The 135,047-nt window shown below is 45.1% G+C and overlaps 18 protein-coding genes, 1 long non-coding RNA gene and 1 pseudogene across 33 annotated transcripts in view; 10 read left to right on the forward strand and 10 right to left on the reverse strand.

Annotated features, from left to right (window-relative positions):
* Nucleotides 1-6,029: 6,029 nt before the first annotated feature.
* Nucleotides 6,030-11,124, reverse strand: LOC120697417 (pentatricopeptide repeat-containing protein At4g35850, mitochondrial-like). Its single transcript, XM_039980653.1, has 13 exons — nt 10,989-11,124; nt 10,754-10,895; nt 9,696-9,858; nt 9,534-9,599; nt 9,316-9,413; nt 8,387-8,504; nt 8,097-8,309; nt 7,845-7,930; nt 7,467-7,557; nt 7,105-7,170; nt 6,937-7,014; nt 6,683-6,784; nt 6,030-6,467 (listed from the first exon to the last, which is right to left on the reverse strand). Exons 1-13 carry the CDS (start codon nt 11,020-11,022, stop codon nt 6,369-6,371), a joined length of 1,356 nt encoding a protein of 451 aa, XP_039836587.1. The 5' UTR covers nt 11,023-11,124; the 3' UTR covers nt 6,030-6,368.
* Nucleotides 11,125-12,411: 1,287 nt separating this feature from the next.
* LOC120697418 lies at nt 12,412-19,246 on the reverse strand. Its single transcript, XM_039980654.1, has 8 exons — nt 18,740-19,246; nt 17,965-18,645; nt 15,093-17,284; nt 14,748-15,017; nt 14,582-14,662; nt 13,120-13,231; nt 12,971-13,037; nt 12,412-12,872 (listed from the first exon to the last, which is right to left on the reverse strand). The coding sequence occupies exons 1-8, from the start codon at nt 18,810-18,812 to the stop codon at nt 12,767-12,769; spliced, it is 3,582 nt and encodes a 1,193-aa protein (XP_039836588.1). The 5' UTR covers nt 18,813-19,246; the 3' UTR covers nt 12,412-12,766.
* A 1,481-nt stretch (nt 19,247-20,727) lies between these two features.
* Nucleotides 20,728-28,471, forward strand: LOC120697419 (nucleolar MIF4G domain-containing protein 1-like). Of its 3 annotated transcripts, none has more exons than XM_039980657.1 (14): nt 20,728-20,884; nt 24,187-24,231; nt 24,365-24,456; nt 24,562-25,303; nt 25,415-25,482; nt 25,616-25,698; nt 25,854-25,953; nt 26,096-26,181; nt 26,283-26,365; nt 26,488-26,627; nt 26,726-26,824; nt 26,907-27,200; nt 27,289-27,411; nt 27,790-28,471. In XM_039980657.1, exons 2-14 carry the CDS (start codon nt 24,225-24,227, stop codon nt 28,177-28,179), a joined length of 2,307 nt encoding a protein of 768 aa, XP_039836591.1. In that variant the 5' UTR covers nt 20,728-20,884; nt 24,187-24,224; the 3' UTR covers nt 28,180-28,471. The 3 variants fall into 3 exon arrangements, with proteins under 3 accessions (XP_039836591.1, XP_039836589.1, XP_039836590.1); XM_039980655.1 differs by having other exon boundaries at nt 20,824-20,964; XM_039980656.1 differs by lacking the exon at nt 20,728-20,884 and adding an exon at nt 23,316-23,598.
* Nucleotides 28,472-29,068: 597 nt separating this feature from the next.
* LOC120697420 (probable calcium-binding protein CML22) lies at nt 29,069-30,735 on the reverse strand. 4 transcript variants are annotated; one of them, XM_039980661.1, is made up of 6 exons: nt 30,633-30,724; nt 30,496-30,543; nt 30,136-30,345; nt 29,832-30,031; nt 29,508-29,682; nt 29,069-29,398 (listed from the first exon to the last, which is right to left on the reverse strand). In XM_039980661.1, exons 3-6 carry the CDS (start codon nt 30,335-30,337, stop codon nt 29,280-29,282), a joined length of 696 nt encoding a protein of 231 aa, XP_039836595.1. In that variant the 5' UTR covers nt 30,338-30,345; nt 30,496-30,543; nt 30,633-30,724; the 3' UTR covers nt 29,069-29,279. The 4 variants fall into 4 exon arrangements, with proteins under 4 accessions (XP_039836595.1, XP_039836593.1, XP_039836592.1 ...); XM_039980659.1 differs by having other exon boundaries at nt 30,471-30,543; nt 30,633-30,647; XM_039980658.1 differs by lacking the exon at nt 30,496-30,543 and having other exon boundaries at nt 30,666-30,735.
* A 468-nt stretch (nt 30,736-31,203) lies between these two features.
* On the reverse strand, nt 31,204-36,757 carry LOC120697422 (T-complex protein 1 subunit zeta 1-like). The gene is made up of 15 exons (XM_039980662.1): nt 36,453-36,757; nt 35,846-35,909; nt 35,614-35,749; nt 34,696-34,847; nt 34,565-34,612; nt 34,375-34,467; nt 34,027-34,133; nt 33,519-33,633; nt 33,361-33,447; nt 32,585-32,789; nt 32,411-32,505; nt 32,036-32,104; nt 31,854-31,961; nt 31,658-31,776; nt 31,204-31,549 (listed from the first exon to the last, which is right to left on the reverse strand). The coding sequence occupies exons 1-15, from the start codon at nt 36,584-36,586 to the stop codon at nt 31,474-31,476; spliced, it is 1,608 nt and encodes a 535-aa protein (XP_039836596.1). The 5' UTR covers nt 36,587-36,757; the 3' UTR covers nt 31,204-31,473.
* Nucleotides 36,758-43,247: 6,490 nt separating this feature from the next.
* On the forward strand, nt 43,248-62,965 carry LOC120697423 (protease Do-like 2, chloroplastic). Of its 2 annotated transcripts, XM_039980664.1 has the most exons (22): nt 43,296-43,531; nt 43,656-43,775; nt 44,438-44,491; nt 44,713-44,786; nt 44,875-44,895; nt 45,161-45,224; nt 45,455-45,499; nt 46,062-46,169; nt 49,567-49,644; nt 50,079-50,145; nt 50,303-50,361; nt 51,066-51,165; nt 59,959-60,038; nt 60,756-60,812; nt 60,979-61,082; nt 61,372-61,459; nt 61,552-61,637; nt 61,726-61,750; nt 61,849-61,920; nt 61,999-62,049; nt 62,133-62,193; nt 62,285-62,965. In XM_039980664.1, the coding sequence occupies exons 1-22, from the start codon at nt 43,358-43,360 to the stop codon at nt 62,527-62,529; spliced, it is 1,833 nt and encodes a 610-aa protein (XP_039836598.1). In that variant the 5' UTR covers nt 43,296-43,357; the 3' UTR covers nt 62,530-62,965. The 2 variants fall into 2 exon arrangements, with proteins under 2 accessions (XP_039836599.1, XP_039836598.1); XM_039980665.1 differs by lacking the exon at nt 44,875-44,895 and having other exon boundaries at nt 43,248-43,531.
* A 3,823-nt stretch (nt 62,966-66,788) lies between these two features.
* LOC120697424 (SH3 domain-containing protein C23A1.17-like) lies at nt 66,789-69,811 on the forward strand. 3 transcript variants are annotated; one of them, XM_039980667.1, is made up of 4 exons: nt 66,789-67,355; nt 67,992-69,305; nt 69,394-69,434; nt 69,544-69,811. In XM_039980667.1, exons 1-2 carry the CDS (start codon nt 67,350-67,352, stop codon nt 69,297-69,299), a joined length of 1,314 nt encoding a protein of 437 aa, XP_039836601.1. In that variant the 5' UTR covers nt 66,789-67,349; the 3' UTR covers nt 69,300-69,305; nt 69,394-69,434; nt 69,544-69,811. The 3 variants fall into 3 exon arrangements, with proteins under 3 accessions (XP_039836601.1, XP_039836600.1, XP_039836602.1); XM_039980666.1 differs by having other exon boundaries at nt 66,789-67,352; nt 67,952-69,305; XM_039980668.1 differs by having other exon boundaries at nt 66,789-67,352; nt 67,952-68,220.
* Nucleotides 69,812-70,465: 654 nt separating this feature from the next.
* On the forward strand, nt 70,466-73,241 carry LOC120697425 (pentatricopeptide repeat-containing protein At3g05340-like). The gene is made up of 2 exons (XM_039980669.1): nt 70,466-72,537; nt 72,651-73,241. Exon 1 carries the CDS (start codon nt 70,590-70,592, stop codon nt 72,438-72,440), a length of 1,851 nt encoding a protein of 616 aa, XP_039836603.1. The 5' UTR covers nt 70,466-70,589; the 3' UTR covers nt 72,441-72,537; nt 72,651-73,241.
* A 260-nt stretch (nt 73,242-73,501) lies between these two features.
* LOC120697426 lies at nt 73,502-75,530 on the reverse strand. Its single transcript, XM_039980670.1, has 2 exons — nt 74,299-75,530; nt 73,502-74,079 (listed from the first exon to the last, which is right to left on the reverse strand). Exon 1 carries the CDS (start codon nt 75,496-75,498, stop codon nt 74,305-74,307), a length of 1,194 nt encoding a protein of 397 aa, XP_039836604.1. The 5' UTR covers nt 75,499-75,530; the 3' UTR covers nt 73,502-74,079; nt 74,299-74,304.
* A 499-nt stretch (nt 75,531-76,029) lies between these two features.
* Nucleotides 76,030-77,649, forward strand: LOC120697430. The gene is made up of 2 exons (XM_039980675.1): nt 76,030-76,303; nt 77,352-77,649. Exons 1-2 carry the CDS (start codon nt 76,080-76,082, stop codon nt 77,440-77,442), a joined length of 315 nt encoding a protein of 104 aa, XP_039836609.1. The 5' UTR covers nt 76,030-76,079; the 3' UTR covers nt 77,443-77,649.
* Nucleotides 77,650-79,377: 1,728 nt separating this feature from the next.
* LOC120697427 (coiled-coil domain-containing protein SCD2-like) lies at nt 79,378-87,699 on the reverse strand. Of its 3 annotated transcripts, none has more exons than XM_039980673.1 (17): nt 87,142-87,699; nt 86,800-86,960; nt 85,808-85,871; nt 85,567-85,608; nt 85,418-85,480; nt 84,602-84,651; nt 84,497-84,524; nt 84,251-84,328; nt 84,041-84,151; nt 83,892-83,952; nt 83,190-83,303; nt 82,473-82,591; nt 81,939-82,008; nt 80,798-80,836; nt 80,657-80,697; nt 79,934-80,060; nt 79,378-79,667 (listed from the first exon to the last, which is right to left on the reverse strand). In XM_039980673.1, exons 1-17 carry the CDS (start codon nt 87,553-87,555, stop codon nt 79,546-79,548), a joined length of 1,704 nt encoding a protein of 567 aa, XP_039836607.1. In that variant the 5' UTR covers nt 87,556-87,699; the 3' UTR covers nt 79,378-79,545. The 3 variants fall into 3 exon arrangements, with proteins under 3 accessions (XP_039836607.1, XP_039836605.1, XP_039836606.1); XM_039980671.1 differs by having other exon boundaries at nt 81,955-82,012; nt 82,473-82,606; XM_039980672.1 differs by having other exon boundaries at nt 81,955-82,012; nt 87,142-87,646.
* A 339-nt stretch (nt 87,700-88,038) lies between these two features.
* On the reverse strand, nt 88,039-94,038 carry LOC120697429 (annotated as a pseudogene).
* Nucleotides 94,039-104,842: 10,804 nt separating this feature from the next.
* LOC120697431 (glutathione S-transferase 4-like) lies at nt 104,843-106,095 on the forward strand. The gene is made up of 3 exons (XM_039980676.1): nt 104,843-105,233; nt 105,326-105,374; nt 105,475-106,095. The coding sequence occupies exons 1-3, from the start codon at nt 105,084-105,086 to the stop codon at nt 105,939-105,941; spliced, it is 666 nt and encodes a 221-aa protein (XP_039836610.1). The 5' UTR covers nt 104,843-105,083; the 3' UTR covers nt 105,942-106,095.
* Nucleotides 106,096-106,512: 417 nt separating this feature from the next.
* LOC120697433 lies at nt 106,513-107,559 on the reverse strand. Its single transcript, XR_005684470.1, has 2 exons — nt 107,038-107,559; nt 106,513-106,784 (listed from the first exon to the last, which is right to left on the reverse strand). It is a non-coding gene; the product is annotated as an uncharacterized LOC120697433 (long non-coding RNA).
* A 630-nt stretch (nt 107,560-108,189) lies between these two features.
* On the forward strand, nt 108,190-112,135 carry LOC120697432. Of its 3 annotated transcripts, none has more exons than XM_039980678.1 (4): nt 108,191-108,430; nt 108,531-108,584; nt 108,702-108,846; nt 111,608-112,135. In XM_039980678.1, exons 2-4 carry the CDS (start codon nt 108,547-108,549, stop codon nt 111,872-111,874), a joined length of 450 nt encoding a protein of 149 aa, XP_039836612.1. In that variant the 5' UTR covers nt 108,191-108,430; nt 108,531-108,546; the 3' UTR covers nt 111,875-112,135. The 3 variants fall into 3 exon arrangements, with proteins under 3 accessions (XP_039836611.1, XP_039836612.1, XP_039836613.1); XM_039980679.1 differs by having other exon boundaries at nt 108,214-108,430; nt 108,538-108,584; XM_039980677.1 differs by having other exon boundaries at nt 108,190-108,430; nt 108,531-108,846.
* Nucleotides 112,136-113,499: 1,364 nt separating this feature from the next.
* On the reverse strand, nt 113,500-117,379 carry LOC120697434 (syntaxin-52-like). Of its 2 annotated transcripts, none has more exons than XM_039980681.1 (8): nt 117,144-117,361; nt 116,937-117,058; nt 115,547-115,763; nt 114,704-114,805; nt 114,441-114,541; nt 114,124-114,224; nt 114,000-114,044; nt 113,500-113,908 (listed from the first exon to the last, which is right to left on the reverse strand). In XM_039980681.1, the coding sequence occupies exons 3-8, from the start codon at nt 115,759-115,761 to the stop codon at nt 113,777-113,779; spliced, it is 696 nt and encodes a 231-aa protein (XP_039836615.1). In that variant the 5' UTR covers nt 115,762-115,763; nt 116,937-117,058; nt 117,144-117,361; the 3' UTR covers nt 113,500-113,776. The 2 variants fall into 2 exon arrangements, with proteins under 2 accessions (XP_039836615.1, XP_039836614.1); XM_039980680.1 differs by having other exon boundaries at nt 113,510-113,908; nt 117,239-117,379.
* A 7,237-nt stretch (nt 117,380-124,616) lies between these two features.
* Nucleotides 124,617-126,039, forward strand: LOC120697435 (glutathione S-transferase 4-like). Its single transcript, XM_039980682.1, has 3 exons — nt 124,617-125,014; nt 125,100-125,148; nt 125,261-126,039. The coding sequence occupies exons 1-3, from the start codon at nt 124,829-124,831 to the stop codon at nt 125,728-125,730; spliced, it is 705 nt and encodes a 234-aa protein (XP_039836616.1). The 5' UTR covers nt 124,617-124,828; the 3' UTR covers nt 125,731-126,039.
* A 151-nt stretch (nt 126,040-126,190) lies between these two features.
* Nucleotides 126,191-127,325, forward strand: LOC120697437 (probable glutathione S-transferase GSTF1). Its single transcript, XM_039980683.1, has 3 exons — nt 126,191-126,420; nt 126,528-126,576; nt 126,692-127,325. The coding sequence occupies exons 1-3, from the start codon at nt 126,262-126,264 to the stop codon at nt 127,153-127,155; spliced, it is 672 nt and encodes a 223-aa protein (XP_039836617.1). The 5' UTR covers nt 126,191-126,261; the 3' UTR covers nt 127,156-127,325.
* Nucleotides 127,326-130,987: 3,662 nt separating this feature from the next.
* On the reverse strand, nt 130,988-131,980 carry LOC120700578 (protein SRC2-like). The gene has a single exon (XM_039984830.1). It carries the CDS (start codon nt 131,810-131,812, stop codon nt 130,988-130,990), a length of 825 nt encoding a protein of 274 aa, XP_039840764.1. The 5' UTR covers nt 131,813-131,980.
* Nucleotides 131,981-134,379: 2,399 nt separating this feature from the next.
* LOC120697438 (actin cytoskeleton-regulatory complex protein PAN1-like) overlaps nt 134,380-135,047 on the forward strand; it is a 6,209-nt gene continuing 5,541 nt past the window's right edge. Inside the window, exon 1 of one of the 2 annotated variants that reach the window (XM_039980685.1) lies at nt 134,380-135,047. This exon is cut by the window's right edge and continues 160 nt beyond it. In XM_039980685.1, the coding sequence (XP_039836619.1) occupies nt 134,472-135,047 (576 nt within the window). In that variant the 5' untranslated portion in view covers nt 134,380-134,471. The other variant, XM_039980684.1, reaches the window with a different exon arrangement.

The raw sequence follows: 135,047 nt of genomic DNA on the forward strand, positions 1-135,047 counted from the left end.
TTTCACCATTTCCTCTAGAGTCACATTTTTCTTTGTAGGTCCATTACAACCTACTGTGGTGACTCTTTTAGGAATTATTTTCCTTTTTACATGGACTTAGCCCATAGAATTCTCGTGACTTCTTCAAATGAGGTGGAATCAACCTCCATTTCTTTTCTTGGTATATTGTTTTCTATATAGGGCTGTTGTTGCTCTTTGCCAAAAGGCAATAGACTCTATAGGCTCTTGCATAACAAGACCCTTCTTTACATTATTCATCTTCTTTGAATAGCTAACAACAGGTGTTGTATACAACATCAACAAGTATGAGAAACTTATTGCTCCTGAATCATCGAAGTGGACACGCATTTCTACTTCTCTTCAAGGCTTAGGTCTCTACATACCATGCTCCCCCAGATTTTGCCATCTTTTGTAAATATGGCGTATCAGTAAATCTCTTTATTTGGGTTATCTGTTAAAAACTTTATATGTGCTCTGTAAGCACCATTTTACTATCTTTGAGGGTCGTCCAGCATAAATACTGAAATTTAGCCATTTCTTTACATAGGGGTATCAATATAGTGACCGTTGTACTCCCCCTGACTGTCACATTCGTTCTTTAATACATCATCTCTTACTTTTCAATACACATTACAGGGGAGTATCTTTCTTAAATGTCTCATATTTCTCCCCCTCGAAATGTGGCTTGAACTTTTCTGCCACAATTTCGAAAACTATTCACAACTTTTGTAAATGAGGAAACTTTAATTACTTACTTCATCCACATGATTACGTCATGCAGAAAAAAGTAATTCTTAATTCGTATGGGAGTACCTTTTACTCATTTCACTTTAAGAACTCAACAGAGTCCTTTATTTCATATGACAGTTTTTTTCTTATTTCACTTTAAGGACTCAACATAGTCCTTTATTTAAGACCTTTTGCAAGTAACGCTCGCATACCATTCTTATCTTGAGGTTCGTATGTAACTTTTCATTCTTATTAAACTCATCGAGTGCTTAATCACTGTGACACAATAGAAGTGCCCGATCAATTCTAGAATAGCAAAAATACTCCAAACTTTTCTCCCAGTGTGGGATAAACCAGCACTTTAGTCATCACAACTTTTCTCCCGCCATGCAGGATTAGCACTATGCCAACTTTACCTCGTCATGCGGGTATTGTTTCATACTTTTTCCAGACATAAATGTCAGGATTGACTCATATCAAATTCAGAAATAAATCTGAATATTCCATAACACACATGCTTAATTCGATGTTGGTCAAATTAAACATGTATGACTTATCACAATTATGAATGAACTCAAAATGAATTCTTCTTGATAGAGAGTACATAAGAGACATTTCTCAAAACTATCTCTTATTGCTCTATCTTCTTTTGTTGGATCAACATTCATAAGTACTTTTCTTTTCAAGTCATTCTTTAAAGAGAATACACTTTCTCATGCGATGGTCTTCTTTCTTTCTGAGTCATAGGTACTCAGTTCATTTTCTTTTGTCCCTTCAAGAAGGACTACATGCAAATCTTAGTCTCAAAAGACAATAGTCAATACTTTAAATTCTATATTCTATATCACCATTGGGCAGAAATAGAATAAAACATCTTTCTTTTACATTAATTCCATATCACCGTTGGGCAGAAACGAAATTAACGTGTGAAAAACTCAATTAACTTTAAACCATATATATTTGCTCCTCAAAATCAAATCCTCCCGTTGGTTCGAATTTAATTAGAGGATAATCAACTTTATTGCAGGGTAAACTAGAAAAAAAACACATTTCTCTAGTTTAGGAGCAGTGCCTTATCTATTCTCTGAAAAAAGGTACTTTGATGCAATATTTACCAAAAGACTTTAAACTTTAAGGTATGACTCATAAGGCAAATTATAATATTGTTATCATCAATGTTGGTCAAAAAATAACAATGCCATAATTAACTTTAATTTTCTCTCCTTTGAGAAATATCTTTACAATTCTAGTAATGCTCAACTTTGAGACTTCATGGCAAAAATCAACTTTTACTTTAAATAGCGGAAGCTTTTCTGTCTTTTACCCACAGGTAAAACTCATTTAAGACTTTTCGACCATTTTCCAATTAAATCTTCTCGTTGGTTCCGACTTAATTGAAAGATAGTAATAGTATAACAGCGGAAATCCTTTTTTTTCTTTATGGCAGTGGAAAACTTTTCTTTCTTTTTAGAAATATTACTTTATGCTCATTTTCTCTCTAAACAATTTATCTCGTTGGTTCAAAATTGAATAGAGATAAAACTATACAAAACTTACTCAAAGTAAGTTCTTTAATCATGCTCTCAAAAATAATTCTCCGTTGATTTCAATTAAAATTAAGAGCAATAACTTTTAAACTTTGCAACGGAAATATGAAAAAAAATTATGTTCTATATTCAGAAGTATTACTGTACATTTTCTCTCTAAACAAGATACACGTTGGTGTAAAATTGAATAGAAATCAAATTCATCAAAATGGCCTCTGAATATTGAGAAATTTACTCTTTCTTTTACTGTCCACTCGGCCCGGTCAAGGAAAATGGCCCAAGGCCCACGTTCGCGCGGCGCGCTCCCTGACCCAGGCCACAACCTGGGCCTGGGCTGGAAACCGGCCCGCGCTCCGCACCCTCCTGGGCCAAATCCGGCCCAAAAGGCGATGTGGCGGCGCTGGCCGTCAGATCCGATCTGACGGCTCTCCGTCGATATCGGCCGATCAAAACCGGCGGCTGCCGCTCACCTGCGTAACCCTAGCTCCATTCTGTGTCTTTCCCTTCTCTTTCTTCACCCGAGCGGCGGCCGGCCGCCGGCCTCAGCTCGGCTCGGTGCGATGGCGCCACCAGCAGCTCTCTCGCCGGCGCGCCGCCAGGTCCGGCCACCGGTCCAGGGCCGGTAACCTTGGATCGAGCCTCTCTATCTTCCCTCCTTTCCTTTTTTCGCGCTCGAATGGAGCGGCGGCGGCCCATGGGTGGCCGAGCAGATGGCGGCGCCACTCGCCGGACCCCTCGCCGGTGCGCGCGCTCACCCAGGGGTGGACGCGCCGCCGTCGAGCGGTCTAGCAGCGGTGCCCAGTGTGCGCCACCGCGACGAGGCAGTGCGCCGGAGAGCCCTAGTGGTGCCCGGACTTCTTTCCCGCCCAGTGGTATTGGCGCGCCGACGAGGCAGCGCCTCTGACCGGCTTCGAGTGCAGCCCCTTTATCCCCTAGGGTTAGGGTTATACTTTTGTTCTTCAGATTCGAATCGAATCGAAATCCTTTGTTTCTTTCCTTTTGATTCGAGATCGAATCCACTCTTTTGGTCTCTGATATGAGATCCAATTTCATTTTCTTTCTTTCGTTCTTTTGATTTCTGATCGAAAACATTTCTTTTCGATCCCCAAAACTAGATCCACTCCGTAGAGCAGCTCTTGATACCATTGTTAGATTCTGTGGATCGTCTAGGTGTGGATCAGTCGGGTAAACAACTTTTTGTTGGGGAAAATACCTTGCTCGTGTCCTCTGTGACCTCCACGTCGCGTCGCCGTCGAAGAACGCAGGGGTGGAGGAGTCGCGGAGCAGTGACGGCGGCTACCTGACGACGGCGTGGTGCAGAGGTGGCAGAGGCGCGGTGCAGTGACGGCTAGTGGTGACGGCGAGCCGGTGGCGCTTCCCGTCGCTCTCAGCCCTCCTCTATCGATCGGTCTAGGGTATTTGAGGTGGGGAACAGTGGCGGCGGCGAACCTTGTATACATAGCCGTCAGTCCCCACCTCCTCTTTATAGGGCTGCGTGACGGGGGCCCACCAGCCTCTTCTTGGGCTGGGCCCCGATCAGGGCGCTAGGTCAAGAGATTAGTTGGCCGTTGGGCCAATTGGTGGAGATTAATTCCAACATGATCATATAAAGCTCTGCTCAATGAAGCATTATCAGGTCCATCTCTGCACATGTATAGTAATCGTCAAATTAGTAGACAACATATCCTCACTCTGACAGTCTGACGACGAGAGAGGTGGCGACCATTGATCACCGTCCTCGATCCACGCGTCAGCCTCTGACGGCGAGTAGATGTAGCCTGTAGGCATACGATATGACGCCCACGAAGACGACGCTCATCAAGTGTCCGTGGTAGCAGTCGAGGTGGTCAGTGCATGGCCACCCGTGGAGGCGTCCCAGAATCCGGTCTAGCCCTAGCTTTCTCAGCGACGATGCAACACGGGTACGTGCGATGGAGCTCACGTAATTCATCAGCATATTTAAGCAGAGAGGAGCATCTCTTTCGACGAGTTCAAATGCACCTCGTCATCAAGCATCCATACAAATTAAAAGTCCCAACCTATAATGGAAACAAGCTGTTTCTTGATGGTAGAACCGTTTTTAAAAGTTTTTTTATATTAATAAAAAGTTTGTTTTTGGAACTATTTGACGAGCTACCACGTGTTCATCTTTTTTTTTTGTGTTGACAATCCTACCACTTGTTCAGTTGTTCATCTTTACTTATCTGAATTGTTCGATCTCTAGAATGAGTTTTCGTTCCCATTTGCCAAACAAGGCCGAAAATGGGTTGAGCATTTTGAGCATCTTGGGCCGGCCTGTTCGTCTCTACCATAAATGGATTTGGAATACACAACAGGTCCAGCCCATTCTAACTTTCTAAGTATTTGGCGGTGCGGTGTGAAATATCCTCACCTAACTATTTCAAGTCATCCCCCTAAAAAAACACTATTTCAAGTCAAAATAACTGCGTACACCCTAAAAAAATCTCTAAATACTCCACATTAGAGGTATCACCTTCATCCAATCATCGTCCGTCAAGCGGTTACCGAATGATTTACGCAATCAACAGGTTCCCTGAACATTCCACATCACATCTTTTCGATCATGGAAAATAGCATCCATGTTGAAATATAAAGTTACCTTTATTGAACAGAAGTACATGGAGTGAAAGTGTCAAAAGAATGGCGTGCAGCTTAGCTCCGCAACAACAAGCCTCACAGATAAAAGAAAAAAATTACTTAACTCATCTAGGGTCAAGATGGGAATGTGCCGGCCCGGACCTGGCCCTATGGCCTCATGGCCAATTTGTGAGGCCACGGACCAACCCAATCTATTACCTATATATGGCCTCGTTGACCCAATGGGTATAATGGGTCGACCCATTCAGACATAACATATAGTATAAATGGAGTTATATGTGCATACAACAATCAATCAGTGTAAATAAGAGCTAGGTAGAGTGCAAAATTATGAAAACTAATATAGTATCATCTAGTGCTAGCTGAAAACTCTACAAACAACAATATTTCCAAAGTTGTGATAATGTCATGAACCGAATCATGTGATGCTGAGTATTAGCTGCACAAAACCAGTAGATGAATTTTTTGGAACTAGTGCACTAGCAAGCTAGCTAGGATAGGACAAAGGTGAAGTGGGATTAGATCATCAGAATGTTAGATCTAGTGCGGGCTTGCTAGTATACCAACTGTCTTGATACCTACTATGGCCAGGTAAGTTGTGTGTCCAGGAGGAAGAAGAAGAATCGTTCTCCGCAGTTATCCGGTGGCCAGCTGCTGCTTTGCACTTGGGGTTAGCTAGGTAGGGCATGTAAAGATCTGGTTCTGGTTCAATCACCATATAGGATACCCACGGGAGAATAACAAATATGGAGCGCGCCATGAAGATTCATGGCCGCCGGATGACAGCGAGACGCACCGAGATGCCGCCGCGGCGGCTAGCTTGCTCGCCTCCATATTTGTCTCTCTCGCATGCGTCAGATAGAACTAGAGATCAGGTGAGATGGTAGAATAGAACTAGGGATTAAGTGGGATGATAGAGTTGTTTTGGGTCGACCCATCCGGCCCATTGGGTCGGTAGACACCGGCTTCTATGGACTCTTATCAGACTTGAGGCCGGCCCATATGGCCCATTGGCCTTGCTTTTATGGGTCGGGTCAACTACCCAATGGGTCGACCCGGCCCGTTCCCATCTTGAATCTAGGGTAGATCCTATTAATAAATCATCCATCAAAATAACATAGCAATCTGTCACGCTATGAACTCTCCGAATCACAAACTTTGATAAATGGTCCTCAGACAACGGTAGGCAACATGGGTAGATTGAAGTTCAAATCAAAATTCTGAGAATTTGAGTTTAGGCTTGGCAGGTGAAAAATGTCTTGACAAATCCTGAAAATAACCTACTTCTATTTCTGGTTATTCAGCTTCCACCTGCTGTTCCCTTCATATGCCTTATGGTTCACGGTCTTTCTTTAAGTGATCCTAATAGAGTTCTTTGGTTTTATGGAGTGTAAACATTACTTTGCATCCACATGTCTTGTGAAGACAAATTCCTTCTTGCATCGACTCAAGGACATGAGCATTGTTTCTGTGTTACTGAATGTTTCTTCTTGGACCAAATCGGACATTCAGGTTGTCCAAAACACGGGTAACGTTGAGAAGTCGTGGATCATCAGCAGGAATTTCTCGTTCCTGAATTTGAAAAACACGAATAGAGTTGGAATCATGAACCAGGCATGCCAGTCAAGTTTTTATTCTCAAGACTTAACACCAATGTGCTGTGATGCTTACTAGAGATAGCAGACAATTTAGTAAGAGGATACATGGAATGTAAGAGGATACATAGATGCATCCAAGGTGAAGGTGTACTGACAACTGAGCCACAAGTTCGAAACGCTGAAGCTTACCTTCAAACCCTTGTGGTATGCTTCAACAGCAGGAAGTGATGGAGTGATATTACGGCTTTGCAGGTAATCCCAGACATAATTCGCTGTTGTATATCCACCAGTCTGAATATATTTATAAGATTTAACTTCAGTCACTTGACTATTTCTGTCAAGCAATTTCTGGTTTGCACTCATTTCAAAACGGTGACACTAGTATTCAAATAATTCATGTATTCATGTTTGGTACTCGAAGGGCAGTGGTTGGTTGTGATTACCTTTTCACCGGCAGCTGCGATTAGGAGATCACTTCCCATCCTCGGATTCAAGAAGAAATTTCTTGAAACCATTTTCTCCTGAAAAATATCATTCATGTAAAATTTCAATATCTTGAAGCCAGCCAAACTATAGAATGAAACTGAGATTCCAAAAGAACAGAAAATTACTAGGGTTTCTTGAGCAACTTGCATTCCTCTTGGAGTGTGCCCAATCATAGCTCCCTCAGCAAGTGTCTGCATGCCATTGATGCATAGAGTATTAGAGTTCAAACAATCACATGCAGGAACACATAATGCGAAATAAGATTGACAGACTTCAAACTGACAGAAGTGGTTATTTTGTTATAACTCCAAGTAGTTAATCAGCTCTATCATACAAATATACTATTCAGAGAGAAAAGATATCCAGTTTTGTGCATCTGGCTTCTATAAATAACTTCACAAATTTTCATAAATTGATAGATGACAAGCCTGGCTAAGTTTTTCAAATTTCTTAATGAACAGATTTGTTATCACTTAGTGTAACTCACCGCATACAACTCTGCAGCTGGGAATCTTGAACTGGTATATTCTTCAAACATCTTAATAGCAGAATCAATATCTCCACAACGCAGATAACACCTTTTTCAATTTAGGCACGCAAAATTAACAAATAGAATCACAAGTGAGAAAGCATGATAATAGGAAGTTATAGAACCAGGATTAGCATGACAAACAATAGTCACTTGCAGTATAATGGTTGTAATTATTATTTACAATAATAAGACCTCACTTGTACATATTTATAAACTGAGCATATGTATACCAGTAAAGTTCCTAACAACCATTCAATACACATATCATCAGATAATACTGTTCAGCATGCTTCAAGAAAACAGTAAAATCTAGAATACAATATAGAATACTACCTCATAGCTTGCATCACTATAAAGGCATCATAAGTAGATCCATCTCTATTATCTTTATTGAACATTTCAAGAAGTGCTTCAAGCGTCTGCAAGATTTTCAAGTAAATAAAATTTCAGAGAAGCTGACCTCACTACCTTGGTGACTCCGAAGACATACTAGGTGTAGAAAAGGTAACAAAGTTATGATCATGCCAATTAGGCATGGCCAACGTGTAGTAAAACAAATGGTAATGCGAAGGCAAAATAGCATACCTCTTTGCTCCGCAGTTCGGCACAAGCATGGATTGCAACATGATAAACTGTGAACTGCTTAAGGACAAATCCTCCTCGTCTATTTACATATTCTGCTGTTGGTAGATTGTACAGCTCCTCCTCTGAAACATTCATCATTACATTCTCAGCATTGTCCTTTGATACTCTTTCAACATATTTCCAACCTTTTGACTGCTCGACAAAGTCAAGAATCTGCTTGAAAGAGAACTAAGTTACAGCACACTAAGATTAGGTTAAATACAAGCTTACATGTGTCAAGTATGATGTACCTTTGCCATAGTCTCCTCGGTGGTTGGTGTCTTGTTTTTGAATGCAGTTATCAGTCCAGCATAACAGTACTTGTTTAATCCAAGACCAGCAGCACTCATATCACTAACTATTGCATAACTATCAAAACAAATTATTGTTATTGGTTTCTCACGTAAGCAAGTAAACATGTAAATTGGAAGGAGTAGACAGCTGATGGTAAATTTTTCCAAAAGAAAACTGCTCTTATTAATCGCAATGTAATCTCTTAAGCAAAACTGCTCACATGCTTTCTATCTTTTAGTAGTATGTCTGTACAGCTAATGGCGCATGTGGTTGGGTAGGGCTTGTATTCTAAAACCTTTTTTTCTCTCATTAATGCAAAATGATATGAAGCCTACATCTTCACGGGGGACGGGATGCCGCATGCTAAAGAGATAACCTAGGCACTGATAGAATAAATGTCTTCTGAAAACATCTTCAGAATAATACAACTAATAATCTAACCAGGCAACTATGCACCCTAGAGTCTAAAGACTCCAACCTGGATGTATCAGCATGAAAGTACCAGCAAGTTTCATTACCGTAAGCCTTCAAATCTGTGAAACCAGTACTTACATATCTTATATTCTCAACTGATAGCTAACTGTATGATGCTATAATATTTTTTGCAACTCCAAGTATATTCACCTATAGGCTATAGCAGTTAGCAGTTTGGATGAAGCTTTACAAAACAAAACACAAAGAATAAGCATAACTCATGTCTGCTATGCCTTGATTAATATGTTTTGCTAGTTTGTATTTGATTTGGTAATATACTTCAAGTCATTGTGCTAAGTGCGGTCAACAGCCACAAATGGAACAAGTGATACCATATTTCATAGTCAACTATTGCAGCATTCCAATTTCCAACAGTTTGAGCAAATAAATACTGTAAAGTAGGGTGCCTTACACTTGATCAGTTCGCCCTGTTGCTGCAAGTGCATTCAACAGACAAATGTAGGTTTCTCCTTTCAACTTAACGCCATGTGCCTTCATTTCTTCTAAAAGCTTTGTTACATGTAGAAAAACAGGAGCATACATGAGCATAGAGAACAAAAGACAGGCAGTCCAAGTATAAGGTACCATGATGAATAAACTCAGCATTCAGGTACACAGAAAATAACCAACCATGATTGCTGCATCTGGGTTCTTGCATTTTCCACAAGTGGAGATCAAGAAGTTGTAAATGTTAACCTGTTTTTCTGAAGAACATCAGACAAAGATCTCCAAAAAGGCAAAAAGGAACTTCAGAGAGATATAGAATAAATTCAAAGAAATCAGTGGTCTAACATCAGGCTGCAAGCCCATTTCTTTCATCTGATCACGGAAGTAGAGAGCATCTTGTAGTCTGCTGCCTTTCATGGTACCCACTATGAGTGTGTGGAATGTGTCCCGCACAGGTTGGACGCAGTCAAGCATCATGTCATCATAAGCATCGCGCAGAAGATAGGGCCTAAAAACAATGAGTGCAATTTTTACACTTTGAAATATACATGCTTAGTAAACAGAGGTTTCTAGCAAGATATCATCCTACCAAAACAGAAATTCAAGGTAGGCGTTGGCACACAGAAAAATGACAAAACCATAGTACATAAAGTAGTTTGCTTAAAGCTATCTGAAAACAACTATAAGAAAATGGCAGGCATGCAAATTATTAAATAACCTGAAGCCTGAAGAGCTAAGAACTGAATAGGATTACTTTAGATTCTAACTGAAAATACTTGTAAAAATATCAGGGATATAAGGCAATTGCATATTTTTCATCGGCATGTACAAAATATAGGAGGCTGTCCAAACAGGCATGGAGATCTATGATATCAAAATAGTGCATCTGCACAACAAAATCGAGAAATATAGAAGCTAACAGGCGTGCCCCCCTGTTTTCAACCAACTTGATAGTGCAAACATGTGTACTAGAACCTGAAATCATATAGTGCTTAAACCATTTGGGGGTAACTGTGGCGATCCTTTTCTTTTTCTTTAGAGGGGTATCATGGCAGTATATAGGTGACCAGGCTCACTGACATGGTGCAAGGATGGCCACGCCACTAAAAAAGAAGGTTTCCCGAGCCAACATTGAGAATATCCCTGAATGAAACAATACACAGGTCTGCAGCTGCAGAATAGGGCGCACATTTTTCACATGGCCATCAATCCAACATTAACAACACCCACGGTTACAGTGAACAGTTGAATCAGCAAAGCATGGTCACATCCACGGTACACTGTCAACGCAATAGCATAATCTAGACCAAATCATCTCAAGAAAAAACGCCCATGCTCGGCAATGCGTCGAACAGTTGGCGCGCAACTGGAATGCCAAGAACCGAAAGCCAACATTTCCTTGCCTGCGCTGGGCAACGAGGGACCCCATGACCGTGTTGTACTCGGAGGCGTTCTCCGCGTAGTTCCGGCGCTGGTACTCCTCCGTGGACGTCGCCGCGCCGCGCCGCGCAGCGAACGACGCCGCCGCCGCATGGCGCAGCCGCCCTGCACCGCCAGTACCCAGAGGTTAGCCCAGAGATCTTGGAACACCGGGTACGAAGAGATCCCCGAAGGAAATGCGAGGGGGAGGAGAGAGACCCTGGAGCAGGAGAGAGTTCTTGAGGAGAGCCATGGCGACGACGGTGCGGAGGAGGCGGTGGTGGCGCTGCTGAGGGGGTACACGAAAAGGAAGAAGGGTTTAAAGGCTGCGCTTCACTTCGAGCGACCATCCGCCGTCGGATCGAGGCTTGGACGGTTAGGACTGAGTGGGCCGTCACTCCTATAGGCCATCGGAGACTTGACTTTTACGGCCCAAGTAGAGATTTGGGCCCAGGGTCTATAGCCGGTTCCAAGAAGCTCAAATCCGTTCCTCTCAAAAAAAAAAAGCTCAAATCGGTTTGAATCCCAATATTTTAGAATTTAACGTGTTATGCTTTTAGTGACAGACGATATTCCCATCGATAGCGAAACTCAATCTTTCGAATATGCTCCTAGGAGTAGGATTTGCATATGTGTGTTTACAGAATGTTTACAGGGAGAGTGTACGTGCGTGCGTTGTGAGCATAAGGTGTACTGTGTAATCTAAAAAAACATATCTACACAATGGGAAAAAACAGATTTTATCTACAGATTCACAATGTAGTTCACAATTGGCAGGGAAAAGAACGAATTATAGTCATGCCTACTAATTGATCGTAAAGCACAAGGATAAAAAGGGTGCAAACTATGAAAAAGAACCAGTTCATCCGAATTCCAAAATAAGCTTCATTGACCAACTGTCCCTGAAACCGCCATCAACGAGTTCTCATGGCAGCAGCAAAACGGGTCATTAAAACCAAAGTTGCCATAAATTAACTCTGACGAACAGCCCTGAAACTGAAACCCTTCATCTAGGACAGAAACCAGTGCAACAGTAGCATCATTTTCTTATTACTAGTATTACATAAACTACCTACGAGTGTCAGCCTGCCAGTCATCTTGTTTTCCATCTAGGGCCGTGTTTAGTTAAAAAATCAAAATTCCAAAAAAAAATTCCGGCATCTGCATGGAGACTTAAATCTAGACGAAATAAAAAACGCATTGCGACTGCTGTCTGTAAATGGCGAAACGAATCTAATAAACCTAATTAGGCCGTAACTAGATGCTAAATTGCTACAGTAATGCTACAGTAAATAACCTCTAATGACTGAATAATTAGGCTCATTAAATTCGTCTCGCGATTTACAGACGAGTTCTGTAATTATTTTTGTGATTAGTCTACGTTTAGTACTTCAAATGTAGAAAGATGCATTTTCAAAAACTTTACAACGCGCAACTAAACACGGCCTAGATCAAGATCTGCAAAATATACGAGTAAGATTGACAAGTCATCCAGATTAACAGTTCTCTGGTAAATTAAGCAGATACAGCTTTATAAATCTTCATAATGAACATGCACAACAGATGGCGCAAACCGTTCGTCGCCGGCAAGGGACTTCAGCCAACAGTCTAGACATGGCACCAACCCGCCACTCAATGCATGTGAAAATATGTTTATTTCATCTAACAAATTCGGCCTTTAACACAGTTTCATAACCAATTTATCGTCAGATAAACAGATTGTCAGAAGCGTCAGGGGAAAAAAAGGCTACAACACATATGAACACCTACATTACAAATTTACAGACGAGCAAAACAGAACACCAGGCCTGCATTACGCGATCGGCGCATGGGCATATGCATTTGTGGTACATTTACAGTGGTTTAGAGCTGGAGAGGCTAGGGGATGAGCAAACATAGTTTATAACATACATTTACACTGGTCTTGAGACGAAGAGGCTGGGGAAGCAGGAGCATAATTTAGCTGAAAAAAATCATCTGCGCCGCCCATCTTCTCCTTAGCTACGGGGACGCTTGGGTACAGGTACAAACCGGTCTTGGACTTTATCTTTCAACCACCTCGACGAGCGGGTCTGTTTGACTCGGTCCGTGAAGAGGCGGTGCCTGAGCAAACATCATCAGGTAAGAATGTTAATCTACGGAGGAAAAGTAATGGAGAGAATGCCTGTTTCAATGGTTTTAAAAAGCTTAGGTTTGTTCACCTTTCGTACTCCAGCTTCTGGATGACTATACCATTTAGTAGAAGCTCCGTGCTGAAAATGATTGCACCTAGGATACTCATGTATGTTAGCTGACTGCCGAGATTCTCAGATGGAAATAGTATGCAAAGTATGCTGTAAGTGATTCTGACCTTTCTCAAGCAAGGGTGTGCAAGTTTCGTAATCTTCTTCACATGAGATAACCAGTAGGTCATCAGGTACTTCCTTTTCCTTCATTATAGATCGTCCTACCCTCTCTAGTGGCTGTAAAACAAAAACAAAAGTTATGCATGCTGCGCTGGACAGTGATCATTGTGACAAAATCCCATCTATATGTCACATTTGGGAACAGCATATAGGTCTGCTAAGGGCATAATACAAGCTTTCACATCCCAACTCGGTTCAAGCTTCAAATGCATGTATGAGGATTGCAAAATTTGTCCCTTTACAAAGTATAAACATGAGAAGGGTTTTTTTTCAATTGCAAGAGAGCTGCGTGTCTTTTTTTTCATTAAGAAAATAGGTAAAGATTACAACACTGGCCGTCTTCTTATTAACATGGAAACAATCATTTTTGGTAGGTATGGAAAAGTCATTAGTCAAAATTTGAACCAAATCAAGCACTTCAATATATAACTCTTTCCATATTTCCACTTATGTCATGAAGGAGACACTTAAACAGTAGAACGCTGAAAAAAAAATTAAGAGATGAAACAATGGGGGGAAAAGAAATATATGCTGTAAAGAATTTTCTAAGAGAAAGACTATTTTATACATTCCACATATATGATATGAAAGTAAAGCTTTGGGGTCATTAGTGATTTGTTGATTGATGTGTTACACAAAATCAATAGATCAGTTTCACTATTCATGTATCCAGCAAGACATGACCTATTGTATCAGAGTGCCTAATACAGAGAGGGATATAACCTCTATATTTTTAATTAAAATTAAAAAAATGACTTTTCCAAGTACTCAGGGAAACTGCAAACAATGCACAAATGAGAGTGCAATAGCAATTGCCTGGTCAATACTAGTAATAAATATATTGGAAAGTGCCCTACTCAATTAGTTTATTCACATCTTTCACAAAGGGTAAAAAATTATGGGGCACCAAAACTGTACTTTAAGCAGAAGGCTGCACCATCACAAGAAACTAGTTACTAAAGTGAACTATCATGTTAAAAATGCTAAAGAAGTTCATGAGGCCAGGATGCATATCTAGAACATTTTGAACTTTAGAGCAATAAGAACAAACATGCAAATGCAATACATGAAAACATATTTCCATATATAAAGGATTAAATAAAGACTTAACTTGATAACCAGGGTTATCCTAGTTTAGTTTACTTCAAAATGGTACTGCTGATACAAATTACAGCAATGGCACTGTAAAAATATTCCACAGCAAGTATTGTTTTCCTAATAAAGAATATTTATATATATTTATAAAATAACCCAAATCATTATCCTTGACGTATTAACCAGTAACCCCCCACCCCCCTACTATTGCCTACAAAATATGAATATTCTATATCCTAGCTTATAAATAATCCAGCAACATGTAATTTAAGCACACACAAAAAATAGTTTGGGAAATAAAATATAGTTAACCTGTCCTGATGATGCTTTAACCAAGCTAGTCACCACTGCTTGACTTGGTTTCACATTCGGTGTTACAAAGACTCTTTTTCCCTGCACAAATGATTTTTCAGTTAAAAAACAATTTTTTTTATCTAGGACAGGCAGAGATGAAATAGGATTACAAAATCAGCTATACCAGCAGAAGAGGATGCTTGCAAGCTGAGGCCAGTGATATAGGCATACTGAAACCTAACTCCTTTTCTTTTCTGGCATCCCTCAGAATATACTTCCTCTCATCAATAAAACAGCTTGTTTGTCCACAATTTTCGAGCCACATTGATGTAACTACAGGCTTGCCAAGAGTTATTGCTTCTAGCATATTCCTTGTGCGGAAAAAGCTATCTGCCACAAAGTGTGTTGCATCTGCCATGGAAAACGCTTCACAAACTCCCAACCGTGCCAAGATCTACAACATAGATCGTCATGAATATACCTCATTCAAAGTGATTACTACCAGAATGTAAATAGAAATATTGTCTACCTTCTTCTGACGCTTGATCACATCATCATCCAAATGATGGCTGAATAAAATACTGACAGTGGCTATATCCTTCCTTCTTCTGGAATCTTTTCTCTGATGGTTTAGCTTTAGCAATTCTCTTGCAACAGAAGACTTTGACAAGCTTCCATTTGAGCCTTTTGATGGGTTTGCAGGACTGAAAGTGGGTGACAGTTCCTTAACCACTTTTGTAGGCGTATTCATGACACTATTTTGAACTTGAGCATTGCTTTTTGGTGTTTTGCTTGTATCATCAACATGTGAGGACTCCTTCAGTCTCTGTGCTGAGCTACTGAGATCAGAAGTTTTGCCATCATTTCTTATAGAAGAATTAAGTGTAGGAGAAGCAGCTAATGACTTCTCTATAATACTGGACAGCATAGAAGCTGATCTTCCATTGGAAGGTTCCCTCTTTGCATATTTTAGTAGATCAGAAACGCTTCTTACAAAAATCCGCCTTTTCTTGGATGGTCTTGCCACTTCTGGGGGTGTTTCATGATTTGCGGCAGTTCTAGACTTTGGCTGGACCATTGTTGTAGGTGTTCTTCGCTGTTTGGGATGTGATGGGGGATCTCTGCATGCAACATCAATTGTTGGCTCAACTTGGCGTGCTACAAGGTTCTGAACATTATTTACACTGGTACGTTGTGTGCTTCCATCCCTACTAGATTGTTGAAGCTCCTGATCTTCATTTGCACAAGTATGCTTTGTCCTTTCTTTTTCAAAATGATTCGAACCACATTCAGTTGTTCTCTCGCTAATCAACGGTTTCTCGGGATTATTGGCAATATGGTTAAATTGCACTTCCCCAACAGTGGAGCTGTCACCTGTCAGTTTCTTGCCTCCCCTCAAGTGCTTATTAGAACATAACTCGGTAAATTCAGAAGGGTCATTCCTACCACAATGTCTAGTGCGGTGAGCAACAGGTGTACCATGGTACTGGTTTTCATTAATAATTTTTTTTGAAACTTTGCTCTTCCTGGGTATAGGCTTTGTCTGCTTATGTTCCGTTTTCACTATACGTTCTGAATTTTCTTGCATCTTTTCTTTCTGAGGCTTGGTGTCGAGCTCAGTTTCTTTTCTTCTTTTGGACCGTGTTGTGACACCTTCCTGGATGCTGCTACTTCTCTTTTGAGGACAACCATTCTTTGAGTGCCTTTTAGATATTCTAGACTTCTCAGCTCTTGTATCTCTATCAAACAGTGGTTGGCCTTTAGCAGGTGAACATTGTACCAGTGCTTCCATAGCTTCAACAGCCATTTGAGTATCTGGACCAACATCAGGCACAGCTACATTATCCTTTTCCTGTTCTTCCAAAGATTTGGCATTTGATAGATCATCAAGGTCCTTGAAAAGGTTTTTCTTACTCCTGTTTCCAGAAGCCCGTTTGCTCTCCACGTCACTTTTGAGTAGTCTTGAATCTGACAAAGGAAGATTTCCAAACTTCCCAGGTAGTTTGGAACTTATTTTGTTATTCGATTCACCTATTTTATTTTCTCCCCATGATTTTTTTGTGGAGGAATTCTTTGCCCTGGTAGAATGACTCTTTTGTTTTCCTCTACCAACTGGTCTCTGCAATAATATGTCTTTGTTTTTACTGAAAAAATCACCTCCACCGGCATCTTCACGGCTATCCACCCACTCAAATATTTCTGCCTTCCCATTGGAACTTCTACCAAGGTCAACCTTCTCAGCCAACAATAAAGTCCCTCTCTTACTTACACGTGGCTTTGCTACTTCCAGTTTAATTGGGGTTGTTTCTTGAGATGATAATCCACCATTAATTGAAATCAACCTATCCACAACATCAAAAGCATTTGCCTGGGACAGATCACCAGGCTCCTGTGATCCAATATAGCTTAATCCAGCAAAACATCTGCTGTTGCTTTCACCGTCTTCAGCTGTCATGTCAGCAAAAAGCTTTTTCGCTGTTGAGCACTTATCTCTGCTTTTAGTTTCGTCTTTATCATGGTTCTGTATATAACCCCCACCAAAGGAGGCGCTACAAGAAATAGATTCATCTACAATTTTCGGGAGGGGCTGTATTGCAGTTGATGATGCATTTTGTTTCCCTTGGTGCATAACATTCACAGACATTGTGTCCCGAGCTCCAGAAACTCCGCATGTTCGTACAGACGCAACGCGAATGGAAGGCAATTTCATCCGAATGTGACCTAGATGGTGCACATATGATGACATAAGAAAAAGAATTTAAGTTAACAATAAAAAGTCAGATTAAGTCTAGGGAACAAAGCTTTTTTATAGAAACAAGGGTAGTTATAAAATAAGAATCATGTGCAATTCTTCATGATGTTAAAACTGTTGATACAGAAAATTTTTACCATTTCAGAATATTATTTCCCATTACGTGCCATTGAGTAAAACAAATAAAGAATTAGTAACTAAAATTGCCCCCACGGTGAATACGTAAAGTTTAATCACCATCAGGGTAAACAGAGAGAAGTAGCCAAAATGTAATAACAATCTCAACAAAAGCACCTCTACCTCTAAAGCCATAAGGGACTACATATTGTTATTGTCCAGTGTCCAACTAAGCACAATTCTATTATCTGATAAAACTATGATAGACAAGTTCTGATTTTAAAATAAGGGACAGATGGTCTATAGACTGCTGGACCACATGATACTTTATTTACACGTCTCAGTGGGAAACTGGTAAAAACTACAGGGTGTGGAAAACTGATAAAAACTACAGGGTGCTTTCAGTAAGCACCGCACTAAATTTCATAGAATTATCTCTGTGAAGTGTGAACTGTTACGCTTAAAACAGATACATTGTTAAGTTGTGTGACATAGATAGGAATAGTAGCGTACTGAGTAGCTGGTAACTAACCTGAACCTGTGTCGCCCTCCTCATCTGTTGAAGCATCAGATTCTACTAAATTTGTGTTGCCACCAAGCTTTTCAACCTCTCCATTCAACCCCTCAATACTTCTTCCCATTCCTAAATCCACATCCCTTTTATCCATTCCTGATTTCACGTCCCTCTCATCACCAGACAAGCTCTCATTGTCACTCAGTACTTGAGTTCTGTCATTCAACTCATCATCACCTATCTCTTCATCAGAGTATTCAACCAACTGGGTCTTGCCCCACTCATTGACACCCAGTTGATCACTGCCATTTACTCCATCCTCCTCGTCCTCAGAATCCTCAACCAACTGGGTCTCAACCATGCTACCAACACCATTGTTCACTTCATCAACCTCACATTCTTCATCCAACTGGGTCCTATTGCAATTGTGGGCATTATCCTCCGCACCACTGTCATCATCGCCCTCTTCCCCATTTTCCAACTCCACCTCCAGCTGCATCTTCACTTGGTCACTGTCATCACTGCCATCCTCCTCGCCACTCTCCACCAACTGCGTGTCGGCCCAATCGCCAGCCACATCATCTTTGTCCTCCTCCTCCTCCAACCCATCCTCTAGCTGGGTCTCAGACTGCGTTTCGTCATATAGAGCACCATTATCTTCCCCGCTCTGTGTCGCATCGCTGTCACTCGTCGGAGAACCTAACCACAAGGCAGTACATCCAGTAAGCAAATCAGCACCTTGGCGCCAATTTTTGGAACAAACAGAAGCAATGATCAAACAAGTCGCGCTCACCTAACGGAGGCCTCCCGCCGTCCAGGACTTCGGTGTCCCCGCCGCCGCCATTACCGGCCTTGCCGCCCATCATAGCAGGTGGCAGGAGCGGACCAAGTATTGGGGGTGCGGATTCAACCGGATCCCCACAATATTCGGACGATGAACAGCGCCGTCACCTCGGCAAGATTATCTTGGCCCCCGAGGGAGAGGAACCCAATCCAACTGACCAGATTGGGTCGGAGCCGTACGGCACCACCACTCCGCGCACAAATCCGAGAAAAGGGAAATCGCCTCCTAGAACAATCCGTCCGGAAACAGTACAGAGCGGGGAAGAGGAAGAGGAAGATGGGGGAGGCGCCTCTCGGGAGGGGACGCCAGTGGGGGGAAATGCCTGATTTCCTGTCCGCGAGTTCGCCGGTGGGGGAAACGCCTGATTTCCTGTCCGCGAGTTCGCCGGCGGCGATGCGGCGCGCGGGGCGGATCGTGGCGGCGGGAAAAGAGGGAGGGAGTTTTTTTTTTTTTGAAGTCAAAGAGGGAGGGAGTTGGGGGGGAGCGCGCGGGGGATAGGAACGGAAAGGGAAAAAGAAAAACCCAAACCCTGGAGCGGCCATTCCGGTCGCCGGTTCGAGTTTCCCAGGGAAGAAACCGGCCGGCTCGGCCGGGTTCGCGGGACCGTCTTGGAAGCAAATCAGGCCGTCAGGTTTTCCATGTATCCGTAGTTCCGTTGGGTTCTGATTGGAATTCGGATATTATATTATGCCATTTTGAATGGCATGATTTAGTAGCCAGAGCTTACCGTTTGGATTCAATAAAGAAAATAAAAAATTAGTGGAATTCCATTCCAAAGGAATATATGATGAGGTTTGGCAAGTACTCATGTCACGGTCACGGGGTCCTTTTTTTTAATGATAGAACAAAATAGTGCACCTCAGCATTAAATACAGATATTTCTTACAATAGCTGTGCTTAACCGGGAGCGCGGGGCGTGTGTGAGGTGAAGAACTAGTATATAGCGGATATGCGCAAAAGGCTAATTTTAATAAAGAAACGAGTCCATGCTATCCTCTTCCCAAGTGCTACACTGTGTTTCTGCCTCGATATTATGGATTATTACAAAAGAATAATTAGCCAAAAATACAAACCCGCGTCAAGTTATTGACTTAGAACTTGATATTGCAGTCCATGTGCAACTTTTATTTAGTAAGACGAAAACGCGAATTTTTTTAAAAAGGCTAAGGTATCTTGCCTAGCTCTTCACATTTCCTATAGCAGTTTATTGTCTATAACTCAACACGGGTTTGTATTTTTAGCTAATTATTCTTTTGTAATAATCTATATCGAGGCACAAACACAGTGTACCAATTATGCATTCTAGTACCAGTGTACCACTTATTACACAAACTTTTTTGAAATGCGTTACATTTAGCAACAAAAAAAAATCACCATAACATTTTGCTGAGAAAAAGGACATATTTCAAACTTTGAGTGATGTTTTTTTTCAAAAGAAACCCCTTTCCTCCTTGGTGCAAAAAGAAAAAAAATAAAGTGGCCTGATGACCTTGAGGGGCTTTGTGGTGTTAATTTTTTAAAAATCACACAATACAACTCATATACTTATAACGTATGCACACTCACCCTTATAAATACACGAACATAAATTCTATCATATGAGCATCTTCAAAAATTAAGTCAGTAAATCTTTAAAACTGAAAGTCACTGCAAGTGGCTTGTATATCACTGAAAGCCCAACACCTTGGTGATATATCTAGAACTATATGTAAAATTGGAATATCACGGGCCAAGCCGTCCTTACGTGAGGCCCAAAGTCAATTCCAGCCCGCATCCTTGGTCCGCTCGCTGTTGTTATCCCACAATTCAGATCAAAAAGCCCAGTAGCCCAGTTCGTTAGCCCATCTCCCCCTGTGCCTTCAATGAGCTCCTCCCTCCGGCGCGCCAGCAATGTTAAGGGTCGCGCAAGTTACTGGCATCCGATCCATCGCTGAAGCATTTTTCTCGCCGCGGCCCACTCAATTCTTTTGTTTTTCTGTCGGCTCAACGTTTCAGCCCAAGTGTCTTCTCTGCCCCTGTTCTGTTCTCGCGAGCTCATTTCCTTCCCCCTTCCGGCGCTGCCGGTGTTCTTGGTTTCTACGGTGTCACCTGGAGGTTGCTTTTCTGCTCAAGCCCCCCGTCGTTGTTTTATGCTTCCATTCCATCTCGTCCCTGTCTAGGGTTTCTTCTATAGGGTTCGTCTTCTCTCCCCTCTTTTTTTTTCTCAGTTCTCTGGTGGTCGTTTTGTTATGTAGGGTTCGTCTTCGTCTCCAAGTTACAGGCTCCCCATGCGCTAAGTAATTAATAATGTTTTGTTAGGGTCCTCATTTTGTCGGTGGCATGATTTTTAGGGTACTAGTATGCTAGTGGATTTGGTGTATATACGATTGAAATTTCGTTAACTGGATCTGAGCAAACTTAGGTTTGCATCCCATCCGCGCTGTTGTAATGAGCGGGGAGGCATGGGGCATCTGTTCTTTAGCTGATGAAGCATGATGTTTGGTTTCAAAATTCATGTCAGTTAGGGGTGGAAAATTAAGTGCCTAGAGTTTTCAGTTTTATATAGAATTAAACAGAAATCATTACCATGTATGTGTTTTGTGTTTCTTGGAATCGATGTGTTATATTGATTTTTCTCTCTACATTACTGAATCTCTAGAGATGCTGGCTCAAAGCCTGAGACCACACTACTCTATTGTAGCATAGTAATTTCTTAAATTCATTGCTGTTTCTTTTTTGCCCTATATGCTATTACCAAATCGTATTGACATATTGCCGTTTCATTGATTTTTTTATATATTACTGAATTTTCTCATGAATCCTTATACTATCCAAGTTTTTGATTGGGCTGATCATACATTGAAACAAATTTGTGGATCAGTTAGGAAGTATCAATCTTACATTCAGTCTTTTGAAGGATGATTCTCATGGTTCTGGTCACTATTTCCCTAGTTGTTTGCCATTGCTTGCTATAAGTTCTATGTTAGCTGCAGCTTTCTTCTGCAATAGGCACAGTGTTCTTCCCTGAAATTTGTTCAGAACTTATTTCAGCTTCCATGGGACCTTATTCATCTTATTTTGTTTAACTGCAAGTGGTGGGTTCATGCATTGAGCAAGCTAACTGTTGGACAACATAGTTTATCCCCACAAAACTGGCACTACCTTGCATTGCCCGTTACTGTGCATGTCAACCAGGAGTGATGTTATCGCAATGCATTCTTCAGTTAACTCTTTACATTAATCCCGATCCAGTTCAGTATTATGTTAGCAGGTTCATTGGATCGCTCCTCTGTCCCTTTGTTCTAACCTCAAATGTTATTGCTGCCTTAGACGGCATAATGAACTCTGTACAGTGAACCAACAAGAAGCATGCATGTATTTGCACAGTGATTCACTTGTATAGTTCTGAATTGTCTATCCCGACATGTACGAAGGATCTTGCAACTTTTTAAATTTGAAAATTTTGTTCTACAGGAACAAATGAAATAATTTGTCCCAAAGCAGTTATGTTTTACATGATTAATTTTTTCTAGATGATTTTTAAGTTTAACACGATTAATTTGAATTTAAGTCATTTGTTCTAAATCAAATCATTTGTTGGAACAAATCAATTAATTTGTTCGGTATAAATTATGTTCAATTTGAGTAGATTGAAATTTGTTCCCTGTGATCTTTTTTTTCTAAATGAAAATGTGTTCCATTGGAACGATTCTCATATTTTTGTTCCAAATCAACATAACTAATTTGAATTTAAATCATAATTTATTTTGAATCAATTTTGTTCCTAAGCATATGTGTTCCACTGGAACAATTCTTGTAACTTGTCCCAAGGAAATTATGTTCTACATCATTACTACGCATAATTTGTTCTAAATCAACAATATGTTTCATTGGAACAATTTTAGCATTCTGTTTAAAAGGATTTTTTGTTGAAATTTGTTCCCTGTGATTTATTTTTGTTCTAATGAACAATGTTCCATTGGAACAATTCTCATATTTTTGTTCCAAGTCAACATGATTAATTTGAATTAAATCATAATTTGTTCTGAATCAATTTTGTTCCTAAGCATATGTAGCATTTTGTTTAAAAGGAGTTTTTTTGTTGAAATTTGTTCCCTGTGATTTATTTATTTTTGTTCCAAATCAACATGATTAATTTGAATTTAAATCATAATTTTTTTTGAAACAATTTTGTTCCAAAGCATATGTGTTCCCCTGGAACAATTCTTGTAACTTGTTCCAAAGAAATTATGTTCTACATCATTACTATGCATAATTTGTTCTAAACCCTAACCCCTACAAATTATGATTTAAATTCGAATCCTGAAGACCACTAGTAAAATAAATAAATGGTGTTCATTTTGCTATTTTTATTTTACACGAATGATGCCAATGGAAAAAAAACTGATGGGAAGCGATAGAAGAAAAAAAAAAGACGAACGGAACAAAGACAAACGAACAGAAAGTGATGGAAACCATTTTCGGTTGAACCATCGTGTTTGCGAAGTCCACGAAGCCCACGAAAGATTCGGCCCCTAAAAACTAACTCGGGGAGGTGGGGCGTCGGGCAGCGGGGGGTGGCCGCACTTCTGCGATCGATTGGATCGCAGTAACGCGCGTGGCTCCTAATCGGACCCCTGGCGCGCGGCGCTCGTTACCTCGTGCTGTCGTGCAAGGGCGGCGGCTGCGCTTGGCTGCCGAACCACCGAGGCAAGGAACCGAACACGCCGCCGCTGCCGCGCCGCGTCACCGGGTCGGAAGCGGGGCGTCGGCGAGCACGTGCCTAGGAGGTGACGGCGGCGGAGAGTCGGAGAGACAGCTCCCGGCAGGTCAGTACACCCCCTCCGCCGCCACGGCAACCGCCGGCTTTTCTCCCTCGTCTCTCGCCACGCCTCTCATCTCTCACCCCCACCGTGAATCCGTCACACCGGCCGCCAAATCGAAACCCTAGGGCCTTGTACCTCTGCTGCTGAGACTGGGAGCTAGAACCCCTTCCCCAGGCCTCGCGAAGCCGCCATTGTGCCCCGCCCTGCCCCGCCACAGCCCCTAGCGCCCCAGCCCCGAACGCTGGCATAGTTCCGTCCAGTCCAGGGGCCGTCTTGCGCGCCCGTGCGGGCTCCCGGCCGTCCGGCGACCCTATTGAGCGTCTGCACCGCGCGGTTCTCGCTGGCACGGCTGCTGCTCGTACTCCTTGATGATTACGATTGCTGCTTGCTTTGTGCGATTCGGGGATAGCTCTATACTTTTGATCATTTTTTGAGGGATAGCTCTATACTTTTGATTTTTTTTTGAGGGATAGCTCTATACTTTTGATCATTTGATGCCTTCTTCTCCCTCCCCTCCCCTCTGAACGATGCCTTCCTCTCCTTTACTTAATCTGATAGGGAATATTAATCTCGTATCGGCCCATTTTGCAGCCTCAATTGAATACTCGACAGGAGCACCTGGAGTAGTCATGACAGGTAAGGTTTTTATCTGAATCTCAGATAGGGCTGTTCCTATTTTCTGTGCATTCAAGCATGCTTTGTGATGAATTTTGTCATTGTAATGTTGTTCATGGATTGATTGTTCATTTTCCCTTGGTGCCCATTCCAGGAAAATCTGAGCAGAAGTCTCGGAAACAGAGGAGGAAAGAGGCGAGATCAGAGAAGCAGAAGCTGCGGTTTCTCTCTTGGGTTCAGCACCAGGTGAGCTTACCAAGTTTCAGAGAAGAGAGACTGAAGTGACTTGTTTTGCCTTATTTACTATCTTAATTCAAATGCACATATTTTATTAACCATTTATTGAGTTAGGGTGGCAAAAAGAAGAAACTGGCAATGCCAGCAGTAGAGCCTAATCCAGAAGAGGGGAAGAAAATTAAGAAAGAACCTGCTACTGTGAAGAAGAAGAGAAAGAGGGAATTAGAGGGTAAACACAAGCCCAAGTCGAACTTTCAGGAATATCTTGAGATGGAGATGGGTGGAGCTGTGAGCATGGAGGAGGATCTGGAGATGGAGAGGAGGCTTGCGAAAAAGCTCAAAGTGAAGAAAGGGAAGTTGGGAGGTCCGGATGATGGTATGGATGAACTTTTTGCGGACCTTGGGTTTGGTGGAGACTTTGGGTCGGATGATGAAACAGAAGCGTATGACAGGACAAAAGGTAAAAAGAAAAAGAAGGTCACAGAGGATGACATGGAGATGGAGGAACTGGGTGTCGGGGATGAAGAGAATGATCAGAAAAAGAAGAAGAAGAATAAGAAGAAGGTGGTGAAGAAGGATGACATGGAGACAGAGGAACTGGATAACAGAGGTGAAGAGAACAATGGGAAAAAGAAGAAGAAGAGGAAGAAGAAGCTGAAGAAGGATGATATGGAGGTTGAAGAACCAGACGACGGGGGTGCTGACATGGATGGGGTGGTTCTGGAATCTGAGGATGGAGAGGCTAATGTGGTTGAACTGTCCACAGAATCAAAAGGGAAGTATGTACCTCCAAGTTTGCGTGCTTCTTCCAATTCAGAATCAGAAGAGATTGCTCAGATGCGTCGGAGAGTAAGAGGTTTGAGCCTAAGTTCCATCTTTTATTTGCTTGACATGCCACATTACTTATCCATTTATTTTGTTTTGCAATCGTATTCCCTTGTATGACCTAATGAGTGCTGTGCATCAGGACTTCTGAACAGACTATCAGAGTCAAATGTGGAGTCTATTACTCAGGAAATTGCCACGCTTTTTCGAGTATAGTCCTTTGACTCATCAATCTCTCCATTCTTCTGATTGTGTATTATCATATGTCTTTCATATGTATTTTTTGGGTATTGATTAATCAGGGGGCCTGTTTTCGCGGTTTTATTGTTTTATCTTTCAACAGTCCATTCCACGAAGTGTTGGTTGTCAGATAATTGGTGATGAAGTTTTGGCTAGTTGTTCCCGGGGACCTCGTGGCAATGACCAGTTAAGGATCTTTCTTACTAATTAGATATATCTTTTCTTTAGACTGATTAAGCATGAATATCTTGTTCAACGAACCCATTTTACTGTTCTAAGCATCCTGTTGAAATTTGATATATTTTAATAGTACAGAACTAACACTTTTGCCATTTGAGCAGATATGCTGCTGTTTTTGCAGCCTTTGTTGCAGGCATGGCATGTTTGGTTGGTATCGACTTCAGTGCCAAGATCCTTGCATCCATTGCTAAGACGTTTGAGGTACCCCCCCCCCCCCCCCCCCCCGCCCTCCCAACACGCACGGCACACACACAACCCTGTTGCGATCCCGATCTGTATATCTGCTTACCTTTAAGATTCTTGAATCAACTTTTGTGTGTGTGTTGTTTTTCTCTTGTGACAGGATGAGTACTCAAAAGAAGATAGCATATCTTTGAGAAATCTAACCTTACTCTTCTGCTTTCTGTGCATATTTGGTGTCATCTCAAGGTCTGTGGTTTGAATGGAACAGCGTACCATGTTTCTATAAAACCATTTCAAGATAAATTCTCCTAATATTCATTGGTGCATCCCGTTGTGTGATATTGCAGTGATCTTGTGTACGATCTTCTATCAGTTCTGAGCAAGCGCTTGACAGAGATGGATGTCTCCACAGTATTGACCATCCTACAGTGTATGATATTACATCATTTTTCACTAGTAACAAAACTGACACATTTAACCATCATAACATTTCATGTATAGAGTACCATGCCCTCCTTTTCTGTCTCTGAATGTTTTCATCTGGATGGACAGGCTGTGGAATGAAGCTGCGGGGTGATGATCCAGGTGCTATGAAAGACTTTGTCCTTAGTATTCAGAACTCTGTGAATCAGTTGAAATTGCACTCTGGCGTTGGAGAAGACCGAAAAACAGATGTATTATACAGCACAAGAGTAAGTTGTCTTGTTGAATGCACCTATTTAATAAGCGATAAGCATTATTTTTCAGTTAGGTTTTTAATTTAACTAACTGGTTTTAATTTACCACTCAGATGAAATTTATGCTCGATACCATATGTGACATTAAGAACAATAAGAAAAGGACTAAAGATCTTTCAGACCACTCTCGAATAAAGAAGTGGCTTCAAAAGGTTTGTACCAGAACAACCTGCCCATCATCTGCAGTTATGAATTGTGATTTAAGAATGCCGTTCCTTTTCTACACACTGACAGCTTAAGGCAGAAGATGTCCTGTTGCAAGGGCTAACATGGAAGAGGCTTTTGGACCCTGATAAGAAAGGGCAATGGTGGTTGTCTGGGGATGTTCCATCCACAGCAGGTAATATTGAAGATGTTGCTGCTGTTATAAGCAAGGACGTTGCAGAGACGCAAAAGCTTCTTCAGCTTGCAGCAGCTCAGCGGATGAACACGGACATACGAAGAGCAATCTTTTGTATTATAATGAGTGCTGAAGACTATGTAGACGCTTTCGAGAAGCTCTTGAGGCTGGGCCTTTCTGGGAAGCAGGCATGCATCAATATTCTTGAAGATGAGTTGTTCTGTATGTATACCGCAATACTATTTATTTATGCCTTTTCCTCTGTTGAATATGCAGGATCGAGAAATCATAAGGGTCATTGTTGACTGTTGTCTGCATGAAAAGATGTTCAACAAGTATTACACAGTCCTTGCTTCCAAGCTATGCAGCCATGAGAAAAATCACAAGTTCAGCTTGCAGGTATATTGTTATGTTTTTTGCCATGTTTGTTACCTATGTTAATTCCTCAGAAGTTACTCTTCTCTTAATAGCTAATGTAGGTTTATTTTCCTCAATACCTTTTAGAGCTTTCTTTTCCTTAATAAATAATCATATAGGCGAGACATTATGCAGCAGGATGAATCATCATTCTATTATGACAGGCCTAGACCTTGGTGAACCTTAACTTGGGCTTTTCAAATACTTGATATTGGTACTGATGTGAATACCACATTACGGATTTTGATAGAACCCTCTAGCCATTACATTTAGTTCTTGTACCCTTCGTTCCGCATAGGTGGTGATAGAGCTTTATTTTTCTGATTATGTGTTCTCTGGTTTATTTTGGTACTACTGCAGTACTGCATCTGGGATCACTTTAAGGAGCTAGACAACATGGAGCCAAATCGATCCATGAACCTTGCAAAACTAGTTGCAGAGATGTTGTCAAACTTCACCCTCTCCCTTGCAACTCTGAAGATTGTCAACCTGGCAAACCCAGTGGAGATGACTCCAGAGAGGATTGCCCATTTTCAGGTGCTCTTTGAGACCTTACTACAGAAAGATGATGCGCTGGTGTGGAATGTCTTCACCCGTATTGCTGGTCTTCCAGAGCTTGAGATATTGAGAGATGGCATTGTGCTGTTCATCAAGCAGCATGTGATTGCTGAGGACACTGGGAAAGCCTTGGCTAACAAATTCAAGATTGCAAAGAAGGCACTTGATAATACTGCTGGAGTTCTGATGTAAGGTCCACGGGGTTCCAAGCCTGTGCTTTCCATGCCTATTTGCGCCAAATTTTGCATCTTTCATGCCCTTTGTTCTCATTTCCGCTTTGTTGCTTCCGAGAAACAAAGTACAACTCCTTTTTGCATCTATACTATAAATTAGAGAATGATCTCCCAAGGCTGTTGCAAATTTGATTTGATGATTCAGCATAGACCTTAGTGGTTTGGAATGCTTTAAGCAAAACTTTGGATGATGTGTGAGCATGCAATTGTATGCCATATCTTGGGAATACTGCCTATTCATCACTGTACAATAACTGTGCATGAGGTTCGATCCGGTCTGAACCGTTTCCGAGTTGCAGCAAGGCATTGTTGCACAAACCATTTGCATTAGGGTTAAAAATAAATGGAAAATGCTGCCACAAATTACTCTTTGCGTTACATAATTTAGCCGCACTTGAAATATGACGCTTGTTAAAATGAAGAAAAGAAACACGCTAGGGAGAGGTCATCATGGAGACCTGCCCATCTGATCCCCATGGCCAAAAGCAAAATGTGTAGCGCCTGCCTACTGCAAGTGAAGTGATCTACCTCCCTTTCTCGAAATTCAGGGGTCTTTTTGTCTGCGATGGTATGGAACAAGAGAAAACTATTGATCGTGATCCGGTTTTATACGATTTCCCCCCCTGGAGTCCACAATTTGCCCTCTCGTTTGGATCGCGACTATAAATCGCGATCCAATTTTTTGCATTTTGACCCATGTTTTTCCAAATTAGCCGCGCCCCCACCTTGGATCGCTCGCGGCGAGGTCACGCGACGTCACGCCGTCGCTGAAGAAGGATGCTGCATGCAGCAAGCGAGCAAGTTGAATGGCCATGATTTTTTTTTTTATGATGAGTGACGCCTGCATATGCAGTCTTTTCACAATGTTTTCTATTTATTTTTTTTACAATATACATCTAACTGTACATGAACCATCCTGTCTGGAAAGAACTCCCGAGTCGCAATACGGCCTTGTTACTGAAACCGTTTGCATTCGGATAACACCACCACAATTACAAAGTTACAATTTAGTTTCGGATTTAGCTTGACTTGCAAGCGTTCATGTAACAAGACAGTACACTAGGGAGAGCCCTCATTGCTGGCATCGTCGTCTTCGGTCTCGTGGCCTGCCCATCTGATTATGGAGTAGAGGAACTCCTTGAGGTTCACCTCCCCGTTCCTGTTGAGGTCCATCTCCTCTGCAAAGAAACACACACAGAGGAAACAATGTGACATGTAGAACACGAGCTCCTGTTACTGTTGCAGTAGCAATGGCGGGTGGAAATTAATTTAGGCAGCTGGAGTTACTGAATAGCTGCGCCGTTATGTGGCTGGACGTCCTCTCCTGGTGGGACGCCTCGTTCATCCTCCGGGTGACGTCTTTCCTCTTCATCTTGCCGTCGCCGTCCTTGTCGAAGAAGAGGAAGGCGTCGATGAGCTCGTCGAAGACGTGGTTAAGCTTCGCCGACTCGAACTCGGAGACCTGAAACCTCCCATTGCATTAATTAATCCATTAATGACAGCAAGCCGATCGATCGACCGCCTCGCCATGGAAAGAAGCGTCTTCAATTCGCAGGCAGTAGATAGAGAGGATCGGAGCAGGAGGAGGAAGAAACTAGAAAGAGCTCGTACGCGGCGTGTGACGTCCGGGCCGAAGAGCAGGTACATGAGGCAGAGGAGGACGACGAACTCCTGGAACTGGATCCCGTCCCGGCGGTCGATGTCGCAGTAGCGGTGCACGTCGTCGGCCTCCTTGTCGGACATCTGGACCTGGAGCTTGCCCAAGCAGCTCCGCAGCTCGTCGTTGCCGATCGTGCCGTCGGAATCCTCGTCTGCGACGGGGAAAAAGAAAAACAACTCAGCACTCGACATCTCTGCGTTGCAAACACAAGATCGAGGGGAAATGTTTTTAGACAGAGGAGTGTCGTTACTATACCGTACTGGTCGAAGACGTCCTTGATGTCCCGGAGGCCGTCCTTGAAGCGGGGCAGGCGCATGGTGATGCTGTTCACCGTTCGGAAGGTCCGCTGCTGGGACCTGGCCCTCTCCCGGAGCGCCGCCGCCACCTTGTCGTCGAGGTCCTTCTCTGCTCGCCGGCGCTTGATCGGCTCCGTGCACATGGAGGCCACCATCCCCATCGCTGCGACTGGCAACCGCACCAATTTCAGCTGATCCACCAGAAGGAAGAAGCACACAAGCCTTTGTGGCCTTGTATGATACTATGATCTAAACAACATACAAGAAGCAAACTAGAAACAAAATGGTGTATACTGTATAGCATCCAAGCCTTTGTTACCGTGGTGATGTTTGCAGAGAAACTTTGCTGTAGATTACGGTATTGACCCTAGCAGATGAATAAACAAGTTTTCTTTTCAACTTTGAGTCTTTGACCGTGGAAAACATACGGACTTTTAGTTTCTCACGTTTTATTACCAAGGAAAATGAAGGGAAATATGATCGCGTCACCTGCGGCTGCGGGGGGGGGGGGGGGGGGGTGAGGGGGGTGAGATGATAATGGCGGCCTTTCCGCACTGCCGGGACGAGTTTGCGTGCGAATCGGCATGATGATATGAACGGAGCCGCATGCGAGCAATCCCTATCAGACTGGCCAGCGAAGGAGGTGAGGCAGAATCTGATGCCATGGCTAAACAAGTCAACAGCCTGGACGCGATAGCTCTCCTGTAGTTTCTGCTTGGATACTCGTGCGCCTTTTTCAAATTCCCCCCTTAACCACCTTGAGTAATTCTGAAGAAACATCAGTTGTTCTCATCTTTCCAGAACAGGAATATATCCTGTATAAACTATGGACAATGGGTAAGCCGAGCCAGGCGCCTCGATTTAGGTTCATTGTTAATAATGTCCCGCCCAGTAACACCAATAAAACCGAGAAATATTCTTCAAAGCTAGCAGCATCTGCGAACTATTCAGATGCTACCTCCCATCAACATACCTACCATCAGAGGTCCATACAATTTTTTTTAAAAAAAACAATCATCAAATTCTCTAGTAAGGCAGTAAACTTGCAGCAGGCCTCAACGACATCCCAATTTGGAATTTGCACGCACTAATCCCAAGATTAAAGGAACGGCACAAAACACGAGTCACAGATATTACAAGTGCAACCTGCTACGTGAAATGGGCAACTAACTGAAGCCCCAAATGTATCACCCTGGTCACTACTAAGCACAAAACAAAAAAGAAGGGTAAAATAGCCAAACAAAATCCATGACAACTCATCATGAACAAATGTCTCAGCTAGCCGTTTACAGAGTATCTAAGTTGGTTTCCTCATGTTGCGGCCAGCTCTGATCACTTCATCCACCAGCAGCAATTGCGATGCAATGATAGGTCTACAGCAAAGGGGGGAAAATTGTTAGTTAGCTGCTATACATTAAGGATATTCTAGACAGCATAGGCTAGAACACAGAACCACAATAGCTGATAGCTGCACCACATACCCAGAGTTGATGATTTGACGCTTCACAGAGTAATTATCGAAGATGCCCTCCATCTGGGGATCAATCGGTTCCCCAGAGTGATGGTTCAATCCCACGACCAATCCACGGTCATGCTCGTTCTTAAAATAACATAACAAAAATAGTCAGGAACTTCCTGACTTCAAGAACAAGTCTAAAAGCAATAGGGGCAACATACCTGGAGGGAAACAATGACATCTTGGGTATCTAGACCAGAGTTTTCTGCTAAGGTCTTGGGTATAACAAGAAGAGCTTCCGCAAATGCTTCCACCCCAAGTTGTGCTCGCTGTTGCCAATATTACGAAATTAGCAAGCAGTTCATGTTGCAGCAATGTAAAGCATATCATTTAGTGAACTTACTCCTTTGACGGTTTTCTTCACATTGTCAATAAGATGCTTCTTCGCAGCAACCTCAAAAGCACCAGCACCCTGGACAAATGTGATGGAAATGCTAAGATAAATAGTTGTTTTCTACAGAAGCCAATGTTCAAGTGTTCAATTGAATCCAAAACAAATAATAGAGAGATTCAAGCATCACAGGTTAGTCCATGATGGTAAACAGGATGTGCAAGTACACAGGAGTTAACATTGTGGGCACAAGGGTAATCGAGTTACCCATAACATCCAGAATTAGCAGGTGATTTATGCCACAGTCAACAATACATAACACCAAACCCACATATCTTTAACATAATGCATGCTATCTTTCAACGTGGTGAAATTCTCAAATCATACCAGCACAACTGCTTCATCCTCAACTGTATTCTTAACAGATCTTAGACCATCGCGGACGGCATCCTTGATTTGTGCGATGGTATGGTCATTAGGCCCTGAATATATTAAATTTACATTCAGTTCAAAGCTCAATGAGGGTGTCAAAGAAGACAATATTGTTTCTGAGATGCTAACCTTTAATCAGTATCGTACAAGAGCGAGGGTTTTTTACGTTCTTGACAAATGTGTACTTTTCTTCTCCAAGGACATGCTCATAGACAAGCCCAGCCCAGCCAAGACAATCTTCAGTCAAGTCATCGACCGAATTGACGGCTTCACCACCGCATGCTAGCACAAGCCTCTCCATATTCCTCCTCTTTGCTCTTCGAAGAGCAATAATCTGTACATGCAAAATCATGTCAAGGAGGATGGCCAAAACATGTATTTAACAGCATGGATCATGCTATCAACAAGCTTCCATACAAAGAGTTTACTCTCAGGTAACAAGAAGTTACATTTTGGGGCTTTGGGCATTAACACAATCTCCAAAATGTTTTACCAAACAATAGCTTGCAATATATTTATTAGTATTAGCAAAATTATAATAAGATGAATATACGCAACATTTTATATTGCTCCGCCTCATAATATGTGGAGACTGAAATCAAAGCTTTAGATAATTTGATTGCATGCAACCTAAAACATAAAATGCTGGTAACTAGAGAGAGCAATTGTCAAGATTCCTATCAAGCGATCACCTCACATTAATAATGGACTTTTATTGATTTTCACCTTACTTGATTGTTTGCTAGCATAAGAGACAGAATGATTTAACCAGCCAGCACCTAGTTCAACGGTGAACTTCATGAGACCCATATTATTAAACCTAAAACTATTTAAGGTTAAGATAAACTAGAGATAAATAATTTGGATTCTTGGAACCACCAAGAAAAAAAAACAGAATAGATTACCCCTGCTCTAGCAAGGAGATCCAGAGATGGAGGGTCAATGCCCTTCTGATTGATCACCACGAAGTTTTTGTCACCTCCGACGCAAACCTGCATGCCAAGAGAATTAAACCCTATATTAGTATATGGGAGAGTAGAGCTCTGGTCTAACAACAAATTACCTTGCTTTTCAACTCAATGATCCGCTTGACACGTTCATCAACTTGGCGTCTCTCTGCAGCAACCATCTTCTCTCTTTGTTCTGCGTTTGAGTAGAAAAATCCCGCATTGATTTCACTGAGAAATTTACATGTCAGTCAAACAGTTGCCTTCAACAGTACATGAAAAATAACAAAACCAATTCTAAGCAGCTTGTAAGCCACCTTATTGATTTGCCTCATAGCATAAAAGAAACTGAGAGCTAAAGTATAAAGTAAAACATTAGAACCTCATATAAACAATCAAACAAGACAGCATGAACACTCGAATGCTTTAATTTAACAGCCCACTCCAACAAAAGCATAGCCAGTTTTCTTCATGATACATAATATGGACAGCTAAACAGATCACACACAGAGACAAAATGCATGCATACCCTTCTCACAAATTTGGTGCAGCAAATTTCAGAATAAACTAAGCCATACTGAAACAAAAATACCAAAAGCAACACTTCGATGTACTGGGAAGCACCTTTTCTCATATTCTAATGAGACATTGCAGGTCAAGATGTAACAGTTCTCTGCCCTGCGCTTCATGTCAGGGTGCCGGGAACCATGGTCCAGAACCAGACCCTCAATCTGCAAGAATATCAAAGCAGAAAGGTAAACATTTTTTACATTCCATCCAGGTATCACCTGACATGACTACATGTTAATCCAGATTCATATATATGTCACTGGATTAACTAGATAATGAATATACAAGGACTGAGCTAACAATCTCATGTGTAAATAAGATTGGCGAATTCATTATATAAAGGTACTATGAATTCAGCACACTGAACAATGCCATATAGAGTAATGAAAAATGAATATGTACCAGGAGGGTGTCAACATCAAATTTGTGGCGCATGTGCATTATTTCCACCATAAAAAGATCGATGGGTTCTTCTGGTTTGCGGATGCATAGAACCTATAACAAAGTTACACAAACAATTTAAAATATGCTTAGAAATGAACAGGCGCAGAAATTTTTTACATAGAAGAACTAAAAGAGAAATCAAACGTACCGCATTCACGACAATATCCGTCAGCTGATCAGCCAATCCTTCATACAACTGCAATACAATAGCTCCACGTAAAACTCAAAGGGGAAGTGGCACACAGGTAAATTTCTTATGATGTGACAGATGAATAATACCTTTGTCCTAAGAGTTGTTCTTGCTATCATTTTCAAGGTATCCCTATCAGGCTCATCACCAATAACAACTGGTGTCTTGAATTTCTCGAGAAACTCAAGAGTTGCTCTCTTGGCAACATCAAAACCATCAACCAAAAATCTTGGGTGAGTACCTACAAAATTATCAATTGGTTACTGTACAATTACTGGAAATAGGTTACACAAAAAATATGTGGCTTCATCCAATGAGAACAGTTTCCTAATGCATAATTGCAGTACTTAACCTGTGGGACTATTATTTTTGGTTAATTTTGTGTAAATACATCCAGCTAAGCCCGGTAAATGTACTACTAATGTAAGCAAAACACAACGAGCCGCACAAGAATTTATCAGCATCCCTTCATGCATAGAAAAAACAGGATGCTTAAACAAGACCATGTGTTTGTGTTGCTCTCTACCTTTCAAATTGGATTTTGACCGCAGCTACCGAGTTACAATCAAATAATTATCAGTGGTGGGCAACACATCATCACATGTAATATGTGGATAATGTGGTATCCCTAAGCCATTAGCAGTGCTTCAACTGCATGGGAGCTTTCTTTTACATGTGATGAAATGAAGATGCATACTTATGCCAAGTGCCCATAATCCATTCTTAGCCTTGATTCAGTAAAAATACATGTCAATTCAGGAGTCCCAAACCACAATCTGCAGTAACATTATCCAGAAAGGCTAACATCAAACCTAAAGCTGTACTGCTAAATTTCAGCTATATTTGACCGGAGGGCACAGTGTAACTAAAGAAAATCAACTTATTACGTATAAATAGGGTTGCACATTTATCCAAAACGCCAATATGATATTTTGAATACAATAAACAGGTTTCTTACAAAGCAAAATTATATCAGTGTACCAAACCAGAGAAGTGTATAATCATACCTTCATCAATGCACCGCTCAGACTGCTTCATTAGCTCCCCAATGAAAAGCACAGTAGAGGTTGTGCCATCACCACTGGTATCATCCTGTGCCACGGCCGTCCTCGCAATCATGATGGCAGTTGGGTTCTGAATTTGCTGTAAATAAATGACACAAGACATTAGAAAACACAACACTTGAGTACATAGATCATCAAGATGTTAAAAGAATGTTTCTGTGGAAAGTTGCAGTACCATTTCCTTCAAGAGGGTGTTCCCATCCTTGGTTAGCTTTAGGTCACCAGCTCCACCAACAAGCCTGAGCAGCATAAACACAGGCAAATAAATTCAGATAAAGCAACCGATACAGTCAACGAGAAAGCACCTTCTGTGAAACAGTAGCTCAGCATATCCCAAATTCCCAATCACTAGCTAATGATAAATATCAGCATATCAAATCAGAACCCCCCAGGCATTGCCAAAATCAAACCACCTTTCTGCTCTAAATCTGAACAACTACCACCAACACCCAGTCATTCTCTTACTGATAAGCAAATGTACCACCAAGTGGAGATCCAAGCAGAAAATTCCCACACGCTATTTCAAGGAAAAATTAATGAACTACATCAAGGGGGGACTACCGACCGAGCAGCACAAAACGAAGGGACGCGTCTCAAATCTACAAGTGATCAGCTGCATCTCTAAACCTAGACCCCCTACGAAAATGATGGATCAGAAAAGAAACACTTCGCCCTAGTGAATCTAGCAACCGCCCGAGCTTGATCTAGCGATAACGTCCACAGGGCTAGCAAGCGAGAGGGGCAGCGACGGAAAGGGGGGAGAGGAGGAAGCGGAAGAGTACATCTTGATGGTGCCCTTGGGGCCGAGGTTGGTCTTGAGCACGTCCTGGAGGCCCTTGGCGGCGTTGATGTTCATGTGCAACGCCGCCGACTTGTTGAGCACCTCGGCGTTCGGGTTCAGCACGCGGAGCGACATGGCTGATGCCTCGCCTCGCTCGCTTGCTCACCCACGGAGATCTCGCCGGAGACGGCGGCGGCGAGGTGTGGGGAAGGGAGCGCAAGGGCGCGAGGCGAAGGGGTGAAGGGGAGGGAGGCGGAGCGGGAGCAGTAGGGTTTTGGGCGAGTGCGGGTGGGGGGATGGGAGTTGTTCGGGAGAGGTCGAGGCGGCGCTTGGTGGCGGAATCCCCTGGGCTGCGACGGGCCGTGGTGCTCTCCGTTGTGCGGGAGAGGCCTCGAACAAATGGGTCTCAAGCCCATGGAGCAGGAGCCCATCAATCACTCATAGTTCTCATTTTTCCCTAAAAAAAACTCATAGTTCTCATTTTTCTTTTTTCCTCTAAAGATAAAGAAATGCATCGCGTTTTTTTAATAGAGCAGATAGCATCACGCTGGGTCGCTGGCAATGATGAGTAAAATCGCATATTCATATGATCAAACCCACGCCTACAAGAAGCTACGTTTTGGGTGGTTGAATTATTAGCCACTGAAATTTTGGTTTATCATCGGTGTCATTCAGGGGCGTAACTAGGATTTTGGGTTAGGGTGGTCCAGAGTACATACATAATACAAGTTTATAATTGCTTAAACAACTAATACTATATTAATAAAGTGTTTTACAACTTCAAACATCTTAAAAATCAATAATTAAGTCTGAATTTTGCTTATATGACGGATTGTTTGATGAATAATTACAATACTTATACTTTGAGCTACTAATTTTAGCTACGCCACTGGTGTCATTCCGTCCAAATTTTCATCCACATGCTATTAAGTGCGGATGGAAAAGACAATTTTACCCTTTAGACCTGCCTGTCAACGTCCCTCTCTTTTCTTTTCTTTTCTTTTTTTCTTTCTTCCTTCTCTCCCCACCGGCGGCGGTGGCCTCCCTGGGCTCTGCAATGCCTGCTCGCCAGCAGCACTCGGTCCGCCACCCCAGCTCCCAAGGAGCTCGCTTCGGCCTGTCGTTGCCCCTCCCAATGCCACCGAGGGAGATGAAATCGTCGTGGCTTGCACACCGCCAGCCGTCGGGGGGAGGGGGCTCACCCGCCCCATGCGCTGTAACCATTAGCAGCGGTGCTCTCTCCGACTCGCGTGCCGCCGTCACTGGGACTGGAACACGACCCTGCCTGTGCGCCGCAGTCGTGCCGCCGCTGGCGGGGGAGCGCGCCCTAACCCAGGCACCACAGCCGACACGAGGGGAGATCATCCCAGCCCGAGCACCACAGCTGCCGGGAAGGGAACTCGCTCCGGCCTGCATGCCATTGTCGTTGACGGGGAGCTCACCCGGCCTACCCCCGCGCCCCACGTTGTAGTCGCCGACTCACCGACGAGGGAGACGAGGAAGAGGACGCAAGAGAAAAAAAGAAGAAGAGAGAAGGGCGCTGATAGGTGGGTTCGAAGGGCAAAATTGTCTTTTTCATCCACAGTTAACAACTCATGGATGAAATGGCGTTGAGAGGATAAATCAAAACTTCTATGGCACTGAAGGAAATTCAAAACAACTGTGGCATACAAGGAATCCATCTAAATTTCTAAGGTATTGAGGGAATTTGCTCCAGTTTTTTTTTGATATTGAGAGAATTGGCTCTTCTTTCTTTAGTTGTTTACCCATGATGTATTGAATTTGTGGACTTGTCTTGGTTGCTTGCCTAGCACCATGTTCTGTAAGTATATTATGATAGAATAAGTGGTCAAACTTATGTTGTTGGAATCTTTTTAAAGTATAAAGAATATATTTCTGATTGAATAAAGCAGTCAAGAATTATAATAGGGTTTGGGGCTGCTCTTTGTTGGTAAGGTACGTGTGTTCTTCGCCACTACCTTTACCTTATCCTTTCGAGCATGTCTTTTTTTTCTTTAGTTTTTTAGTCATGTTGTATTGGATCAGTTTTTGTCTCGATTGCTTTCATGTTTGATAAATATGTTACATCAGAATAAGTGGCCAGAGTTGTATTGTAGGAACTCTTCTCCTTGTTCATAGACTTCTCACTTGGTGTTGCTCTTGCTACTCTTCTTTTGCAAGGTATGCGCATGCTTCTCCAATACATCCACCTCTACCACTACCTCCTCTCTAAGTCATAAAAAACCCTCGCTTCGCGTGCCTCCGTCCATCCGGCCCTGGCATAAGGAGTGTCCTCAGTCACAGCTAGTTCTGCAATAAGGTTCCTCTCGTGTCAAGCAAGGTACATAATAAGCTTCGTCCTGGCCGTTTCTGCGTCATTAAAGTTCTTAGGGGTGTTGGATCGGTAGATTTAATTTCAGCGTGGAATTCTCGCATGTTTTGGTGTTCCGAAAGGAATCTAGGTATGAGAGAAAATGAAGTGGTTGATGAAAAGGAGGGATAAAATACAGCACATCTCATTTGTGTTGCCTTTGTATTGATTTTCAAGAGTTCCTCTTTGTACGTAGGCATTGCGTCATGGAACGGATGAGCCGTTCGCCTGGGATAGTAGGGATTTCTTGAGAAAGCTTTGCATTGGACAGGTCCTGTACATATATACACTCTCATATAGTCATATTATAAGTTCTTCCTTTTTATAATAGCGTCCAACATCATTGACAACTAACATAACCTATATGGGGACTCCAATCTTTATTCACATAACTTAGTACAACACAAGACTCTTACACTCTTTATTATGTGGCTATCCTATCATGACACTACTCTTCATGACAATCTTGTCATCTCCTACTTAACCTACTTAACCTCTTATGCAATGGTATATCAAGGGGGAGGAGAGCACCCCTATTTCCATAGCTCTGGTTTTGCCATGCATCTATCTTATACACATTTCTTGTAAAATATCTAACTCTTGCTTATCTAATCATACAAATATATCTAGTTTCTAGAGTATTCCACATTTCACCATTATCTGTAATCTTCTAGAAATTTCTCACAAGTATGGTATTGCTATTTTCCACATACCCCCCTATTGCGACTGCTCACTAAAACGCAGCCTTATAAGATGTTAAACCCTTTTAGGGCAGATTTTACGCATCAAGATATGGTGCTAAAATTTACACCGCTCATATTTGTATGTTCATGTAATACTAGGTGCTTAATGTCTTGCGCACCCAATTTGGTTGCTAATTATAAAAGATTATTCTGATGTGACTAAGGAGTCATGCTATGTTTTTGTGTAACCCATAATTAGGCAGTTGTAGGTGCTCTTTTGTCAAATATTTTTAGAAAAAAGGAATCTTCCTGTGGATTCAATCTCCCTGTGTCTAGATGTCTGCTAGGACATCACAAATTGCCTTTTGCAAACTAAGTTCTTTTTGGCGGGCGATAATTGGATTAACCCATTGCATCAGATATTTCAATTGCCTTTTTTTTGCTGGTATATTTCAATTGCCTTTGGATATAACATATTCACACTGGAATTATAGGGACCGATGGGAAGCTCGATGACACAATTTTTCATTATTGTGCAGACTGCCTGAAGTCCTGAAGGATCCCCAGTCTCAACAATTAACCGTGTCCACATAATATGCGAACATGGCTATTGTTGATTTTACCACCAAAATGGCCTCATTCACTTGTTCTATAAAAAACCTTTTTATGGGTGATTCGAGAGTAGCAAGGGTTGTCAACAACCCAGTGTGCGCCAGAGAGAAAAAGCAAGAAGAAATTTGACAACTACTTTCCTCTTTCTTGTTCATCCTTTGCTTAGATTTTACTATTTCCATTTTTATTCACATATTATATTAGATTTATCGTAAATTAAATATGGCTAACTTCGATTAAATCTATAGAAAATAGAACAATTATACTAACCAACGATAATTCTATCAACATATATTTCATGGTGGACTCAATAAAACAAATTTAGTTATTATTTTTTATAAATTTAGTTAGAGCCGATTTAACTTAATTTAGAATAAACTTAATACAATATGTAACTAAAATAGAGAGAGTAGCTTACGTATATGATTAGATTCTAATATAAATTGTTATAAATTATCAAGATATCGAGACAGTACAAATATGTTCCCCATTCACAAAATACAGGGGAGTCTTTCCCACGATAACTACAAAGAAACTCATTCATTGACTTGGGAATCTGGCAATGATGAAACCTACTATATGTAAATGAGGTGAATCTCTGTAATTACTATCAATAAAATAGGCACATCCTCGTGGCGTTCGTTACAAAAAAAGAATCTCTGTAATTAATGCAGAGAAACGATAGCGACAGAAGTTCTATTCGTTTCTTTTTTCTTTTTTTTTGACACGGGAGTCTTCCTCATTTAGGTGTGTTTGCATGTGCTAAAATAGAGTTGTTAAAGTTTAGCTCTAGATGTACTAGTGGAGCTAAACATGAACTGATGAGAGCTAATCAAGAACTAGTAGATTCTAACAACTAATTAGCCATCATCTATGTAATTATATTAACCATTAGCTCATATTTTCTACTAAATGGTACATATAACTGAACTAGAGTAGCTACAGTTTTTTACTCATCTTTATCTAATACTAAAAATATGTCGTTTTGGTAATAGGAGGTGCTACAACAGTTGATCGTAAAAACATACCTCCTCTTGCTCAAATATAGAAGATCCCTTCCTCCAACCTATCCTTTGATTAATCTCTATCTCTACTATTTCTAAAGCAAGCAATGTTTCCTTGGTCCGTCAATCGGAATCCTAATAGGAGTTCGAACAAATCAATCCAAATTATAAAAGGAGTCCAGACAAATTATTCGGAATCCCAATCCAACACGGACAATCAATATCTCGCACAATCACAGCACAACCAGTACATAAAGTGAATGAACACAAAGTTGATAATATTATATAGGTCGATTATATTACTTGTAGCAACACACGTGCATTATGCTAGTCTATTATAACATTGTGGGACCGAAGCCGGCGACCAGGGGGGGTAAATGGAAGCCGATCAAAAATTTCTTTCGAAATCGATCTGTCGGCCTATATCCCGAAAATCACCACAAGCCCTCAAACCTAGGATATGAGAGAATAGCTATGGACTAGCTATCTCTTTACAAAATGCCCTAGGAAGTTGCGCGGAAGCAAAAAGAGGCAATTTGCAGAACTGAACTGCAGGGACCGGTCAGACCGGTTCAGAATACCGGTCAGACCGGTAGGAGCCACCGGTCAGACCGGTACGACACACCGGTCAGACCGGTACGACACACCGGTCAGACCGGTCCTTTCCAGATAGCTCGAAAATCAACCTCCAAACGATGAATCTTGAGCAAACGACCTTCAAATCCAACGAAACTTGGAGGATACCTTCACAACTATTCCGTGAACATATCCCCAAGAAATTTTTCCCAGAAGATTAACGGATCATAGGAAATCAAGGAAAGATCAAAGTGGATTGGGGTTTTCTCAAGAACTCAAAAACAGCAATTCGGGTGCACTTGCGATTCCAGGGGATTTAGCACTTGGCTAGAGATCAGAATTACCACAAAGAGTCCAGCAAACCACGAATCAATGAACTTGTCTCCTCCAAACACTAAACACACCAAAAGAGGAGAGTTCAAGTCCAAAGCGCGAAAAAGGAGGGGGAGGACGAGAACTCAGCACACAAGAGTGAACTCATCAGATTCAAAAGCCCTGAGGGCACGAGGAGGATAGGGCCTCCTTTCCCAAACAAATCCAACACAAGATCTCAACAATCCATAGACTAAATCTACTCTAAAGAGAAGAACAGGGGGAGAGGAACACAGGGGCGGCGGCCTGGGAGATAGAACAATTCACGGACGAAATACAAAAGCCGCAATTAACCTAACACAAGTGAATGGGTATTTATACCCGCGGGACCGGTCTGACCGGTTGGCCTGCAGCACCCCCTGTACACGATCTCATCCGACGACCGAGGTTCTTTCTTCGAAACGAAGTCTTCTCCGCGATGCCGTCGTCTTGATGAAGATCCAGTCCGCGGTTTTGGAGGGTCCGCGAAACCCGGGTAGGTGGCCGGTTTTGAGAAAACCGCCAAAACCTCACACGCGGGAAGATTCCCGCCTCCACGCCGTGGCCCTAGATGCCGTTCCCGCCTCGGCCTTCTGACGGCCATAGACGCCGCCCGACGTCCGTCACCTCCTCGCCCGCAGCGAGGCCCTAGACGCCGTCGACGCCCGTCGCCTCCGTCAGTCCCGAGACCGACGCCCGTGCCTCCACGACTTGGCGTCTTCAACCGCCGTCCGCCTCCTTGGTTTTGTGGCGCAAACCAAGAAACCCGCCTTCCGTCGCCGCTTGCGCCCTCGATCCAGGAGTGGACGCCATAGCTGCCGCCCGGTCCGAGCTCCGGTCCCGACTGCCCTTCACCGTCGTCCACCACACGGTCCATCGACCACAGCACCTCCACGACAGCTCCCCGTCGACACTCGACCCCCGTGTACCTGCAATCCAAAGACCAAGCGCACGATCACACCGCACGGTTGACAATTCACTCATCACAAGTAGGATAGAGTACTCAACATTCCTCAAACATTAATTAAAAAACATAAAAATATTATTGGTGATGGAAGAATAAAATATATAGAGTATAAAAGATGAATAATCTGCTGGAGATGCTCAAACACTCCTGAGTAATCAGTTCCAAAATTACAGTCATTTGGCATGGTTTTGTTTGAAGCCACAACTCATGTAGAAGAGCACGCGCGCCGCGCGTGAGGCTCCCTCCCCAACTTGAGAGAGCAAAGGATAAGGAGCTCGCCGCTCACTCCCGAGGGGAGGGAAACCGCCCCAATCAAACCCCGCGCGTCGCGAGCCGCAGCAAATGGCGTGCGTCGCCGCGCTCCTCGCCTCCCCGGCGCTCCTCCCCTTCCCGTCCACTGCCTCATCCACGGCCACGTCCTCCTGCTCGTGCCGCCTCCGCTCCCGCCCCGCCGTCGTCGCCCACGCGCCGCGCCAGCAGCCGCGAGGGCGGCGCGCGCTCCGGCGCTTCGATGAGGTGCGTTGCGTGTCGGCTCCAGTTTCGCTTGCCTGCCGCGTGCGGGCATGGGTGGGCTTCTGTGGAAGGTGCGGCGCTGGCTGAAATTCGGCTGTTGTCGGGTTGGGGTGCCCCGTGCTCGCAGGTGGAAGGGGTGTCGAAGAAGCGGCGCGGCATCGGAGGAGGAGCCAGCGGCGCTGCGGGGTCGCAGGCATCGTCGCCGCGCAGGGACAGGGGGCTCGCCGTCGACTTCAAGGAGTCGCAGGTCCGTGGCTCGTCGAATTGTTTTTGTTTTGTTTTATAGGTTGCACAGGGCATGCTAGAGTATTGAGTAATGCGTACAGTGGTATAGTTCGAAATAGAATGAGGATGCAGATAAGCTTTTCTATACAATGGTATAAAATTTATCCCAACCTCTGGCCTCTGCATCTGGAGATGAATGCAGCAGTGGATGCTAATTAATTGCATCAATGCACATTTATTTGATGTTGAGTTCTGCTCCACTTTGTTGCTGCTTCCATATCGACACGCTTACTGCTGTTTTGGCTCGGTGCTCTGGTTACCCTTTGGTACGCTACACTGTTTTCTACATAGGTTGTATGATGGGGTCTTGGGTTCCAGTCTGTTCAAAATATTATTTGAATTTCTCCATTCTGGATTTGAGTCAATCTGTACTTTGCTTTTGGAAGTTCGCTACCTCGGCTCTTAATTCAGTCTGAATCGCCCATGATGGTGCCTCCATACTATTGTATATTTATTTCTTGTGTGTATGACCTGTGATCACTAATCAGCACACTCCCTTACCCATGTAGATTTATTTTCTCTTTCTTTCTTCTTTTGAGGGACAGTATTCCATGGCTATAGCTGTTTCAGTGTTGCCCCAAATCCTACAAGTCCTCTCTTGTGCTAACTGTGCTACTGTATCAGGTTGCTGAGTTGGAAGATCTTGAAGAGGACAAATTCCTTAATGCTGTTGTCAAGGTAAGCTTCAAGAACATGTACCTAGTTATTCATGATGCTTCTCTTGCTTACTATTCCGTATTATAGTAAGCAATATTTTATCAAGATAAATTTATGTGTGTGCTAACTAGTGCTTGTCATATTCGTATTACAGCCGCCTTTTCAGTATATTATGTCAAGCGTAGTGCTCTATATGCTAAAAAATCTTGTTCTATTGAGTAAGACTTTGCTTTGTTTGTTAGGTCTATTGCACTCATATCGCACCCGATTATGGTCTGCCTTGGCAAAAGCAAAGGCAACATTCAAGCAGTGGGAGGTAAGTATGGATCTAATATGTGTATATCATGTTGAATTGTTGCTTGTACTGCTTCTAGATAAATTTTTATCTATCTGTATGTTTCTAGGTTGATTGGGAATGCGTGCAGGTGTGGGATACAAACTATCATGCTGCAATTAGTGATTTCATGATTTTGTAGAGATTAAGTTGCATTGTCTCCTTTCTTATACTAATTAGACTACTTCCAAACTCTTGCTGAATAGTGTATGTTTATCTTTACATATATCCGTACCTTACCTGTTTTGAAGTTTATGCATACCTTTTGGATGAGGTCACCCATTAAAAAAATTATGAATCACACATCTTGAACTTAGAAACTCTTTGTGTATCTTACAAGACATCTCCTTTTACAGCGCTTTTATGATTGGTGATGGCAAACTCTTGACGAATGCACATTGCGTTGAGCATGACACCCAGGTTATTATTTAGCTAGACATTTCTATCTTTTCACATTTTTGTTTTACATTGGTTTCTCAATACTTTTTAATTCTGCTGAACATTTGGGGTTTAGAGTTTTGAATCAATAGCAGTTACAGATGCATTAATTGAAATTTCTGCTGATATTGACGTACCATTGTTTTTTTCCAATGGATAAGAGTTTATGTATGTCATTCATATTGTTAAGGTATGGCTGTTTCTCAACACAGGTCAAAGTAAAGAGAAGAGGAGATGACAAGAAGTATATTGCCAAGGCAAAACCTCTGTAACAATGCTGCTTCCAAGATATTTTGTAAAAATGTCTATATACTGAAAATTGTCACTCTCCTTGAAGTATGATTGGTGATTATTGTTTTTCTGACATATCTGAGTTATCTTAATAAAGATTCATTCTTTTAAATTCCACCCTCTTTGATCCCTGAGTGAACCTTCTGTTCATTTTCTTACAACTAATATCCATCACAAGCCAACTTAGCTTTCCAATTTTTCCCTATTGACTCCATTCCACTGTACTGCTGTGATTGGGCTTATAAGATCATAATTATGATTTTTTTCCTAAATCCCAACATTACTCTTTTGGAATCAACACTGAAAAGTATGTAAAATCTCCCCCAAATGTTACGGTTGCACTTGCAGAACTTCTGAAAGAGAAAAATCATTATAACCATATTGTAGGTACCAACATGTTGAATAATCTTTTGAGCAAAGTATTTTCAATTTGAAATAACACTTGTTATTGTTAATTTATTCTTTACTACTTTATTTAATTTTATAACCTTGACTTGGTAAGATGTCAGCTGATAAAGTGATTTATAGGTTTTAGCTAGGGGTATCGAATGCGACCTTGCATTGCTGTCTGTTGAGAATGAAGAGTTTTGGAAAGGAACAGAGGCACTTTCTTTTGGGCGTTTGCCTTGCCTTCAGGTAACTATTATCTTCATGACGTGTTACTTACTCTATTATCCTATTCTAATATGGATATGGGATTTTCTCTCATTACTCACTACAGTTGGGGCAACTTTCTTACAACTTCCAATTGTAATAGTGGCACATGTAACATGTAGTGCTTCTTAAGATCACATCAACAACAACAACAACAACATAGTCTTTTTTCCCAAGCAAGTTGGGGTAGGCTAGAGATGAAACCCGAAAGAAATAAGTTCAAGGTTCAGGCACATTGATAGCTAGTCTCCAAGCGCTCCTATCCAAAGCTATCTCTTTAGAGATATTCCAATTCTTAAGGTCTCTCTTAACCGATTCATCCCACATCAGTTTAGGTCTACCTCTACCCCTCTTTACATTATCGACCCGCTCAAGAACCCCATTACGCACCGGCGCCTCAGGAGGCCTTCGTTGGACATGTCCAAACCATCTCAGCCGATGCTGGGTAAGTTTCTCCTCAATTGGTGCCACTCCGACCTTATCTCGAATAACTTCGTTCCGGACTCTATCCCTCCTTGTGTGCCCGCAAAACCACCGCAACATCCGCATCTCTGCTACACTCAGTTGCTGGACATGTCGCCTTTTTGTAGGCCAACATTCAGCACCGTATAACATCGCCGGACGAATTGCTGTCCTATAGAATTTGCCTTTTAGCTTTTGTGGCACCCTCTTGTCATAAAGGATGCCAGAAGCTTGTCGCCATTTCAACCAGCCAGCTGAAATTCTATGCCTAACATCTTCATCAATGTCGCCATCCTTTTGTAGCACCGATCCTGAATACCGAAAAGTATCCTTCTGGACCACCACTTGTCCATCTAGACTAACGTCTCCCCCCTCATGCCTAATCGCGCTGAAATCGCACATCATGTACTCGGTCTTGGTCCTACTAAGTCTGAACCCTTTCGACTCTAACGTGCGTCTCCACAGCTCTAACTTCCTATTAACTCCTGCCCTACTCTCGTCAACTAGCACCACATCATCAGCAAAGAGCATACACCAATGGATCTCACCTTGTATATCCCTTGTGACCTCATCCATCATTAAAGCAAATAAATAAGGGCTCAATGCTGACCCCTGGTGTAGGCCTATGTTAATAGTAAAGTCAGTGGTGTTACCATCACATGTCCGGACAAACGTCGTCGCATCCTTGTACATGTCCTTAATGAGGGTAATGTACTTAGTTGGGACTTTGTGCTTCTCCAAGGCCCACCACGTGACATTTCTCGGTACTTTGTCATATGCCTTCTCAAGGTCAATGAAGACCATGTGCAAGTCTTTCTTCTGCTCCCTATATCTCTCCATCAATTGTCGTATTAAGAAAATCGCCTCCATGGTTGACCTTCCAGGCATGAACCCAAATTGGTTTTGGGTCACACTTGTCACTCTTCTTAGGCGATGCTCGATAATCCTCTCCCAAAGCTTCATCGTATGGCTCATCAGCTTAATCCCACGGTAGTTAGTACAATTTTGAACATCGCCATTGTTTTTGAAGATAGGTACTAATATACTTCTCCTCCATTCTTCCGGCATCTTGTTTGACCGAAAAATGAGATTAAAAAGTTTAGTTAACCATACTATTGCTCTATCTCCTAGGCATCTCCACACCTCAATGGGGATACCATCAGGACCCATCGCTTTACCTCCCTTCATCCTCTTCAAAGCCTCCCCGATCTCTACCTCCTGAATTCTCCTCACAAAACGTCTGTTGGTATCGTCAAAAGAGTCATCTAACTCAAGGGTAGGGCCCTCACTCTCCCCATTAAACAACTTGTCGAAGTACTCTCTCCATCTATCCATGATGTCCTCATCCTTCACTAGCAGTCGATCTGTCCCATCCTTAATGCATTTGATTTGGTTGATGTCCCTTGTCTTCCGCTCGCGGATCCTAGCCATCATATAAATGTCCTTCTCCCCTTCTTTCGTGCCTAGCCGCTGATACAGGTCATCATACGCCTTACCCTTTGCTACACTCACAGCTCGCTTTGCAACCCTCTTCGCTAATTTATAGCCCTCGATGTTGGCTGCACTCTTGTCAAGGTAGAGGCGCTTGAAACACTCCTTCTTCTCCTTAATAGCCCTTTGCACCTCGTCATTCCACCACCAGGTGTCTTTCTCCTCCTGTTTGCCTCCCCTACTCACGCCAAACACCTCTGAGGCCACCTTCCGAACACATGTTGCCATCTTTAGTCACATGTCATCTGCGTCTTCTCCTTCTTCGCAAGGCCCCTCACCTAACATCCTTTCCTTAAACGCTTGTGCCGCTTCCCCTCTAAGCTTCCACCACTTTGTTCTCGCAATTTTGGCACATTTGTCCCGGTGGACACGTACCCGAAGACGAAAGTCCGCCACCACAAGCTTGTGTTGAGGGACAACACACTCCCCAGGTATCACCTTACAATCTAAGCAATCACGTCTATCCTCCCTCCTAGCAAGGATAAAGTCGATCTGGCTCGAGTGTTGTCCACTACGAAACGTCACAAGATGGGATTCCCTCTTCTTAAACACGGTATTCGCTATCAACAAGTCGTAGGCTAACGCGAAGTTCAACACATCCTCCCCCTCTTGACTCCTGCTACCGTACCCAAAACCCCCGTGCACTCGCTCGAACCCTACATTAGTCGCACCCACATGGCCGTTGAGATCTCCTCCTATGAAGAGTTTCTCGCTGGTAGGCACGGTACTAACCATGCTATCTAGATCTTTCCAGAACTGCATCTTGGTGCTCTCACTAAGGCCTACCTGAGGGGCATAGGCACTGATCACATTCAAAACCGAATCTCCAATTACCAACCGGATTAGGATAATCCGGTCGCCTTGCCTTCTAACCTCTACGACTCTATCCTTAAGGCTCCTATCAATCAAGATGCCTACACCATTCCTACCCGGAGTTGCTCCCGTGTACCAAAGCTTGAAGCCAGTATCCTCAATCTCCCTCGCCTTCTGACCCTTCCATTTAGTCTCCTGAACGCATAGAATATTTACACGCCTCCTAATTGCTACATCAACTAGCTCTCGCAACTTACCCGTTAGGGACCTTACGTTCCAGCTACCTATACGAATCCTAATTGGCTCGGCTAGCTTCCTTACCCTTCGCACCCGTCGAGGGAAGTGCGAAGACCCTTGCTCATTTTTCACTACACCCGGGCGTAGATGTAGCGCGCCATTCAGGTGACGACCCGACCCTTGCTCACTTATCATCGTACCCAGGTCATGATACGACGCGCCCTTGGGGGGACTTCTTAAGATCACATCAATGCCCTAAAAGTTTCTGTCAGAGCTGAAGTCAGTCTTCACTCCTGCTAACAAGATAGAATTTATCATACTGACACTTGATGTTGATGCTATATAACATTGTTCGTATGGTTCAAACTTAACACAGGATTCAGTAACTGTTGTGGGATATCCTCTTGGTGGAGACACAATATCTGTAACAAAAGGCGTTGTATCGCGCATTGAGGTGCTATATCCTGGGCCCTTTTCTCTGTATCTGGCTTTTTAAATGCACTATTTTGATATTTTCCCACCCAACAAGGAGAAAAGCAATAATATTTCATGCATGCAATAACTGTCCCAATTTCCAAAAAGTTATAAATGCTCATAAGCAGCCGTGCTCTTCTAATGCTAGCTAGGTGCAGCCATATCCATCTTAGTCTTCAGTACTCAAATAGTTACTAGTTTGTTGAAAAAAATAAAACAAAAAGTGACTAGCTCTCAAAATAGCTTCAATTTTCTGAATTGAGCTTGTATACAGAAATATACACCAAATAGAGCATTGCTCTAGAAACATTCAGACAGTGAAGCATGGTTTTGAAAATGTTTTCTGATAATTTTATCTTGATATGTATTCAATTGAATGGTTATACTTACACTATATCCTTTCGAATAGCCCAGGTCACTCCATATGCACATGGGACATCAGACCTTCTTGGCATTCAAATTGATGCAGCAATAAATCCAGGTTTGTCTTTTATATCTACTTTTGACAAAAAAAAAAGAGTCTCCTACTATTCTGTTATTCTTATATGATGAATTCAGAGCATTGACCTATCTTGCTTTAGACTATGAGTATTCATGGAATTGATGGGTTAATTTTCTTGTCCTAATCTTTTGTTCAGGAAACAGTGGTGGACCAGCCTTTAATGAACAAGGGGAGTGCATTGGTGTGGCATTTCAGGTACTTTTACTCGGTCACATTACTGATAGCTAGATATGTGATGTGTGGATATAATTGATGCATAACCTAGTGCACCAGGACAGACTGCGAAAAGTTCTAGGCAGATTTTAGTTTTATATCAAATCACTATTCAACTTTCTGAAACTAACTTAGTTTTAGATTCTGATATGCTCTGGTAATGATCATTCTAATCTTATGAACCTGGACTCTTTTTAACCTTGCTTATGGATCAGAATCACACGCATTCATTTTTTATTGCCTTCACTGATGTTGCTCTTACACTTTTGATCAGCACTTGTATAAATATTGCTTCTACCAATAGCAAATAGTTGCCACTTTGATCACTTTATTGGTTCACAAATGCTTTCTAATCCATGTTTTAGCAAATTTCTTGATTTGGCCTTTGCAAATATCTTTTCAGCCCTCACCTCCACTCCACCATCACTAAGTGAGTGCATGATAAAATATTTAGTAAAGTTTGCCCACATGCTCAGATTGGCACTTTGATCATGCTGGATAAAAATAATGATTGCCATGGTCAGCATGTTTGATCAAAGATTCAAAGATGTCAAGTATTTGTGAACAAGAGTAGAACTAAGCATGGTAATGCACAATTTTTGGGACAACTAATAGGTAGAGTAAATGAAAGAGGATGCATGTGACCTTTTCTTTCTATTCGTTTTCTCATTATGTGTTTTGTTTAGGTGTACAGGTCAGACGAAGCTGAAAATATTGGATATGTTATTCCAACTACAGTAGTATCCCATTTCTTAAATGACTATCAGAAAAATGGGAAGTACACAGGTAAAGTATTCTTTCTTTAAAAAATATAAGCAAGCTGAAACCATGTCTACTTTACCAAATTAGTTGTAGCTATTGACATATTACAAGTTATTCATATATTTGCTTGCATAAGTTTGTTTTTACATTCTGTTAGAATTATATTTCCTTTGTTAGGCTAATCGCCTTCCTTAGCTGTGGATTCTTTCCCTGCGGTAGTAGCCTTGTTGGGCTCCTGCATGTGCGCATGCTCTACCCCAGATCGGTATCCCTCCCCGATTCTGTTGCTATAAGTCAGGGAGGTTAGGTAGCCTTGATCTGGGCCTATATATTGTACACCCCTGATTACTCAGGTGATTCATTCAATATATGAAACATTTCCACGCTATCATGGTATGAAGAGACTGTCACGATCCGTGACCTCTCACTTCCGCAATTCCTGGCCGCTGACGCCGCCGCCGGTGCTTCCATGGCACCGTCGCCCCCCTCCGATGGGAGCCCTGACGCCGATGCCTCCAAGCGCGCGGCCGACCAGGCCGCCCAGGAGGAGAAGGAGTGGCAGGCCCTTGTTGCCGCCGCCAGCACCGCGGCTCAGGCTGCCGCCGACGCCCAGGCTCGTGTCCGCGCCGCCTAGGACGCCCTAGAGAAGGAGCGCCGCGCCGTCGACGAATTGGAGCGCAAGGCCAAGGCTGCCAACGCCTTGGTCAGCCCCTCCTCGACGGACGACGGCGCCGTCAACGGCGACGCTGCGTACGAGGCCACCATCGTCGCCAACCTCCATGCGCAAGCCGCCGGAGTCCAGAACATCAGGACCTTGGTCCCCATCGTCCTCGATCCGACCTCCACGCACTATGACCGCTGGCGCGACCTCGTCCTGCTCGTCCTTGAGCGTTACGCTGAAGCGTCCCCTCATAAGAGAAGACTTAAAAGTGATACAATATCAGTCCCAGGAGGCTGATAACACTTTTATTATATCAGATGGTACATCACCGTACAACTCTACGCGGAAGTGGGCAGCGAAGCGCCACTATCGCGACAATAACAACTAACACCCACACAACGATATTAATTACGAAGAGGGGGTCATCAGAGTCTTGCGACATACGGAACTTCCTGCGGGTGACCCTATCCACAGGCAAGGTTGGGTGCAGGACGGAACCTCTACTCAACGTCTTCAGAAACGAAGTCTGGATCTTCCTCTATAAAAATTAAGAATGAGGTGAGTACAAACGTACTCAAGTCCAACCACACCCACGGAGGGGGTATAAACAGAATATGATGCACATGATAAACCAAGGTGAAGGCTAGGGTTTCATTTGCGGAAAGCTAATTTTATGCAGGGGTTTATTTGAAAGAAAGGGGTTTTCAAAAGCCATTATCTTGCACTGAGTAACACGTAGGGTTGATCCACACAGATTCCCAGTTTTAAGTTGCTACCGGACTCCTCATCTGCCGTAGCACACGGCACAGCTGCCGGACACTTTTCCAAAACAACTCACGCCAACCCATCCATTCCCAGAAGAAACACTAGTTGTGTGACCAAACTGTAACTCGCCCAGTACCGTGGGCACGGCTATTCGAATAGATTCTTAACTCTGCAGAGGTGTGCAACTTTACCCACAAGCGGGGTACCACAACACGATCATCTTAGTGTCGGTGCAGATCCCAACAAAGCCATTACCCACCTTAGCTAGACCTGACTAGCCACCACGGGATTCACCAAGAGGTCATCGACCTATCACCGAGGTTTAACCGGGGGGCCGGGGTATCAGTCACACAGAGCTTATCCCTTCTCCTTGGTCACCCGTTACTCTCAGCTCTCCTGATGGCTATCAGACTAACTAGTGGGGTTTATGTTAAGCCGTTGTCCATACAACGGTCGAGTGGTTTGCACGATAGTGGAGTTAGGCAAGATGACACACCAACTCGGTCCTTAATTGTGACAAGATGGATATCTCCTTTTTTTGCTCAACCACACAGGTTCGAGCACAACATTCGGCAAATCACACAGAAGTGCCATCCATCCCATCTAAACTCATCTTTCGAAAATTCCACATTTTTTCCATTCCCACACACTCACACATTTTTCTTTTATAAAACAAGTTGTATCGTGTTTAAGGTCCTAAGCGTTCTATCAGCGATTAACGTCCAAACAAATCACATTCATACATTAATCTAGGTGGTCAAGGAATGGTTATAACAAATCAAGGGGTGGCTATCCAACCATGTTTTCAGCAGGCAAAACATATGCAGTTATATAAAACAGGCCAATAGGTTGCGTTTATAAAACTGGGACAAAACATGCATAAAAGGATGAGATTGAACTTGCCGTCTTCAAAGCCTTCCGGGAAGTCCTGATCGAGGTACTGTCCTTCGGGTTCGGGGTTGCGGAACTGGTCCTCGTTCGCTTGCTCGTAGTACTGCTCGTCGACGGGTTCTCCCTTGTTCACACCGTGATCTACGACGCACACAAACAAGCACACAATTAAGAAAAAGAAATAAAGGTTTTATCGCTGAGCTCGAATCGGAAACAATTAGGATATGAGAATAGGAGTAATATTTTTGGGCGGTTTTCTAATGGCATGGCCAAAATTATAATAGAAATGGCGTGGTAAAGTTTCAGGTTGATCGGAGATTGTTTGGCGCATGAAATGATAGGTTACAGGGAGGTTTAGGGGTTAAACCGGGATCAGGGGCCTATTTGTAAATATTTTTGAGAGGGCAAGGGCTTGATTGGAATTTTTTTGGAAAATATTTGGGCTACTCTGGAAAAGGCAGGGGCATATTTATAAGTATGTTTATATGGTGGAAGGGTTTGTTTTGGAATATAAGAATAGGAATGGTCTCTTTTGTAAAAGAGCTAGAGAGGTGGGAGGACTCTTTAGAAAATAGAAGGAGGGGCAGGGGGTTATGGGCAAAATTGCCCCTTTCTTCTCCCCCGCCTCTCTTCCCGCAGAACAGGGGAGGAGGCTGGCGCGCCGGCGACGACCCTGGGCCGGCGGCCTGGGAGCTCGTCGGCGCTCGGGGAGTGGGGGGAAAGGGATAGGGCGGCACGGGGAGTTGATTCCCGGCCGCAGCTCGAGCGGGTGTGGCCCGTGGGAGCTTGGCCACGGCGGCGGGCGGCGGCGACCGTGGAGGCAGCGCTGCAAGGCTCCACGGCGGCCCGGAGCTGGGGGAAAAGGGGAAGGGGACCTCGGGGATTCTATTGTGCCCCTTACCTTGGGCAGAGGTGGCGCAAGGAGGCGGTTCCGCGGTGGCCAGCCGGGCTCGGCGGCTATGGCGGGCGGTGGCGGCGTTGGGAGCTCGGGGAGGAGGCGGGCGGCGGCTGAGGTGGCTGTGGTGCTCGCAGGCGAGATGGAGGGCCCTTTTATAGGCGTGGCAAGGTGGTGGAGCGGTGGCCGCGTTGGTGGCGGCCGGCGAGCTCGGCGGAGCGCCTTTAATGGCGTGGGGGCGGGCTGCTGTGCTCGTCGGTGTTTCGGAGCGGTGGCGCGGGCGGCGAGGCGGCCACAGTGCGACGGGACAGGTCAGGCAGCGAGGAGGCGGTGCTGTGCAGGGGCGAGCGGCGCGGCGAGTTCTCCGGGCACGCGGAGCGCGTGGGGGCGGCCGGCGGCGAAGGCGGGGCACGCACGTGGCTCTGCTCGCTGGTGGATGCGGGAGCTCGGGCCTTGAGGCAGGGGGCGGCCGGGGTGAGGGCGGTGGCTGGCGAGCGGCGCGGCAGAGGAGAGGAAGGAGAGAGAGGGAGGGAAAAGAAAAGAAAAGGGAAAAAGAAAAAAAATGGAGAAAAAGAAAAGAGAGAGAGAGAGAGAGACGACGGAAATCGCGGCGGCGACCGCGGCCGGACGCGCACGCGCGCCGGTCGGGCGTGACGCGCGGGACGAGGGCGAACAGGGAGACGGGACAGCGATGAATTCGGATGTCGGGACCGGTTTTTTTTCGGGAGATCGGGCGGGAAAAGTCTGAGCTCAACGATGAAAAAGTTTTGAGAATTATTTTTATCGCGTGATTTATTTTGGTAAATTTTTCGGGATGTCACATACGTCTTCTCCTCCCACGTCCTCACCGACGCGGCCCACCCCGACGTCCCTGCCTGGCGCCGCATGGATGCCGTCGTCCTCTCTTGGATCTTCGGCGCCGTCACCACCGACTTGATGGAGACCGTGCGCACCCGTGACGGGATGGCGCGCGCGGCATGGCTTGGCATCGAGGCCCAATTTCTCGGTCGAGAGTTCCGGGCCCTTGAACTCGACGCCAAGTTCCGCGCCTTCCGGCAGGGCGACCTCTCCATCGGCGACTACTGCTCCAAGATGAAGTCCATGGCGGCCCTCCTTGACGACCTTGGGGGAAGTGGTGCACGATCGCACCCTCGTCCTCAACGTCCTTCGCGGCCTGAGCGAGCGGTACGCGCACATGCGTGTCCACTTCCGCCGCACCCATCCGTTCCCCTGCTTCGACCACGTCCGGAACGATCTCCTCCTGGAGGAGCTCTCCACTACCCCGCCGGCCTCTGATCCTCCCACCGCCCTCGTCGCCTCAGCCACCAAAGGCGCCACCGGTTCCTCCTTTGGAGGGGCCGCATCTTTGGCTGGCGGCTCGTCCCGCCCGCCCAGCGCTCCTCCTGGCGGGGCCGGGGGATCCGCTGCTGGATCAAGCAGCAGCGGCAGTGGCAAGCGCCGCCGCCGCAAGGGTTAGCAGGCCGGATCCCAGCAGGCCCCTGGCCGTCCATCTATAATCCTTGGACGGACCAGATCACCATGTGGCTTGGCTCTTCCACGGGGCCACAGCAGCAGCAGCGCCCAGGTGGGGCGCCGGCCTTCCAGCAGGCCCTGCTTGCCGCTCAACAACAACAGCTCCTCCAGCAGCAGCAGCTGGCCCAGCAGCAGCAACTGGCCCAGCAGCAGTAGCAGGTTTCCTGGACTCCATGGTCTGGCGCCTGGGACCAGCAGTCGCTGGTCAACTCCTTTAGCACGATTACCCTCAACCCTCCTGCCTCAACGGATTGGGTCTTTGACACTGGTGCATCCACCCACATGACCCCAGACTCCGGTAACGTATCCTTCTTCTATCATTGTTGGGAATGGGTCTACTCTTCCTGTCACAGCATGTGGTTATTCCATTCTTCCTGGCCCTCTTTACCTTAATAATATTTTGGTCGCTCCTTCTATTATTAAGAATCTACTTTTCGTGCGCCAGTTCACCACTGATAACCACTGCTCCATTGAGTTTGACCCTTTTGGCCTTTCCTTGAAGGATCTCAAATCCAAGAACGTGATCGCCAAGTTCAATAGTCCGGGGCCTCTCTACACGCTGCAGCTTCCCGCGCCCACGTCCTCCCCTTGTGCCCTCGCCGCCGCTCCAGCTGATATCTGGCATCGGCGCCTTGGCTACCCAGGATCTGAAGCGCTCTCCAAGCTCGTCAGCAGGTCCGCCATCTCGTGTAATAAAGGCATGGATGCCTCCCTTTGTCATGCTTGCCAGTTGGGTCGCCACATTCGTTTACCATTTTCTACTTCATCGTCTAGGGCTCTCAAGGTTTTCGATTTAATTCATTGTGACTTGTGGACCTCTCCCGTTGTGAGTATGTCTGGCTATAAGTGTTATCTCGTCATTCTTGATGAGTGCTCTCACTACTTGTGGACGTTCCCACTCCGCCTTAAGTCCGACACCTTTTCCACCTTGACACACTTTTTCTCTTATGCGAGGACTCAGTTTGGCTGCGCTATCAAGAACGTGCAGTGTGATAACGGGCGCGAATTTGACAACACCTCCGCCCGCTCCTTTTTCTTAGACCACGGTACCTTTCTCCGGATGTCATGTCCATACACATCATCCCAGAATGGCAAAGCAGAACGCATGATTCGCTCTGTGAACAACGTCGTGCGCTCCATGTTGTTCCAGGCTTCGCTTCCTGCTTCTTACTGGGTCGAGGGTCTACACACTGCCACTTACTTGCTGAACCGCCTCCTTACTAAAACCCTCGCCCAAGGGACCCCTTATGCTGCCCTCTTTGGTCATCCACCTTCATATGAGCATCTTCGAGTTTTTGGGTGCGCCTACTACCCCAATGTCTCTGCCATTGCTCCCCACAAGCTTGCCCCACGCTCTACCCTTTGCATTTTCCTTGGGTACTCCTCTGACCACAAAGGGTAGATCGGTCTTCCAATAGGGTCCTCATCTCCCGCCATGTCATCTTTGATGAGACCTCTTTTCCACTCTCCAGCACCTCTCTTCCGCCTACTAAGCTTGATTTTTTACTAACTGAACACGAGGTCTCAGTATTCCCTATCGGACCCCCTGTTCCCTCTACCACCCCTGCAGGTTCGTCGTCCGCCCCAGTACTCGCGCCGCGCCTGGTGCCAGTGTCACTTGTGCCCGCGCCAGTACTGGAGCCCATCCCTCCAGCAGCCGTGGTACCGCCTCTTCACCTGGGGCCCGTGCTACCGCTGCCTTCGGCCATGACGACCGCGCCCTGCGCCCGTGTCGCCTGCGCTGGCGCCGCGCCAGGCGCCCCTGTCGCCCGCACCGGCGCCGCCTCCGGCCACGATGACCGCACTGGCACCGCGCCCTGCGCTCGTGTGGCCCGCGCCCGCGCCGCCTCCGGCCACGACGACTGCGCCGGCACCGCGCCAGGCGGCCGTGACGCCCGCGCCTCCCTTGAAGGTCTACGCCCGTCGACCCTGCCCGGCCCCGACCTCGCCCGCACCTGCGCCGATGCCTCCTTTTCCCAAGGGTGCTGTGCCAGTTCCACCAGTCACCAACCAACGCAGCATGGCAACCCGAGGGAAGCATGGTTTTCGTCAGCCTACCGCCTACCACGTCTCCACCACCTTCTCGCCGATCCCGAAGACGTGTCGCGCTGCTCTTGCCGACCCACACTGGCGTCGCGCCATGGAGGAGGAGTTTGGTGCCCTCATGTCCAACAACACCTGGACACTCGTCCCCCGTCCTCCTGGTGCAAATCTTGTGACAGGCAAGTGGATCTTTTGTCATAAATTCAATGCTGATGGTACTTTGGATCGCTACAAGGCCAGATGGGTTCTTCGAGGCTTCACCCAGCGTCCCGGTGTCGACTACGATGAGACGTTCAGTCCGGTGGTCAAGCCCGCCACAGTTCGCACCGTTCTGTCCGTGGCTCTTTCCTAGGATTGGCCTATTCACCAGCTTGATGTCAAGAACGCATTCCTCCATGGCACACTTGCTGAGACAGTCTACTGCAGTCAATCGACAGGGTTTGTCGATCCTGCCCTCTCTTCACATGTATGCAAGCTCAACAAGTCGCTCTATGGCTTGAAGCAGGCTCCCCGTGCTTGGTACAGCCGCTTCGCCTCTCACTTGATTGCGCTTGGCTTTGTGGAGGCCAAGTTTGACACTTCACTGTTCATCTACCGCCGTGGGGCTGATACAGTTTACTTGCTCCTCTATGTTGATGACATTGTCTTGACTGCATCCAGTGCACCTCTCCTTCGTCGCATCATCAATGCCCTACAACAGGAATTTTCTATGAAGCATTTGGGTCCCTTGCATCACTTTCTGGGTATTGCTGTTGAGCGCCGTGCCCCAGGTCTATTTCTCTCTCAGCGGCAGTATGCCTTGGATGTTTTGGATCGCGCTGGTATGTCTGATTGCAAGCCATGCAGCACACCAGTTGATACACACGCCAAGCTGTCCGCTTCCGATGGTGATCTTCTTATCGATGCGACTCATTACCGCAGTTTGGTTGGTGCCCTGCAGTACCTCACCTTCACTCGTCCGGACATCTCCTATGCTGTTCAGCAGGTCTGCCTTCACATGCACGCCCCTCGTGGGCCTCATCTTTCGGCTGTCAAACGGATCTTGCGCTACTTGAAGGGTACAGTCCACCATGGTCTCCTCCTTCGTCCATCCTCTCCGTCTGAGCTGGTAGTTTACACGGATGCTGATTGGGCAGGGTGTCCTGATACTCGCAAGTCTACATCCGGTTTTGCTGTCTTCCTTGGTGGTAACTTGGTCTCCTGGTCTTCTAAGCGACAGACGACTGTCTCTCGTTCCAGTGCTGAGGCTGAGTATAGGGCTGTTGCAAACGGAGTTGCTGAGAGTGCGTGGCTTCGACAACTTCTTCTTGAGCTCCATTGCCCACTCACCAAGTCTACCCTGGTGTACTGTGACAACATCAGTGTTGTTTACTTGTCTTCCAACCCGGTCCAACATCAGCGCACAAAGCATGTCGAGATTGATCTCCACTTTGTCTGGGAACGGGTTGATGTTGGTGACGTCCGCGTTCTTCATGTCCCGACGACGTCACAATTTGCTGATATCTTCACCAAGGGATTGCCCACCTCGGTGTTCACTGAATTTCGGTCCAGTCTGAACATCTGCAGCTTTGACGTTCCGACTGCGCGCGCGCGCGCGCGGGGGGGGGGGGGGGGGGGGGTTAGAGTTATATTTCCTTTGTTAGGCTAATCGCCTTCCTTAGCTGTGGATTCTTTCCCTGCGGTAGTAGCCTTGTTGGGCTCCTGCATGTGCGCATGCTCTGCCCCAGATCGGTATCCCTCCCTGATTCTGTTGCTATACTATAAGTCAGGGAGGTTAGGTAGCCTTGATCTGGGCCTATATATTGTACACCCCTGATTACTCAGGTGATTCATTCAATATATGAGACATTTCCACGCTATCACATTCAACCAAACATAACAAAGAGATGCTATCTTTGCACCAGTTCCCAAGTGTTTGAATATTAAGTATGCATTACTCAGTAAATTTGTGTTGTAGTACTCTGTTTTTGTGATTCGCGTAACTGCAGTCTGTTGAAGCTATGCGCAATGTTTTTCTAACTATATGTAGGATTTCCTTGCTTGGGTGTTTTACTTCAGAAATTGGAAAATCCGGCGTTGCGTGAAAGCTTAAAAGTACCTTCAAGTGAGGTATGCTATCTGTATCTGATGAATTTCACCTTGTAAATATTGAAGTATCAAGTATACTCTCTGTCTCTGATGCACACAGCTCGAGATGGTTCAGCCTGTCTTTCCCTTCTGAGATCTATATAATTTGCATCTTACATACTGCATAGGTGCTCCTGTGCTTCCATTGATTAGCAAGATTCTGTTGAGAATGGATTCATTTATCACACACTATGAGATATCTTGAATGACAAAAATCAAAATTCAAAAGGATAGCATGGTAAAGAGATAAATTTTCTTTGAATTCCCTCATATTCAGAAAGTTGACTGAATGACTTTAGATAACCCCTTTTTCTTGTTACTTGGATAACTCTAAGAATATTTACAAAAGATTTTGTTAAAAAATATATTTAAGGAAAGTTTACTTTTGAATCCTTTCATACTGGTGGCAGATCCCTTGATGGACTTAAGTGCGGCTGCCCCAGCCCCAATCAATGAGGACCAAATAACCCTTGTGATGGATATAAGTGTTATTCATAACAGCTATTTGGTAGTGATAGTTTATGGCATAGAGGATCTTGCATATCCTTACAATATTCAAAAAATTATTAGCTAAGGTTGTTCTACAATTGTTTGAAAAAAAGTGTCTTCTGAATACCACTATTTTCCTTGGCCTTGAGCAGAGCTCTAAGCTTAACCTAGTGCTTTCCTAAGACATGCCATTTTGCTTTTCTCTTGAAGGGTGTTCTTGTTCGTCGGGTTGAGCCTACTGCTCCAGCAAGCAGTGTTTTGCGAAAGGTAATTAGCACTAATTAGATCCAATTTTCACAGATATGAATTCCTTTGGTTTTCCTTTAAAATGAATCTTTTTCCTTGTTTTCCTTTAAAATGTCTTTATAGATTAATGATGTCCAGGCTGTAGTTCCTTCACCTGTTTTAGCTGATCAGATTGTTGCGTATCCAGGGAGACGTAATAGTTAGCTTTGATGGTATCGCGGTAGGATGTGAAGCAACAGTACCTTTTCGGTCTACGGAGAGGATTGCTTTCCGCTATCTCACAAGCCAAAAGTAAGTTCTGTATCTTATTCCTGATAACTTGTATTATTTTCCCAATTTGTCTATGTTGTTTCTGCAGGAAAAAACATTGTTTTTTTGTATGTGATGCCATTTCTATACATTACAAACCTCCTTTGGATGTGAATTCCAAGTTACAAACTTGACCAATCTAAGGCATCCTCATTTTAATTCCATGGCAACATATATGTTCTATATACCTTATAAGCTTTAAAATCTATGGAACTTTTTTTCCTACACTAGAACATGTGTTGCAGTAAAATTTGATGTTCTCATTATTCAGGTATGCAGGTGATATTGCTCAGCTAGGAATCATTCGGGATGGCAATTCCATGAAAGTTCAAACTATTTTGCAGCCAAGAAAACATTTAGTAAGATACTAAAAGCCCTCATCTTACGAAAAACTAGAAATGCAAATTTCACAGATATGCATTGTTTACAACAATCTTTGTTCTTAAATAAGGTGCCGTTTCATGTCGAAGGGGGACAGCCTTCTTACCTGATAGTTGCCGGCCTTGTATTCACACCTTTAACAGAACCATTTATAGAGTAAGTAATCAGTGGACTTGCCCTTTAAGCCCTGGTTGGTATCATAAACCCTATAGTTACTAAATCACAAATAACTGCTCATGTGCAGGGAGGAGTGCGAGGATACACTTGGGGTAATTTCACCATTAGCATGATAATTTTGCTTTCAGCTTATTTTGTCCTAAATAGTTTGTATTTCTTATTTTCATTATCATCTTTTCTTCTTATACAGTTGAAATTATTGGCAAAAGCGCGTTACTCTCTAGCAACCTTTGAGAGGGAGCAAATTGTTATTGTATCACAGGTACATTATTTCGTTAGTTCAATTGACTAGTTCTTGTTCACTATGCTATTATGCCACTGATTCATCAATGCCGTTTAGGTTCTGGCACACGAGGTCAACATCGGGTATGAGCACATGGGCAATCAACAAGTAAATCTTTTGAACTTTTAGCTGTCTTTCTTATGCTTGTGAATTGCATCTTAACAGGTTACATTAACCAATAATGTTACCAGGTCATAAAATTAAATGGAACTGCGGTAAAGAACATCCACCACCTTGCCCATCTAGTGGACAGTAAGTACTGACCTCATGCTGAATAACCTACCAACACCTACAGTCAGGTTCCTTTCTTTCCCATCTATAATGGTTCAATGCAAATGTGCAGCTTGTGAAGACAAGTTCCTGACATTTGAATTCGAAGACGACTTCCTCGTTGTTTTGCATCGGGAAGAAGCGATCGCTGCATCGTCAGAGATTCTCAAGGAACATGCCATCCCCTCCGTACGGTCATCTGATCTATCAGAACCATACGTAGAAGCAAAGAATGAGGTCCAAAAAACAAGTGAAGATTTCGGCGAAAGTCCCGTGACAAACTTTGAAATGGGAATCGATTGTCTCTTGTGGGCATGACCTTACTGCTACTGGGAACGAAGTTTCCGTTGAAGCTGCAGACCAGAGAAGTGCGTGCATCTTCCGGTGGACACCGGCTGCGGGATCAGTACCATACTTCTCCCATTGTGCGGTCCTACACGTACCGTAGCGGCAAAGCTGAGTCATGTTGTATGTTTAGAATAGACAAAATTCAGAGTCATATTGTACACTAGGAGCCATAGAGTGATTTATTCATCTTCATTTTTCGGGGGTTTATAGGAGCTGAGAAAGGGCCGCACAATTTGGCCGTGAGCAATCATGTATATTTCGGACACGTCGTCCAGAAATTTTGTTGGTTTACTCTTGTATGGTATTTGACTATTTGTGCTACCCCAAAGGCCCCAACTGATGAACTGATGGCAGAACAAAGCATCCCTGCATGATGGCAGGATGCTATTCTTCCCTTTGTTTTCTACTATTGTTGTTATTACTGCTTCCTGGTCATTGTAGCCTAACGTCGTTGATCCTGGCTTCCGGTTCTAACGACGCAATGTCTCGTCTTGCTGATATAGAGGACGAACTTTTTCACTAGCAAGTTCCGGCGCCAGCTGAAATGTTGCAGCCTTGCAGCTGCTGGCGTGCAGAAGTGGGCCCCAGATGCTGTTGGGCCGGACCGGGCCGCAAACGGAGCAAATGTTCGATCGCCGTGCCATCCACCCGAGCTACCCCGCCGCCGCCTCCTAACTCCGCCGGGAACAAGGTGTCGCCGGTGAAAATGGGCAAAGTGAAGGAGAAGGGAACGCCGGACATCCTCGCGGGGTCCGGAGACGTCTCCGACGGCAGGTGCATCTGCAAACAAAGGAAAAGCGAAGAACGTGGGCAGCAATCAACATGTACACAATCTGGAATCTTTGGAAGGAACGAAATCCAAGAACTTTTGAAGCTAAGGAGGTTGATACGGTGACGGTCTTTCAGTTGCTAAAGGAGGAGATGAATCTGCAAGCCCAAGCGTGTGGAACCCAGGTGGTTTCTAGTTTCTAATGTTATTTCATGCGAGGATAAGAGTTTACTTTAGTTATTTATGTAACTAGTGGATGTGCACGTGCCTGTGACACGTGTTTAAAGAATAATTATATTTAATAATATTATATGTTTAAAAACTAATTATATTAAAAATAGTTACATGTTCAAAATTGATATAACAAAGTAAATTCTGGTAAAACAACATAATTCGTGAGGTCATAATCGCCAAGCGTGTGACCTGCAAGAATGACATATATGTTTAGAAGATCATGAAAGCACATGACTATATGAGTGCATAAATGAATATTATATGAGTGCATATATGACTATAAAGTTGCTGCATAAAATTTGATTTGACTCTATTGCTACAATACCAGATGTTTCTCGAGCCATGTTTGCTGCAATATCAGGTATTTCTGGAGCCGTGTTTGCTGCTAATATCTTACCCTTTCTTTTATGGTAATTTTCTTTCGCCTTTGGAGCCCTTACTGCTTTCTGCTCCTTTGTCAAACTTGCATATTTATCCCTATCCCGTTGCCACTTAAGTGCTCTCTGATCAACTTTCTCAATGTCAGGATGGCCTTTTTAAAATAGATTCAATATTACAAAGTGGGATTATGGAACCTAAAAGTAGTAAATAAAAAATAATGTCAATTAATCAAATCATGATTATACCATGATTGCCAGCAGCAATATTTCCTTCAACTAATGATGTTTCTGTTGACCCCGCTCTTGGCCTCTTATGCGGTTATGCCTGAGATCACTCTTCTGGTTGATTACATTTGTCACATCTCCATGTGAAACTTGATGAGTCATTAGGATCAAAGGTTTCTAGCTCTGAAAAAAAGATGAATATTGATTATCATAAGCCATGGGATCTCACTGAAATAGTGAACTACAAATAATTGTTCAAAAGATATCTTTGCAGGATAAAAGCTAATTACATAGCAGATGTCCTATGGAGTGATTAGCCTTATTTCTTAGATAATGAGTTATACACAAACATGTCTACAATAAATATCAACTCATTTTTTGTTAGATAAAATTTGGAATAAGCTCACTTATTTAGCAATAAGATATAGATGATGTCGTGCAACCTGTATTTTAGAGAATTCATTTTACAATAGCATTGCATAAGCTCATAAAAGAATTATAGAGTCATCGATCAATTATGGGAGTCACATAAATAAACATGTAAGAAAAAGATAATAATGTACTATTAAAAGCAATTGTGCGCACACCTTGGCACTCCTAATGCTAACGCCAGAAGAATATCTGTAACTACTACTGCCGTAATAACATGTGACAAGGAACAGAATTGCGAGCAAGCCAATGCCCTATTGCCATTACCACTGAGCCAATGATAATGGCGCCTTTCTCCAGGTAAAGGGTGATGTGGGTGGAAGCTGCCGGTGAGCCAGCGGCCCTTGGGCACGTACAGCTGTGCGCCGCCCTCGTCGGCGAAGGAGCGGACATAGAAGATGGCGTTCTGGAAGGGCACCGTGTGGAGGGTCTTGTTGTCCCCGACGGTGCCGATCTCGGTGATGATGACGCTGTGCAGTCACTACCCCTAGGATCAATTGAGATTGGCAGATTTCATGTGTAATTTTGAAAACATGAGATCACCGTGCATGGAAATATTTGTATCAGGAAAGGAAATAAGAGGCTAATTGGAGGCTAATTAGGGAAGATGCATGATACCACAAATGATAAAGGACATGCATGATTAAAGGCTGCGTACGCTGACTACTTTGACTTTCCATATGAGATCCATAGGTGGGTACGGTGGGTACATAGAAGAGCTATGGTGAGAAAAGTTGAAGATTTTGAGTGGAAACATTTTAAAAATAACTATTTTCATCTATCCACAATCTTGGGACCTGCGGTGTGGGGCTATCTGTGAGGGGTAAAGGTGGTACATTTTAGAAATAGCTATTTTCATCTATCCACAATTTTAAGACCTGCGGTGTGGGGCCATCTGTGAGGGGTAAAGGGTGGTCCACTTTGGGTGAGAATTGTTTTCAATTATTTTAACTTTTATAGTATAGATACAGACTTGCATTCTACTCCTTTTAACATGATTTGGCAGTGCTCTTGCCCCTTATTAAAAAAAAGGTTTGCGAAAAAGTTTGAATTTTGGTATTGTAGCATATTTTGTTGTTATTTGACAATTAATATCTAATTATAGACTAATTAGACTTAAAAGATTCATCTCATATGAAACAATTATACTAATTAGTTTTTTTAACATTATTTAATACTTCATATATGTGTCCGAAGATCTGATGTGATAGATATTATAAAACTTTTTTGAAAACTAAACATGCACTTATATCCATTGTCGCTTGTCGGAGGACGAGGAGCTTGAGAAGCGGGAGCAGTACGAACATGGTCATAATTACCGGCCTGAGGCGGCCGCGACGTCTAGTGCAGTGGTGACAGACCGGGTGACGGGACATTCAAGGTTACATTATTCATATTCTGTTCCGCGGGCTGTGGTTAATGATTGGTGCTGATTTACTGTGAAAAAAAATACTGTTGGTTGATGCTGATTTGATGTGAGAGAAAACACTATTACATGTTGCCAGCAGAACAGAGCGTCAAGGGTTGGAAGGGTTGTTGGTGAGAAAAAAGGAGAGCAGCAACCTCTCTCGCTCTATTCTGCTGGCAATCAGTGTTTTTCTCTTACATTAAATCAGCACCAGCCACCAGGCACAGTCAATCGAACAGAATGTAATGAACTACTTAGCAGGGATAGTTGCATCAACGTTTGCAATAACTTCAACTAATTTGAGTGCAGGACATCCACCCTTACCGAACGTTGCATCACAGCACAGTAATTTCATAGCTACTGTTCGTGCCGAGCTTAGTATCGTTGGCACTTCTTCTAAGATGCTTAGAGCAAGTATTACAGCCGGCGTTGAGCCGGCGGAGAGTTTATGTGGCAGAGAGAGAAACTATGAGAGAGAGTGAAACGGGCGGTCCATAAATCTCTCGCCGGCAGCCGGTGGAGAGGCTCGCACTCTCACTGCTGCTCATTAACTACTAGTAGGTCCGCCACCCCAACAGGGTGATCTGGCACCCTTGCCGCCGGTAGCAGGCGAATACCATAAGAGCAAGTATTATGAAGCCATGTAGGCGGGCGGTATCCATGTCCACGTCACAAAAATCCTTGTTGGCAGAGAGAGAAGGAGAGAGAAGGGAACGGGCGGTCCGCGACTCGCCGGGCGGAAGGGGCAAAACCGAGGCCTCTCAGCCCGCAGCCGACGGGGAGAAGGCGTTTTCTTCCCCACCGCGAGATCCTGTGCGCCGCTCGCCTCGCTCGTGCTCCCTTCCGCTCCCTCCCGCCAAATCCCCCTTCTGCTCCTGCCAAATCCCGCTTCCGCGCAGCCAAATCGATCTCCCGTGCTCCAAATCGATCTCTCACGCGCTGATTTGAGGGATTAAGCCCCGAATCCTATCCCGAGCAGCCACCTCCAAACCCTAGTAGCGACGCCGCAGCCTCTCCCTCCCATCGAGATGTCTAGATCGTCCAAGAGACCCTGTGCACCAGCGCCAATGGAGATCCCTCCGCCTGGGGCTCAGCCCATTTCTCCCCAAGGGCCTCAGCTCGTTCCACCGGCGGGCATCCCTTCCCTACTTGGAGCAGGCGCTTGGTGTCCTCCATGTCCACGGCCGGAGCAGTCCATGGCGTCTTTCTCTGTTCCATACTGGCTCCCCGGGCGACAGCACCCAGGCATGGCGGCTCAAGGTCCTTGGTGGCCGCCTGCGAATCGTGGTGCACCTGCAATTCCTACCCCAAGTACTGAGAATGCTCAGGAACCCGATCTGCAAGCATGGTATATCCTTCCCCCACCTCTGTTTGCTTGGTTGGTTAATCATATTGTAGTGATAATCTTTCTCATAATAGATTGATATGTCGTATTGATCTGTACATGGCCACCTATGGGGAAAAATATTTAGATGCTGGCTATACTAAAATATGAGATGACACTGATAGAGTGATAGCTCACATGAAAAAACATTTAGATGCTTGCTATGTAAAAGTAATTTTTCTAGCTATATTGTTGTGCTCTGGATCACCCACAATAGATAGTAGATTATTTAATCCTGCTTGCTGTAGTCATTTATTCTTTCAATTTTGTGATATCCAATAGACGAGTAAAAAGATCTTCAGAAAGTAGATTATCTCGTGACAAAATCAGTCATTGTGCTGATCAGGAAGATAAAAATGCAAAATACATTGTAAGTGAGTCATAAATACATCTGTAGTCTTACTTTGCTATTTGCATTGCAGCTACATGGTTACCTGTGTGATTGTCTTGTAAAAAGATGTTCTGTGTAGGTGTAGGTTAGATATATATGATTCTGATTATTCATGTTAATTATTCTTGGCAGAAATTCTAATATTGTGTGTGTGTGTGTGTGGCTTGAGCAGGGGATCAGATTCTCCTCCCCCAGTCATGTCTTCTTGTTCGGATGACTCCGATGATCTAGACCCTTGCAAAGTGATTGAAGAGTGTGCTGGTGAGCAGAGTGTCCTAGATTCTTTTGCTAGGAGGCTCGCAACGAAGATCAAAGCTACCTTCACATCACAGCCAACTCAGCGACAGTTTGGTCCAAGGAAGAGCATCCGAAGGGACCATGGAGGTGCTCATCAGCGACTTGTGGAGGACTACTTTGCTGAAGAACCACTATACCCCAACAGTATGTTTCGTACTCGATTCCGTATGAACAAATGCCTCTTCCTGCGCATTGTGAACTCCCTTGGTCAGTGGTCTCCTTACTTCACTTATAGGGTAGATTGTGCTAGTCGAATAGGACTGTCACCACTGCAGAAGTGTACAGCAGCCATGCGCATGCTAGCATACGGCACTCCTGCAGATGCCCTTGATGAGTACTTGAAGATTGGGAAGTCCACTGCATTAGTGTGCTTGGACAAGTTTGCACAAGGAGTGATTGATGTGTTCGGTGGGGAGTACTTGCGACGCCCCACACGTGAGGATGTTGAGAGTATCCTTCAAGGAAATGAGTCTTGTGGTTTTCCCGGCATGCTTGGAAGCATAGATTGCATGCATTGGTGCTGGGAAAAGTGTCCTTTAGCATGGAGGGGGCAATTCACCCGTGGTGATTATGGAGTACCAACAATGATCCTAGAAGCTGTTGCTTCGCAAGACCTTCATATTTGGCATGCTTTTTTTGGAATTGCTGGGTCAAACAATGACCTTAATGTGCTCAACAACTCCCCACTGTTTTTTGATGCATTGAAAGGAGAAGCCCCTCAAGTTCAGTTTTCAGTCAATGGAAATGAATATAGTACAGGTTACTACCTTGCTGATGGCATATACCCAGAGTGGGCAGCCTTCATGAAGACAATACCTCTTCCCCAAACAGAGAAGCATAAGCTGTTTGCCAAGTATCAAGAAGGAGCTAGGAAAGATGTAGAGCGTGCTTTTGGGGTGTTGCAGTCCCGGTTTACCATTGTTCGCCGGCCTGCACGACTATGGAAGCGCAAGAGTGTTGGGAGGATCATGCTAGCTTGTGTGATTCTCCATAATATGATAGTAGAGGATGAGAAAGAGGTGGCTAAAATTCACATTGACTTGAATGAGCAACCAGGGGCATCATTTGCCCTACCTCCTGAAGTGAACGTTGGTGGTAATTTATGTTTTGCTGATGTGATGCGTAGAAAAGCTACTATTCGTGCTCGGCCACAGTATACCCAACTTAAAAATGATATGATTGAGCACATTTGGCATAGGTTTGGAAATAGGAATCAAAATTAATCATCGGTAAGATACTTGTATATGCATATGCTTGAATTCATTTTCCTTTTAACTTTAATCATCAACATGATATCTTATATGGACTTCATTTCAGGACAACTTGCTGTATGGTGATTGCTGTGGGTCCTGCTATAGGTAAGCATTCAGTTTCTGTTATTTACTTTAGTTGAACCTCTATTTAAACCTGTATACATAGAAAACAATAACACAATTATTCATACTGCTTGTTTGCTCTTTTATACAGTGACTACAAGTCTGTTGATGCAATGCAAATGGGTTGGCTGCTCTTTTGTAGTGAAGATGACAAGTCTGTTGATGTCATGGTGTTGATATCTAGCATCATGCTTGCTATCTACTAGTTAATGTGAACTATATTCTCTAAAGTTGATGTGTTTGGTATTTTCTGGATGAGCATGTTTGGTTTCCATATTATGGTGTTGCATGAATGGGTACAAAGATCTTGATCACATCAGATTGTACGTACATGCAAGCATTAATTACTTGCTCTTTAATGCAGTAACTCTATTAGCCATCTTAAAGCCAACTCTATAATATGAACAGGCTTTATTGAAGGCTCAAGATGACATGGCACATGCATTCCGCCAGCTGCTGGCTAAACCATAAAACTTGCTCTAATCGATCATGTTTATGTTTAGTTGCCACTCCATAAATCCCGTAAAATAAAAAAATGTCACATCAAATATTTCGACACATGCATAGAGTACTAAATGAAGTCTATTTATAAAATTTTTTATATGGATGGACTGTAAATCGCGAGACGAATCTAATGAGCCTACTTAATCTATAATTTGCAACATTGATGCTACAGTAACTATCCGCTAATTATGGATTAATTAGCATCATTAGATTCGTCTCACGATTTACAACCCATCTGTGCAAAAAGTTTTGTAAATAGACTTCATTTAATACTTCAAATTAGCAAGATTCTTTCAAAAAAAATTTGTATTTCAACTAAACAGGGCCTTACTCTTATGCTGCTTTGCGCATTTTTTACCTTTCTTTTTCCAATTTAAATTATAACGCTGTTGTGGCTGTAGCCTTTTTAAGATGAAGGTCGGGTACTCTTTCATATTATCTAAAAAAATATAACGCTGTTTAGTAAACTGGCGCATCTTCCTTTTCAATTCGTGTGCGGAAAACACTATCATTCAAACTTCCCAACTCTTAAGCTCCATTCAACAAACCTTTTAAACTTCATTCAACTCTTAAACTTCCCAACTAATATACGCATACCGTCGTCTGATTTCTTTCTGGCTCTGCACCGCCCGAATGAGAGATGCGTGTCCCCCGCTCCTCAGCTACGTCCCACTCAGCGGCCTCCTCGCCCGCTGCGGCCGCGCCGGGGACCTCCGCCTCGGCGCCGCGCTCCACGCCGTCGTCGCCAAGAACCCCGCTCACTTCCACCTCTGCCCTAGCCGCGCCGACCTCCGGTACGTGCTCGGCGCATGGAACTCCCTCGTCGCCATGTACGCCCGCTGCGGCCGCCGCGGGGACGCCGCCAGGGTGTTCGACGAAATGCGCGTCTGGGACTCCGTGTCCTGGAACTCGCTCCTCGCCGCCTCCTCCAACTCCGCCTCGGAAGCGCTCGCTTTGCTCAGGCGGATGCTGCGTGCGGCCCCGGGCGCCGGTGCGTGCGACCACGCCACACTCACCACCGTCCTGTCTGCGTGCGCGCGCGCCGATGGGGGCGCGGGCGCCGCATCGCTTGCAGCTGTGCATGGGCTGGCGGTGTCATCCGGGCTCCACGCTGGGGTGTCCTTCGGGAATGCGCTGGTGACCGCCTACTTCCAGTGTGGCTCCCCTGCCTTGGCGAAGCGGGTGTTTGGCGCGATGGCGGAGAGGAACGTCATCACGTGGACGGCGATGGTCTCCGGGATGGCCCGAGCAGAGAGGTACAGGGAGAGTCTCTCTCTGTTCCGGCAGATGAGGCTTGCGGTGGACGCCAACAGTGCTACATACTCAAGCTCCCTGTTGGCTTGTGCTGGATCTCTTGCAGCCAGAGAAGGGCAGCAGATTCATGGGCTTGTCGTCAAGGCAGGGTTTGAGACTGACCTTCATGTCGAGAGTGAGCTCATGGACGTGTACTCCAAATGCGGGTTGATGGAGGATGCCCTGAGGGTGTTCCGCTCTTGTCAGGACCCTGATGAAGTCTTGTTGACTGTGATTCTTGGTGGATATGCTCAAAATGGACCGGAGGAGAAGGCATTTAAATTGTTTGTTGAGATGGTCAGTGCGGGAGTTGTCATTGATGCAAACATGGTTTCTTCAGTTCTGGGGGCCTTTGGTGCTTCTGCGCCATTTGCTCTTGGGAAGCAGATCCATGCACTGATCATCAAGAAATGCTTTGAATGGAACACCTATGTCTGCAATGGTCTGATAAATATGTATTCCAAATGTGGTGAACTACAGGAGTCTATCAAAGTGTTTGGTGGAATGCCAAGTAAGAATGCAATTTCATGGAACTCTATCATTGCAGCCTTTTCCCGACATGGCCATGGTTCCGAGGTTTTTCGGTTGTTTGAGTCCATGAAAGTGGATGGTGCCAAGCCCACTGATGTCACATTCTTATCGCTGCTCCATGGATGCAGCCATGTTGGATCAGCCAAGAAGGGCCTCGAGGTACTGAATTCTATGTCATCACAATACGGAATTCATCCAAGGGTGGAGCATTATGCTTGTGTTGTTGACATGCTTGGCCGAGCCGGTCTGTTATACGATGCGAAAGCATTCATAGAAGATGGACCCTTCAAGGACACCACTCTTCTTTGGCAGGCCTTAATGGGAGCTTGTAGCTTCCACAAGAACTCAGAGGTTGGGAAATATTCCGCAGAGAAGTTGCTTCTCTTTGACCCTAACTGCACTGCTGCTTATGTCTTGTTATCAAACATCTACTCATCTGAGGGCAGATGGGATGACAGAGCCAGAATCATGAAGAGGATGAGAGAAATGGGCTTGAGGAAGGATACTGGCCAGAGCTGGATTGAGCTCCACAAGGAGGTCCGATCTTTTGTTGCCAGGAAAACGTCTCACCATGATTCTGCTGGTGTCAATAATGTTCTGCAGCGGTTATCTGCAGCCTCCAGTGATCAAGATGGTCTGGTAGAGAGCAATGCTTCATGAAATGTTTGCATTTCAGTCCCCGTTCCTTGTGTGCATATCTGATTTGCGATGGGCATCATACATGATTGTCAGTACTTCATGGATTGTTTACTCACATTCTCGCCTTGTTCGGCTGGGAGATTCAGCCAGCCACAACAGTATTTTCCTCTCACGCCAAATCAGCCAGCCAGCCAACCAGCAGTATTTTCCTCTCACGCCAAATCAGCCACCTCTGTGTTGCTTCACTATTGGGTGTTTTAGTCCATGTCTGAGAGAAATACAAGTGCAAATGAACTGTCTTCACAAAAGATTGAAATGTTGAAGTACAAAGGTGAACTAAGTGATATAACAATTCAGGATTTCAGGTAGGAGTGCTCTGTCCTGTTGCAACTTAAAAGGTGGCATTAAGGACCTCTGGGAAATTAGACCAAAAGGAACATCACCCCTTATCGATTCAACATGAATATTGGGAGTGTAAGAGCTCACTTGCCTAACTCCCCAACCTATTAGGCCGTGAAGCCGAGTAGCCCACCGCCAAACCATCCTTGTTTCTGGATGAAGCTGAGATCTGTAGTAGAATGAAGAGAGCATTGTTGCCATGTACTTCTGTCATATCGGGGGAGAATGGACAAGCAGACGGATGTGGATCATTGACATTGATTGTTGCTCTGTACTCCATCCCCAGCCCATTTGCATAATGACACTGCCATTTTTAATTGCCTTCTGTAATGTTAATGACTGCAGATCTGATATCACAAGTCACAACATTTAATTCTCTTTCACTTTGTATTCCTTACTAATGAGTACCAAGGTCCAAGGCCATGAATCATGCGTTCATCCTTGTGTCTGAAACCCTTTGGACTCTACTATGTACATAAAATGCTCCATGAAATGAAACTGAGAATATGGAATTAGAGCAATAAAAAGGCCGTAAGGAGGGTGTAAGTGTAACTACATTAAAAAAAAGGTGTAAACTGTAGTCCTCTTGGGACAATGGCAGTAGTACAATACGCATGAGCAGAATTAGTGTGCAAGTAGGAACAGACACGGGTGCTAATGTTATCAATAAAGTAGATCGCATGAACACCAGGAATTCATTCATATTCATCATCGGACTCCAGAGCAGGATGGGTACATGAGACAAACACAAGGGCAACCAGAGTTTCTTCTCCAAAATAAATCTCCAACCTGGGTTACATAAACCAACACAATCACAACCCCATAACTACTCCCCATAGCTGCATATTTCTTAACAAACACGGACAGGGAGACGGAACAGGCCACTAATACCAAGTCCAACTGAAATAGGTCTGTCATTCCTTAATGAGCAGCATGAATCAGCACAATATAACTATATGAACAGTACAGAGTTTCTGCCAACCTTATTTAAACAAACTAAACACAGCACTTCCAGATGGGATAATACTGACTACTAGCGCAACAGCAGACAGAATTTGTGAAAACATTTTACCAACCTAGAAAATAAATACAGGATACATAGGACACATACAAGGCTGAAACTTCTAAGCGCAGCTAGAGCAGTTGAGCAGTGATAATTCCTAAGACTTCATTCCCGATAATCAAGTTCCTTCCTTTTCCACCATTGCCTCTGCCAAACTCCTCACCACATGCTGGAGCTTGGTGTCAAAGAAGCCTATTCCTGCATCAAACTCAAAAAATTCAGTTGTATCAAGATGCTACACCTAACAAACTAACCAGTGAGGTTTTGGAGTACAACACTATCATATTCTCTCTTTATAGAAGTTAGAGTCTCAATCCTTTCTAACTAGCTTATATGTAGTAACAATATGAATGGTACACTTGCTTAACATTATCCTGTATATGCAGATTATTACTCAGAGTTGTGTGAGGTACCCACCACTAACTAGTTCCCCGTTTCATCAGGCGCCTTGTCCTGCTGATTCAAGAAAGAAGGCGGCCACGAGATCGTGTAAGGATAGATCAGTGCCCCCGCGCAATCCTTATTGGTCAACATCTTGAGCCGCATGGTTTCAAGATCAATGGAAAATAGATGATTCCATTGCCGCAAGAACACAACGCCAGCAGCCACTCCGATGACATCTAGCTCGTGCTGGTACAAATCCACTGAAGGATTGATCATCTCCGTCAGCACCTTGTGGAACCTCACTGACTTCTCCACCCGCCTCCATGCTATCACACCATCATCGTCCACCGTGCCAGCCCACACCTCAATGCGGAAGCCCCTCATGGTGATTAGATGGAGCACATTGACATCCTCCTCTTCCCCCTTGTCGACGGCATCGAAGCTGAGCTCCCGCAAGTCAGGCGGGAGGTCCAGGACCGAGAACTCCATGGACGCCGTGCTGAATGCCACCATGCGCTCCCCGCCGTCGAGCCTCCAGTACAGCGACCGGTTTGCCTGCATCGCCCTCGCCCGGGAGCCAGCGGCGAGATCGGTCTGACACTGGACGCCGGAGACGTCAGCCCATGTGAGCTCGCCGGAGGACACGAACAAACCGCGTAGCTCGCTCGTGGCGGTGTCCCGCGAGAGGCAGACCACGCGGAACTCTGAGGAGTCGCCGTGGTCCGCGAAGAGGCCGTACCCGACGGCGCGTCCGGCTGGGGGCGCCGGGAGGGAGACGCAGCGGCGGGAGATCGGATCCGCGACGGCGAGCTCCTGGGACCCCAAGTTTTTGAGGAGGAGGAGGCCATTCCGGCAGTCCAGCTGCTCCCACGTGGCCGGGCCCCGGCCCCACCAGCCGCCGCCGGGGAGGAAGGAGAGGGCGAAGTCGCCACCGCAGCCGTTGGCAGCCAAGGCCGCGGACGAGGATGATGATGATGGGGGAGAGATGGGGAGGAGGTGGAGCTTGCCGCCGCGGTGGTCGGGGAAGAGGAGGATGCAGCCGAGGAGGCGCGGGCAGGAGGAGGGGTGGCGGCGGCGGAAGCGGCGGAGAAACGGCGCGCTGCGTGCGGCGCGGAGGAAGGGCTTGCAGGCCGCGGCGGCGCGGAGGAGGTCGGCGGGGGTGGGGAGGCGGACGAAGACCTCGCGGAGGAGGTCGTCGCCCAGCGCGGCCACGACGGGCGCCGCCGGAGCCATGTGGCGCACCTGTACTCAGATCGGAAGGAACGGCCAGGGCCTCCTTTCAAAATTCCAAAACTTTACAAGATTTCCCATCACATCGAATGTTTCAATGCATGCATGAAGTATTAAATGTAGCTAAATAAAATAACTAATTACACAGTTAGATTGTAATTTACGAGACGAATCTTTTGAGCCTAGTTAACCCATGGCGGGACAATAATTATCAAATACAAACGAAAGTGCTACAGTATTTTACACCCAAATCTTTACGCAACTAAACAAGGCCCAGATCACTTTTAAGGTCACCCACAGAAAGAGGATTTTTGTTTTGTATTTTCCACTAACAAAAATACTATATTTTTAATCTAAAATTAAATATTTTTTGAGGAAGATCTAAAATTAATCTAGTAAATGAGAGAGAGAAAGAGCCAAAGCCAAGTCAGTTTTGGCACAAATGGAAAAGGAGCCCATCATAGCCTTGTTGCATTTACCCATCCGGTCCAGCCCAATACTCCAGAAGGCCCACTAAACCCCAACAATATCGGGCGATCTGGGCCGTCGGTCCGTCAGATCGCGAGCCATCGACCGAGGGAGAAATGAGTGCGGCGGCGGGCGGGCTGCGGCGCCTCCTGGCGACGGCGGCGACGGCGGGGGCCGCGGAGGCGCGGGCGGCCATCTTCGGCCACGCGCTGAACCCGACGGGGAAGCGCGCGGCCACGAAGCTGCTGCGGAAGAAGATGATCGGCGACCAGGTCGCGCAGTGGTACCCCTACGACATCAAGCGCGACGACCCGCTCGTCATGGCGCGCGAGGAGAAGGAGTAAGCACCCGCCTCCCTCCTCCCTCCTCCACCGCTGCGCGTTCGTACTAGTTGGCACGCTTACTTAGTTGCTCACTTTGCTAGTTTGCTTGTGCCCGCCATGCGCTCGAGAGTTGTCTCGGTGACGCTCGGGGTGTGTTTGTTGGTATGCCTGACCGACCCCAAATCTTTGAGTTCACAAGATCTAGTGTAGTGTTAGTAGTTACCGGTCGTTGGAACTAGGCGTTCAGGTTTCCCGGGTCCAATTGGAGTGGTGTTCCTTGGCATGGAAATGCAGTGCTTTGACTGTTTTCATCTCGGATGCTTATGTTCGCGGGAGCAAGTAGTATTTCTAGCACACCTCTTCAACAGTCATGTCTGGTTTCGATGTTGATCTGGTGCATACTTGCGGGAAAGACTGCGTTATGTTTAGTAGAATACATATTCACTTCTTGCATTAATCATGCACCTGCTTGTGCGTTTGTTGTTATTAGGATAAATCATGAATTCTATATGTATTAACTAATGTGATAGCTCGGAGTATTCTGACCCGTTTTACATCTTCAGAAAGCCAGAGGAATCTTTAATGCATCTAATTTCTGGTTCCTGGATTTTGGGTGCAATAGGAATCTTGTGATATATTACAAGTCTGCGCTTGTACTATTCAGTGTTGGCCAGCCAAAGTACTGCTGGTTTCACAATGGGAATATGGAATCTGTTCAAACTAAATTAAATAGAAATCCTATGCTGGTGAGTGGTGACTGATGCTTCTGCCTGGAAACATAAACTTCATGGGAGCTGCCAGCCCACAAGCTAAAGCATTTGTCACGATTGCCATGAATGAAGCATGATACTTGTATCAGTGCATCCATCCTGAACGTATTGTTTTATGTCTTTGCTTCTTCCTCAGCTGCTTCTTGTTTCTCTTCGTTTTTTTTTTGAAAAACTTTGTTTCTCTTCGTGACATATCACAAGTTAACCATAGCCGAAATGCTCGCATAACTTATTGTTTCCCTGAAAGATCATACAATGAATATTTATCTTATTGGCACATGTCCCTTTTCCACAGGCGTCTCTCCAAGCTGGAAATGTTGAAACGTCGCGGCAAGGGTCCGCCCAAGAAGGGCCAGGGCAGGCGTGCTGTCAAGAGAAGCAAATAATCGCCAAACTGATGCCCAGTTCTATTTCGGGCGTTTGCCTTGTTTCATCAATGCTGTAACGTTTCTTGGGTGACCCATATATGAAGAAACCCTATTGTTAATTGTTTGCATAATCTAGTCTACGACTGATTTTCAATGAAATTTTCTTCCATGTTTTGAAGAATGATGTGCTTCCAATTGAATTCATGATGCAACACTCGATTGGCATTTGCCGCTTTGCTGTGTTCCTTAGTTTCATATAATTTTTTCAGGATGAACGAGGTCTTTCGGGGGAGTCTACTAGCGCGCGGCTGCCCGATGCTGTCGCAGAAGCTGCCTGCTGCTGCTCCCCCACCTTCCACTGCCGTCCCCGCCATCGGCGCCTTTACCGCTGCTGCCGCTAACCAAGCTCGCCGCCGCGCTGTTCGTCCACCGCTACCGTCTTATCCTCACCCCTGCCATCGGATGTCTGGCCCTGCCAGATCAGCAGCGCTCCCTTGCCACCTCGCCCTCCACTGGCCAACCCGCCGCCGCACGCCAACCCTAGAAGCTCGGGCAACCGTCCACCAGATGTTTGGCCCTGCCCGATCAACGGTGCTCCCCTGCGACCTTGCCACCTCGCCCTCCGCTGGCCAACCCGCCACCAACGCCCCCCTCCCCCCCTTTCTGTAAGACCGCCGGCCCTGGAAGCCCCGACAACCCAAAATCCTAAAGGTTCCGCCGCCTTGACTCCTACCCCGGCAGCCGTTGTTCCGCCCACCGGCCACCCCCTCCCCTAGCTCGCGCGTGATGAATAGAAATTACGGGTCTTTCAGCCTAGATGAGAAAAAGAAAACGGTCAAAATATTAACGAAAGATGCTCAAAGCATTGTACAACTTGGAGACTCGGGAACCTCTTGCATCTGCAGGCACATCACGTGGTAAAAGAAAGTCACACTTTGAATTGAGCGCACAGCCCAACGGAGCAAGCAATTCCATTCCAAGGCTGCAGCGGTCGGTCGGCTCGACGGCGTCTAGAACTCGCCGCGCACGGTGTCAGCGCAACTGCCGCCATCGAACACGGCGGGGGTGGCGCCACTGCCGTTCCCGTCGCGCTTGCGAGGCACCGGGAAGCTCAACGAGCACGCGAAGTCGCTCTCCTCGCCGTCCTGCGCAGCGCGCACGGCGACCTTGACGCTGATCCACCCCTGGGCGCGCTCCCGCGCCAGCGCCGCGGCCACCGAGCGCGCGCGCCGGCCGGGCGTCACGCGCTGCACGCCGGCCCAAGCCACCGGCAGCGTGGCGCCTCCCCCGCCGCCGCGGCGCTGCGCGAACTCCGGCAACGCCACGGCGGCGCCGAGCTCCTGCCCGGCGTAGAACGGCGCGGCCCTGACCCCCGTGTACCGGCGCGCGTACAGGACCGGCGGGCCGTCGAACTGGAGCACGGCGGAGAGGTTGTACACGAGGGCAGAGGCCGTGGCGTCGAAGGACATGAGGCGGAGCTCGGCGGACGCGACGCGGGGAACGATGTCGTGGTGCGGCCGGAGGAGCAGCCGCGGGATGAGGGACGGCGCGAGGACGAGCACCGCCAGGAACACGACCACAGGCGCGAGGCAGGCAGCGGCCGAGGCCGCGGTGGCAGCCGCGCACTGCCGTCGCCGCTGGCTCGCCGGCGACGGCGGCTCCGTGTACATGGCTCTCAAGGTGGGGAGTGCGCCTTGCACGTGGAGGATTGTGTCAGTGTACGAGACCAGAGTCCAGTTCAGGTTGGTCACCTAGGAAGCTTCACCCTGGAAGCTTTGCTTTGCTCCTTGAAAGGATAGACCAGCACCATTGCAAAAGGAAAAGGGAAATCAAGCAACGCATAATATTCTTGTTGCAGTAGAGTAACCCGGCGGAAAGCATGGCATCTCGATGACTCCATGATTAGACCCTTTCGCTTTCACAGATCAATCAGCACTAGCATAAAATAGATAATTTGAAAGGAAAGAGATATTTTGATCAAAATTTATTTTTTTACATGATGATATACCAAGCAAAAGGTAATAAACATGGAAGGAATATCAGGAGAGCTCTAGGGCCTCCGACGGCACAAAATCGACACTACAGCCTTGCTCCATCTTATGCATTCGCTAAATTTGTTCGCTAAGCTTCAGATCCAGTTGGACTCCCATGATTGCTGACGTCGTCATTCAGAGCTCTCCTGCTCGCGTCCCACAGCTTAAACTCAATTCCCAGCTTCCTCAGCTCGTGGAGTCCTCTCTCAACTTCGTACATGATTGCAGAGGGGAGGAAAAGAGAATCAGCAGTAATTTCATTTGCATCAAAAATTTCATTTGTGGTGTCCTCTATAAACTTTCGTACATGATTGCTGGGGGGAAATCAATAACTATTTTATTGTGACTTCAAAATTTAAATTTAGAAAAGCATTAGACAGGGAGAACATGTATGTAACTAACATCATTGATCCACTTGTAACATAGTTTTATTAGCTCAGGTTTCACTAGTGCAAAGAATGAAAATAATCTAGTACCTTCTATGACATCGGTCGTAGTAATTGGGTGTTTGCTTTGTTCTATCCAAAACTGTAGCCGCTCATCAGCTATATCTTCTTCTATGTCGTGATTTTTGGCCCTCCTCCAATAATAGGTCAACCATGCCTGTATCGTATTTGTCAGTTCTTCGATGCAACACTTACTGGAAGCCAAACAGTAGGGCAATAACACATGAAGCTGACCAGAAAATAAGAAGCAAAGTTATGAGGTGTTTTGCATATCCTTTTATTAACTTATTAGTCAACTTTTAAAGGATTAACTTAGTCAACTTTGTTAAGAGCATAATGGCACTTATATGAATTAGGAGATTGGTTTTGTGATTGTATATTAACTTCCAGTGATGCTGTCTTTAAACTTTCCCTGCAGTGTCATTGAAGTCCATAAACTCTAAACATGCAGATGAGGTTCCCTAAACTTGTTGAGTGTGACTAGGGAGACACCTCTCTCCCTCTTAGCCATCAGTACCGCATAGACAAACACATGCTTTTTAGAGACATTTGGACCTCGAGTGGCAGTACATTTAAGAGTTTAGGGATCTGAAATTCTGGATGAAACCATCGAACAGCTTAGGGTTTTAGGCTTTAGGGACTGGTAATGCATTTCACTCTTTATTATTTAAAAATGGAACACAAAAAGAATATTAATGTTGGCCAGCTCGAAATTTGAGCAACATAAAATATTGGTGATTTATTGTCTTTTACCTGCTTGAAGAGTACGTCTTCTCGTTCTTCCGCACTTAACTCTAGGATCAGGACATGTTGGACAATAATTAGGGAAGATAGTAGATATCTTGTTCTTCAAAGTTCATGGATGTAAAAAGAAATACTGAGAGAATAACCAACCTAATGACTCGGAAGGGCTCCGACCCTCAGAAGCTTGACCTGTTATTGGAAACTTAATTCTTATCAAAAGGTGAGAACTACTCATTGAACGCCATTAACTCATACAAGTACAGGTTGATTATGCATGATAGTTCCTGCAATGCTTGAGGGTGTGAACCAAATTGTATCTCCAGTGCAGTTCTATTTTGACTCAAATATTTTTACTAGTGTAACATTTATGTTTGTAGGCCTCTTCATTATCACGTCGTAGAACCGCTCAGAAAAGGACTGAAAGCCTTTAAAACTCTCTATAAACCCGCCGTCATGCCCCCCCTAAACAACACCCTCTTCTATAATAAACTTATGCCATAACTCGATCCTTGTTTCCTCAAATTACCCCTAACAACAAAATCACTTAGAATTAATTTCCTTACTCCCCAATAAATCTCTCATTTCGAGAATATACATAAATTTCAAATATATTTTCTCATTCCAATAAATCTACAATGTACATTCAAACCAATTATTCTTCATCTGCTGGGAATTAGAATGATTCTGAGCAGGCTCAGTTATACTAAGAAAGGTTGCTGAGTTAACTATATTGTTCTTGATGTTGTATGAGTTGTCAGTTCCCAATGCAAATCCAGTTACAAGAGAACAGCACTCAACATTTTGCAAATTATGCTACTCCCTCCGTTCCAAATTATAAGTCATTCCAAGAATCTTGGAGAGTCAAAGTTTTTCAAGTTTGACCAAATTTATAAGACAAGATAATAATGTTTATGATACCAATTATCATTAGATTCTTTGTTAGCTATATTTTCATAGTGCACCTATTTGATGTCATAAATTTTTATATTTCTCTCTATAATTTTGGTCAAACTTTGAGATGGTTTGACTCTCCAAGATTCTTGGAATGACTTATAATTTGGAACGGAGGGAATATATGCTAAACACGCAAACACTATCATCATAATATCATATCACTGAGACTAAGATCTTTTTCTCTATACTCTGGTTATTGTGAACAAGAGATTGTTGCTTTTATGTGTTAATCTTTATCAATGCAAATAAGTGAATAACTAGTTATAATATCTACTGGCCGTCCAGGGAAATATTATATATAAAATATTAGTAAGATGAAAGTATAAGAAATGAGTACATTTTGGAAAAGCCACCTGAGAGAGGTTTGATATGCCGATTTTCTGCCAAAGAAAGCATGATTGCATCCTCTACCTTCAAAGGGAATATCAAATTATTATCACTGCACTTTGAATAGACGCAGAAATATAGTAATGCCATTTTTGTGAGAGAATGCAAAAGCTAATGCAATTGCATATGTGATGCGTTTACTATATACTTTACAGAGATGCACTAGTTACTCTATCAGGGCAGTAGGGTTCTGAAGATCAGAAGTTGGATTATCTATCACCTGAAGTGATAAAACAAAAAATTCAAAATATTCTGAACAATTAACTAGAATAGAGATATTTGAGAGGTGACAGACAATTTCTTTCACATTCTAGGAAATTATGTACATCAATTAATACACCCAAAGATGATGAAACATGACCAGGGGCAGAGCATTTTATGGTGTGTATTATGTATCTCAGTAAAACTGGTCATGCTGGCATGCTGTTGAAACTTGAAAGTAATATAGGTTGGCACACAAAATTATACAAGTATTGAGAAGAACCTTGAGTGAAGCTAATTCACGCAGCCCTTTCTCAACTGAAAGCATACTCTCAATGTTGCCATCGCCAGATATATCATTTGCATCAGACATTTTGCTTCTGCTCTCCATCTCAGAATTATCTGCCACCACATGAACTGTGAGGGTGCTACAGCTATGTGACAAAGGCCGTGTATGTAGTCTGATACACTTGAAAAGTAAGCCTTCATCATTAAAGATCATTCTAAAGGCAGTAAAACTAATAAATAAGCTCCTAAGATGAGATTTTATACACATAAAAATAAGCTCTTTTTTACAGGGAAAAAAACCCGCATCATTTCCGAGCTGCAAAGAAACGGCGTCATTTGCAAGCTGCACTGCACAAAATGTAAAGTAGTGATAGTCCTATTTTGCAGCCAGAAGATGAGAATAGATAGTCAAATTTGAGTAACTCTATTGAAGTCACATCAAAATTTCTGGCATGCAGACATTGGCCACGTTGCTTCACTTCACTAAATCCAAGTCATTATGTAAAAAAAGAATCCTACTGAAGGTGTTTCAGTGTTATTTGTCATATCGTATCATGGTCTGTGGGGTTCTGGGTCTCTCTGCCATGTTTCACAATAGAAACATTGAAGTACTTGCATACTAAGTGTAACATAGTAGTTTTGTATCAACAGTTTCATAGTGCAACAGATCAAAACGTGAAGAACAAAATATAGCTTTTGAAAGAGATATCACCTGATAAAGTTCCGTCTCTTGCTTTTTGCCCAATTGATAGGACTGCTTCAAGTGCAAGTGGTGCAAATGAGGACCAATATTCTTGTTTTTCTTCAGCAATATCAGAATGTATACCTAATGGGGGGGGGGGGGGGAACTCACCATTATCCAAAACCAGCTGTTATAACAAATTAAATATTACATATATGTTAAGACAATAGTCTGCTTGCACATGGATGAGGCAATTTTTTTTTCTCATGGAACATATCTAATTTGGGTTTCATCTCTAGCCTACCCCAACTTGCTTGGGAAAAAAGGCTATGTTGTTGTTGTTGAACATATCTAATTTGAGTTGGCATTAATCTTCTTTGTAGCGGAAATTTTGTACGAATTTATCATAAAAAACAAAAGAGAGATTACGAGCATTAATTTCATGAAAGATCGGATAGGTATAGTGCTTAAACAGCAAATTAAGTAGCAGTAGTGCAAAAATGTGTGGTGTGAACGAAAGACAAACGGGTAGAAAATTATGCATCCTAGCCCATTAACTATAGTTGTGCCAGCAGACAGCACACAGCAGTTACAAAATACAGTGGTGGTCATTTGCTGTTTGAAGATTGTGTGAATTCAGGGGGGAAATTGACACAATATTTATAATTCAGGACACAGGGACTACCCCCTCGTTGAAAAGGAGTATAAACAGTGCAAAGGTGATCTTGGTACCAAGTTTAGAACATAATGTCCAGTAGCGGGCCAGCCAACATCTCTTTAGCACCACCTCCTCCTGATTAAGGATTTTCATGAACAATTGTAATGATAAAGCCACAGACAAAAAGTGCTAATGTTATGACTGTGTGACCAAACGTACACACCATATCTTCCTGTGACAGGATCATTCTGTTGGCTGTTGCCTGAAGAGATCTCAGTTCTGATCTTGCACTTTTTACTCTCCGAGACACAGATGTAACCATATTATTAGCAGCCTAGACAACAGTGTAAATAAAAGTTTATGGTTGCAAAACATGACACCAGAAAATTCATTCAGAAATAAATAACTAGAATCAAGGAAGGATCCAATCCACCTTTGCTTCAGACTTAAGGGTTGCAATCTCATCACAGCTTGCACTGCTAGACCTTCGTGAAGCAATTCTCATAGCAATCTAAGAGCAAAAATGGCATCAAGTTCAAACAGAACAGTGAGCAAATATTTATCACAAATATCTTCAGACTGCATGCAGTAATAATCAAGAGGTAACTAGAATAAAAGCAAACTTCTCTCTATTATTCCTCAAAACTTCAAGCAGGTGAAGCTTTCTATGGAAACACACCTTTCTTTGTTCTAGTGCTGCATCCTTCCTGTGAGCCAAGTTGAAAATATGTTTTAAAATATGCAGGCATTGATAATAAGTAGTATATTTTAGTAAATAACATACCTGTTAATCACAATTGTCTCTGTTTCTACCGCATCATCAATATCAGAAGCCTAACATTCAGAAACAAATATTGGTAAATACAAACATGAAAATAACACAATGAGAGTACCATTAAACGCATATACTTTGATGCAAAGGGCTTCCAAAGAAGGAAATAAGTCAACAAAGCTGCAGAGCTTTGTCTCTTGCTCAATGAGACAGAATGAAACTCCATTATTGTGCTGTTGTATAGATATCTGTTTGTCCTACTGAACAGCAAACAAAATCCCTCATTTACAGTTGAAGCATCAGAGTATTTACTGTTACTTCACTGGTAGAAGAGATTAAACTAAAGGAACATAACATAATATGTGATTTCTTATATTCCAAAAGTGGCTTACGGGCAAAAATATGCTAAAGGAGTTTTTTTTTACAGTGCTTGGAAATATGCCAGAGTTATAAGTTTATAACTAGGGACTAGGGAGGTACCACAATTTGGTACTTGAGGTACCAAATTTCGGAAAGAAACTCATGCAGAAATGACAGTTCTGGGCTTTTGCTCTTGTCTAATGTTTTTTCCTCGAGTTATATTGAAAAAAAAAGAGTGAAACAGGTATGTGGGTTTCAGAAAAAAAATCCATCTAATGAAATTAATCTCTACTTAGTTAGAAATGTGAATAGGAAGAAACCCCAGGACAAATCTTTGCATATAATCCAAACAGAATATACTAGCAAAGATGAAGTTTAAGCCTTCAAGTTGAAAACTAAACAAACAGTATGATTCAACCAACAACAATGAGAAGCAAAAATTTAATCATGATTTATCATGGAAATGACCTCTCTCTCCATGTGCATGGATTTGGCGTCTCCATCCTCAGACCTTTCCTCTGCAAGGTGAAGCTGGGAAGATGCAAGTACGATAAAACGAGGTTGGTTGCTTCCAACATGTTAAAGTACAAAAGCAAAACAGAATTGTCATATCTCACTTTGTCATACATGCTTTCATTTTCCACCTGAAGTGTGTTAATCTGCAATAGCATTCCAGATTAAAACTAATCTTTATGAGAATCATTGACAGCTGACAGTGTCCATAACATTGGTTCGACAAGGATCATGGAGGAGAGACAAGTCATATTGCAAGTTAACCTCACAAGTGGTCAACAGAATGTTATGCAGATCATAGCATTAAGATTTTATATTAAAAAAATACATTCAGGAAAGAATTACCTCATCATGAAGAGAAGAAGATGTACGACGAGGTCTCATTGAGCTTCCAAGATCAACTGATCTCCTAAGAATGATGAAGCCTATTACTTACCGAGTGATCATCGAGAAACAAGAATAAAAAAAGCAATGGATATTAAATGGTTCTTTTGAAGAAAAAAACAAATACTTACTTATCCCAATTAAAACTGTTAGAATAATTCTGAAAGGAATGCCAAAAAAAATAACCATGACTTGGGTTTCTAAGAATTTTTTCTTGAGTCAAGTGTAATTCAATCAATGAGCGTCATTCAATAATGTGGCATGTCAGTTGCAATGGTGTCTGCTGATCGTTTTAGACTCTGTCTCAGAAAACCCCAGGTTTTGACTCAGTTATCCAAGAATGACCAGTCCTATTTCAGCATTACTCAATTGATTTAGTTCAAAATAAATTATGTTGGTGCATTTAAATCCACCATCTTATTGCATGAACCTTCTGGTAAGTTCCAGAAGCAGTGCATAAAAGCAGAATCAAGTATGTGACATATATTCCGAAGGATCATCGTAATCGTAAGTTGGTAACAGTCCAAGAAAAGGTCCATGGTAAAATTGCACCAAACTTTGAGATTTAGCAACAAATTACTTTCATTAATGAATTTTGCTGTTTCACAATATAAGTAACAACCAAATGAAGAATTAGCACACTAACTCTATCCTTTGGTATTTAGCACGATTTCTGTGTCTGGGGAACTATCGCATGCTACATAGATAGTCCTTGGAAGATAAGTTGTGGCCTCAAAGCAAACTATAAACAGCATGAGAAAGCTAATCAACTGCATCTGGCAGACACTTGAAACCCAGGCATGCTGATATACTGAATTAAGTTAGCAGAATTGTCGAATGTGATTGGCAAACTCCATACAGGGTTACAGCGCAATTGTTCACTCCAAAATGCATTGAAATATTGGAAATCTTTCATGCACGCGACGCAACAATCAGTACTTGAGAGCGTGTACCTCTGCTCCCTTCGGTTCGGCATGGGCGACTCTGACCCTGCCCCGCTTGTCGCCGGCCGCTTGATCGATGGTATCATGGGGACGGACTTCCCAGCCGTGTAACGGTTGGTCAGCGACGGCGGCCTGCCCACCTGCGTCTGATCCGCAAGGTACCGGCCTATCTAAAATGCACGGGATTGCACGCCACCACTTAGCGCCATCACACAGGTCATGATGAGAACAGAGATTAGCATTGCAAACTATACTGCATAATCACATTCAAAGCCAAATGCCACCGGATCGACATGCAAGGTGGCACCGAGATGGGCATGTATGTAACTAAGGGGGAGCGGCGATGGTTACCGAGGGCGAAGGGGATCGGGTGGAGGTGCGGCGCGGGGTGGCGGAGAGCTCGATGGGTGGCCCGGAGAGCTCGTAGTCGTCGTCGTCGTCGCTGCCGCTGCCTCCGTCACCGCCCGCGCCGCCGCCCATGACCCGCGCGAGGCGCTGCGCGGCGGCGCGCGCGGCGCTGTTTTGCGCGCGGGCGCCGGCGCCGACCCCCGCGCGTCGTCCGGCGGTGGACGCGGCCCCGACGCCGCCGAGCGACCCGGCCCGCGCGTGGCGGTGAACCGGGGACGAGTCCTTCGGGGACCCGCCGGGAGACGTCTGCGCGCTGCCGCCGGCGGCCGGGCTCGCCGGACACGCGTAGAGGCCCCGCCGCGACGCGTACCCCAGCCCGCCGCCGCCCGGGCTCGCCGGCCGCGACAAGCGATCCATCGGAGAGGATTCGGGAAGGGCTCGCGATGAGATTCGGTGGGGACGAGGAGGAGGGAGAGATGAGCGAGCGGTTCGCTGGTTCGTCCGCTCCGAAGGCGGGGGCGTAACGGTCTCGTCTCCCGAGACTCGAAATGGTTGTGGTCAGGGGGGCAAGGGGATCTTCTGTGGCGTGTGTGCACCTCCGGCCATTTCTGTGTGCGTTTCGGACCTTCGTTTATCTTTTTTTTTTCCTTACCCTTACAATTTGTCTCTCAAAAAGACTTTGTCCCTCCCAGAAAGTTGTACTTGTCATGTGTCAAGCGAAGTTGGGTTTACTCAAGTTCTGTAGAGATATCGAATATGGTCGTTCATTTGCTTAATTTTTTTTAGAATTCAATGTGCTTTCATATCCTCTACTTTCACATTTTTTTAGGATTTTAGAATAACTCATTTTCATGGGATATATATTTACCCCAAAGATGTCAAATACGGAAAAACAATATCTTCAATACATCGAACATTCTCGATGAGGAGTTCTTGCTTCAAGCCCTCCATTCAAGAGGGGGGAAGAAGGCATTATTTGTACAGGCCCATCAGAATTATACAAAAAGCATTTCAATATGCTAGCCTGTGATTATTCTCCTTGAACAACATTAAATTTACAGATGAATCGTACTAATCTACAGTTGGGACTGGCTCCCAAAAATTTAACAAAAGCTTGTGTCGCTCTACAGGTAATACAACAATCTACACCAAATGATTGTGAGGACAAAATAGAGTGGTATCTGCCTGAACATGTACAGAAAATTGTCATGTCTTCTGCTCCTCAACTTAACGCTCTGCCTCAGCCACAGTGCCCAGGTGAGAATCAGGGTCGCTTCGTTCCACTGGCGATCCAGGCACAAATGGAACAAAACCTCGCCCCCCGAACATTGGGCGCATGAACCGATCATCAAACTTGCGCCATAGGCGGTGAACAGAGCGAGTTGGTGCAGTGAGAATAAACTGGAGATTGTACCGAGGGGAGGAGATCTGGCCTACATCGAAGTCAGACCCCATCATGCTAGTGAGAAGTGGGTCGAGAATTGACTGGCTTGAGAGCAGAGATGACGTGTTTGGGCCAGTCCTTGGTGGGATGAGGAGAGTAAGCAGCGGCTTAGTCAGCAAACCAAAAACCTGAATCAAATGTTGGCATGTAAATTAGCAAAACGATGCTCCTTTCAATTTTCTCAAGAAAGCAAAGTTGTTGATCCGTGTCTATGGACCTTTCATCTGATTTTGTGTATCAAGAAACATATAAAAAGTATTGCAAGAGGTAATATTACACTAATTAGTTTCAGTATCATCTTCTGTGTCTGCATAATGTGTAACACATGCACATTTATGAAGATAATAGTATAACATAGCAATCTTACCATTGTGCTGAACAGAACAACAATGACTGTGCTGGTGATCATGAGCATTAACTCGCACTTCAGTATGACCAGATGCTGTAAACTGCAAAGGTTTACAAGGACTAATACAAATCAGAGCCTATAGATTAGGTGCTTAAGCGTAGATATGTAAAATCTGGTAGCAGATTCAAAACATTTTCTAATGATGGGAATCTGGTTCGAAAATCACCTTGTTATAGGTAAGTGCAATTGATACTGCTCCTCTCATTAGACCAGCCCACCAAATGATTACCTAAAGGAAAATACCAGCAAGTTAGCTCCTGGTTTCCAAAGGGACACAAAATGCAGATGCATAAAAAAAAGCTCAAGTACTAACTTGTTGCTTGAAGGATATCTTTGGGCGTGCCTCCTTTTTACTTAGATTGGATAGGAAAGACAAAGGGAACACAAATGCTGCTCTTCCAACCATAACCAAGCCCAATATAATTGCACTTAAAGCAATTGGTTTCTTAGGACTGCATCATAATTCATAGGAGAAACAAATAAATACTAATTTGGGAGAAAAAAGGTCATTGTAGAAAATGAAAGGACACGATATCCATGGGAGCTGCTGTTAATTAAAACGTCATCATTAAATATTAGCAGCAAAAGGTACCTGCTACTAGCTAATTTCCACTTTTCGATGTCCAATGCATCCATCCCAACATAGAGAAAGAGAAAATTTTCTGCAATGAATGATAAAGTTGCAAAAGTATGCCTGCAGCACGGAAAAGGCAAATCAGCAAGGTAGTATATATAATGCTCTTTATATAAAATGAACCATCATGTTTTCGAGTAAAGCTGACTACCACAAAATACATACTTAGTGGTAACTCTAGAGCTTTCTGTCACATTATGCCATGTGTAATGTGACATTACTATTCCACAGAAGAAGACAGTAAGAATGCCACTCAGGTCCAACAGCTGAAATATGGTAGAAATGATCAGAAAAATCTTGGTATCATGTTGTTTGCAAAAAGGCTAACGAGACACTGGGATCGTGCATGCTGCTAAAAAAATAAGAACTAAGGTTGCAAATCAACACAAACTAGTAACTAAAATTTAACACATGATATTCATATACTCCCCTAAACATTTTAGTATTTTACTAGCAAGAGTTGCTTATTTCTTAAGTTTGGAACTTCTTATATTCAGGCACTGACCATTGACAGCATGTATGAAAGGTATGCCATGAGCATCATGATAGAAACTTCTCTGTCAGTTGAATGTCTGCACATCACCACAAACATTAGCTCTCACCAAGTGCCACCATGTTATTTTGAAGTGTAAAGTGCAATAAAGTACACATCAGAACTAGAGATCTCTCTACAGACCTTGCAAAGCAAAGCTTCTTGATAATGTATGCACTAAGCAACCCAGTCTGCCATGAAAGAATACTGTCAGTCAGTCAAAAGAGGCATGCTCAGAAATCGTAAAGGTAGGTTGCTTGAGATTTTCTGATGCGGTGTTACTTTAGCAGTAGGAGATTACTATAAGACACCACAACTCACAACAGTAGCAGGTCACTTACAGCTACTCCAAGTATTGTGCTGGTGATGAACAGATAGAAGAAATTTCCGATGAAATTCAACAGAACAAGAGCATCAAAATGACCAATATCAAGGTTTTCAATTGCATTGAAGAGCACAACAGATGTCGCATCATTAACAACACCTTCACCAAAAACTAGACTATAGAGTAGGGGTGTTTCATCCTGGTTAAGCACCTGCAGGTAACAAAATTGAGTACTATACTAACGCGCCAGGAATTGGCGCGCGCTCATGCGTCGCGGCCCCACGCGGGCCCGGGGGTACTGTTCATCATATAACAAAATAATAAAATGACTGTTCATGTGGGCCGGGGGTACTGTTCATAATAAAAAATTACTATTCATGTGGGCCCCACCGGGTACTGTTCATAATAAAAAAATATAATTCGAAATTAAAAATAAAAAAATTAAAAAGTGGCCCCATGTGTTTAAATGTTTAGTTTTTTATGAAAAAAAATTATATACTACATTTACCTCTATTATATATTGGATTTTATTTTCACTTTGTGAACTCGCAAAATATAATTGAATCATACATTCATTTCTAACCCTATCATTTTTTCTACCAAAATTAATAATTAGTGTAAGCTAATCCATCAATTATATCTACTAACATACACAAAATAAATTCTTCTATGTACTATTTATACAGGGCCCGTGTGGGCCCTGTGTGTTATTTAGGTGTTACCCACATAGTATTCAATTGGAATCCACCCACAAAATATATTTAATTATTTATTTACATGAAAACAATAACCATATTTCATACACTACGTCTACACATGCTAGCCCCTACTATTTATTGGATTTTAATTCCACTTCATAAACTCGCAAAATATAATTATATGACAATCTATCAACTATACCTATGACACTTCATTCAATACATCAACACGTTGCCAAAATATATCAACACGATATTGATTTAACTGTAATATACGATAATATATTTTTATTATTATTTTACATCAAATCTTTTGCTACAGGCGCGCAAAGCGCGCCAACCTGCCTAGTTCCAATCAATTAGCTTTCTATCTCATTTTACAAGATAAAGATAGCAAATAATTCAACAGTAACCTGTAAGGTGCAAACAGAATCTGTTGCAGAGAAAATAGAACCAATTGCTGCACATATATGGGTAAACAAACAAAAAAAGTATTAGCAAATTGACAATGGCAGCCATGGTATAATCAGTGAGTAAAAAGGTCAAGAATATATCCCACCAAGATAGTCCCCAAGCTCGAGTGGACCAACATCAAGTTTCTTGAACAATCCCATGGCACCTGATATGTCCATTAGACAAAAAACTTAGAAACCTGAGCAAGACATGACCTCCACAAATTAACAGGTTTCAAGAACAATTATCAACAATGCTGCTGATGCATCACACGGTTGCCAAGTATCAAGAAGCATACTTTACTGTAGTGATTATCTAAACTATCCCAATTGCTTCAAGAATATTTAAAATGTATATACAAGGGCGCATTTCAGTTTTCTTTAATTTAAAAGAATAGGCTTCTTTCCAATGTTCATTGTCAGCACTCAGCATGCCCTAATTGGTAATGACCATTCATATTATACTAGATTCACCACTTATGACAGTCTCGGGACAGTTATGTTGGTTTGAAAGGAGAACCAATCCCTGGAGACACCAGCTTCTACCCTACAGAACATCTATCCATTTAACCAAGTTGGTGATCCATGTTCTCAAAGCCTTATGTTTCGACCTATTAACTTATTGAAGTGCTAAGTACTAACCCACATGGCGCACCACATAACCAACAAGCTAGAAGGTTTTTTAGTCTATTATTACAACTGAAGAAGGAAAACCAAGTTGGCTTCTTAGTAATGTACTGCGAGTATTTTATGTAGCACCTAACCCTGCCATAAGGCTGCATAGGAGTTATGGCCATTCATTGCTAAAGAAAATATCTTTGCTTTGCCAACAGATATTTTATCTATCCCACTTTTGTTGTGTTGTAATGACAGTACTATTTCTTTTGAGGTCCTGCTTAGGTTACTAGCTTGAATCAGGTTAGGGGCCTTTACAGCTAGTTGTTCTGCTCCTCTAGTTCCCCCCCTTCCTCTATACTCTCTCAGACTACTGGTATTTCCATTTTGAGTAATGGAAATGGGAATGGCATCGATTAAAAAAACAGATATTCTCTTAATTTACAAGATATCACCAACAGCAAAGCTAGGACTGAAGGAAAATTTCCATCTAAAGCACTTGACAACTGGTATTGTCGTGGCAATGATAGTTAGGGCGTAGGCCCAAATGCCAGTGGAGTAGTTCTTTTTTCCAACCTATAATTGACCCTAGTGTATTCAACATTTTCTTAAAAAATGTTGTGTAAATACAGTACTAATCAGAAACATTATGAGTTATGACTATACATGTGAAACCAAAGTAAGACCATGCAAACAGCAGAAGTGGTTTAGCAACTTACCAAGAGTGATTATTACAAAGGAAATCATAGTCCCAACAGCTCCGAACAAAATAATTGTCATAAAGTTGCGGAAGAATTGCTTTTTCTTTACTTGAAACCTGATAGTGCAGAAAAACATTTACAACGGTATTTTTAAAGGTTTACTAGCATGAAATGTGTCTTTTGGAGTTTAAATAAGAAATGCAAATTAGCATTAGAATGTTTTAGGAAGTTCTGCAGATATCATTGCACGGTTCTGTTGGCCTAAATTACTGAAATAGCTTACCACATTCGGGAAAAATGACTAACATCATTTGAACCTTTAGTTATACAAAGCTCCCTATAAGAAACTGACACAATCCTCCAAAGCATCCAAGGAAACTATGTATTTCAGGAAAAGAGATTGTCTATTGGAGAAAATGGTTAATACTGAAGAGAGAGAAACTCAGGGTTTAACCATAGTGTAATTACAAGTTTACAGCATTCAGATTCCATAGGAAAGAGAGTGGGTTTGAAGTTGAATATATCATTTGCACATTCAGCATTTACCGTTTGACCTCTCACATTAATGGCTTTAGAAGCTCAGGCAATTGAATATTGCTCGGAATTAGTGTACCCGAGTTTTTTTTCACGACCGTGCAGTGCCACGTATTTCATTAAGAAGAAATTAGCGTACCAAAGTTGCTTCGAACTAAAAGGTTATGTTGTTGTTTTTTGATGATAAATTGATCAGAATCTAAATGAAGCCAGTACTGGTTCTTAGAAGGAAAAACTCGGCTCCAAAAGGAAATCTAAGACACAAAACCGCCATAGTACTTTGCAAACTCACCCAGCATTGAAGATTATTGGCGGAAGCAAATAGATGAAAAACAGGTCCTCGCTAAACACGAGGATGCGTGAATTTGTCCCATTAGTAGCGAGCAGAATCACACCTCCGGTGATCAGACCCTATAGGAAACACAGAACAATTAAAAAAAGAAAAAACTGAAACTAGTGCTCACTGAAGAATAGCCACAAACACCTGGACTGCAAGAGCAGAGAGCCCACCATAACAAGCGCAGTGATGGACTCATTCACCCATCGGTTCCCTTCGAGCACACCTGGAGTATTTTGAATATTAAATTGAGTGATGTTAGTTTGCATCTGATATGTTGGTTTGCATCTAAATATATTGTCTTTTACTTTTGCATTTTGGATCAGATCGCGAACAAGAATTTTTTTTCTTACAAAAACGTTCAACCCCACAACGGCAAACAAATAGACGTTAATGCCCCTATACACCCTGTTCACTGGGCTGGAGCGGCTAGCTGGGGTTGATTTATGTGAGGGAGGAGTATTGTAGCATTGGTGGCACTATAGCGGATGGTTACTGTAGCAAAGGGTTAATGTAGAGTTCCAAACACAGAGAATCTGACCATATGCGGTAATACTGTAGCAATAATGGTACTGTAGCGCTGGTTCGGCTGGACAAGCCAAGTCAATAGGGTCATAGTGTCATCATGCATGCTGTAGGCTAGATATGGTAACAAATATCCCGTGAGTCGCATATGAGAGTGAGAGGGTGTTTTGGAATAGAGACTTAAAAAAGTCCTAGGGACTTTTTAGTATTTAGAAGTATTAAATAAATGTTAATTATAAAACTAACTGCAGAATCCTGGGGCTAAACTGCGAGACGAATCTAATGAGGTATCTTAATCCATGATTAGCGAACGGTTACTGTAGCATTACTGTAGTAAATTATGAATTAATTAGGCTCATTAGATTCGTCTCGCGAAAAAGCACTCAGCTGTTAAAAAATATTTATAAACAGGTTTTATTTAATATTATAAAATAGTAAGATTCTTTTTGATGTGATAAGGACTTTTGAAAAAAAATTGGAACCAAACGGCCTGAGTCGTGGCTTTGGCACATGGATTGCCACGGTTAGATAAACTCAACATTATTATCGGAAATGCTAGAAATAGAACGTCCAATACATGTGACGGTCTTCCTACCGCCCGAACCGGCGACACTGCTCTGCGACCGCCGCCGGCCCTTTAGCCAGCAATGCTCGCCTCCCGTGCGGGCCAGCTTGCTCCCACGCTCCTTCCCCGCCGGTGGCGGCTCGCTCGCCTCTGCTCGGTTGCGGTCACGGCCGATCGCTCACCGCCCGTTCCTAGCTGTGTCCCGTCCCCAACCATGGGGACCTGGCGCCGTCCCAAGCGGCGGCGAGCCCCACGCGGGCAGCCCCGCGCGGGGACGGTCGCGGGAGCTCTAGGGTGGCGGCGCACGAGGCCGCGCGGCAAGCTTCGGGCCGGTGGCGTCGGGAGATCCGGGGAGCAGCCAGGCTTCAATGATGTTGCAGTAGAATGGTTTGAATATTGCGAATGATTGATTTGAATGTTGCATAAAACAGTGTTATAATATAACAGAAGTTTTACTCTTTGCATCCGGTGCGTTTTATGTGTCTCAATATGTGGCAGAATCGGCTAAATTAATCCGGTTCAAATGTGTTAACCATTACCATTACCGATAAAATGGTTAATACGCACTTCAAACGGAATAATCTAACAGTCTGTCGGGTAAAATTCCGATACAACCACTGTATTACAAATCGAAACAACATACCTCACGTGAATGTGAGTCCAGAGATTACAACAGCCATAAATTGTACAATACAAATTTTAATAGTAAATGTTATTACAAACTGGGTTTGAGAATTCAAATTGAGTACCTCAGAAATTTGAAGTAGATAAATTCTTCAGAGTTTATAAACAACTGAAAAGAAAACAACATCTAGCGATGATATATGACATTATGATGAAGCCCATACATGACGTCAATCTCACCAAGCATCACCAAAAATTTATCTGAAAACAAAGTCAAAAGTAAGACTGGGTATATTAATACTCAACAAGACTGATCCGACTAAGGGTATATAATATCCCTTTAACTAGACATGCAAAACTTGTGAAGGCTCTGGGGTTTCTTTTGCTGAAAAGCAAAACAAAGAGTAGGTCCTTAATTCAAGTTTTAGCTTTCAGATTCTAGTTTATTTATCATTCTAGGTAAGCACCTATCTATACAATTATGGTACAGAAATTATTTGCATTCAACAAAATTGAGTATCATAATTGTTCCACTTCTTACTCTATGTGGCAAAGGAATCAAGCAGTCTCAATTTCCGCGAGAAACGGACAATTCTGAACCGAATTTCCAACCTTGCAAGGGTAAACGTAACACACACCCTTGGAGCACTGTCGAGTCACTCCCAAACAACCATTTGCTTCTCATTCCGGTTCATGGATCAGGGCCACTCTCTCTGACTACAGTGAACCACCACATCCCTGCACCCGTGGTGTTGCGCAACATAAATAAAATTCTATCTCTAAGAGAGAGTGGGAGGTATGTCCACTTGCCGGGCCGATCAGTTACTAGGCTTACCGCATACCATATTTACGGCATGTGGCTGGTACTTTCAAACGCTTAACCACCGCTACCACACATTGCGGTCTTATCAATTTCATCAATACAGACAAATTTCAACCATGAAGCTTGTAACCAAATCCATCCATGGTCGTTATAGTGATTACAAGAATGTAAACAATCAATTCCTATAAAGCTCGCGAGTGACAAGCAATCACTCTATTTTTACCGGTTTTATTAGCTTAGCATCTATTCGGACTCAGTCTCTAGTGTTTAATCAATAGATACCTAGAATTATGCATCTAAGATTTTTATTCAACTCTAATAACTTAAATGCACAAGTAAATAATAATAATAAGTTGCATAATTTAAATTAATGGGATTATGCACTGGTGCTTGCCTTCAATGGCGTCTATGGGGTCACTAGCTTTTGACTCTTCCGAATTGGAGTTCGGGACTTCAGTTAATTCAATAATATTAGCCTCGGCTTCAAAAATATCCCCGTCTGGTTCCTGAACAAGCTCGTACATTTTGTCTGTTAGTGATGTTGTTTCTATATGAGATGCAATAATTTGAGTTAGTGAAGTGCTAAAGTATAGCTTTCCTTCACTAAAAAGTTGAAATTCAATAAAGTAAATATTAAGTCTAAGCTTAATAGCTTTACTTTACTGGGCAATCGTTTATAGAGTAAAAGTGAACACGATGAACTCCATAAAATAATATGGTGAAGGGATTTTTATTTCAATAAAACAATCCACAGGAAAGATTTAATTAATTCCTTAAAGACACAAATAAAACATAGGAAATATTTTTTAAAAGCACAAGCTAGAGTCCACTAATGGGTCTAGAAAAATTACACAGAGGTAGACATACTCTATAGAACACATGGTCCAAAGCTCACTCAAAGTATAGTTCTAGAGCAAAAGATACAAATAAAAAGAGCTATAACTTAATCTTATTTTTTAGACTTAGCTTCACAAGAAATCAACTCAAGACATCAAAATTGTAGGGCTAATAAAAAGGAACACAACAAAATTAATTTGATATTTTTCTGATTTTTCTATAATATTCAAGAATTTTCCAAAGTTCACCACATAAAATAAAGAAAAGGTTTTGGTCTTTTGCAGAAAGGACCCCAAAAAGAATGAAATCAAAGTAAATGGGTCCTTGGCCAGTTTAGGGAAGATGGCAGGAAAGGGCTGGCCGGATTCCGGCGGCGCTAGTTGCCGGCGGCGAGGGCCGAGGGGCCCGAGGGCATGAGTGGGCCATGGCGTACCTGTAGGGGGGGGTTTGATGGGGTTGGGATGGCCTGTGGTGGCAGTGCCACGGGAGTAGGTGGCCGACGGCGGCGCTATGCCGTGGCGGCAGCGCGCCGGTGAGGCAGGGAGGGGATGGCCGGGCTTGGGAGCTTCACTGGGGCGAGGGCAAGCTTGTGGGTTGCTCGATTTGGGTAGTGCAAGGGAGGAGAGGCGGCTCCACGTGCGGCCGACGAGCGGCGGCGCAAATGGAGGAGGGCGGCGGTGGGAAATGCCGGGATAAGGCCCGGCCGGGACTATTTATAGCCTGGAGATAGAGGGGATAAGCAAGAAAGGGAAGAGATGAGCTCGCTGGAGGCTGTGGGCAGGATCCGGCGGTGGGAGTGCTGTCCAACGGCGGCCGGCGGTCGTGGCGTGAAGAGATGTTGGCGGGACGGCGGGGCGCGAGCGCAGGGTGCCAGCGTGGGAAAAAGAAGCGGCGGCAGGAGGTGCTGGCGACGCGTGGAGAGGCGCTAGGGCAACTGGCGGCCTGCTGGCCGGCGGCAAGAACCGGCGGTGGGGCAAACCGGCGGCGAGGGTGGCACCCCTGTTTCAGCAGAGAAAGGAAGAAGACAGAGCCAAGGGTGGTTTTGTGATTTTCCAAAATCTCAGGGACCTAACTGAAAAGTAAAATTTCTCATTGATCGAGAGCTCAGATGAAAAAGCGTTCAACATGAAAGTTGTGTAACTTTGTAAGATCTACAACTTTCATGTTGAGCAAAAACTCACTAGCACTACAAGAGATTTGACTATCCTTGATGATCCATTATCGTCACTAAAAATATGAGTTTTCGTCATAGAAGTGCAATAGTGACATTTTTAGTACGTCATGAGGATCGTCACAGAACGACCGTCACAAAATGTCATTTATGACGTCCTTATGAAAATCATCATAGAATGAAACACATTTGTGACGATTTGCTTATTGTCATAAAAGTACGTTTGGTGACGATTTCCTCATCATCATAAAATGCCTCTAATGACGATGATTGTCACTAAATTTGTACCTTCTATGACAATTGTTTTTTTATCATATAATGCTTTAGCAGAACGTCACAAACCATGAACCAGCATGACTAGTCTATGACGAACAGACAGAAATTATTATGATAACACAAACATATATTAGACAATCCCTGTAGAATTGCTCAATTGAAGCATTCAAAATTACATGGTATTTATACATCATGTGTCATTACAACCATTTCATAACATGTCACTTTGTCACATGTTTTGGACCATCCAAGTGACACAAAATTAAAGTAAATGGATGCCTATGTTCACCAAATAAACTTGCTCGATAAAGTACTGTACCAAAAAAAGGACACTACAACATCATCTGCAGAGTTTGGCTCTTCACCTTCTATGCCATCACACTTTCATTGCTCCATAGTCTTCAACCGTAATGATTGAGCAGGATGACACTACAAGAAACAAAAATGATAAGAAGGCATAACTAGAACCATGTAAAACTAGCATTCTAACTTTATCCTTGACATGACAAGCAGGGTTGTATTAGCATTCTAACTTTATACTTGTGGACAAAGAATTATCTATCAAGTCGCAAGAACATTCTAGTGCCAAAAGGCCAAACTGTCACTCAAGCTTTATGCTAGAAGTAGATCACAGACTAAAAAGGCTACTGGTAAGCTAATGATCATGTTATCAGACCAATTGCTTTTAAGTTCTTCTAAAGTGTATCTCAAACACTACCAGAGGGAAAAGAAAGCTCTATATTGATCCAGCAGTGGTCATGCATTGCAAAAGTTAAAAATTAGGCCAACAAAGGTAAACAATATCACTATAAAGAAACAATTTTGAAGGGTAATGCATTCTCCTTTAAACATGCTTGTTCCCTCTTTCCACTCACTGATTGATCTTTCAATCTCCAGTGAAACCCCAAGAAAATACATAATTTGGGCGATTGGGCAGGCATGGTTTTTATGGATGAAAAAGGGGATTACCTTATGGAAATGGCTGGATAGGAATTTCGTCGAACACCACACCTTCAAAGAAAGGAATACCCCTCCACTTTCAGATGGGTAATCAAATCAGTTTAGATATGAAACAACTGTTGAATCTATGCACTGAGCAAAAATCGATTAAACCTGCAGACATTAGAAAACAATTGGTGCATGAAATTCTTAGATCCATTCTCAATGGGAGGGAGGGGAGGGGGCAGACCACAGTGATTCTCAGGTTGCTCTGTCTACTACTGGCCGGAGGAACATGATGATGTGCGGTGCCGCGGAGGCGCTGGCACCACGAAGCGCGATGGCGCGCGAGCTACCATCTCCGTGGTCAGGAAGGTGCCGAGCCAGATGCGCTCCTGCGTTTGCGGCTCCCGCACCTCACAGACCCAGCAGGAGCCCCCAGCCCAGGCGCGCACGCCTGCGGGAGGCGGCGGCCCGGTGATGTCGGCGTCGAGGAAGCGGCGCCCGAGGGAGCCAGCAGCAGCAGCCAGTGCCGCCTCAAGGAACGACGCGGAGGGGAGGGGAAATTTGGTGTGATTTGGGGAAGCTAGGGTTTGGGTTGGGGGGGTGTATATCGTGAGTGGGCTGGCGGGGAAGGGAAATTTGGACTGGATTGGCGCGTTCTGTTGGCGCGAGAGTAAGTTGGGCTGGAAATTTTTGTTTGCTACAGGATTTTTGTCTGCAACATCCATATATGTCATATGTATTATAATCATTCGGCCATTATACAAGTCAAATTACAAAAAGTTTATGTTTATAGAAGAAAATTAAGAAATATATGATATTTGCACATATTGCATCGATATGGAATATCCAAGCCAATATCTTTGGGAACTTCCATTGCACGGCATTTTATATTATTATTTACATAATCGGTAAGTAGCCAAATAGTTAGTCATTTGGATATGCTCTGTTACATGCAAAACACTTACTATATACTAAAGGGACTATTGTTGCACAAGGACATTATAAAATGCAATCCGAGGTGTCATTTGAACTCGGCTTAGCAAACAAAACCCTATAATAAATGTATTTAGATTTACTTATACAAAAAATTTTAGACTTTCTTGAAGATATTTTTGTATTAAATATAAATATTTATATATGTTATTTATCCTATTTGTATGGTTCAAATTTGTAATTCTTATAATATTGAGTAAGAATTACAATTTATGACAAACCTACGGTTCGTCATGAAATGGAAACGTCACTAATAATTTGATATTTGGTGACGAATTTATCAAATCGTCATTGTCTGTTGCATCTTCTGTGACGAAAATATGTATTCGTCACAATGATAATCGTCTGCCTCAATTTTATGACGAAAATGCTTGAATCGTCATAGAATACTGACTATTCTATGACATTTTATATCTTTGTCATATCGGTTTTCGTCACTGATACTCACATTTCTTGTAGTGTAGGTCAAAGGATTTGAAATTATTTTTAAAATCCGTCAATTCTTTTAAATGCAAAAGAACACAACTTAAATTTTTAAAAATTGCAAGGGTAACCCTAAGCATAAAATATATCTTTTTATGATGATAAAAGTGAAAAAAACAAGGTATACACTTTTAACCCCTCACAAAATTTAAAATTTTGCCTTATTCAAAACTATTTTGTAAAAAGGACCTGCATTTTTCCAAAATTACAAAAATACCTTTGCTATGGAAATCATGATTTAAATTTTAAATAAACATAAACACAAAAGCTATATATTAACTGGGTGGTTTTAGCCCATAAAACTTGGATTGTCACACAATACGTGCTTCTGATGTTGCAAATATTAATTTTTTATGTTGCAAGCTTGTATTCTTAAAGTTGCAACAGAGCGTTCGTTGGGAAATTTTTCATCGGACGTCCGGGCGCTAGCAGCGTCGTATTATTACAAGGTAGTGCTATAATGCGCCGCTCATCTGAGATTATTTTCTATTGACAGGAAAAGAAAATGATGATTAGTCAACTGCGCACTATGGTTGTGCGACATTGCTCCAACCTAGTGATAACGAGACAATTTTGCATTATACTCACGACTTATTATTTTTATTTACTCACAGCGCACATTTAATCATTCTACCGATATGATCGCATTTTGGTGGTAATCTGCTGGAGCATCTCCAATTATCAAAAAAAAAATTGTATTTGGGGAAGAGACAAGTAATCTGTTGAAAATGCTCTAAGCAACCAGTGAGCCAGATTTTCTCTAAGTAGTTTAGAATTATCCATTTTCTGCCTTGTAGGATCCAGATAGCTCTAATTTCTTTTTCCACCAACCACTAATTAAAAGAATAATAATTGTGTATAATTGTATGAGGATAACAATCTTTATGTTTTCAAATAATAGCCGTATGGCCCGTATGCCTGCAACTAAGTGGTTTCTGCAAGATTCAGAATATCTTTTAAGACCACTTTACAAAGTACTCCATTGACAATTGATATACAGCAGTGGGGCATTGAATGCTGGGTATTTTTCCTCAGACGTGGAGCATTTGATACTATATTGAGTTGCACGCACCGACCAATCCAACTCAAAATCTCAAGCTAATGGGAAAAGGTGGACAATTTACTTACTCCCTCCGTCCCAAAATATAAACATTCCTAGCTATGTTTCTAGATGTCCAGGTTCATAGCATATCTAATGTATCTAGATAAGTACTTGTCCAGGTACATAGAAGATGCAATGAATCTGGTACATAGCTAGAAATGCTTATATTCTGGGACCGAGGGAGTATATTCCAACAAGTGTAAATTAAAATTATTCATTCCCTATTCATTATTCATATTTGGTTTCCATTGGCTTTGGTGCGTGGACGTAGCAATTTATTGAATGTGGTTTGATATTTGTTCTACAGGATTTTATATGCGGGATTGGCATTGGAGCCTTACGAGTGGTGTGGTATCCGGACCTTCGGCGATATGGATCGGTCAAGCACAGCGGTTCCGGCTTGGGCTTCGAAATATTGATGATCCTTTTTGCCACTGGTATGGAGAACATCAGTCATCAGGGATGTCATCCCGTTCCCAAAATACCCAGGGAGGGCTGATCTCTGAAGACTCCGAAATTTTACCTCCAAGATGTTGTTCTACTATTGCAATGTTTTTTTTTGAAACACCCGCGGGAGCATTACCAAATCATATAAGAAGTTGGAATGTCTTCGACGTTTAATATTGTTACTGTCAATCTGGCCTTGGCGCTATCGTTCTAAGCGCCTTGGTTGTGCAAAGATATTTAATCACAAACCCGGGAGAATGTAGCATTATTCTTCGGATGTTGCTATGTTATCCCTCGCGAAGTTGGAAGTTCGGAACTTCTAGGAAAATGTCTCTGATCTGGGAAATTAGTAGCTATGTTATTGTAGACAATTAGTGGCATGACATTAGAACTATGAGAAGAGAAAGAGACGTGTCATCCAGATGACCTCTACGATGAGGCTATGTTGAAAAAATGATATCATGTATTGAAGGTGGTTGTGCAGTCATCAACTCGAAAGTCTAAAATTATTGACAGAATTTGATTGAAATCTTATCCTCCAGAAACAAAAATTATATCCAGTAGAACAAAACAGAGGGAGTGGAGCGCATCTCATTTGCCAGCGACGGGCGCATATTCCGGTTAGGCAGAGTGCCCAGCAGCACATTCAGCGTTGGGTCCCTGGACCTGCCTGGGCTGGACGCCGGGAGTTAATTCCCTAAATGCCATCAAAATTTAAGACAATCCCCTCAATGCCATCAAAATTTAGGTCGTCCCTTCATTGCCATTGAAATTTTACTTCAATCTCCTCAATGTCATTCCGTGAGTTTGCTGTTAGAACGACTGTTAAACAAGGACAAAAAGACGTTAGTGCCCCAATGAGACAAGGACGGTGGTGCCACTCCTGTGGTCCTGCGCGCGGTCGTTCTCTTGCCACTGTGTCTTTGTCAGCAATCATACACGTGCACAAATTTTTTTGGCGTGGCAAGACCGGCACATGGTAGACCGACCAACAGTGACAGGCCGGCGGGCGGCGACGGCGAGAGAGGAGATCGAAAGCTGCTACACAAGATGCACCGTGCTCGTCCATGGCGTGGTGGAGGAGCGGCGCGGCCCAGGGGACGTCGGCGTGGCAGCCCGACGGCAGGGACAGACGGGACCTGGCCTCCCGGGCGAGCCGGTCGGCCAGCGGCGCGTCGCTGGCCAGCGGGGGGTATGCCATGCCGCGGAGGCCCTGCGCCCGCAGCGCCCGACCCGAGCACCGCGACCGCGGCCACGCCCACTCCGCCAGCGGCGGCGCACCACGCCCACGCGGCGGCGAGGACGGCGGTCGCGCACAGCAGTAGCGGCGCCTGCGCCTCCCATGACCCAGCTGCTGGCACACTCATCACCATGGCTCGGCTACTACTTGCTGATCGATCGACAAGCTAGGCTCGTGGTCGTGGCGGCTCTGCACTGGGAGGGAGTAAATCTTATAGAGAGGCGGCCACGGGCGCCTGCGTGTGGGCGCCGAGCAGGGGCGCCGCCAGCCCCCTCACCCTCTCCCACCCCAGGGCCCAGGGCGCCTTGCGCGGGCGCCGAGCAGGGGCGCCGCCGGCCCCCTCTCCCTTCCCACCCCAGGGCCCAGGGCGCCTCCGCGCGGGCACTGAGCAGGGGCGCCGCTAGGGCCCCCACGCGCCGAGCAGGGGCGTCGCTGCGTGGGCGTCGAGCAGGGGCGCCGCCGCGTGGGCACCTGCTCCGTTAGGCGGTTCGTGGGCTTGAGGATCTGTCGAGAGTCTGGGAGCCGCGCGGGTGGCGGCAGGGGCGATGGTCCGCCCTCACGCGCCCTCCTGGCGGCGCGTCGCCGGCGCGCGTGGGGGAAGGGGTGGGCGGCGCGCGCGGGGGGTGGGGAGGGAGCTGAGGTGGGGTTGGGAGTTGAGATAGAGTTACAAACGCAACCAAAAAAATTGGATAGATCGGACTTCAACATTTGGTATAGTATTTTCACGGTTTTCCGCTTGGAAACTAATGGAAATGGTACTGAGGAGATTAAAGTAAAATTTCAATGGCAATGAAAGGATGGTTTAAATTTTAATGGTATTGAGGGAATTGTTTTAAATTTTGATGGCATCCGGGTAATTAACTCGGACGCCGGCTAGTCGGCGACTCTGCGCACGTAAGCAGCGACGTCACGCATGTAGTGGGAGAGTACTCTGCGCACGTAAGCAGCGACGTCACGCACGTAGTACTAGTAAAGGGGTTCGTCGACGTTGACCCACCAACCACTCAATTCCCTGTGTTCTAGCACCTTCTTCCCCCAAGCACCGGCCGCCGGCCGGCGGGCAGCAGCCATCTCTGCCCTCCTCCTCTCCCTCCTGCTCCTGTATAAATAGCAGCAGCATGCTGCTGCAGCAGCAAGCAAGCAATTCCATCAACCAACATCGTTTGTAGATTTTGCAGCGTTGGGTACAGACCCAATCAAGAACAAGAAGCTAGCAGAGCAACTGAGCAAGCGATGGCGCCGCCCAAGGTGTACGGATGGGCGATCTCTCCGTTCGTGTCGCGCGCGTTGCTGGCCCTCGAGGAGGCCGGCGTCGACTACGAGCTCGTCCCCATGAGCCGCCCGGACGGCGACCACCGCCGCCCGGAGCACCTCGCCAGAAACGTCCGTACCCTCCCCCGGAGCAGCCATTGATCTGTTTCACTCATCTCTCGCCGCCTGAAAGACACTGATCTTGTGGCTTGTTCTTGCTGCAGCCTTTCGGTCAGGTGCCAGTTCTTGAGGACGGCGACCTCACGCTCTTCGGTGAGTATATAATTAATCTCGGCCGCCTGCCGGCGTGTGAATGATTCCTGCTTCGATTTCATCAGAATTCCTCAATCCCTGATGCGGTGACATCCTCCAGAGTCCCGGGCGATCGCGAGGCACGTCTTCCGCAAGCACAAGCCGGAGCTCCTGGGCGCCGGCAGCCTGGAGCGGTCGGCGATGGTGGACGTGTGGCTGGAGGTGGAGGCGCACCAGCTGACCCCGGCGGCGGCCCCCGTCGTGGTGGAGTGCGTCTTCGCGCCGTTCCTCGGCCGCGCGCGCAACCAGGCGGCCGTCGACGAGAACCTCGGGAAGCTGCGGAAGGTGCTGGAGGTGTACGAGGCGCGGCTGGCGCAGAGCAGGTACCTCGCCGGCGACTTCCTCAGCGCCGCCGACCTCAGCCACTTCACCATCATGCACTACTTCATGGCCACCGAGTACGCGGCGGTCGTGGAGGCGCTCCCGCACGTGAGGGCGTGGTGGGAGGAGCTCGCCGCGCGGCCGGCGGCGAGGAAGGTGGCGGAGTTCATGCCGGTCGGCGCTGGGCCGGCCAAGAAAGACGAGTGACCACCGATCAAGTTGTGGTGGTGTTGTGCTTAATTTCCCGTCGTGCGGGTTTCTACTTCTATCCTTGTAATAAAATGCAGCTGCTTTCAGCGTTCATAATTCACAGAAATCTTGTCCTGGACCACGATAAGGATACATTTAATTTTGAGATCAATGATCGCGGAGTGAGGTTCTTTTGGCGCATTAGCTACTTTGACCCAATACCCGAAAAAAAAAGCGCGTTCATAATTCACAGAAATCTTGTCCTGGACCACGATAAGGATACATTTAATTTTGAGATCAATGATCGCGGAGTGAGGTTCTTTTGGCGCATTAGCTACTTTGACCCAATACCCGAAAAAAAAAGCGCGTTCATAATTCACAGAAATCTTGTCCTCGACCACGATAAGGATACATTTAATTTTGAGATCAATGATCGCGGAGCGAGGTTCTTTTGGCGCATTAGCTACTTTGACCCAATACCCGAAAAAAAAAAGCTCCTTTGAACCAACACCTGCTCAATACAAGTTGAAAAATAACTCACCTAATATTATGATTTATTAGTATAGATGCACATGCGACACACACGTGATTAGGCATAGGCTCAATTTCCCGCTGCTTCTTTTTTTTTCTTTGAGAAAAGAACATAACTTATATTAAAGGATAATTGTCAGTACAGCACATCCCTTTCTTACATAAAGGACCTTGAGTAATACAAAAATTACAGCAAGACCCCCAACTGTTCTTCTTCCTCCCTGGAACGGGCATCGCAGCTGCACTTCCGTTCACCAGGCTGCGCTCTGGAGCATCAATCCACCGTCCTCTCCCGTCCAAAACAAGGAACAGACTCCAAACATTGGTAAGCTGCAAGAAATCCTCGGTGAAAGACCATCAGATGTCACATTCCTCGATTTGGCACTGCATCCTTCTACCTCCACCATGGATGGCAAGCACCCAACCACAGATGATCCGTCACACAGCTCCAGCACCACCAAAGCGAGCACCAACAACTCACAAACCAAATCCAGAGGAGGCCACCCCGACGGAGAGTCCCTTCCGTAAGCGAACGGAAGGACCCAAAACGATCTCACAGGCCAATCAGGGAAGGGAACCTCACCGAAATCAGCCCGGAGAAGCAAAATCCACTCCACTGCGCCACCGGCTCCGATGACCAGCAGAAGGAAAACCAGCCGCAGGGGATCCATCGCCGTCTCCTCCGACTAAAGCGAACAAAACGCCAGCTTCACCCCCCGGCAAAACCTAGAACTACTAACCTAAGCTAGTAATCTACTTATAGATCGACCGACGCCGACCACAGATCAACTGATGCCGAAGTCCTCCCCCTCCCCCCCCCCCCCCCCCCCCCCCCCCCCGGCGCCGGAGTGACATCGACGCCGCCGAAGACTTTCACCCCCTTTTCGCCTGTCTGAACTGTAGCAGGTGAGAAGGGTCGAGACCCTTCAATTCATGATGTTAGCTGGTTCAGAGGGATTCTATCATTGCCGTCTTGGTCATCCGACGAGCCCATGTTAACGGACGTGTTCCTCTTGCAAGACCCCCGCCGTGCGGCACCCCTTCGCCTTGCGAGAGTTCTCGTCGAGTTCCCGGACTCGGCGAGTTCTGTCTCGGCGAGAAATATTATGACCCAGCCAAGTTTTACCTTTAGAACCAGAATTAGTACACAATAGAGGTAATATTCTTAATGTTGTTACATAAAAAAATAATATTATGTCGAGTACAATAATCCTCTTACGTACTAATAAGTGTTGGTATTATTTATTCTGTTTCTGATGACTAAAAAATTGTATATATGTTAACTACTTTTTACAGTACCTGTTGCTTCTACCACCACTAATTATCTTCCACCACCACGCCAGGCGGCGTTCTCACCTCTGGCCGTTCCTCCCACCGCCAGAAATCAGCAATATTTCATGACCTTCCACTAATCCCGACAACACAAGTAATTCCAAAAATTCCAAATTCCTCGCCCCAATTCTGAAGTTTCTAAACTCTTTAGGGCATATGAGAGCTGGCATGCTTATCATTCTTCTTCATTTCTTTTGTTACGTCCTTCTTCATCCTTTCTCTTTTTAGCATCAAATCATTTCTAAGTGTGGTCTCAATTTTCAAAACGAGGCTAAAAGAAGATTCTAATTTCGTTTTCCTCCTATAATCACTTGTCGAATCAAAGTATAATCAAAATTATAAATTGGTACTTTACCTTTTTTTTTTGAAAGATTTCATACTTTATTTTTGATATTACGTTTGTATTATTATGTGACGTGGTGTGGCCGTGTGGCCGTGTGGGTGGGTTTGGCATTCGTTGTTGGCCTTGGCCCAAGCGGTTTGCACCTTGCACAGCTCCGCCGCTGCCCACGCACACGCACTGACCGGGCGCCGCCTCTTCCCTCTCTGCCCTGCTAGCTGCTACATCCACGACGACCGTGGGAGGCGTTCCACACGGTGGCGCACCCTCGAGCCTCTCCTACCGGGCCACCGCACCCTCGACGGTAAGAATCCTACGGCGTTGACCGCTTGTCGGCCTCTCCTGCCTCTGCCCGCACCTTGTTCGACGAAATGCGTCCTCAGTCCTCACCCATCTTTCTCCAGTACGCAGGTCGGCGCGATGCTGCGCAACTTCCCGCAGGCGCGGAGGCTCCTCAGGTGCGCGCCCTCCGTCCCCGTCGCCGGTTCCTCGGCTTGCCTACCTGCCTCGCCGTGCCCGCGGTTTCTCATTCTTTCATTCTACGCTGTGTTTGTTTGCGTGTGGGTGGGGGGTAGGCGGATGGGCTTCGAGAAGGAGGACGCCTACTTCTGGAAGCAGATGGGCAAGGCCTTGCTCTGCACTTACACTCTCTTTGGCGTCGCCTGGCTTTGGAACGAGACGTCGCCGCTCGGCTGGTGGACGCTCAAGCCACGCCCCAAGGTACAGCTGCTTCGCTGCCCCTGACGCATTCTTGTTCATGGGTATGTACTGCAAGAACGCAGAATGCCCTATTTGGCTGGAAGCAGGGACGGAGCCAGAAACTTAACATAATTGGGCCCTATTGTGTTGTACGTAGCCCCAAAAGAATTCATCTTGTTATTGTAAAGTCAAGGTCATATTGTTGCATGGAGGAGGCGCGCCTAGGATTGGAAGGGTGGTTATTCAAAAGCTACATAAACAATTAACTGTTTCAACCCTATTGTTTATCATGTATATTTTTTAATGCCATTGATTAGTAAAAATATGGAATTCAATGAATACCCTTGAATTCACCCTGGGCCCGCCCCTGTTGCACAGAATTCAAAATAAAATTGAAATATGACTGCTATGTTTGGTGTCTAAGGTGTATTAGACGAGACAATGTTTCTCCAGACTGAAATCATCTTTTTTTTTATACGGACTGAAATCAAACAAAATAAAATTGGAAATGACTGCTGTGTTTGGTGTTTACTTAAGACATACTAGATGATGTTTCTCCAGACTGAAATCATTTGTTTTTTAGTAGAGACTGAAATCATCTTTGATTGCATCAATTGTAAAGTCTATAGTTGTCTCCTCAAAGCAGACAGATGAGTGAAATCAAAACGTAATCTACTAGGGAGTTGGGAATATACGGAGTACATATCTATGCACAAATTCCATATATCCTGTCTATCCCGTAGAAATTGTAGACTTAGAATTGGGGTTTCACATACCTACTCACATGAAAAAAAAAACACTGATGCCTAGCCCCCAGCAGGCTCCATCACTGGCTAGAAGTGGAACCAGGGGCGACGCCACGTTCATTTAGCATGGTGCACCGGCACCAGGGTCCAAATCAAATTATAGCGTTGTTTATTAAAGCTTTGCTTGAAAATTTTGAGACCAATATATAAATGATGAAGTCAGGCACCAGGGTCTTCTCTGATCTAGCCTCGCCCTTGAGTGGAACGGGTATTGTGCAGTTATGTCCTGCATCGTTGCAATAATCTTTGTTGGTTTAAATTGATCTCCTCACCCTGAAATTGTAATACTTCAGGGCTAGGCTATGTTGAAAATTTATGCCAACATTAGCTTATGCCCTGAATTTTAGAAGATAGGACAATAATCAATAAAGTGCTTAAGAAGAAGTAATGGCATTGTTACAAATCAGAACTCATTGCCTTGCATATTGATCCTGATAGTTTTTCTTTTGGGGTGTGTGTAGTTGTTTCACTGTTTGTGTCTTGAAACTTTGTTGTCTTATGGCCCTTCAGTTGTTCTGCAGTGTGCAACTGTGCTCTCTTCCCTAATACACGTGCCAAATTGTTTAGAGCATCTCCAAGAGTACCCTATTTCTCTTCCCTATCTTTGTTTTTTTTTGGAAAAAGGCAAAAAAACACTCTCCAATAGTTCCCCATCCTAATTCCCTATCTTCTAACAATTGGCAAATTGGGTTCCCTTATGCGTAAAAATACGCACGCCTCCATCGCTCCCCATCGCCCCTCCCTCGCGACTTTTTTTCTGGCGCCTTCTTCTTCCCTGCGCCATCCTTCCTTCGCGCCATGGATCCAGTCTATTCTTTTGGTTTTTCCCACGTTCTAGGATTTAGGGTTTAGTTTCTGTAGCCGCCGCCACCGTTGGCCACCCACCATGGACTGCGCCCGCCGCTACTTCTTCCCGCACTGATTTCAGCTGCCACGGTGCGTCACCGGCACAAGTAAGAGGTAAAACGGAACCCTCTCATCATTCTCTTTCTTTTCCCCCAAATTTCAAGCCCTCTCGTGCTCTAAATCACCGGCAATCTGACTTGCAAGAAGCTTCTGCTTGCCAGCCATGTCCGCCAGCCATGAAAGTTTCTCGTGGAATTATCTTTGTGGGGCCACAACTTCTCATTTTTGGGAGAAAAATAGGGAACTATTGGAGATGAACTCTTTTTTTCCTTCCTATACCTATTTAGGGAGTTGGCAAACAACAACTTTTAGGGAGAAAATATTAGAAACTCTTGGAGATGCTCTTACTGATATTTAGAGAACTTATTGGCGCCTAGTTGTAATGCTTTTATGGTGAAATCAGTTGTGAAAGATTCTTATTACACTAAATGTGAAATTTTGTACATCAAGATCAGGCTGTGTTATCTCAAAGCATTGGGCATGACATATATGTGAACAATTCTAAAATATAAACCTGCGTTATGATATGAAAATGGCTATATGCTGGATCTGTTAATTGTGTAGGAATATTTGGAACACTTCCAGCCTTTTCATATGACTTTGACTTTAGGTTTTCCTTGCATTCCTGTGCCACCTCAAATGGAGAACCACACTCAAATGAACCTAAGGAGCTTTGAAGCAACAATACTGATTTTGGCAAAGTTATTCATGTGAAGCCTGCACATATACAATTTAAGCCAGATTTGGTTCTTAAGCAGTTGATATAGATTCTATCTTGGATATGCCCCTAAGACAGTTATCATTTTCTGAAGTATGAAACATATATTTTTGCTCTTATTTGTTGATAAATACTTCCCATTATGCTGACAAAGATACATCTCGACCATGAACAAGAATAAATTTTGGATAGGCATTATGCTTGAAAAGCTGTTGTAATTATACAGCGCCAACGATGACTTTGCTGATAAGCTTTTTGGTTTTAAGGAAACACAGAAAGTATAGGATAAATCTCTCCTTTGCTGCTTTACATCATGTTGGTGGCAATAAATTGTGAATGATTGTCTTTTCAGGAAGAAAAAGAAATGGCACACCTTTATGAGCGCAGGAAGTTCCCGTACCCTGGTGATGAAGAGGCAGTTGAGGAGTTTATAAAAAGCGGAGGTGCTCTTGGAACCACAATTGGACCCAAGGGTTTCGCTGATGCCAATATGGATTCTGAAAATATGCAGAAGCAGTTGCAGTCTAAAAAATTTGAGCAGGAAGCACAGAAGCTATGGCTTCGTATGAGGAATGAGGTTATACAGGAGCTCCAAGAGAAGGGATTTGATATCGAATGACTTTTAGATCTGCAGTATGTTCAGCGCTGATAACCTTAAAGTTAAAACCATGCTGTTGAAATTGGAGAACTATTTATTGGGAACATAAAAGTTTGTAGGATCTGTCTTTTTCACTGTCTGGCACGTGCCAAGTGCTGCTTGATTGTATTATAAATACCCTGATTTGTGAAGAACAGATCTCATTCGGACCTCCTTAACATATTGCCTGACGATCAGGAAGTCGTTCTTCTGAAAATTACTCAGATTCTGATGTTTAGTTGACATTGAGGAAGAGTTGGGACTTGGGATACATGTTAGTCCATGTTTAGTTCAATTTTAAATTCCAGATGGTACCTTACCCCTGCAATTTCTTGGCCATGGGGTGGATATAGGATATGTGCACCTTTTCTTTTTCTAAACTGTATATCCATTATAAAGTTTCTGTAGGGCATAGTTGAAGATCGTTCCAGTAGGGTCTTGCCAAAAATAAATCTTCTCTACTTGCTGTGGCTTGTGGGCTTATTAATAGACGAATTCACTGAAATTTTTGTTTTTTTCTCTCCTGGTGATATTGAGTTTGAAGTTGGAAATTTTACATGCTGCTTCATCACCTCAGCAAACTCATGTCAGTTTTTTTTTATGTGGTAGAGCCGTACAAATAATCTCCTGTTTTAAAATTGAGCACATGTCTCAAAGCCAAAGTTTTTTTTAATATACATACTAGCAATAGACACGTGAATAGGCACAGGCTCAGCTTCCTGCTGCTTCTTGATAAGCTGGCTCTCAGAGATTAAATCATCTTCGTTGTCGGACGAGCACATGTTAACGGGCGTGTTCCTGTTGCAAGAACCCACCCCCCTCGCCTTGCGAGAAGCACCTGTGATATTCGGGCAGAACTCTCCCTCCCAGTCCCCATCGTCATTGCGGCCACTGCTGTTGCAGTGATGATGACCTTGATGCGCCTGTCGCTCCGCGGCATCGGGCCCATGTCTTGCTGGAGCCTGAGGGGCCAGCTTAGCGAGCGCATCCGGATGACTGGTCTCTGCATCGGTGAGCCTGAAGGGGTATGCGCGGGCAGGTAAACCAAACATCCTGTGAGAAAAAAAATCACTTTTTGACAGAAATATGCTATTTCTATATTATAAAAAAATAATAGGACGAATCAATCACTGAAAAAATAATAGAATGAACGATGGTTACTCCAACCTGGAATATTGACATACAATATGATAATGACCCCGTCATAGAAATCAATGTGAATCCGGTCGACAGTTTGTCATATGAAATTGATCGCAAAAAGCCTATAGAGACGGCATCAATTGACCTAACCAGCGTGGATATCTAATGGCCCAAAAGCATTTTTTTAATAGGGAAGATATATTATAAAGGAGCACAGTACATCCCATTTTACAGCCAGGCCCTTAAAGAAAAGAAAAATTACACAGAAGATCCTGAACCTCCCTCCGCGGCTGCCAGCACAGGAAGTTAAGAACCAACGGCCGGAAACCAAATCCCACAGACGGGGAAGACTGGAAGCTACCGGCCTCCCACCCCTTCGCAGAGATGAAGCAGAACAAAAGCTGCATCCAAATCGTCGGCGCCCTCTTCAATCACCGAAACGAGCAGGGAAAATACAACCAAATAGAGACTGAGTGCTTATAGCCACACAGAATGAGTCCACACTTCTCATTGCAAACTGACAAACGCCACACACATAGGATGTGGCAATCTCATACACAGATTAATGATCGTGACTGAGCCTCATTCGATGTAATGTACATGTTGCTTAACTCATGAAAGGAAACAACCGACTGAAACCACCGTATATATATTTTTTCAAACACTGCACATTTCGATCGAGTAACACACAAGGGGGCATTCCAGGCGAAGGCCGCAGGGTACCTGGCAGCTTCTTTCTTTTATTTACGCGTACTTGACGATAAGCCAAGCAATGACCACGAGGATCACAATGGCAACAACCGACAACAGCAGGCACATGCACGAGCAGCCACCTTTGGTGCGCTTGTTCAGAATTGCAAGTCTCTTTTGCACACGCTGAATGAGACGAATTTTGTATCAGTGCAAACTTGAGAAAAATTAAATGTCAGGTGGCAGCAAAATGTTTTAAACAAGGATAGATGATAACCTGAAGACGCGAGTTTGTAACATCAACATGATCTTCAAGGTCATCCTGCAAGCACAAAGAATACAAGTAATCATCAGGTGTTATTACAAAAAAAATGCAAATGTTTCTGTTAGGCGATACTAACTATCAATCGTGTGTGCAGGGTAAGTTCTTCATTGACTGCTAAGGCAATATGCTTTGTGCTCAGCACTGTCTCTTCCAGCTTCTCAAGGCCCTCATCTTGCTCTGCAAAATGTTATGACTGACAGTCAAATAAAATAAGACGCCATAAAATAGTCCTTAATCCCACAAATAGCTGTTGATTCCAAGGAAATTAGATATGTATCAACCAATGTGAAATGGTGAATAAACAGTGCTAACGGATCCCATGCAAGCAGCTTATTGCACCCCTTTAATATAAGTCCATTGAACAAATCGCAATAAACCAAAACTTCGCTGTACCTTTCATAATTTGTCTCTGAAGGCCAACAATTCCTTGGTTGTCTAAGCCAGCAACTCTGCTTATATCATCTGCCTTTTTACTCTGTCCAAGAAGATCCTCCCTAAATTGGATAAAAAAGGCACATATTGGACATATTATTTCTAACAACAAATTACAATAATATTTACCTGAAAATGAATAAAATAAAGTATTGGGATTTTGTTAAAAAAAGAGAGATAATGAAAGACAAGTTCTTATTAAGATCATTGCAAACATGGCAGACCTGTTAGCAAAGTTTGACATGTTGAAACTTGTCGCCATCTGTTTTGCTTTAGACTTCAAATTGGAAAGCATGTCTTGGCGCTTATGCATCTCCTTGTCAGTGCTGCACAACTCAAAAACAAATTTAAAGTAAAAAAAATTGCGCATAAATTCTTATCAGGCCTTATGTCTAGACTAGAGATTAATTTATGAAATTCTTGGTTAAGGAAATAATATCCGTGAGCGACACGGAAATCCTATAATGAATTCTCTTTGACAATGTACACATAAAACTTGCATCTATGAAAATATTGTCCATGCTGTCATAGTAATAAGCATAGTAAAAAAAATCATGTTTTCTTCGTAAGCAGGAAACCTATGTACATAACCAATATGGCATACTCTTCTCCTGCAACAATTGATCTATACTAGAACAATTTGCAATTGTATATAGCTCACATGCCAAATAATCTAATTTTAGTATTATCTTGCATAGCATGCTTCATGCCCAAAATGTAACACTTCGACAGTTCACGAGTTATATTTATCTGTTCACTTATTTGATCATTCGTGTAGAAATTTCATATCTAGTATCCCACCACATAGTTGAAGCACCAGTTGTGAATGGATAATATAAAGATTATAAGCTGCCGATAACACAATCATCTTTCATGTGTAGAAGAATGTTAAAGCTTTGATTCTAAGGAGACGTCAAACATGGAATTGAAAGAACTGATCATATTCAGTACATATATGTTTCACTGCTAAGTGTCAGACTTGAGAAAAAGAAATATGGCATCATTGCAAGCACTCTGACCCATCTTCAACATCAAATAATTAGAGAAGAAGTACCAACAGAACATACATTGACTTTGGAGGAATTCTGGCCAGCAATGACTCCAAGCTATCCAGTCTAGTCCCAAGAATAGTTATTTTTCTCCGGATGGCTGAAGTATGCCGCATAATTTCTGGGCCTGATTGCGGAAGAGATCCTCTATCAGCAATCATGGAACTGATGTCATCAGCAAGCCTGGATGCTTCATTGTACTCTTTCACCCATGGGTCCGAAGATGATGCCATTGCTGGTTAGTTTAAAACAACAGAAAAAATGCCAAGTGAATGGATTATCATAAATATATAAGCACAAACCACACGATAATAAATAATCTCTTGTCATGCAGAGCTCTTTGATATCTTCTTAAACGCCACCAGAACTATATAGCTGATAACGAAGGAAGTTTTCCAGTGTACCAATGCCATTATATGTGTGCAACAAGGTAAACAAAAGGATTTGCATGCATAGAAGAAATTTGCTTGCTTGAAGCTGCCAAAGCTATCAGTTTAGGTCTCTTTAAGGTCTCTTTAGAGATATTCCAATCCTTAAGGTCTCTCTTAACCGACTCATCCCACGTCAGTTTAGGTATATCTCTACCCCTCTTTACATTATCGACCCGCTCAAGAACCCCATTACGCACCGGCGCCTCAGGAGGCCTTCGTTGGACATGTCCAAACCATCTCAGCCTACCCCAACTTGCTTGGGAAAAAGGCTATGTTGTTGTTGTTGTTGTTGTTTGAAGCTGCCAACAATATAAATCTGCAACACTTAATTCTTGTTCCAGCATGGCAACTCGATCTTAGGATTCAATAGAGCCTGAAATGGGCTAAAATACTGCAAGGAGTCACTTAGGAGAACATAAGTGCCCAGGTTTAGAGTTACCGTGGCAAACTTTTCGCCTGCCTCTGCTGCAATCAACCTCAATACGAAGAATCCTCTAGCACACCGCCCCTTGATTCCATGATTGGTAGTCATGGGTTCATATGCAGGTTTCTAATTCCTGCCCAAACCGCAGTTCCTACTTGGTAGGTACAGATATGAGCAACAGACAATGGTTTGTAGCAGGAACAAAACTGCAACAAGCTAGATTACTTCGTAACGATCAATCCTACTTCACCATGTTACTAAATTCGTAGGAGGCTCGCGCTGGACGCGGAAAGACCTAAGAAAAATTGTCCAGGGACAAGAAGAAATGCTCGAATCCGGGCACCACTCCTAAATCCCCCCATAACCCTCTCTTCCCTCACCGCGGATGCGCGCGTACCCATCCACACAATCACCGAGAACCCCCCGCCTCCGCCTCCGTCGACACCCGGACACCCTACCGAGATCCCTAATCGGCGCACGGAACTGCACGAAACGGGCACCAATCGGGAGGAAACGGGACGGGGAAGAAGGATCGGGGCACGAATCGGCTAACCTGCTTGAACCGGACGCGCGGATCGGGAGACCGGGGATCGGAATCGGGCCTCGTCCGCGTCGCCTCCCCTCCCTCGCTTTACCCCCCGAGTCTTGTTGTTTTCCGCGTGTCTTTGACGGAAGCTGTGGCGAGGAAGAAAGCGGCAATAATTGGACGTTATTCTATTGAGGAAAAATAAAAGAGTGGGACGCCGTCGGGTGCACGTACCTGGCGGCGTTGCTACTGAAGGGAAGGGAATGGGGGGCGCCGGGGAAGGGAGGAGGAGGAGGAGGGGAGCGAGAAGAGGGGAGAGGAGAGCTCACCTTGCCGGAGATGGAGAAGGGCGAGGGGGTGCGCCGCCGCCGCGAGAGAGGAGCCGAGCCTCCTTTCGATCCGTGAGGGGTGGCGTTTTCGCGGAGACGCCCGATAGAGCCCGCGGAAACGTGAGGGGTGCACGTGACTGAACGAACGGTTACCTGTATAGATGAGCATACGGGCGGCCGGCCCGACACGACCCGAGCCCGGCATCGGCCCGGCACGAATGGGCCCGGCACGATTGGGCACGACGGGCCATCGTGCCGGGCCTAAACAGGCTTCGTGCCTAGGGATCGGCCCAAGGCACGTCCCGTGGGCCGATTTTCGTGCCGGGCTGGCCCGTCAAGCACGGGACTAGAGGCCGGGCCGGGCGGCCCAAAAGCCCGTCACCAAAAAACATCTCAACAGATTTCAAAAAAATTCCAGATCTCAAATCTAGACATGAATTATTCACATTTCATATGTATTCAAAGCACAAAGTCAAACACCCCCAAATCCAAAAGGCCAAAACCCCCCAAAACCACCAAGACAAATAGAGATAAGTTCAAATTATTGGAAAGAGCTGTTTGTGCAATGCTGCCTCATTAAAAACCTTTCTAGGTAAAACTCACCCTTGTGAGAAACCCTAGAAAGGAAAAAAGAGTGCAGCCAACTCAAGTTCAAGTTCAAAAGCCACCAGGCCAAATAGTTTTAGTGTCTTACAATTACAAGTTACAACAGCCACCAGGTTAAATGTCACTCACATCTCACTCTAACTCTCATCCCCAGCAGCACCAGCATTGTCCTTATCAAGCCATAGGTTCTTGAACTTCTCCTCCAACTCCAAGTCCTCCACAGAGTGTTGTGCTCTCCTTGCAGCCAGCTCCCAGTCCTTGATGATGATCAGCTGCTCCACAGTCTCCGGGTTCAACCTTCTGCGCCGATCCTTTAGAATCCTGCCAGACTGACTGAAACAAGACTCTGAAGAAGTAGTTGAGACAGGAACCGACATAATATCCTTAGCCATGATAGAGAGAACTGGATAGGTTAGTTTATGATCATACCACCAATTAAGGATATCAAATGAATCATCATATGCCACAACATTGTCACTGTCAAGATAGGCAGTGAGCTCACATGTACCAGCAATAGGAATATTACTAGAAGGACCAGAGGTACCAGATCCTCCTTGCCCTCCAAAGATATTACCCCAAGCCTGCTTCCTTTTACCTGTCAAACCTGATGGATGGGCTGTCCTTGCTAGCCTTGCTGCAGCAAACTTGTTTTCATACTTTATACAGCTTGAACAACTCATGCTTAACTTCATTAGCATACAGATTGTAATTGTAGGAAGTAGACTTAGCAAGCAAATCAAGAGCTATATGCAAACCTCTCAATTTAGCTCTAGGGTCAAGAATAAATGCAAATGAATATAACATGGGAATTTTTTCTAGTACTTCTCAAACTTCATTCTCATAGGGCCTATAATAGTTTCAAGTTTTGAATCACCCCGACATTCATGGAAATGAGTAGCAATTTCAATTATATGATGCAGAACCAAAGGACTTGTGGGATAATACACTCCAGATAGAGCAACAGTTGATTCATAAAACAACTCAAGGAATTCACAAACCTTTTCAGCAACATACCAGTGCTCACCATTCAAACCAGCATAGCCAATATTACCATTGATGAACACAGAAAATACATTCTTATATGGAATCAGGTGCTTAAGCATGAGATAGGTTGAATTCCATCTAACATCCATATCCAAACCAAATTTACGAGGTCTAACACCCTTAAGCAAACAGTAGTCTTTAAACTCAGCAATTCTTTTATTAGATGCATTCAAATAACTAATTGCAGTTCTAAAGATCTCTATATAAGGTTTCAGCCTTTTCAAACCAGACTTCACAATGAGATTAATAACATGGCAAGCACACCTCTGATGCACAACATAGTAGGTTTTCTTAGATGGATTATCATGATCACTATCAACACCCAAGTAACCAGAAAAGATTGGAGCCAAAATTTGCATAGCATTATTATTAGAAGAAGCATTATCTAAGGAAACAACAAAGATCTTATCAGTCATTCCGAATGCCTCAACCACATCAGAGATACGTTCAGCAATATTTGTACCAGTATGAGCCTCTTCAATCAATCTAAAACCAATCACATGTTTCTTAAGTTGCCAATCAGAATTGATAAAATGAGCTACAACAGTGATGTAATCCTCCTTTGCATTACCAGACCAGATATCAGAGGTCAAACAAATAGAATTGACACCAGGAAAGACAATATGTTTTAAGTTATTAATAGTGTCAATGAAAAGTTTCTCCAGATCTCTACTAGTTGAAAACCTAAACACTCTAACATGTCTAGGGTTATGAGCACGTTGAATGTAATCATCCCAAGCATCATTATCAGCAACAGATAAAGGCAGATCAAGCCTAGCAATCAATTTGCATAATTCAACCCTAGCAACATCAGGTTTGTATTCCCAGTTCCTATATGATCCATCAGGGTTCATAGCAAGTCTAGTTTGAACCATTTTAGCATGATCAGCTTTCTTTTTACATGCATTTTGATGCCTAAGCAGATGACCAGTGCCAGCAGCAGATTTAGCAGACAATCTATGGCGACAAAACTTGCAAACAGCAGCAATACGCACGCGCTTATCATCCAAGATTTCATCAAAATTATCCCAGACAGGAGATCGACGCTTAGATCCACAGGACTAAGACTCACTTACCGGCGGCACAGGGGCCGCGGCAGCCTCAGTGACGTTGCCAAGCCCGAGGAAGGCAGCAGCATCAGCGCCACCCGCGTCGTCGACGTCGTCGGGCACGTGACCATAGTCAACCAGATCTTCGTTGATGGTTGCAGGGTACACGGCCTCGTCGATGTCGTCCATGGCCACCGGCCCCCGCGGCTCGTCAGATCCCCACTCTCGGCCCCGTTCCTCACGGCGAATGCAGCATCAGCTCATCGCTGACTTACTGTGAAGAAGAGGTAGCTAGGGTTAGAGTTAGGGTTAAACAGCTAGGGTTAGAGAGAGGGGTTGAGGTCTTGAGGAGGATGTACTTGCCTGCAAAGCCGGAGCCCGGCGCCAGAGAGATGGAAGAAGACAAGCTCGACGGAGGACGGCGGCGAGGACGACGACGACGCGGTGGACAGAGATGAGCAAACGGGCGAGGACGAGGTGAGGGAGAAGGATAGAGGGGGGAGGACGCGGCGGTGAAGGACGAGGCGGCGAGGCGAAGTCCAACGCGGTGACGCCCGACGGGCGACCGCTGAGTCGCTGCGGCGGCGAAGGGGATGGCAGGCGGGGGCGAGGGCGGGTCGGGAATGGATGGGAATTAGGGTTAGGGTTGGGGAAGGGGCGCCGGCGGGGTCATATAAAGCTGGGGGCGTCGTTTTGGGCCGGCGCGGGGAGCCTGGCTGCCTGGGCCGCGGCCGCTCGCTCGCTCCCGACCGTTGGCAGGCGCGGGGGAGGCCGGGAGGGGCAGGCCGACCGTTGGAGTGGCCGGGCCGGACCGGGCCGAGGTCGTTTTGGCGGACCGTGCCGTGCCGCCCGGCAGGCCGAACTGGCGGCCCAAGCACGGCCTGGTGCACGGGCCGTGCTTGGCCCGGGCCCGGTGACTTCGGGCCCATGCCGTGCTTGGGCCGTGACGGGTCGTCCGTGCTCGGGCCGGGCTAACGGGCCTCGGGCCGTAAGCTCATCTATAGTTACCTGTTTTCCAGTTCAGATGAAATTCGACTACGTAAATCTTTCAAAAAAATCGATTACGAAATTATAGAATGTAATTTATGCTCCAATAAACCATCCCAGAAGCTTCTTTTCATCCTCAAGTTTCAAAACAACGCTATCATCTCGTTAGAATCACGCGCTGTGTTCATCAAAAAAAAGAATGGCGCGCTTGCGAAGCTAGAGGTGGTAAAAAGTTATCAAATTTGACCTGAATAATTTAAGATCGGGTTCAAAAAAATCAAACTTTAATTTTATATAGTTTTAAATTTAAAAATTTAAAAATTAAATTGAGCTATAAAGTGACTATTCAGATCATGGTTTGTTACCATCCTAGGCGAGGCACATTCTTCTTCGCAAGTACAAGCCGGAGCTCCTGCAAGAAGGCGACCTAGAGCCTGGAGGAGTCGGCCATGGTAGACGTGTGTCTTGAGGTGGAGGCCCTGGGCCCACCAGCACCAACCAGCAAAGTTTTTTTATCCGACCGATTCCACCGAACCGCCGGCCCACCAGTTGGGCCCACCAGCAAGGTTAACCGGAACCGGTTGGGCCCACCAGCACCAACCAGCAAGGTTTTTTTATCCGACCGATTCCACCGAACCGCCGGCCACCGGTTCCGGTTAACCGAACCGGTTGGACCGGTTACCGGTAAAAACCGGTTAAACTCAAATTTAAATTCAAAACCCGCAGTTATACCAGTTTCGAACGACTAACCGGCCGGTTAGACCGGTTTACCGGTCCGGTTTGACCGGTTACCGGTCGGTTTGAACGGTAACTGACCAAATTCAAATTTTTTTCTTTTTTAGTTTAAATTCAAATGCCCGCAAAGTATACTAAATGAATGTTTGTACAATATGTTTTAGTCTAAATGAACCCTCCAACCCTCTTCTGTACTACTTTTACATTGTATTTTTATATTTTTGTATGCATGTTTTCTTTTGTTTAACTTCAAATGCTCGCAAAGTATACTAAATGAACGAATATTTAAAAAAATTTGACACCATTAGATTCGTCGCAACTTGAAGTATTTTTAAAAATTTTTAAGAATTTTTTGGAATTTTTCCATGTTTTGGAATTCAAATTTAAAATTTGAATTTGGCCCGGTTTGAAACCGGCCGGAACCGGTTAGACCGGTAACCGCGGTAACCGGACCAGTTCCGGCCGGTTTTTTTAACCCTGCCAACCAGCGGCGCAGTGCATCATCACGCTGTTTGTGGGCCGCGTTCATGAATCGTGACCAGGCAGCGGTCGTCGACGAGAATGTCGGTAAGATCTCCAGCCCAGGTCCCTGCCCTCCTACTCTAAATTTTAAAAGTTTAAGAAAAAAATAAACTCCAACAGATTTTTTAAATGAGCTTTTATTTTAAGTGGATTCTTAAACTAGCACCCCAGGTCCCTACGAACAGGAGGGTCCAATCCAGCCTCCCATCTCCTGTGCACGCGCCGCCCCTCACGCGCCGGCCTGCCCCCACGTGCCCCCCGCCGGCGCGCCGCCACCTCCCCGTCCGCCACGCGCCGGCCCAGCCTCGCCCCGCCCCTCACGCGCCGGCCGGAGCCGCACGCGCACACGGCGGAGCTCCGCCGCCACCTCGAGCTTCGGCCGCCGCGGGGCCTGGGCACCGCCGAGGGTGGCGCCCCTGCTCGTCCGGGCCGCCGCGGGACCGGGCCGGCAGCACCGGCCTAGCTCCTTCGTGCCGCCACCACGGGCCGAAACGCCAGCGCCGCTCCTGCTCATCCACGCCGCCACGCGGGTCGTTTCTTGGTTCCGCCTGGATCCACCGACGAGGACGACGGCGTGGCCGCGGCCGGGCGCAGGCGCAGCGGCGAGACCGGCGAGCCCAGATCCGCGAAGTGTGGGAGGGAGGAGGCAGCGGGCTCGACGCCGACTCGCTGTGCCCGACCCCGTCTCCTTCTGCGCGAGCTGCTACCGCCGCGCGGGCGCGCTGCCCCGCCGCGCAAGCTGCTTCGCCTTGCGAACGCACTAGCTCGCAGGAAGCAAGCCGCCCCGGACTCTGTTGCGAGCTACTGCTCCGTCGTGCCAAGCTCCATCGCGGGCTGCTGCTCCGTTGCGCCGGCGTTCTGCCCCTCCGCGCGGGGAAGCAGAGGATCTGCTCGGGAGCTGTCTGTAGAGCGAGAAAGAACAAGGAGAGAATGACGAGTGGGTCCCTATTGTCATAGATTGTTGGAATGGATTTGGGGGCCTCCGTTTGGGGTGTGCTGTTGGAGTGGAAATAAAATCACCGTGTTCGGCTGTTGGCTGCAGCCTCCAGCGCTACAGTATTTCTCTCTCATATTGTTCCAGCACTAGCTTTCAGCCACCAGCTAAGTAATAGTATTTTTCTCTCACACCACTCCAGCTCCAGCCTCCCGCTCCAGCCTGCCGAACACGGTAAATGTTGGGCCAACAAAAGTAAGGAGAAGCTCTCAAATCAGAAATGGAGGCCCTGATTTGGGTGCTCTAGCTGGAGTTGCTCTAAGACGTGGAAGGTGATGATGGACTTTCAAACCATTTTGATAGGTCACATTTAGAGGCTCCCTCAGCTCAGTCAGGGGTTCAAACTCAAATACGTATCACGTATAAAATCGGAGGTAAAAACAACTCTTTTTATTAACCTGTGCTAGTAAAAAAAAGCTCATGACTCTGGTGTCATGCGCTCATGTTGAGTTGACCGCCATCACCTTTTCAATTACGTTGGTACATCTCACCACTAGCATCAAAGAATAACTCAAGCAGACTCACTAAACAGCCCTCTATCCTAAATTTAGAGGGCCAAAATAAAAAAAATACTCCGCCAGACTATCTACTAGACCCTCTATTTTGGGAGGCCTTCAACCTACACTCTCTATTCCTCCTACACTCTTTAATTATAAGAAGAAAAAAATGTTATGGGCCCTCTATTATAATTGGAATGTAAGGATTTTGAATGTCAGCCTCGGTAGGGGTGTCATCGTACAGATATCAAAACTGAAAACTTCGTAACTGTACCAAAGAGTCTCGTTTCATGAAACTCCTCCTCTCTATAAATAAATGTCATATCAGCAAATTTGCTGATGTGATATGATATTTAATGCTCATGACACTCATTGAATTGTTTTTTCAAGATTCACAAAGTGTAGCTGGCTGCAGGCATCAGTGTTCAGACGGTTTATGCTCCGTCTAATGTTGTCTGGCTGCAGTTGAACACTTGAACGGGACTTCTGATTCGTGCTCGACTCTGAAAAAGAAAACGAGAGCTCAGGAGCCAAAGCTAGCGCTCACCAAATCTCGAATCCTAAATCCAAGTTGTGAAGTGAACTATCGACTGATAAGAATGAAGATGAATCGATGACCCGTTTGGCAAAGCACAAATCTTCCTACGGACCATGTGTGTCACACAGACTCGAAGGATCCTCCGATCTCCCTCAGCGAGAATCATTTGACCGGGTACCTATCATTTCTTGGAGATAATTGTGTGCGTGCTAAATAAAGGAGTGTAGGTAGCAGTAGCACTGCAGCTTCTCTTTTCACATCCTCTAAATTCTGAGGAGATCTGAAGATGTCAGCCGCAGCAATCTGAATACGGGTCGGTCAAAAGAGGGACGCAAGCAATGACGACAAGGTAAAACAATGAGCCACACGTTCATCTGTTAATTAGCAGTAATTCTTTTTTCCAAAATCACGCTGACCGCGAAGATTTTTCACGGCTAACAAGTCACAAGATTATCCATTTCTAGCTCGCTCTCGTGTTCTTCCCAACCGATCGAGCGTCTCTTCTCACTGACACTGCCTCCCTCCTTTTATACAGCGGCGCCGGCGAGCGCACACATGCTGAATTGCTGATCGGTAGAATTCCGCGGCTGATCTGTGACATCGGCCTCTCGGCGGCGCATGCCAGATCAAATTGCGGCGACGGCGATGGCGGCTCCTAAGCCGGCGAAGGTGTACGGTTGGGCGGTGTCGCCGTTCGTGGCGCGCGCGCTGGTGTGCCTGGAGGAGGCCGGCGTCGACTACGAGCTCGTCGCCATGAGCGCCGACGCCGGCGACCACCGCCGCCCCGACCACCTCGCGAGAAACGTTCGTGTCCCCCGTGGTCTCGTCTAACACCCAAGGCACCCACCATTAGTTACCTCCGCTCATCGTGTGCTTGCTTTGCTTGCAGCCGTTTGGGCAGGTGCCGGTTCTCGAGGACGGCGACCTCACGCTCTTCGGTACGCATGCTATCGATCGGCTTCAATTTTCGTCAGATCTCATCAGTTTCGATCAGTAGCAATGCCTTGCAATTCGCAAAGCATGTTCAAGAAAGGGGATTTATTTCTGCAGAATCCCGCGCGATTGCGAGGCACGTCCTCCGCAAGCACAAGCCGGAGCTCCTGGGGGGCGGCAGCCTCGAGCGGTCCGCCATGGTGGACGCGTGGCTGGAGGTGGAGGCCCACCAGCACCACCCGGCGGCCCTCGCCATCATGCTGCAGTGCATCATCGCGCCGCTGGTCGGCGGCGCGCGCGACCAGGCGGTCGTCGACGAGAACGCCGGCAAGCTCCGCGCGGTGCTCGACGTGTACGAGGCGCGGCTGTCGCGGAGCACCTACCTCGCCGGCGACTTCGTCAGCGTCGCCGACCTGAGCCACTTCCCGCTCATGCGCTACTTGATGGCCACCGAGTACGCCGTGCTGGTGGAGGCGCGGCCGCACGTCAGGGCGTGGTGGGAGGAGCTCGCCGCCCGGCCGGCGGCCAGGAAGGTGGCAGAGCTCATGCCGCTAGATCTTGGGCTGTCCAAGAAAAATGATCGCTGACGACAAGTGCCGTGCGTGCCTTTCGGATCAAAAACAGTGTCATACCGCTACTTAATGGAAAATATAAATTCTGGCAACCATATACAACTATAGAAGAGATCAAAGGGACCATGACCTCATTTCCAATAACGATGCAAGAATCCCCAAGTGAAATTCAACTCCCAACTACTCACAAGAAAAGGGAGGAAAATCAACATCTTCCGCTGACTATTTGGAGGTGCGATTTCTTGGGCAGGAACACAGAGAAACACCTACTCAGCTTCCACGAGACCGACTGTGACCACATGCTTAAAATCGTATTATTTTGTTGATTGATATCTTCCACTTTAATCGAAGGTACGTAGAGTAGATGTACCTGAAAGTGTTCATCAGTATTGTGACCACCAGCAACTTCCTCGAAACTTCACGCTAGCTAGCTGCTAGTCCGCGATAGGCGGTAGATGAATCGAAGCATAAATTGAGCAGAGGAGAGAGCGGCTTCGGCCGCCACGGCTAAGCTAGAACCAGAAGGCGATCGAGAGAAGCTAAGGCATGGCGGGCGGCGGCGCCGTGAAGGTGTACGGCGCGGCGGCGTCGCCGTACGTGGCGACGGTGCTGATGTGCCTGGAGGAGGCCGGCGCCGCGTACGAGGTCATCCACCTCGACATGGCGGCGCGCGAGCAGAATGCGCCGCACCACCTCGCCCGCAACGTACGTACGTCTCTCGATCGCGCTCCGATCCGCCCCTCTCGCAGCAATTCCAATTCGTCCTCTCTAATCCCTGTGCTGATGATCCTGATTTCATTGCGCCTCGTCAGCCCTTCGGCACGATCCCCGCCATTGAGGACGGCGAACTCACCCTCTTCAGTACGCCATGCTACCAAATTAGCCAAGCTTCCGGCATGTCGTCGTCACTGAATGATTCACACACAGTTCTAATTTAAGCAATGACAATGTGCGACTGTATATTTTGTTCTGCTAGAATCGCGCGCGATCTCGCGGTACGTGCTCCGCAAGTACAGCAACGCCGGCGGCGGCGCGGACCTGCTGAGGGAAGGCAACCTCGAGGAGGCCGCCATGGTGGACGCGTGGCTGGAGGCGGAGGCCCACCAGTACCACCCGGCCATCTCCCACATCGTCCGGCAGTGCGTCTTCCTGCCGATGATCGGCAGCGCCCGCGACCAGCGCGTCATCGACGAGCACGCCGGCAAGCTGAGGGAGGCGCTGCGGGCGTACGACGCGCTGCTGGGCGAGCGCGCCTACCTGGCGGGGGACTTCGTCAGCCTCGCCGACCTCGCCCACGTCGGCTTCACGCACTACCTCATGCGCACCGAGTACGCGGCGCTGGTGGAGGAGCGCGCCAACGTGAAGGCGTGGTGGGAGCGGCTGTCGGCGAGGCCGGCGGTCAAGAAGGTGGCCGCGCTCATGCCCACCGCGGACATCTGAACCTGAGGCCGGCGCGGCTGGCTCCTGAGTCCACATTTTCAGTGTTGCTCTGACTAGGATTTGCCAATTTCCTTGCCATAGCCAAATCTGGATGTTTTATTTGTGTGTTTGCTGGTGTTGACCAGGCCAGTTATATACTTGTATGGCAACGTATCTAGTGCAAATAAGGATCTCGTGCAAACCCGTGCAAATCTACTAAACAAAGTTTCAAAAAATTCTGAAAAAAATCATGAATGTGCTTCTCAGCTTACCTCATCTATATATAAAATTTCATGGTCAAATTCGTCTTACTCTAGAAGTTACAAAAAAGACAAATTTTCTGACAACAATAATGGTTCAAATGCATCTCAAATTTTTCTTTTTGTAACTTCTAGAGTAAGACGAATTTGACCATGAAATTTTATATATAGATGATGTAATCTTAGAAGCACATTCATGATTTTTTTTAGAATTTTTTGAAACTTTGTTTAGTAGGTTTGCACGGGTTTGCATGAGGTCCTTAGTTTGCACTAGATATGTTCCCTACTTGTATTGTCCTTTGATTTGGAAACCGAATAAAGAGCGAGCGAATAAGAGTTTTTGTGAAATCAGAGTTCCATTTTCACCTCCAAATTTTTGTCCATGTTGATTGTATTTGGCCAAGTTTGGATCAAGCAAGAAATTTAACTTGTGCAAGATCTTATATATTATATTTGCTCATTGACATTTATGTCATTTCGTTGCCAATCTATCCAGAAACCCGGAGAATGCGAAACGTTGGACAGATATATATTTTTTTTTGAGGGTCAACGGGGGGGAGAGCATCCCCACCTAATTCATATTCATTTCAGGGGCTGTTTGGCAGCCAAAGCCATTACAAAAGCTGGAATTTCAGCAATTTTTGAGGGAAAGGCCAAATTTACAAGAGGGTTTACATAATGGGAAACCGTGAGCACCAGGAATCAGCAATGACACGATCGACAGCTGGCCAGCGTTGGCTCCATAGCCGTGCGTCTTCCTTGCAGGCCTGCCACAGCCGAGCGTGCGAGGCAGGCAAACTGTTGAACACCACATCGTTCCTATGCTTCCAGATGTGCCAGCAGAGGAGGTGGAGCAGGGTGTGGTAGTGTTTCGCCGGTATCCCGCCCGGCCGCTGGATAGACCATAGAGTGGAGACCTCAGCCTCGTCGATCTGGAAGCCGACGTCTTGCCATACTTTTGCTGCAAAAGGACAGGAGAAGAGGAGGTGATTGCAGTCTTCATCCGCGGCTTGGCAGAGAGCACAAGTGGCTGAATCAATCACATTTTTCACCACCAAGTTGGCCCTGCATTGAATTCGTTCTTGCACCAAGAGCCAGGTGAAGAATTGAACTCGCGGCGGTGTCTTGTTTTCCCAGACAAAAGTGGAGAAGGGGCTGGTAGGGGCACCCAGAGTTGTCATGACAAGGCGATACACAGGACCAGCCCGGAGGACGTTGTCTGCTGCAGCAAGCGGTGAGGTTCGGCGATCGTCGACCTGTTGCAAGGTCACCATGTCGAGGAGCTGACTGACTTTGTCAAGTTCGGCACGGGCTCTCCAGGTGAGGCGTGGAACCAGAAACTGATCCAAGCCCTCAGCAACGACCTCAGCCACAGACACCTCCGGATCAGTGGCATGGCTATAGAGCAGCGGAAAGGTGTCAACCAGGCGGCCAACTGACAGCCACCTATCAAGCCAGAAGGACGTGGAATCTCCATTGTTGACTTCACAGACAGTCACCGACCTATACAAAGGAAGCAGTTTCTCCAGGTCTTGCCAATGGGGGCCGGAGATATCTCCATGCATTGTGATCATGTCAATTCTCCCACGGATCCAGCGTGCCCAGGAGGAGTCGTCGGAGGTGTGCAGGCGGTGGAGCAACTTGAGAAGCATGCTTTTGTTCTGAATGGCAATATTCTTGAGGCCGAGACCGCCCTGCTCCTTGAGTTGGCAGGCACGTTCCCAGGCGACCAGGCATTGCGCGCCATGAACTTGCCCCTCACCGGCCCACAAGAATGCTCGTCTGCGTTTGTCAAAAGCGTCGAGTGCTCCCTGGGGCAGAAGCATCACGGACATCAGGCTGAGTTGACGAGGACGGCGCGCCCCATGGGGTTCAAGAGGGAAGCTTGCCACCCGGCCAGGTATCTGTCGACCTTGCTGATGGCGGGCGCGAAGGCTGCAAGGCGGAGTTTGTCACTGGATAGAGGGAGCCCCAAATACGTCTGGGGGAAGCCCCCCAACTGGCATCCCATGATGTTGGCGAGTTCAGCAGCATCCGTCTCACTGACATGCATATGCACAATCGTACTTTTGTGATAGTTGATGCCCAGTCCTGTTGCCAGGGAGAACATGTCCAGCAGGTGTTTCAGATTCTCAAGGTCCAGTCGGTTTGCTGGGAGGAGCAGCAGGGTATCATCGGCGTACTGGAGAATGGGGCAGGCAAGGTTTGTGTCAATCGGGTGCCTTACACCGCCGGAATGCTTGATCAGCTGTTGGAGAACATCGGCAATTATGAGGAACAGGTATGGCGACAGTGGGTCGCCTTGCCGTAGCCCCCGCTTACAGCTGAACCAGGGGCCAGGAACACCATTCACCAACACTGCGGATTTGGAGGTGGTGAGGAGATCCATTATCTATGAGCACCAAAGTTCTGAGAATCCTCTTGCTTGCAGGATACAAACAAGGCTGTCCCAATCCACTGAATCGAAAGCTTTGGCAAAATCTAATTTGAGGACAAGGGTTGGGATCTTACGTTGGTGGCAGCATTGAACCAACTCCATTGCGTAGATGAAGTTTTCAGCAATTGAACGGCCACGGAGGAACCCGGTCTGGTCAATGTCGATCAGCTTTGGCAGCTCTTGTTGCAGTCGTGAGGTTAGCATCTTTGCCACAATTTTCAGAGAGCAGTTTTGCAGGCAAATGGGGCGGTAGTCACCTGGGCGCAGAGCTGTAGCGTGCTTGGGCAGCATCACAATGTATGAGCGGTTGATTCGTTCCAGATCAGCATCTCGGGCCTGGAACGACGTTGCGAAGCGCTGAACTCTGGGCGCCACCGTGCTCCACGCTGCAGTGTAGAAACTGGGGCCAAAGCCGTCCGGGCCGGGTGAGCTCGTGCGGTTCATGGATTTGACTGCAGTTTGAGCTTCCAGATCTGTAAAAGGTGCAACCAGGGGATCGTTGTTCACTTTCGGCATACCGGCGTATAGGGCTTGTACATCAAAATCCCAAACAGTTTGATGACGCACTCCGAGGAGGTTGCTGAGATGGGAGGTGAGCGCCGCAGTTTTTGCTGCATGACTAGTGACGATCACTCCGTCAACCTCAATGGCTCTGATTTGATTACGGCGCAACCGCTGAGTAGCGTGGGCATGGAAGAAGTTGGTATTGGACAGATATATATTACCAAAACACCGCACTGCGGCAATGAAATTCATTTAAAATGAGAAATTTGTGGATCGTTTATCAATCATCGTCCCTGGTCGTCAAATCGACACTCTCTTTGACCTTTCGAGAAAAGCTAACACAGCATGATTTCGTACCGGCAATTTACAAAAGTGGAAGAACACAAAAGAAATAAGAGGCGACAGAATCAATCGGGATGGTCATGAACATCATCCCCCGTTTTGACATACTCGTTAGTTGCTGAGGTTAATTGCTGCAGAGCTTGAACATTGCAGACGTTCGTGTTCTCCTAGTACAAAATCATCACGGATTAGCTAGGATGCCGACGAGATTAAGTGCACTGGATCCATGCAGAATGCAGGGCAGGCATGCAGCAAGCTATGTTGGACTCCTTTTTCTGGTCGACGACTGAACGATTGGTAATACTTAGTATTAGCAGCCCATGCCATCCATGAACCCGCCGTCGTACGCCCCGTCCACCTCCCTGTCGGCGATCATGTCACCGATCATCAACCCGCCGACCGCGCCGCCGAGGAGGCCGAGGCCGAGCCCCGTTCCCATCCCTCCGCCGGCCCTCGCCGCCGGCCCGGCGCAGTTGCCCCCGTACCCGTACCCGTACGGCGCCCCTTGCGGCGGGGCGCCGTACCCGTACTGGTGGTGGTGCGGGTAGGCGCCGCCGTAGGGTGGCCCGTACGGCGGAGGGTAAGGCGGGCCGCTGCGGGGAGCCACCGGGTACGCGGTGATCGCGCTCGCGCCCTTGTGGTGGTGGCGGTGCCGCTTGGACGTGACGGGATCTTGCGTGAGCTGGTGGGCGGCGGCGTCCGGCGCCGGCGCGTCCGTGAGCCTGTAGGAGATGTGGAGCACGCCGCGCTTGCGGCCGCTGTTGGGGCGGCGCACCTGGTAGCTGAGGTGCCGCTGCTCGGCGCCGGAGCTCTCGGGCGCAGCGACGGCGAGGTCCTGGACGGGCACGAACACCTCGCCGACGTCGCGGTCGCCGAAGGCGCGCTCGGCGCGGAGCAGCACGTGCAGCGCGAGGCCGCGCGGGTCGGCGGCAGGTGGGATGGTGAACCGCAGCGGGGCGTGCCACATCGGGTTCCGCCCGCCCTCGCGGTCGGCGTACGTCCGGTGCGTCGGCAGCCGGGGGTCGCCGCCGGAGATGGACGCCACGGCGTACACGCGCATCTTGGTGAAGAACGTCACCCGCTTCAGGTCTTTGGCCGAGATCAGCGTCACCTCCAGCACCTGGTACGACGACATTGCCTCGCCGCCGCAGCCGATGTGTCGGTTGTGCTAGAAATTCGAAGGAGGGAGGGAGGGGGATGATCCTTGTAATGTTACGCCCGCAGTTCTTGCCTCGTGTGGTGTTCGAGACTCGGGGAGGGAAAGGTGGAAGGTGGCAAGATGGTGAAAATGACGATTTTAGCCTTCCAGCTTCAAGGTCTGCTTGGGGCTTTGGGGGCAATTTTGTGCAATGCCAGGGGCTTTTGTTGGTGTGGCCATTGGACAAGAATAGCTTCCCTCACGTTGGTTGGACGGGCTATTCTTAGGGTCATGCTTTAGTGGCACCCCGTCCATAACGGCCCTCTGACAAATGGTGAACAAGAAAATATGCAACGTGATTATTGTTGTCTAATCATACAAACACTGACTATCCGATTCAAACCAAACTAATCTGGCAAGCACATACCGAGAAACAGATGCAAATTGAGGGGTGGCCACACCGTACCAGAGTTCGCGCGTTCTCTACAACGTGCCATTGGAAAATGGCTTAAACCTGGGCCTAACCCGCGCGCATATGCTCAAGTGGTGTGGACCCCAAAGACCCCAAATTTCAACTCAGGAGATGGCTGCTCGATCATTGAGTGAAGTGCACCGTCGGTACTCAAACTTGCTCGGGGTGTCATGCTGGTCCTAAATTTTCAAAATGCACATTCAGATCATTAAACATGCCAATCATATCATCCGAGGTCCATATCACACAAATAAAAAAGATCTGTATAAATAAAAAATTACATACTCACAAAAATAATCCATACCAATTTACTTGTACCAATATATTCAAATACAAAAGATCTGTATAAAAAAATTGTAAAACAGGAAACTCATATTATTCAATTTTTTTAAAAAATATAAAATGAAAAAGGTCAAATTTTTCTAGGCTACTGAATTGACGAGCAGAAAATTAATATAAAAAGCATAGTGGGATAATAAGCAAATAAAAAATAATAAATGAGACATGATGGTAAGGGAAACAAGTTGTCAATATTTTTAGTAGTAAATTTGCGAAGCCAAACTTGATGATGGTAATTTTGCAAATCCACGACGTTTATGATGGTGAAAATTCAAATTTGTCATGCCAGGAGAAGCCCTTGCGGACGATGCCAGGCTGACTACAGCTCGTCTTCCTGCAATCTTAGATTACAGCCAATAAGGACGATGAGATTGTGTCTCTCAGTGGAGACATTGAAATACAAGTCTGGACATTTGCAATATGCAATGGCATCAGCTAACTTAATGTTCCTACAACATCGAGCTCACAGCCAGTCTCGACAATTAAAACACATGACATAATTAATCTGAACATCGGCATTATCGTCAAAGCCCGCATCATATTTTAGAGCTCAGCAGCCTCTGATTCAGGTGAGTTTTAAATATTCTCAACATGTAAGGTTGCAAAGTGCAGTTCCTCGTTGAACCTGAAGATCCCACTCCTCTGTACTAAAAGTGCAGTTCCTCGTTGAACCTGAAGATCCCACTCCTCTGTACTAAGCAACAGAGAGCCTCTTGTTGATGTGTGCATATGCTAGTAGCTCGAGTTGCAAGGCAAATAAAAAGGATACACAAAGTAAGCGTTGATTTCCACATGATAAAAAATAGAACACAGAATCACGAGAATGATTACAAAGTGTCGTGAAGCACGAATCTGATCCTTTCCACGACCCTTGCCGAGCTGGCCTGCCCATATAACCCTGCAGAAGTCACCTTCCTCCAAATAGAGCTGTAACTCCGCACAGTTCAGAGCATAATTCTCTGCAAAACCTTCAGGGAGTGTTTTGTGAGCACGTGGTATGTTGCATAGTTCAGAGGGCAAAGCTCATACTATTAGCAATCTTTAACCTTAAGCAGCTAAATTTGCATCGAGTTGAGCAGGGTGTGAGTTCAGTAGTTCACTCCTCACTTGTGGCAGAGAAAATGACGATGGCTTCGCCGTCGACAAGGAATAGGTAGACTAGCGGCTCGGTACGATCGTCGATGTTGTGATGTGGGCATTAAGCACCTCCCTCCCATTCCACTGTGTTTTCACGCATGCGCTCGGCTGCAGACGGTACCAACACGCAGAGTTAAATCTGCACCGTGCGCTTAGCATGAAAAAAAAAATTGCCATATAAGCAAAAAGATGACACGACATGACATGAGAGCTGAGCTAGAGACACGCCCACCACCTGCGAGAATCGACATCCTCATCATTAGTGTTCCATATGAAAGTCGGTCAATACTCCCTCCGTCCCACAATATAAATACGTAGATATAACTTGGAACATGACGTCCCACACTATCATTTACAGTAATATAATATAACCGATTTTTCGGTGCTGTGGGCGGCGCCGCTTTTTAGTAATATAATATAAATAGATATATCTAAAAAGCATTATAAATAGATATGCCTAAATAGTGCCACACCGTTTTTTTTCGGTGCTGTGGGCAGCGCTGCTTTTTAAGTAGTATAAATAGATATACCTAAATAGTAGTGTAGAGAGGAGAGAATAGAGAAGAGAAAAGAAAAAAAATGCCAATAATGCCCCTGCTTGCCCTGATCCCCAACCCCAAAGTCCCTCCTCCGAAGCCCAAACCCGAACCCAAGCCCAGACCGATCTATCCCGCATCCAATTCTAGGGTTTCGATTCCCCTCCACAGGATGTCCGACCCCGCCGCCGGCGGCGCAATCGTCCCCGCCGCCGCCTCCGGCGGCATCGCGTGGGCGAACGGCGCCCCCCGCTTCGGCGACATGGTCTGGGGCAAGGTGAAGTCCCACCCGTGGTGGCCGGGCCACATCTACAGCGTCGACCTCACCGACGACGCGGAGGTCCACAGCGGACGCCGCGACGGGCTCGTCCTTGTCGCCTTCTTCGGCGACTCCAGCTACGGCTGGTTCGATCCGCAGGAGCTGGTCCCATTCGAGGACCACTTCGCCGAGAAGGCGGCCCAGGGCGGCACCTCCCGCAGCAGCTTCGCCGCCGCCGTCGCGGAAGCCGTCGACGAGGTCGCCCGCCGCAGCGCGCTTGCGCTGCTCTGCCCGTGTCGGGAACCCGATGCGTTCCGTCCCCACCCCAGCGACGGCAGATTCTTCCTGGTCGACGTCCCGGGATTCGACACCGACGCAGACTACCACCCCGACCAGATCCAGGCGGCACGGGATCGATTCGTGCCGCGGGGGGCGATGGACTACCTGCTGGATGCCGCCGTGACGCAGCGCAACGCGGCGGAAGTCGCC

Source organism: Panicum virgatum, chromosome 3K (assembly GCF_016808335.1).
Source record: "Panicum virgatum strain AP13 chromosome 3K, P.virgatum_v5, whole genome shotgun sequence".
NCBI lineage: Eukaryota > Viridiplantae > Streptophyta > Magnoliopsida > Poales > Poaceae > Panicum > Panicum virgatum.

Excerpts from the sequence above, each read along its gene's own strand:
- LOC120697417 (XM_039980653.1), bottom strand. The coding sequence starts at position 11,022 with ATGGCTCTCCTCAAGAACTCTCTCCTGCTCCAGG. Across the intron at positions 9,414-9,533 it reads ACCCAGATGCAGCAATCATG|CTTTTAGAAGAAATGAAGGC; the intron begins GTTGGTTATTTT and ends CATGTAACAAAG. Across the intron at positions 7,015-7,104 it reads AAGTTGCTCAAGAAACCCTA|GAGAAAATGGTTTCAAGAAA; the intron begins GTAATTTTCTGT and ends GATATTTTTCAG.
- LOC120697418 (XM_039980654.1), bottom strand. The coding sequence starts at position 18,812 with ATGATGGGCGGCAAGGCCGGTAATGGCGGCGGCGGGGACACCGAAGTC. Across the intron at positions 14,663-14,747 it reads GCAAGCATCCTCTTCTGCTG|GGAAAAAGAGTCTTTGTAAC; the intron begins GTATAGCTGATT and ends TCATTTGTGCAG. Across the intron at positions 13,232-14,581 it reads TTAAAGCATCATCAGGACAG|CCACTAGAGAGGGTAGGACG; the intron begins GTTAACTATATT and ends TTTGTTTTACAG.
- LOC120697419 (XM_039980657.1), top strand. Across the intron at positions 26,366-26,487 it reads AGTATTGACCATCCTACAGT|GCTGTGGAATGAAGCTGCGG; the intron begins GTATGATATTAC and ends CTGGATGGACAG. Across the intron at positions 27,412-27,789 it reads ATCACAAGTTCAGCTTGCAG|TACTGCATCTGGGATCACTT; the intron begins GTATATTGTTAT and ends GTACTACTGCAG.
- LOC120697420 (XM_039980659.1), bottom strand. Across the intron at positions 29,683-29,831 it reads GCCCGGACGTCACACGCCGC|GTCTCCGAGTTCGAGTCGGC; the intron begins GTACGAGCTCTT and ends GGGAGGTTTCAG. Across the intron at positions 29,399-29,507 it reads CATAACGGCGCAGCTATTCA|AGGAGATGGACCTCAACAGG; the intron begins GTAACTCCAGCT and ends GTTTCTTTGCAG.
- LOC120697422 (XM_039980662.1), bottom strand. The coding sequence starts at position 36,586 with ATGTCGCTCCGCGTGCTGAACCCGAACGCCGAGGTGCTCAACAAGTCG. Across the intron at positions 33,448-33,518 it reads TCATTGAGTTGAAAAGCAAG|GTTTGCGTCGGAGGTGACAA; the intron begins GTAATTTGTTGT and ends CTTGGCATGCAG. Across the intron at positions 32,790-33,360 it reads ATCTCCTTGCTAGAGCAGGG|ATTATTGCTCTTCGAAGAGC; the intron begins GTAATCTATTCT and ends TTGCATGTACAG.
- LOC120697423 (XM_039980664.1), top strand. The coding sequence starts at position 43,358 with ATGGCGTGCGTCGCCGCGCTCCTCGCCTCCCCGGCGCTCCTCCCCTTC. Across the intron at positions 43,776-44,437 it reads TCGACTTCAAGGAGTCGCAG|GTTGCTGAGTTGGAAGATCT; the intron begins GTCCGTGGCTCG and ends CTACTGTATCAG. Across the intron at positions 44,787-44,874 it reads CAACATTCAAGCAGTGGGAG|GTTGATTGGGAATGCGTGCA; the intron begins GTAAGTATGGAT and ends GTATGTTTCTAG.
- LOC120697424 (XM_039980666.1), top strand. The coding sequence starts at position 67,033 with ATGTCTAGATCGTCCAAGAGACCCTGTGCACCAGCGCCAATGGAGATC. Across the intron at positions 67,353-67,951 it reads GAACCCGATCTGCAAGCATG|GGGATCAGATTCTCCTCCCC; the intron begins GTATATCCTTCC and ends TGGCTTGAGCAG.
- LOC120697425 (XM_039980669.1), top strand. The coding sequence starts at position 70,590 with ATGAGAGATGCGTGTCCCCCGCTCCTCAGCTACGTCCCACTCAGCGGC.
- LOC120697426 (XM_039980670.1), bottom strand. The coding sequence starts at position 75,498 with ATGGCTCCGGCGGCGCCCGTCGTGGCCGCGCTGGGCGACGACCTCCTC.
- LOC120697430 (XM_039980675.1), top strand. The coding sequence starts at position 76,080 with ATGAGTGCGGCGGCGGGCGGGCTGCGGCGCCTCCTGGCGACGGCGGCG. Across the intron at positions 76,304-77,351 it reads ATGGCGCGCGAGGAGAAGGA|GCGTCTCTCCAAGCTGGAAA; the intron begins GTAAGCACCCGC and ends CCTTTTCCACAG.
- LOC120697427 (XM_039980671.1), bottom strand. The coding sequence starts at position 87,555 with ATGGATCGCTTGTCGCGGCCGGCGAGCCCGGGCGGCGGCGGGCTGGGG. Across the intron at positions 80,837-81,954 it reads GCATATCAAACCTCTCTCAG|GTCAAGCTTCTGAGGGTCGG; the intron begins GTGGCTTTTCCA and ends TTCCAATAACAG. Across the intron at positions 80,698-80,797 it reads GAGCCCTTCCGAGTCATTAG|AGTTAAGTGCGGAAGAACGA; the intron begins GTTGGTTATTCT and ends TCCTGATCCTAG.
- LOC120697431 (XM_039980676.1), top strand. The coding sequence starts at position 105,084 with ATGGCGCCGCCCAAGGTGTACGGATGGGCGATCTCTCCGTTCGTGTCG. Across the intron at positions 105,234-105,325 it reads CGGAGCACCTCGCCAGAAAC|CCTTTCGGTCAGGTGCCAGT; the intron begins GTCCGTACCCTC and ends TTCTTGCTGCAG. Across the intron at positions 105,375-105,474 it reads CGGCGACCTCACGCTCTTCG|AGTCCCGGGCGATCGCGAGG; the intron begins GTGAGTATATAA and ends GACATCCTCCAG.
- LOC120697432 (XM_039980677.1), top strand. The coding sequence starts at position 108,547 with ATGCTGCGCAACTTCCCGCAGGCGCGGAGGCTCCTCAGGTGCGCGCCC. Across the intron at positions 108,847-111,607 it reads CGCTCAAGCCACGCCCCAAG|GAAGAAAAAGAAATGGCACA; the intron begins GTACAGCTGCTT and ends TTGTCTTTTCAG.
- LOC120697434 (XM_039980681.1), bottom strand. The coding sequence starts at position 115,761 with ATGGCATCATCTTCGGACCCATGGGTGAAAGAGTACAATGAAGCATCC. Across the intron at positions 114,225-114,440 it reads TCAGAGACAAATTATGAAAG|AGCAAGATGAGGGCCTTGAG; the intron begins GTACAGCGAAGT and ends AACATTTTGCAG. Across the intron at positions 114,045-114,123 it reads CCCTGCACACACGATTGATA|GATGACCTTGAAGATCATGT; the intron begins GTTAGTATCGCC and ends TTGTGCTTGCAG.
- LOC120697435 (XM_039980682.1), top strand. The coding sequence starts at position 124,829 with ATGCCAGATCAAATTGCGGCGACGGCGATGGCGGCTCCTAAGCCGGCG. Across the intron at positions 125,015-125,099 it reads CCGACCACCTCGCGAGAAAC|CCGTTTGGGCAGGTGCCGGT; the intron begins GTTCGTGTCCCC and ends CTTTGCTTGCAG. Across the intron at positions 125,149-125,260 it reads CGGCGACCTCACGCTCTTCG|AATCCCGCGCGATTGCGAGG; the intron begins GTACGCATGCTA and ends TTATTTCTGCAG.
- LOC120697437 (XM_039980683.1), top strand. The coding sequence starts at position 126,262 with ATGGCGGGCGGCGGCGCCGTGAAGGTGTACGGCGCGGCGGCGTCGCCG. Across the intron at positions 126,421-126,527 it reads CGCACCACCTCGCCCGCAAC|CCCTTCGGCACGATCCCCGC; the intron begins GTACGTACGTCT and ends GCGCCTCGTCAG. Across the intron at positions 126,577-126,691 it reads CGGCGAACTCACCCTCTTCA|AATCGCGCGCGATCTCGCGG; the intron begins GTACGCCATGCT and ends TTGTTCTGCTAG.
- LOC120700578 (XM_039984830.1), bottom strand. The coding sequence starts at position 131,812 with ATGTCGTCGTACCAGGTGCTGGAGGTGACGCTGATCTCGGCCAAAGAC.